Source organism: Chelonoidis abingdonii, chromosome 1 (assembly GCF_003597395.2).
Source record: "Chelonoidis abingdonii isolate Lonesome George chromosome 1, CheloAbing_2.0, whole genome shotgun sequence".
NCBI classification, from domain to species: domain Eukaryota; kingdom Metazoa; phylum Chordata; order Testudines; family Testudinidae; genus Chelonoidis; species Chelonoidis abingdonii.
In genome coordinates, this window is record NC_133769.1 from 96,739,547 (window position 1) to 96,883,031 (window position 143,485).

Genomic DNA, 143,485 nt, shown 5'->3' on the forward strand with positions numbered 1-143,485 from the left:
TAATTTCGAGTGATCCATCCCATCCAGTCCCAGCTTCTGGCAGTTGGAGGCAGGAGCAGTGGAAGAGTCCTAAAGTGGAAGGGCCACAGGCACCCAAACCGTGGCCCCACCCGCAGTGCTGCACCGCGCCCCCTCTCCCAGAGGCCCTGCGTCTGCACTGCCCCTTCTCCCAGAATCCCTGCCCTTGCGCTGCCTCTTCTCCCCAACCCCCCACGCTCACACCACCCCTGCCCCTGAGCCCCTGCCCTGCCTGCTTCCCCCAAAACCCCCTGGTCACTCTTCTCCACCTCCTCCACCCCATCTCTTGCCCTTAAAGCTGGTAAAAAGTGGAGGGCCGTGGCTCGCTACAACGCCCCTGGTTGGAGGCTTAGGGACACCTGGAGTATGGAGTTGTATGCCTGACCATCTTGTCTAATAGCAATTGATGGACCTATCCTCCAGGAACTTACCTAATTGTTTTTTTAACCCAGTTATACTTTTGGCCTTCACAACATCCCATGGGAACAAGTTCGACGGGTTGACTGTGTGTTATATACTTCCTTTTGTTTGTTTTAAACCTGCTGCCTATTCATGTCATTGGGTGACCCCCTGGTTCTTGTATTATGTAAAGGGGTAAATAATACTTCCTTATCACTACCTGTACACCATTCATGATTTTATAGGCCTCTCTTATATCATCTCTTTTCTAAGATGAACGGTTCCTAGTCTTTTTAATCCCTCCTTTTTAATCCCTCCCAGCCGTTCCAAGCCCTAATCATTTTTGTTGCCCTTCTCTGCACCTTTTCCAATTTGAATATATCTTTTGTGAGATGGGGCGACCACATCTGTATGCAATATTCAAGTTGTGAGAGTACCCTGGATTTATATAGAAGTATTATGATATTTTCTGTCTTATTATCTATCCCTTTCCTAATGGTTCCAAACATTCTGTTCGCTTTGTTGACTGCTGCTGCACTTTGAGCAGATGGTTTCAGAGAACTATCCACAATGACTCCAAGATCTTTTTCTTGAGTGGTAACAGCTAATTTAGACTCCATCATTTTGTTGGTATAGTTGGGATTTTTTTTTCCACTGTTCATTACTTTGTACTTATCAACGTTGAAATTCATTTGCCATTCTGTTGCCCAGACACCCAGTTTTGCGAGATACCTTTGTAACTTTTCACAGTCAGCTTTGGCTTTTAGCTATCTTGAGTAATTTTGTATCATCTGCAAATTTTACCACCTCACTGTTCATCCCCCTTTCCAGCTCATTTATGAATAAGTTGAACAGCATATGTCCCAGAATAGATCCTTGGGGGACCATGCTATTTACCTCTCTCCACTGTGAAAACTGACCATTTATTCCTACTCTTTGTTTCCTGTCTTTTAACCCAGTTACTGATCCATGAGAGACCCTTCCCTCTTATCTCATGACTGCCTACTTTGCTTAAGAGCCTTTCGTGAGAGACCTTGTCAAAGGCTCTCTGAAAGGCCAAGTACATTATATGCACTGGACCACCCTTATCCACATGCTTGTTGATCCACTCAAAGAATTCTAGTAGATTGGTGAGGCATGATTTCCCTTTACAAAAACCGTGGTGAGTCCTCATAAACATATCATTTTTGTGTCTCTTTTTATTATGAACCAATTTGAACCAATTTGCCTGGTAGTGAAGTTAGGCTTACCGGCCTTTATTTGCCAGGATTGCCTCTGAGGTATTTTTTAAAAATCACCATCAAATTAGCTATCCTCCAGTAATCTAGTACAGAGGCTGATTTAAGAGCTAGGTTACATACCATAGTTAGTAGTCTTGCCATTTCATATATGAGTTCCTTACATAGCCGTTATTAGATGAACCTCCTTTCAGAGTGAGCTGTTGCTACAGAGGCACATAGATCCTGAAGGACTATGAGTGTCTGCTTTCCAGCCTCATATCCAGGTAAGGCCTTACCCAGTCTGTTCTTCCCAGCTGGTGGTACATATGCAAACAGCACAGGAGGACCCACTCAGCTCCTTTGGACAGTGTATTTCTCATTGCCAGCCCTTCTCTCTGTGCCCCGACTTGCTGCTGTTGAGGTTGCAGGGATGTTGAGAGATTGTGAAGCTCCAAGCATTTGTTCCACCATTTCAGGCACTCCCAGAAGATGGGGCCTATCTCACAAAAACAATAGGCCACTCTTTGGCTGTTGGCAGTTGTCCTCTAGTTCTCAGTCTTTTGCACTTCCATGGCATTTGCTGAACCTGTACATGTATTGGCTCTGCCAGACTGGGAGTCCTTGTTGTTGGTGTGGAAGATGAGAGGTAGCCAGACTGGCTTAACCAAGCAGAATGAAGAACTCAGGCCATAATTATTTCGCTTGGATCTTGATTGGTATTTTGCACATGCTGTGCGTACTTGAGTCTGAAGAACTGACTCAGCAGTGTACGCATAATGACAGACAAGGACTCTCTCTGCACCTAGCAGCTGTTTTATATTTCTGCTATACCTGATCATCCCTGTCCATAGTGCTGAGATAGTAACAAAGCTTGGCAGTCTTCACTGGCCAACCCAGTTTCTTCCTCAGTGTAAGCCATTGTATGTCCATCAACATGTACAACTTTGCACTCAGGCTCCCTGTGCTAAATCTCAGTGTAGGAAACCAATAGCTACGGATCATAGAGCTTCTGCAAATATTGTTTGCTGATGCCAATGCTTTTTGGGACAGAAGCTGCACATCAAGGAGGACTCTTGTGGAAAAATGCCCAGTGCTGTAAGGGAAGTTGGGAAAGATCAGGCTGAGCAGTGGTAGGAACAGGAAAGGGAAGGGAATTATACAGATGAAGGTTTAATGGAGGAAGAGAGAAAGAAGAGGAGCGAGCAGGGGAGAGGTGTCCACTGGGAAGCAAGTAGAGAAAGTAAAGGGAGGAGGAAAGAGGCAAACAAGTTTGTGTGGTTGGGAGAGGTTGGATCTGGCTGTCTACAAGACACAGTGCCATGTTTTGTCTATAGACTCTTATCTGCCTGAAGTTTCCAGTATCTCCTATGAACAGATCTCAGTGCTCAGGAGAAATTGACCATTGGGAATGGAGTGTCACCACCAGAGGGAGAAATGGGGGTGGATGGGAATGTAATCTAAATCTAATAGTTTCTTATCTAGATAGCCATCCTCCACAACTTATGCTGACTTGTTTTGTGGGCAGCATCTGCTGCCAGTGTGGGGTTCCCTCTGGTAGATTTTTGGGGAGGATGCGTGTGGAATGAAGGGGAGGATTTCATGGGTGGGGAGCCCCGTGCCACTTTCAGGTCCCTTCCTCCATGTCTCCTCCTGGAGGTGTGGGAGTTTTTGGAAAAGAGAAAAGCAGGTGGAGAGTGTGGGGACTAGAGAAGGGAAGGTTTGTGGGGCTGAACTTCTGGCACCACCTGGTGAATCCTGGCTCTTGCCTTGGCACTTTCTCCTTTTGCTGCCAAGAAGGTGAAAACACATTTCTCCCTGGCCAGTTCTCAGTGTGTTTCCTGAGAACCCCTGACAGCACATAGATACTGCAGTGACAGGCATTCTATACATGCTGCTAGAGCCATTAGCCCTCCTGTCCAGGTTGAGGGCACACTGCTCTAGGGATTGCTTTGGGAACTGTGCATGCCCATCCATGGCCTGCCTGAAGCACTACCAGCCTTGCGTGTCAGGCTGTAGTGAAGCCAACATTCCCCCTGGGACAGCAGGTGCTGGATGAATTGGCAGACGTCAGGAAACCATGAAGACATAGCGTTTGGGGCAGGAGACAGTGAGCCGGCCACATCTGGGTGGAAAGAACCAGCAGCTGGGAAGTGGCTATCATTAGGAAATCCAACCTAAGCAGCAAGTAGACCGCCCCCTGTAGAGGCAAGGCAGAGCAAGCCTGAGGGCCATCAACAGGGAGGAGCTACATGCCACATGGAAGCAACAGCAGTAGAGAGGCTGTGTGGAGGGGGGTCACGTCAATCCTGCAGCTACTGAGACAGCCTGAAGGACAAGAGTGTCATGGATGACAGCCCAGCCCAGCATGAAGGCTGGCTGGTCAGCTGTAAGTATGTGGCATGAAACACTGGTTTTTTATATGCAGTGGACTTCTGGGGGAACCATATTCTCTTTGTGGCCCAGGAGGCGATGGGAAGACTAAGGAGAAGTTTGAAAGCCAAAAACTGGTACAGAAATCTACTTTATAACTGTAGAGAGTTTAATGGGGGAAATTATGGAATAAAACTCAGGGAGGGCCTGGTTACTTTGTTTGTAAAATCATTATGGCTAGATCTCTGCCCCATATCCTATCTGGACAGCATATAGATCCCTAGGCGCCCAAGCTTAATCATGAGGGAGCAATGTCAACACAGTTGTACTGTCCTGGGCAAGCGTAGTGAACTCACTGGAATGGCTCCAAAACAGTGGGGAAACAACTCCTCTAGAGATCCTTCTAATGGCCAGACTATCCCCAGCTCCTCATTCTAGGCCAGTCCTCCTTGATCCCATGGATTTATCATGATAATAACAGCCGCCACCTGCCATTTCAATCTGAGGTGCATAGAGTACACTCTGTGGTCTGCCATTGCATGTATAGCTACAAGATGATCAGACAATATAATGTGAGACAACCAACCCCGACTGGTTCCAGATGATGAAGTTATACAGGAAAGGCAAGGGGGTGGTCAACACACCATTAATTGTACAAGTCTCCCTAGATGGCAAGCTACAGCAGCACTTTCTTTGCTGTGATCCTCAGTTGACCATGTAAGATGAGTTTAGCCAGACCTTTCAAGAAAATGTATAGCCCACGCCAGTTCTCCATAGTCCATCTCCTCTTACGCAGCAGAATCTGCTGAATCATTGGAAACCATTAAGATAATCTCTAGTTTATGGAGTTCTGGCCAGTAGTAAACTAGGGACCAGGATTCTTGGGTTTTTATTCCCAACCCTGTAACTGTGTGACTTTGGACAAGTCACTTAACTTTGTTGTACTTCAATTTTCCTACCTACAAAATGAGGATACTAAGGCCAATCAAAATCACTGGCATGCTGCAGCACAGGAGTATTATGAAGCATTAATATTTTGAAATAATTTTCAAATGCTACTATGGAAGATGCCATAGATGTGTGAAGGGTTGTTGTTTTACTGCTGGTTGGGTGAACCCAGGTTGAAGCTGGTGAGTGTAACAGCTGCCATTAATTGAGACTAGATGGAAAAAACAATTGAGCTCCTTTGTGACAGATAGCTGAAACAACAGGAGCCACTGCCCAAACCACAGGCCACATGCAAGGCTGGAGTAGGAGTTGAATCAGGTGGCCTGATGGATTTTCCCTGAAGGTTGAGTGCAAATGCAGGGAACTGGGTATTGTTTGATGGAACTGTGTGTGTATATGAGAGCAAGAGAGAGAGAAGCAGAAACACCATAGAATGAAACACACAGAGTAGGAAGTCCCAGAGAAGCACCTGTAGAGAGTGACCCCCAAGTAAGACTAAGAGGGCTAGCTTTTGGGTAGAATTCAGTCTGGAAAGATGCTTGGAACTGTGAGGGAAAAAAACTCTCACCTGCTGTTTGATTCCTACTGTGTTCAGGGAAACAGGACTTTGTACATTCTTTGTAACTGAACAAGATTGTGTCAAAGAAATACCTTTCTGTCTACCACTAATTTCTCCTCCCAATGGAAACAACTCACAAGACCCCAAATATTGACCGTCCTCTTGGGTTTGTGGTCACTCATTATCTTTGATTAAAAAACATTGCCTCTTATTAGCCAGAGGTGTATATATGAAAGTATTAAGATATAATTACACTTGCATATATATGGCCTTATTTTCAAATATGCTGATCACCTGTGGTTTCTGTTGAAGTAAAAAACTGAATCCTATTGAAGCTCTGAAAATCACTCAAATAGTCTCTGTTTTTCCTGCATTCGAGACTCACAGGACACGGCAGCCTATGTGAAGCAGACTTAGACTTATCTCCAAGTCCGGTCCGTCCCAAGTTCCCATCATTGCCATACTCCTCAAGGCCTTGGTTCTGCCTCCTCTGAAGTCAATATCAAAACTCCTATTGACTAGGGTTGCCAGTTTTGGTTGGACATATTCCTGGAGGTGTCATCACATGACATAATCTTTAATTAAAGACTAATATTTAATTCCTGGAGACTCCGGGACAACCCTGGAGGGTTGGCAACCCTTACTATTGACTTAAATGGCAGGAAGATTGGCTACTGAGTGCTCACAGAGATATAGGAGTAAAGTGGGCTGTGTGGCAAATTAGGCAGCCAGATTTACTACCGAGTCTAGCTAAATAGCGTCTTACTAACAATCCCTTAAATTTCACTAGCACTTTTCATTCCGAAGGATCCTAAAGCACTTTAAAGACATGCATCTCCCACTGAAGTGTAGTTGCATAGTGGAAGGAGCTACGTGTGTGTGTGTGTGAGAGAGATGGCAGCCATTTTATACCCGTAATCACTGTCATAGGAGGTAAATAAAGAATGACTAATTGAAACTGCAGAGAGAAGTTTGTCAGCAGAGTGTAATTGTCCAGTTGCTGTTTGGCCAGGCAATGGGGATTCACAGCTCTGCTACTGAGAAAAGTTCTACGGGATCTTTAATGATGAGGAGTGAGCAGGGCCTCAGATATATGGCTCATGTGAAAACAGCTCATGAGCCCCCATCACCATGCTTGGGCACTGATTCACTGAGGCCTAGAGAGCACATATAATCACCTACTGAGCGATCAGCACCACTTCCAGGAGCTGCTGGCTTTTCCTTGAAGTCTTATCCAAATATTGGCCAAGGACAATTCTTCTCAGCTTGCAGAATCACCTGCGATCATAGCTTGAGTTTGTATAGTTTGAGTTCAAAGCTTGAGGCAGGGTAAAGAAAAATAGCAGAAGGAGACCGTACCCAAAGACCATGCTCTATATACCCCTCCTCTACTTCTGCATATCCCGCGACCATTGTAAATGCTGTTCCCTAAAGTAATTCAGAAAAACAAACTGTCTCTAATGAAAAAGAAGATCAGAGAAGGACCCCAGAGTGCCAGGAGAATACTTGGGAGACTGTTACGTAGGGGATATGACGTCAGGTGGCTGTTAAATAGGAGATATTACGTCAGCCACACCATGGATGCTGTGTAGCGTCTATAGTTTCGGCTGCCGTACTGCCAGCTGCAGTATAACTTACCACCATTGGAAGACTCCTCCTAGGGCTGGGGGTACTCCAGACCTTGGAGGTTCCCGCATGAGCAGGCATTTCTATAGCACATGAACTTCAGGCAGCAGGGGGAACAGATGCAGAGCAGAAAACACAGGCCTCTGTGGGGCTAATTTAGATTAGCCCTTTCTCCCCTTCCCAGGAGCAGGGTATAAGCGTTCCCACACATGCTCCGTGCAGCTACAATCCCTCCTTTGCTGTTTCTGACCCTGATTTTACAGCTGCAGCAGCAAGTAAAGGAGGTTTGATTTGATGGGTTGAGGGCAGGGAGGGGTGTGTGTGTGTGCGGAGAAGGTTGAGGGACTCTACTGCCTGCAGCCCTAGCATTTATTGTGGGCACCAGTCACCACTGGGGGTCTCTGAAGAGGGAGTAGATTGGGATTTTGGGGGAAAGAAAAGAGAATGAAGGAAAGCAAAGGAGATAGGAGGAGTTCAAGTCAAAGAGCAGGAAGGTGGGAGAGGTGCAGAAGGAGCAGCAGCAACTCTCAACCTCAAATAGGATGGCAGGAAAATGACTGAACAGAAGGAGGGAGGGAGAGCTAAAGATGAGGCCAGAAAAACATCTCCCGTAGCATGGCCTGGCTCTCTGCTGCCACTGTCATTACTTCTTGGTAAACAGTTGGCTCTTCCTGTAAATGTGTCACTAGCAATTGCGTTAATAACATCCCTGACACCTTTGTGACTATTTATAATTAAATGAGGGCTTGATATTCAGGAGGGAATAACTCCACACCACTCACTTCCCTCCAGCGAGTCTGGGGAGGGATTGGAGCTCCCCAAAGAAGACCCTTATGGTGGCAGGTGCTTATGCAGGGCAGGCCTTGTACGCAAGTAGTCATCTGGGGCCCAGCTCTTTAGGAAGGCCTGTGACACATTGGAATGGTGCTGGCACCATTTCTTTCTCTGGCAGTGACAACAATTGAGAGGAAACTCATGGCCAGAGCCTCAGCTGTGGTGGCTAAGGCCCTACAGATAGGGTTACCAGGTGTCAGGTTTTAAACTGAACACCTGGTGAAAAAGGGACCCTCTCCCCTACTCGGTGAAACTGAGCCAGTGAGGGTGGGGGAGAATGAACAACAGAGGGAGGGGGGATGGAGTGAGTGGGGCGGGGCCTCGGAGAAGGGCCAGGGCAAGGGTGCTCGGTTTTGTTCGGTCAGAAAGTTGACAACCCTGCGTACAGATAGTAAGAGTGACCTATCCTGTGTGCATGCCTCCCTGAGCTGGGGAACTTCCCCCCTCAGTGGACATTTCCCCTGCTGTGAGGTTGCTCCTATGTAACAAATCCTTCCTGAGGAAATCTAGCCCAAAAGGTGTCTGCCTAGCCTAGTTTATCTGCAAAGGATCATCCTTTGTCCTCTGTTCTACACACAGTTCCTCTCTGTCTACAGTTGCTCCTTCCTTTATAATAAAACTTGTTGCCACCTCTCACGTTCCACCTCCTCTTTCTTACTGCAGGTTTGCTCAGTCTCACAGAGGCCCTCAGGCTGACTTGCAGTGGATGCTGTGATTTTCTCTGGCTCTCAGCAAGTGTGACTGCTCAGGCCACTTCCTGGGGAAGTATTGACCTTCTCCAAGGCAGGGCCTGAGATGGGGGAAGGAGGGAGTGTGCTAAGGCCAACCACAGAGGGTTTTGTGATCTCCTCTGACTCAAGCCCTTGAGAACTTTGGGGCTGGCCTGGAGACTGAGCAATCCTGTTTATTGCTGGTGCTAATGTAAAGCACTTAGCTCCGCAGCTGCAGAATTAACTTCCTAGCCTGTGATCGATCATGAAATAGAGGCCACTAAAGCCAGCCCTACCAAGTACTGCCAAACCAGGGAGTGCACAGGCCTGGGATTTACTCACTGCTCTGGGAGGTCAATTTGAAAGGAAAACTGCTGAGAACAGTTAGGAGATTTCACAGCTGTTTACAAACTAAAGTATGAATTTCCCTAGAAAGCCCAAACTGACACCAGTGCTGCTATCTGAGGCCAGCTCCTGAAACCCACTCGAGCAGATGTGTGATCCCTAGGTAGCACTGAGACAGACCAGTGGCTTCATGCTACCCCTCCACACCACCCCCCACCGCAGCAGAGTGGGTGCGACCAGGGCAAAGAAAACCAGCTGCTACCAACTAGCTCCTTAGTTTGTAAACCACAACAAGGTTATACTCTGGGAGGCCTGGCTGGTGTGTGTGAGCAGGGAACACTGGCACCATTTGAGACTGGACTGAACTGCATGTTGGGTCAGCGCCTGTGAAGTGCAGAGCACCTGCAGTCTCCATTGACCGGCAGGCATTGCTAATGCTAAGCAAAGCTCAGTATTCCTCTGTGTCTGGCCTTTGGATTGTAAACTCCAGGGACCAGCTGACTCTTCTTCTAAGCCTGTGCAGAGTTGCGCACATGAGCAGTGCTCAGCAAACACACTTGGTATAACCACATACTGAGTCAGTAACCCAAGGCACGCTGGCTGCATGAGTACGGAATAGGAGCAGGTGATCTTTGGAAGAAGAGAGCAGACATATGGCCCTGTTCTGGGGCAGAAGGTGGCTGTGAAAGTGCTTCAAGGCCACTCAGAGCTGCTGAGAGGCTCATTTTCACATTTAGATGGCACCAGGCTCCTCGCTTCCCCACCTCTGCCCAGCCAGCCTGCCTCTGGCCATGTGTCCTCGCAACCTGCACTGCACTGCATGCATCTCCTACTTGCTCTGGAATTTCCCTGAGTCATCAGTAGCCACAGCTCCGGGTAAAGCTGGGAGGGTGGGAAAGCGGCACATGACAGCAGGGTGGCATCCCAGCCCAAGAATGACCGGCATGAGGAGAATGGAATGTCATTTTTCTCCTTCACAAGAAGTGGGAGCATTTGTCCCTTAAGCCCTTCCCACACCAGCGATGAATGCACTCATTCATGACCACTGACCCCTAGTCATCTTCTGATAAACCCTGACCTCCCCTGCAACTATTCCCCAAGCACCCTGGCCCACCCCAAAATTGCTGATTCCCTCTTCTTCCCCACATGCCTCAGTTTCTGATGCCTACTAATCCGATCCTCTCTGACTGCTGATTTCTCAGCTTCCCCAATAGCGCCTTGGCCTGCCCGTCAATGGCCAATACCCTGATATTCCAACAAACGTCCCCACAACTGCAATCTCTCTCTTCTTCCACCCCTTCCCTGTATGCAATGGAGCTTCTCATTGCCTCATGACAAGAAATCCAACCTCCACCATAGCCGAGCTTCCTGCTCCCCCACAAAGCAGCCTGATCCCCTCCCAGTCACTCCACTTCCTGCAATGTTGCCCCCCCAAAACATTTCAACCTGCTCTCCCCCTCCCAAAATCCTCCCATTACACCCATCCCCCAATACCTATTGGCATCAATACGCCCACCTTTGCCTCTTTCCTAGCCCCACTCCTGCCACATCCCAGCTGCCGGAACCTTTTCCTGCTATTCACTGCCCCATATCCTGCCTCCCAAACCCTTAGTCAGTTTCCAGGTGTCAGGAATCTGGCATCTGCTCCATATACACAGGCTTGGGCAGGGGCTGGCTGGACAGATTGGGAAACACGCAGCGTAAATGTCACGTCTGTCCCTGTTCCGAGGCTGAAGTGACGCCTGTGTGTCTCCCATTATGTAACTCATGGTATATACCAGCGCTGGTATGCCTCGGGGTGGATTACACATAGTGAGTGACAGCCACAAAAATTAGAAGGGGCTATTTTTAAATCTCCCCTCCCCGTCTCTTCTTTCCCCTCTAGACCCCATCATGATGTGCAGCTGTCCCTCCACCCCACACCCAGTGGAGATACAAGGTAGGGCAGGCCTTCCCACAAGCTAATATAATAATTGCTTCTCATCTCAACAGCACCTCTGAGCCAAGAGGATTCCACAGGGCTGCAGACTCAGCCACTCCAGAGAGCTCTCTGACTCAGACTGCGGGTCTAGCTGCAAGCCCGTTTGCTTCCAGCCCTCCTCTTCTCCTTCCTTTTGTCTCCTGGCCTCCTTGTCTTTCCCCCCCTCCCTCCACTGCCCCGTCCCCACTGGCCTCTTTGCTCTGTCCCCCTTAGCTTGCATTCCCTCCCCCCTCTCCCCTTCCTAGCAGTTCCCATTATCTCCCACTGTAACATTAGAAAGGTCACTCACTCCCCTGGGTTATCACTTGGGGCTGAGCAGAAGGACAGGGAGGGAAAACTGCAGTGTCATGTGGGAACATGAGGTCAAGAGCCGGAAGGTCTAACGCAGAGAATGCTGGGTGTGTGCCAGGCACAGCCCGGTCTCCGTGAGGCACCACAGGCCTGACTGAGCACAGTGCTGGGGCGCCGCTGAGCTAGTTCTGGACCCCAGGGAATTCTCCACTGGGGGGAGAGGGGCAGATTTTTCAAAAAGCCAGTACAACAGCCCTACACCACGCCATACCAGTCCCCGGCGTAAGAGGCCTGCTGGGAGCGCTTGCAGGGAATGGGTTCATAGCCAGAACAGCGCTGGCTGCTGTTACAGCCCCCTCAGGGCCAGAAGCACAAGATAGGCCAGCCCTGGGGGGCTGATCTAACTTGCAGTCGGGGGTTCTGACCAGTCCCCAGACTAGGGAAAGTACAAAGGTCGCATAAATCCACCTTGCCCCATTCCCCATGTCCTTCACCCAGCTCTGCTCAGGCACATTGATGAACCCTGGGCCTCTTTTCCCCTAACACCTTGAATCAGAAAGGAGCAATGGGCGTATGGAATCTGTGGGAGGGCTGTGCTTTCCCTATCTGGGACAGAGACACTGTCCAGCGCCTAGCAGAGCGGGATGCTGGTCCACAACTAGAGCCCCGAGACACAAATAACAAATTATAATCACAGCTCCTTTGGCTCAGCCTCTCCCGCACTCCCTTCAGCTCATCAGAGATGGAGGAGTGGTTTCATGGAAAGCCAGCATCTCTGTGCAACCTCAGGAGATTGAGAAACGTTCTCAGAGGATCCTGGACCTTGGCAAGCAGGTAATGATGCATCCATCCTTCTTGAGCCTCCAATTCCCTTGCCTACCTCCCCCTTCTCATGTGTTCTCTACTGATGCGTGCGCGCACGCACGCACGCACGCACGCACACACACACACACACACACAGAGCCAGATACTGGTCTGTAGCCTCTCCCCACAGCGCTGTGCCCCTGTTCTCCAAACCCTTTAGTCATCACTCCTCCCAGTCACAACCTTTTCTGCCTCTCCCCCTCACCTTGTCAAGCTTCTAAATCTAACCTAATCCCAACTATCCTCCTTCCCTGTCCTAAAAGACACACATACACACAAAATGTGTCCATTTATGTGTCTATCTGTTCCCAGGTTGTTTTCAGTGGAGATAGACTGTAGAGCCCCCAGTAGAGGGACTGTTGCTTGAGCACTTGAACATGGGTCTCCTGACTCTGTTGTGGCTGTAACACCATTATTTCTGAGCTCCCAGAGCAGCCCTTATGAGCCCCTGAGCTTTTCTGAAAGTGCTGTCTAACATCCACTCTCCCAGCGCATACTCTTTTCCACCCTCTTACAGTGCTCACGCCCCCCTCTCCCCGGGCTCCCAGGCAACTTGGATGTGCCTGCCACCAGCTTTGAAAATCCCCTAGCCTCGGCCTTGGGAGAGCCATGTTCAGTTCCCTGCTCTGACACAGATAGTCAATGGGATCTTATAAGAACATAAGAATGGCCGTACCGGGTCAGACCAAAGATCCATCTAGCCCAGTATCTGTCTTCCGACAGCGGCCAATGCCAGGTGCCCCAGAGGGAGTGAAGCTAACAGGCAATGATCAAGCGATCTCTCTCCTCATCCATCTCCATCATCTGCAAACAGAGGCTAGGACGACACAATTCTTTACCCTTCCTGTGGTTAACTAACCATTATGGACTCAGCCACCATAATTTATTCCAGGTTCCCTTTTAAATATTTTTATAGGCCCAGCCGTCACAACCTCCTCAGCTAAGATCACAAGTTGACTGCCGTGCTGTGTGAAGAAGAACGTCTTTTATTTTCTAAATCTGCTACCTTATTAATTTCATTTGGTGACCCCTAGTTCTTGTATTATGGGAATAAGAAAATAACTTTTCCTTATCCACTTTCTCCACATCACTTATGATTTTCTATACCTCTATCATATCCCCCTTAGGCTCCTCTTTTCCAAGCTGAAGAGGCCTAGCCTCTTTAGTCTTTCCTCGTATGGGACCCTCTCCAAACCCCAATCATTTTAGTTGCCCTTCTCTGAACCTTTTCTAGTGCCAGTATATCTTTTTTGAGATGAGGCGACCACACCTGTACACAGTATTCGAGATGTGGGCGTACCATGGATTTATATAAGGGCAATAATATATTCTCATTCTTATTCTCTACACCTTGGGCCATTCATTTAGCCTCTCAGTTTGCCATCTGTCCAATGCAATTCCTTGTCTCTTAGGACATTGTGAGGATAAACCCATTAAGTATTGTGAGGCATTCAGATACTACAATGCTAGGGGCCATGAAGCACCCTACACATATACATTAGCTAACCACTCACGGGCCCAAATGGCTATTTGGGACTGCCTAGACTACAGAACACTTTGTTCTAAGTGACCAGCCCAATGTCACCCAGTGAGACTTGGCTGTGCTGTGAAATACACAGATACCATAGCCCTGTCCCAGTCTCCCTATTTCAATAGTCAGAGTGCGGAGTCCAAATCAGAGAGTCAACCCATGGGCCAAAAACTGGGCCACTGCCAATTTTGTTAGCCGGGCCTGAATGAATTCTGCTGAAGGCACTGCCCCTCGCCACTGGTGCATTAGATAAGATACAAAAGGTGGGAAGGGACAGGCATGCTCTTCCCTCAGACCATGAATCTGTGACATAGATTAGGAAGAACCTGCCTCCACGGGCAGGTTATTCACTAAGTGGCCATGGAAGGTGGGGGTTTCCACCTTCTTCTGACGCACCTGATGCTGGCCAAAAAAGGATAGTGGACTAGATAGATCTCTGGTCTAAGCTGGTAGAGCAGTTGATTTGTTCCCAGTTCATATTGCATGTGACATAAAAGGCTTATTTCACTCAGGCGAGCACGTTCCTGAGGGTTGCCCACTGAATGAGATTAATCAGGGAAAGAACCAGATCAGAGTGCAGTTGGACTCCTGCCCGATAATAACCCACAACACAGGTCCAAGAACAGAAAGCAAATGAAATCTTTAAAGGGAGCATCCTGTGCCTTTAAATACCCATGCAGCCTGCTGACTTTGGCCTGGATTAATAGCTCTGGGCAAAGAGGTTTTTTTTTTTTAACTCTCATTTTCACTTTAATCCACTATGAATAACCTTGGGATCCTTGCACAATCCTGAGTTCCAGGGGCTTTTGCTTATTTTTTTAATGAGACAAGGTCACCCCATTTGTTATGCTACCACAGAGCCATCTAGTGACAGGCCATTGGAAACACAGAGAGATGTGCTTTAAAAAGAGATTTAAAGCAATAAAATAGAATTGGTAGGTTCGAGGGTTTAAGTGGCAGATGCTTGGAAACTACGAGCATCAGGCTGATGGAGGGAGAGGAGGGGGTGCACTTCAGGGATTGCAAGAGGGTTAGGCAGCGTGGAATCATCAAGACACTTGCTGGAGGATAGCTGGAGGTCTTGTCAGCTGAGGCTTTGGGGTGAGTAGTTCAGCATTGGGCAGCTGAGAGGGGATCAGGATGGTCATATAGGGGATGTGGGCAGATTCAGCAGCTCCGAAGGAATCGCCAAACTAGTTAGTGGGCAGTAGTGTGACCAGCTGTCCCGATTTTATAGGGATAGTCCCTATTTGGGGTCTTTTTCTTATATGGGCTCCTATTACCCTACTATACATATCTTCCTACTGTATTTTCCACTGCATGCATCCGATGAAGTGGGCTGTAGCCCATGAAAGCTTATGCTCAAATAAATGTGTTACTCTCTAAGGTGCCACAGGTACTCTGTTCTTTTAGACACAACTGACTAGATAAGTTAAGTCTTACTCTGATTCACCGTAGATGACTGAAAAAGTTCTCCTTTTGGGTCAACCAGCTCAGGTCGCTGACTCCGCTGTCTCTCTCTCTGTGGAAGCAAAGTCCAGGGCTAGAAAAGCTGAGTAATCTGACCCTGAACTTGCAAATGCGTATGAAAGGGAAAAGGTGCGTAAGGCTGCCTATTGCCACATCTGGAATGTTGCCAGTCTCTGCCGTTACCCTGGTCTTCCTGCCTGGCCACTCATTCCCTTGATCCCTCTGACCCCAGCTTTTGCTGTCCTTTCCCCTTTCCACAGAGGAGAAAGGCTGGATACTGGCTCCTCTTTCACTTGCACTACCCAGGACCCCCTCCCCTTCTTCTCCTGATGTAATTGTCTCTTCAAATCAAACTTTGAAACTCTGATCCTTTCTCTACATGCCCCCACCGCTTCCTTCTATCCCTTTTGGTCCTGACACACCATGGCTAGCTTCTGCCATTCTCCCTTCTCAAATAATCATGACACCACCACACTTAATTGCAATTCTGAAGGGGCATTCAGTGTCACAGACTGGATGGGCTCAGGCATTTGGTCACAAGCTGAGGTGGTTCAAAAGTTTTGAATTTGTTTTTAAGCAGAATTGTTTTTATTGTTTCTTTAAACAAACACAGCAAGCAGCAAATATTTGGACACACACTTCTGAAACCCCAAACCATGTTCAGGTTTTGGCAGACTTATTTCAACTTTTCAGTTAAAAAAACCAGTAAAGTTGTGATCACATATGCAAACTAGTCAGCTGCTGGTGAAAGAACCTGCAGCTCCAACTCAATAGCCGATGCCCAAGCACACCCTCTGAAGCTAGGGTGACCAGAAAGCAAGGGTGAAAAATCAGGAAGGGGCAGCAGGGGGTGGTGGTTAATAGGTGCCTATGTAAGAAAAAGCTCCAAAAATGGGGACCTATAAAATCAGGACATCTGGTCACCCTAGCTGAAGACCATGTGACGTGCTTGAAATATGTTTCACAAGATGTGCTAGCCAGTAACAAGGGCTAACAGAGTAATAGGAAAGACGTGAAATGCCTCGTTTTAAGTACACAGCAATTCTCCATAGATTTAAGTCCTAGATGGCTTCTTGGGGATTAAAAACATAGCTGTTGGCAGTGCTGACACAAAGCAGAACAGATTCTAGTTCATGCTCCAGTAGCTCTGCTGGCTTTGTGGAGATAGCAGGAGCAAAATGTAGTAAGGATTTATTTTGGTCACCGAAGTCAGCAGATTTGACTCCACTGCAGACAGGAAGCAGGCTGCTAGTTTTATACTGCCACTCTCCTGAGCATCACTGCACTTTCCTGCAGGGAACAGGTAATAAATGTTTGCTTATTGAGCGAGTTTGTAAGTTTCCACAGAAGACATTGACCCCAGGGGTGGTGGGGAAGGAGAATCAACGAGTATTTCTAGTGCTGGCAGCAGCAGCCATCTTGCTAGGCACCAACCCCAAGTGTTCTCAGTGGGATGTTAATCTGTTTGTAGAATGAGACCCATACATACAGATCTCACTGCACCCAAAGAGTTCCTCTTAAAATGCACTATCAAGCCCATAGGCTGGACATGGACTTAAACGTTAAATAGGTCAGGTTCTTATTTCTAGTTAACCGATTGAGTTTGTTCATGCTCTTAGTCCGAGTCCCCATGCTGCCAGGTCATCAGCAATCAGGCATTTCTCAGGGAGGTGACCAGAGAGAAGTGGCAGTAAATAATTTGTAGAAGGAGACAGCTCTAGCCATTCATCTAGTCTATTCTCACTGCAACACTGTATGGATTTTGTTCAACATCTTCAATAATGAGCTGGATGATGGTATGGATTGTGCCCTCAGCAAGTTTGTGGATGACACTAAGGCGGGGGAGAGGAGATACGCTGCAGGGTAGGGATAGGGTCCAGAGTGACCTAGACAATTGGAGGATTGGGCCAAAATAAATATGAGGAAGTCCAACAAGGACAAGCACAAAGTCCTGCACTTAGGCTGGAAGAATCCCATGCACTGCTACAGGCTGGGGACCAACTGGCTAAGCGGCAGTTCTGCAGAAAAGGACCTGGAGATTACAGTGGATGAGAAGCTGGATATGAGTCAACAGCATGTCCTTGTTGTCAAAAGGTTAACAGCATATTGGGCTGCATTAGTAGGAGCATTGCCAGCAGATCGAGGGATGTGATTATTCTCCTCTATTTGGCACTGGTGAGGCCACATCTGGAGTATGGTGTCCACTTTTGGCCCCCCAATACAGAAAGGATGTGGACAATTGGAGAGAGTCAGCAGAGAGCAAAGAAAATGTTAGGGTCTGGGGCACATGACTATGAGGAGAGACTGAGGGACTGGCTCATTTAGTCTGCAGAAGAGAAGAGTGAGGGGGGACTTGATAGCAGCCTTCAGCTCCTGAAGGGGGTTCCAAAGAAACCTAGAATATCAGGTTAGAAAGGACCTCAGGAGGGCATCTAGTCCAACCCCTGCTCAAAGCAGGACCAGTTCCCAACTAAATCATCCCAGCCAGGGCTTTGTCAAGCTGACTGTAAAACATCTAGGGAAGGAGATTCCACTACCTCCCTAGGTAACCCCTTCCAGTGCTTCACCACCTCTTAGTGAAAAAGATTTTCCTAATATCCAACCTAGACCTTCCCCATTGCAATTTGAGATCATTACTCCTTGTTTTCGTCAAAAGGATGGAACTCGGCTATTCTCAGTGGTGGCAGATGACAGAACAAGAAAGCAATGGTCTCAAGTTGCAGTGGGGAGATCTAAGTTGGATATTAGGAAACACTATTTCACTAGGAGGGTGGTGAAGCACTGGAATGGGTTACCTAGGGAGGTGGTGGAATCTCCATCCTTAGAGGTTTTTAAGGCCCAGCTTGACAAAGCCCTGGCTGGGATGATTTAGCTTTGAGCAGGGGGTTGAATTAAATGATGTCCCTGAGGTCTCTTCCAACCCTAATCTTCTATGATTCTACAATTTCCTTTATCCCTTAATCCACACTTGATAGATGGGCATTTAGTCTGATCCCTGGAGTGCCTCCAGTGATAGAAATTGCACTTCAGCCTTCAGCAGTTCCTTCCAGGGCTCAAGCAAATGAATTGATTGCTGGTAAAAGGTGCTACAGCAACAACTTGGGGCACTTCAGTGCTCCCTTTACTTCCCAGAGAAGGTAAAACGTGACACAAATATCAGCAGTGCAAGTTTTGTCCCTGCAGCTACACCTCTGTCAGACTCTGCTGGAACGCTCTAGGGAGGAGATGGCAGTTCAGTCCTTGGACAGTCTGCTGAGACTGCCAAGGAGGCCACTTGGCACCAGTGATGAACAGCCACAGAGCTAGACTGAGAAACTAACTTCACCACAGTAACTTTGGCTGACCACAGACCTGGAGATGATTGGAACAAGCAATAGCCCATCATCAAGCCCCTCCTCATCCACAGTGCAAGGCCTTTCTTACAACTCCGTGTGGCTCCCAAAGGTTTCATTTGAACAGTAGAGTATGGAACCTTCTGCCTTCATGTGTATTTTGTATTTATTGTTCAATCACATCTAGACACCCTTCCCATCACTGCCTGAAACCTGGGAAAATTTGATTTAAAGTGTTTCCCCCAGACTGCATCTTCTGTATATGAAGCTGACAGAAGATGGTGCTGCTGTTCAATAAAGGGAGATCTGAGTCCAAAAGAGAGATTTGCGGACATTTTGCAAACTTCAGTCCTGCTAAGCATAGCTATAGGAAAAAGGGAGTTAGAAGCAGATGACTTAAAGGTCAGGCATGAGAAAAGGAGTTTTATATCTCTAGTTCATCAGACTGAAGCAGCAGACATTAGAAACTACTGGTACTATCCTATGGCCATTCACTGTGAAAAATGGTTAAGACGCCTCAGTGCATTTCCTAGTATAGAGTTATCCACATAATTTTTTCTGCATTGTTCTTTGTAGTTAGTCCTCCCCCAGCCTTCCCTTTTATGGGACTGTAAATTTAGACAGACAATCTCATTACAGACAAGACAGTTTAAGTGCATGGAACAGGGCTTGCTTTGTTTTGTAAAGCACCATGCATATTTAAACAAGGAGTCCGGTGGCACCTTGAAGACTAACAGATTTATTTGTGCATAAGCTTTTGTGGGTAAAAACCCCACTTCTTCACATGCATGGAGTGAAAATTACCGATACAGGCATTTAAATTGTGCCAATATATATTTATTTCTGTATCTGTAATTTTCACTCCATGCATCTGAAGTGCTGACTACTACAATGTGTGGTTACCGTGATACCATGTACATTTACAGCACCTTAATTATTCGTACTAAAGTCACAACTGGCCACTAAGGATTGAATGGAGCCAAAAACACCAAAGGCCTTTCCCTAGGAATGGTCCTTTTAAGTTAAGTCTGAGGCACAGTGTGGGGATGGAGGGGGTAGTAAAAAGCATCTACCACCACTCTGTAGGATTTACCCAATTGGGGAATAAATAATCCAGCCCTTTTCACCAGCGCCATTTCTTAGAAAGTTTGGTTGTGGTTTAAAATAGGCAAGGGGCAGGGGAAAAACCATCATTTTCAACATATTTGCTCCCTGGGAGTCCTAAATAAAATTCTGCTTCATCCACAAGATTGCCAACTAAATCCTAACTGCCTCATTGTAATGCTGAGGCAGAAAGAGCATAGATTGTTTGCGGCATTGGCAAGTTCTCTTTGGACTTTGCACAGTGAAAGTTTGATCTGGAAGTGATCAAGGGACACTAAGTATGAAACCTTGTGACATTTGATGTCAGTTTATAATCCCAATGTAATAAAGGAAACATAATAAAACACTGTGTTCCGTGTACACCGTATATGCATACAAGTAGACCCATAGGACCTAATTTTGGAAGATGCAGCCCCTTTCCATAAGAACTGAAGGATCAGCATTAGGCAGAATGCTGGCAGAGAGAGAGAAAAATATATGACTAGATCTTACTATAGTGGAATATACACTTTATTTTTTTTAAAAAGGAAAAATACTAACAATTTCATACAGTCAAAACTTTACATTTTAAACAAAAAAAGCATTTAAAAAAACAGTCGTCAAGAGCAGAAAGGATTTCAACTACCCACAAATTCCAAGTGATTTTTCAAGACTTTGAAACTTCAAATCCAGTTTTGTTTTGTTTTTTTGTTTTTTTAAATGAACAAAGTGTCAGAAGTGGAAATTTAGGATACCAGGTGTACAGTGAAATGCCCTTTCCTCATTAAACTGCAGTTCAGGCACCTTTATTTTCTCCAATCAGCTAGCAGGAGCGTGTGTATAAAATGAGCAGTTTTGGGTACTGGATTAATAGCGAAGCTAGATTATTTATGGTAACAGACAACTTTACCCACCTGTTTCACAAACATGATAATATCTGGTAAGTAGTAGCAAATTTACATTTCTATAGGGCCTTTCGTCCAGAATGATCCAAAAAGCATTTTACAGACTGACTTACAAAACTATATACAGGAATTACTTTGCCTTCCTCAAAAACAGAGACACCCAAGAGGTGAAACACAGCAACTGTTTAATGACACAAAGCAAAACTATATATTAAAACAGTATTTTGCAGTTAATACAACATTCTGCAGTCAAACTTTTCCTTATGATTGAGTGGGATAGAGTGGTGTCATCTGCAGATCCAAATAAAGGACACTTCAAAATTCTCTTGCTTCTGGCATTAAAATGTAGTGTAAACCGAACACACCAAGTGAGATTCTTCCAGAAACACTAATGAGATCAAAACAGAGTCTCTCCTCTTCTCCAAAAAAGCTTGACAGGAGCAGAACTCCACTGAATAACTTGCACACAACTTAGCTGCTTCACGGTCACTTAACAGCTTGGGAACGTAATACAAAAACATACCACCATTTCTGCCCACTATGAAAAACATGTTATTTTCCATTGTTATTTCAATGGAATGCTGCAGCAGCAGATACTGGAGTGGAGGCCACTGCTGTACATCAGTTAAAGTCAGTGAGCTGAAGATATGTCAGGGGAAAGGTTTCGTCACAGGGCTGTGGGCCCCAGCGCTAGATAAAAGTTTGAAGGACAAGGACAAGTTACTTCCTAACACATTGACCATGATTCTCAACCATTAATTTTGTTTTCCTCTAGTCTCAAATTGACACAAAAAGAATTTGACTGGCTGCTGAAAGTTCCATCTGTGCAGTATCCAGTGAAAATGCACTGAAAACTCAAGTCCTTAGTCAATGGATCTCTTCATGCACCAAAAGGTGTACGAGTAGGATAACCATATATTTGTGTGTACACAACATAACTGATGAAGGTTTATTCTACTTAGGTTATGGATGAGTTGCAGTAACAGTCAATGACACTGAAGTCTGGTTAGAGGGCTACATTTAAGCCACAACCAATGTAAAAAAACAAGTTACTGTTTTTCTGGACTCGCACAGTGCTTTTTATGAAACTGACCAATAGGAGTGCTTTCAAAATGTTACTGGCCAACAACAAAACTGACTATCCAGAAAATGGGATTGTCCGAGTACAGTGATGAATGTCACCAACTGACTACTGTAAAAAAATTAAATGAAGTTTCTCGGTTGGGGTAGTTTATTATTTTAAATATTTTTGTCACCAGGAAGCATCACAATTAAATTAAAACTCCACAACATCAATCTCCCTTTGATTTCTGCAGTTCTCTAGAAAAGATAATAAATCGCAAGTCATGCAACATGAAGCACGTCTAACAGTTTTCAGGTTTTACAATGGAAGCGCTATTTATTACTTCATAGGACAGATTAATTTTAAAAGTGTATTTACATGTTCTAAGTTAAACAAAATACAATATTCCAATAAATCACATAAGAGTGTAGAACATTAATCCTTCCACTATCCTGACCAGTAGCAAACAGATACGTCAACGCTGCTCTAGAAGACAGATACCAGCTACCCACTATTCCATTTAGGTAAGTAAACAAATCCTCACCTCACCCTCAACTGCACATATGGATGCAGCTCTGTCAAGCAATTCACGCAACCACATGAGCTAAGTGGAGTATTACTGCCATCTGCAAGTCAGAATCAAGTGCCTTAATTTAATGGATATAGTGAGTACATTAATATAACTACTGTAGTTAGAAATAATAGCACCTTCCCTCACACTCAAGTTCTTTTCACCTTCATGCTCTATCTTGGATCATAAGAAATATGATGAAGAAAAGGAGGTGCCCGTCACTTAAAGTGAACATCTTGGGTACGAGCCCAAAATGTGAGGTTGAGATCTGGATCCGAACTGCCCCAAAGTTAGAAGCAGGTCGGCCTCAGTTTCGACATTCTGGCTCAGCCAAGTATTTTGCCTTAATCTTATCTTTTGGTTTTTCCACTCCTCTTTATCCTTCGCTTACTTTTTTACCTCCCTCACAACTCTCCACTCCACTGTGACTGCCTGAACTTTAAACGTTTGTATTCTAAAAAAGCCGCACAATAAAGAATAATTGACGATCTCCAAGGAACTTTATTAACTTTGTTGTCCCTTCCCCCAACCTTTAGTGGTGGTTTTGGTAGATGCACAACAGAAGAATTACTTAAGACCAGCAAAGCTGGTCAAGATTTTGTATTTCTGTGAGAGGAAAAGCCCTTAAAAAAAGATACTAAAATAAATGTTCTTTCCTCAGTAAAGATTTAGATCAATTAACTTATATTGTGCAGTAACCTAGGTCAGGTCACCTCTGCATCTGCCCTTTGTCTTGGGCTCACCCACCACAGCCAGGAGAAAACAATACAGACACACCCTGATTTTACAAAGCTTTGAGATAACTAAATACTTTGTAAAATCAGGACTTTTGATAACCAGGAGCTTCAGTTCTGCAAAGTTTAGGAGCTCTGCAGATCTGAAGTTCCACAGCAGCACTGCTCTCCTGCTGACTACACAAAATATTTTTGCCACAGCAATTGTACTTTTAAAATATTCCTAAACTCTGGAGCTGCTGGACCTCCACTGCACCTGCTACCTTAAGATGTACCTGGCACAGTTAGTAGCACCTCTCTTCATGGCTTAACATGGCTGGGAAAAACAATAATTCAGAGCAAAGTAATTGGAAATACATGCTAGAAGATGTTAATGTATTTACATCCATTCAACATCTTTAAAATCAAGGCCCTTAAACTAAAAAAAAAAAAAAACAACTCACCTAAAGAAAAGGTTGTTCAGGTCAGCAGTACAAGGTGTAAGCCTGCAGCACTTTATACAGGTGGTAATATATCCTTGACACTTTAGGAATTTGATGCTGGAATAGTAACCCATCTGCAGATATTTGGAAACTTTCACTTACTGTCCTAGCAAATGTTAAGAGTTCCAACTTATAGAAGTACTACTTGTGTTGTTCCATGGATGTAATTTGTAAAGTCATGTATGCAAAAAAGCTAAAAATGGCTGTGAACTTATGACAGTTACAGATCACCAATTGCAGCGATGACTGCACCTGGTAATATTCAGAACAAAAAGAGCTCTCAACTACTTGCGTAACTGTTGGCATCGCTTCACACTGACTCTACAGATAACAGGCTTCAGAGGGACAATCCCGGAATCTTGTTATCAATATGTAGTATGTAGATAATATTTCTTGCTTTAACTTTTTTTCCTAATCAGTATGTTTTTTAACATTGAACACATGGTCCACTTGCAAGACTAGATCAAGCAATGCACTTGATGGATAAAGCCCATTCATCGTTGCCAGGTTACACTGAAAAATTAATTGGTTACAACTTTGTTTAAAGAAAGTTTGTAACAGTCTGCTTCTCCCCATTGCTTCCTTTCCTCTTCTCCTTCCTACTAAGAAGTTCTGGGGGCAGGAGCCCTCTGGGGAAGATGAAGACACAGTATTTGTACGGTATTAAGCCATACTGCCTAAGTTTCAGTTGTAATGGATTCTGAGCCTCCCATCTATGCCCTTTTCCTTTTGCAGGCTTTCAAAAGCACTTTATCAACCAGGTGTCTACCATTAATCAGCCTCTTGGCAGAGAGTTTGTCATATAGAAAACCTCCTCTCTTCATGTCTATGTTATTGACGGAACCTTGGATACAAGTGCAGCCCTACAATATTTTACTGGAAATAAGCCATTCCATTTCTTCTTTCACCTATAGATTTGGTTATGATGTCTGGTTAGGATTCTTTTGCTGTATTGATGACACCTTTCCTTCCATGGACATCCTCCCTTTTCTACAGGCCCAACATCCCTGCAATGCTCTCTAAGTGCCTCATCTACCTCCATATATGCCCAGGGTCTTTGTTTTTAAAGCTGTTCCATTATGACACAATGGCATTGCTGGATATTTTGAGCCCACGAAACAGATGATGTACAATGTATTCTCCAAGGTGCTTGGGGAATTAGAGTGCAGTAGGAAAAAAAGAGAAAGATGCAGAGCATAGTAGCTGCTAGCCACTGTTCCCCTGGGGCTTCAATACAGATCGACTGGCCTGGCCAGCAGCAACATACAGGGCTCAGCAGCTCAGAAGTACAGACCTCTCCCCTGTTTTGGTGCGGCAGACAGGAAAATAGATGTAATTTGTTTTACTGGGATACAAAGAGCCCCTTAAAAGTAAAAGGTGAACGGGGTGGGCTCCCCACAGTGTACATATCAGGGGAGGAAGCAGTTAAGGAGCTGCATTTGCCACCTGGGGTATATAACAGGATTTATTTGTTACCCTTTCTACAGCACACTTGACGGTGCTTTTTAGTTTACTTCAACAAATCTGTTACATTTTCTTGCACACCTAGACTCTTTTCCCTGGATGCCTCTGGTCCTGCATCCCCAGCAGTACCTCACAAGATGCTATACTTGTCAGAATCCAGCTGCAGCAGTAGCTAAAACCTATTCCACTGCCCCCTAACTCCAAAAGTCGGTGACAATATAGCTTAAGCCATTTTAAGTTAGAATCCCCCTTTCTCCCATTTCATTCAAGTATCAAAACAGAGTCACTATTCACACAAGTCATCAACAGACTGGACTGAAAGACATGAGCTGTGAGTGTCACTGAAAAGTGTCAGTAAGTAACATTACTGTAGTTTGATTACAGAGAGAAGACAAACATTAGTACAAAAAAAAAAAAAAAAAAAAAAAAAAAAAAAAAAAAAAAAAAAGATAAGAAAGCCATACACAGCATTAAGACCTTGCACTTTTCATCATGCCAGCCCCTGTGCAGTTCAGATGGGGTACTTGCAGGCAATGTCCCCATCAGTTGTTTGTGTTGGATACCTCTCACACAGCTCACTCTGAAGACAGATGGTTTCATGTGTGCTTTTTAGTTTCTTTGTTTTTAGAAGTCTTTAAAGTTGCATCACTCGGAATCAGATAAGTCACTTTAAACAAAGCAAAGCAGTAAGTGTGACAATTTATTTACAATATACTCCTCCCCTCATCACTACACACCACTCTGTGAAAGAAAAAAACCCAGCAATCTAGGATTCTATTTTCTCGCTACAAAGCTATCTCCCTCTTTGATGTTCAGGAGGAATCATACTGGCGCTGCACAAAAAAAACAGCTCAGCCTAGACAAGCAGGTAATAATGCAGGGGAAAAACAGATCCTGTATAGATTTACTTTCATCATGCTGGATTACCCTCTTTTCCCACCCCATTAGGGAGCTAACATATGAATTTAGACAAGTTGCGTTATTCTCACATTGTGCTCGCAAAGCTGAGCTAGTCAAAATCTCTGTTACAGAAAAAGAAACCCCATAACTTCTACATGCTCTTATAAGTTTCTAATTCCTTCACTCAAATCTATCCTAAAATCTTTTATCTCCCACACTCCTCTTGCTCCCAAATACAAACACCATCCCCAGACATCTAACCCCACCAGTTCTAACATTTTCACTGCCATAAACCTGGGATAAAATACACACGACAATGACAGTCTACTTTTGTACTAGACATCTTACTAAAGCTCTCCAATCTTGCAGGTGGAGGCGGCCTCCAACATTACACAAGAATGCATTTGTCTTTAGCACCATTTATTGTAGGAGCAGCACTGGGAAGTAATCCATTCTCAGCACCAAGAGGCAAGCCATGTGCTTGAGAGAAAACCAGCTGGCATGGAGAGACTGCCACTCAAACAGGTTGTGAGATTAAGCTCTTCATGTTCAGTGTGGGTGTGGCTTCTCCCTAGCTTGCTCAAAGGGACCAAGTATCACTTACAGAGGTGCAGAAGAAATCCCCCACCAACTCTTGTACAACTGTGAAGATGCATTAGAGTGGTGGTTTGGGTTTGTTCCCCACTGCCCAAAACACAAAGTGCTGGTGATTCCCAAATGAGATGGACCTAAGGTTTGACCTGATGAGGCCACAGGTGAATGACTCAATGTTTGGTCGTGCCCATCTCCTTCACTTATGAATGAGTCACATGCTGCATAATTAGTTGTTCAAGAAAAGAAGTCCCCTAATTGTATTACGGAAAAGGAAGAAGAGAGTGAAGCACTCCCTAAAATCCACTGCTGTGAACTCAAAAAGCGTTACCTCACATTGGTAAAGGAGAAGTGTGGGGCTCTCTGCTCTGCACCTCACCCTATGGTTCTGGGAGCTAGCCAAAGAAAAATGTATTGTTTAGAAACAATGTTTTCACTGCACTCTGGTTTACACAAATCCATATTCATCAGAATGTTATCTTCACCTCCGCAGAAGACAGTTCCCAGGCCTAGGAGGTTTCCCTGTTCCTCCTGAACAGGAGCACAGAGCCCTGCACAACGGGTGCTGATCAGCTACATTCCAATATCTAGGAACTGGGAAAGGAACTTTTTAATGATGCTGTCCCGCAGCACCCATCTGTATCCAAATTATAAAACTAAGTTTTAAAAGAGAGAGAGAGAGAGAGAGAATGAACAGGGACAGGAGACTTTTGCACTTCAGCCAGCTCTCTTTCCATTTAAAATGGAGATTAGAACAGAAAGCAAAAGCCTTGTCCAACAATCTAAACAGATTCACTTTTATTCCCCTGGATGGATGAATCCATTCTCTGAGATTAGCATCACCAACTGCTCTAGCAGTGTTAACACAAAGCTGTAAAAGACGGACACAACTTAGATTCTGGCACCACAAGGGTCAGGAAAGGACCTGACCAAGTTGTGCCATCAGAAGCAGATCTTTGTTATAGATGCACAATGACAAAGCTTCCAAACATGTTATTTCTGGGAGTCTCTACAGAAGGCAGAGAAGTCCAAGAGCTAAACAAGGCGCCCTAGCAAGGAAAGAGGGTGTGCTTACAAGGGTCCGTATCTGGTCTCATATTTAGAGACAATGTTCTTGCATTTCCCCACTTCCTTGCGCAGCTCTGCCACCTCTGTCCTGAGGGCAGTGTTCTCCTTCTCCAAGAAGGCTGCTCGGATTGTGATCTGATTCTCTTTCAGTCGCCGAGCGTCGCGGGAACGCTTTGCTGCCACATTGTTCTTCTTTCGCCTTGTCCAATATTTTTCATCCTGTAGGAAAGAGGAAAAAAAAAGATGCTAATCTGACAGCTCAGTATGTCACATCCAGCTACCTTCCTGCCCTACCACAAGAGTCATCCTACCCAAAAAAGCCATCCTACTTGCTATTGGACTTCCTCCTGTAGCTCATGCCAGAAGCTGTTGGGTTGGCTAGGCTCAGATACTAACTGAAGTTTAGGCAATCTGGTACTGGAAGATTGTCTTCTCACAAAAAGCCTATTTAGGATAGTCCGGGGTGGGGTGGGGAACTAAAACGGAGATAAAATTAAATAAAGGGAACATTTCAGCTGGACATCAAGAACAATTTCTTAACAGCTAAGTCTATTAGCCTGCGGAATAGTCTCCCAGCGAAAATGTCAGAGGGGTAGCTGTGTTAGTCTGGTGTTAGTGTTAGTCTATAAGAATCCTGTGGCACCTTATAGACTAACAGACGTTTTGGAGCATGAGCTTTCGTGGGTGAATACCCACTTCGTCAGATGCATCCACGAAAGCTCATGCTCCAAAACATCTGTTAGTCTATAAGGTGCCAGTGAAAATGATTAATGTCTCATTGTGCAGCGCATTTAGAACTGGACTAAACAAAAGCACTGGCAAATGAGAACATGACCATGAAGACAGTATACAGTGTGGGGTGCAAATTTGCATTAGTGAGGAAGAGCAAAGGAGGAATGAGCTGAGACAACTTAGTTTTTCCATCCTTTTCTGTGTCTACCACCACAAGTCACTCCTGCCCAACAATTCACTCACTGCTCCAAGTTAACAAAGCAGTAAGAGCCTTTCAGCTGAATAGGAGTCAGCCTGCCAACCCTCTTCTGAGCAACATTCTCCACTCAACTCTGTATGTATGGCACACATTGGCCTTGTATACTTAAGCATACAAAAAAAGATTCCCACACACTATGAGTAAAGCCTTATCAGTCTGATATAATAAGTCTGTTACCTTTTGCTCATCTGGGACAAAAACCTTCTTGGCCTTTTTAATCATGGGCTGTGGTTTCAGGTCCTCTTCAGCAAACTTGTGCTTCCGAGGATTGAAGAGCTCACCACCGGGCACGCTAGAGAGCACTAAATCAGCAGGGTCAGGATTAAAGTTCACATCAATCTCAATGCAGTCTGGATCAACGGGGCTCGGAGTCTCTCTCTCACTCTCTGGGGAGGATTCTAGTAAAAGGCAGTAAACATCATAATAGGAGATCAGCATGATGAAGAAAATAAATCCAGGTACCCATATATGGGCATCTCTGCTCACTATCCTAGTGTGTGCCACATTTATCACTTCTATTTCATAGTGAACGCAGTGTTGTACAAGACATATATTTGGCAGGGAAAGGAACTAACATCTCAGCCTTACGTAGAAATGCTGGAAAAACTCCTTCACCATGGAAGAAATACAAGCCCTGGGCATGCATGCCCAGAATGAGAGATACAAGAAGATAAAAATGGCAGAAAGATATCAAGTTTCTCCTTTCAGCAAAAATCTTGTGGCCTTACGCACTTCACTACATATAAGAAGTATTTGCTCCAATAGTGTGAAATCAAAAATTCAGAGCTCTAGCTCCCTGCCATTTATAGCTCAGAAATTCCCACAGAAGCATGAGCTGGCTTGGAGACTTCTCATTCAGTCCACTGAAGATCACACAAAATTTGATTTTCAGCATGAAAAATAGAGGTTTGATAAAAATCCATACATCACATTCTTCCTTATTTGTTATATCTAAATGGAAGAGTAATAAGAGGGGGCCTGGTGTGGAAGAGAGGTGTACTGTGACAGAAACAGACTGGTAGCATGACCTTTAAAGACACATTACGGTAATCTTATTGTATCAACATCTTTTATACAGATGAATGCCAAATTGTAGCATGAAGTGAAATACAGGCAGGGATAAATGAATCTCTTCTTCCACTAGCGAAATGCAGCCACATATCTGGGCAGTAAAACATTAGCAACACTACACAAGAGTTTAGGAGAAACAACAACAAAAACTATACCCAAAGGATAACATAAAACACATTATATATAAACACTGAGTCCACAAGCGAGCACTTGATGACGCTTTCTTTCCTCTCTCCTGCTGAAAAGGCTTTTATTCCATGTTGTGCATTTGTCTACCAGGTTTGTGGAAAGGGGGTGAGGGTTCAGGGCCCTTTCTCACAAAATAGCCATTAAGTCTGTGCAGTGTTATTGTGTAGAATTCCCAAGTCCAGCACTAAACTGAAAAATGAAGCTCCTCTCCGGATATGCACACCACTATCTAGGATCAGATTACGGGTAGTTACGGTGGAGGCACCAGAAATGTGTTTTTATTTTTTTTTGTCTCTCCTTTCTCACCTCAGGTACACAAGAGACTTCCAAGCATTCCTTGGAGCTTCAAACTAAAGTATAAATACCTCTGTCCAAAAAAACTTAGGTGTCACGAATTTCACAAGCTTTATTATAACATTTCCATAAAACAAAGTTCATTGGTAGTACACTAACTACCAATGCTTTACCTCAATGGACACCAAAAGTGTTCAAAAGCTTATCTGAACCTATCAAGTCTGCAGATCTTATAACAACAACAAGAATTCAAGGAATTCCAGGCTCTTAGCTAGATTAGAAGTACCAATTAGAATGGCTAATTTTATTGGTATTTCAGATTTTCCAATTCCAACTAGAAACAAAATAGCACAGAAGCAATGTGATTTATTTTTTTTTTAAAGACAGATGTTAAAACCTCAAAAAAAGTCCTGCTTCAGTTGTGGGAGAACGTTTGGGCTGGTTCTTATTTCAGCTGGGCTCATTCCCCAGCTCTAGCATCAACATCCACAAGATTTGCTATCAGACACACTAATGTGAAGTGGCTAAGCGGCAGTGGCACTAAGGCCTTGTCTACTCTTAAGGGAAAAGCCGATGAACAGCGTAACTCAAATCAACATAGCTTAGATCTACTTACCGTGGGGTCCACACTACGCGATGTTGACGGGAGACACTCTCCCATCGATTCCCCTTACTTTTCTTGATCAGGTGGAGTACAGGAGTCAATGGGAGAGTGATCAGTGGTCGATTTAGCACGTCCTCATTAGACCTGCTAAATTGACCACCAAAGCATCAATCGCCGCAGCACTAAGTGTAGACAAGCCCCATGTTATTTTGGGAGTGGGAAAGACCTCTTCATAAAGATTAGCAGGAATTTACAGATGAATTAAACTCTATAGGCTTAACACATTTATGCTGTTTAAGCTTCTGAAGCTAATTTCCACAGGGTGGTAATGCTTCTCCCCAGGTTAAGGAGGCCTCTTTACATATAACAACAACAGAAACCGTCCACATGGCTTCAAAGTATTTCACCTACCTGTGCCGGAGGCAGCTTCAGATGGTTGGAAAACTACAGTGGAAGATGAGGAGGGAGGAGAGGCAGCAGATGCACTGGCAAGCTCTTTTCCTTCCAGCTCAGCCACAGGCAGGAGCGGGTTCTGGTTCAAGCCTAGGTGAGCAGGGCTGGAAGGGATCCCGTTCTCCAGGAGGAACTCATCCAGATCCATGTACTCCAGGTGGAAAGATTCCCCATCATAAGGGATGGTTTTGTCCCAGATGGGAGGCATGAGGGAGGCAGAGACTGCCATGGTGCTGGCAGCTGCTGCTTCATCCTCCTCGAGTTTTTCCTTCTCCTTTTCTTTATCTAAAAGACAAAACACAAAGGTCACCGTGTAAAATATGGGTTAGAAGATTAAAGACTAGTTTTAAATAATGGTAAGAGTTCAATACAGACTCCATCAGAGCAAGGAAATTCACTCCTGGACATGTTCTACATCAGTTTACTCAGCCCATTCTCCATGTGTAACCCACACTTAAGAGTTTGTCTGTCTCCATCGAACAGGTAGGCCACAGAGATTTATAGGTACATTAAAGCCTTGGAGCTAAAAGAGCAGAGTCTTTTAGCATAGAGGCTCTCTGTTTAATCCATGCTGCCAGGGGTGGAATAATAGACATGCTCCTAAGCACCATGATTCACCACAGTTTAGATTTGATTATCTTTAGGCTTTATGGCAGATATTTTGTTTCTCACAGGCTTTTCCCGGAAGACAGGAAAAGTACATGCGGAAGGGTCAGGTTACAATGGAAACTATTAAGAAGCCTTTGAGGTAACAAGAAAGTTTATCCTGAAGTTGGGAGATAAGTGCAAAAAGGGAAAGATTAGGTACAAGAAGGGGGGGGGGGAATGGGGATTTTCATATTCAATTTGGAAATAAGACAAAGTTCATCTAACGCTAGCTGTAACAGTTCAGCCAAGCATTTATAAAAGCATTTGTTCCTGAAAAAATTCAGTGTCCCTGCACAGTACTCCCTCCAACAGTTAGTTACAGGTCAAAATACCTACCACACAGTTCCCCAAAAGGGGAGGTTGTAGGAGAACATCTCAGAATTTTCCCCAGAGATTGATGAAATTTTCTGTATAAACTACACTATAGGTCATACGCATGAGAAACAAAGTTGTCTCTATGCTAAGCAAAGTTCATTTCTGACTGAATTCCTGGAAGCATAGTCAACTGACTGCTGAAGGTCATAGATAAACTAAGTAGAATCTTGGCAAAGAATGGGGCCCATAAGAATTAGAAGCCAGCTTTAAATAATGACACTACTTTGTCCATGAAACCACCCCTCACTCATACTCAGATCAGGTGCCTCTCTCTAGACCTTACTGGACTGAATACCATTTTGGGGGCAGAAGCACATCCACTGACTGGTGAAAGCATGATGGTCAAGCCCGGGATGAGGAGGAATGGCTGCAGAGCAATGAGATTTTTTCAAGTTTTGTGAGGTGCTCACTCCCACACAAGAGTACCTGGATGAGAGCTCCTCTTACTTTAGGCAATACAGAGAAGATTGCTCTGTGGAAACCAGGAACCCCAGGGAATTACTGCTTGATGGGATGTTCATTTGGGGTTTGGAAGCCTACATACAGGCTACTGCGTGAGAAATGTATACAGCAGTACAAATTCATGCAGCAAGTGTGATCAAAGTATAAACATGTACTTGCAATAATGCTCAGCAATTGTAAACTAAGTTTCCTCATGCTGCAATGTAGAATTACACAGCACCATCATTCTGATTCTGAATAAAACAACAACATTGTCACCAGAATGACACACTCCAGAGAGATGTAAATCCTATCAGCTCTTCACATAGGGAAGCTTGGCAAAGAGCACAATGCACAAACCTGACAACACTGGGCTGTTCCAAAGCAGATGGAATAGATCAGTCAGTAGGCCAGTAGGGTCAACCACACAGAGAGACAAGAATAGCCTTTTAGCCCTGCTGTAGTTTTAGAAGATCCTGCATACCAACCCTTAGAAAACCCTACCCCAATTACTCTGGCAGACATTACTTCAAACTACTTCCTTAGCAGGAACAGAATCAAGGTGGAATATGCCTTCTGAAAGCTCAAGGCAAGAATGAGGTTTCTGTTGAAAAGCACAGCACTGTGATACACTGTATCATTGTTTCTTCAACCTGCTGTATTCTGCACATTACGTTTAAAAGCACAGAATAAAATTTAATTCATAGCGAACAAAAAAACCTGGATGAGAAAGTAATTGCTTCGCCAGCCAGAGGCTCGGGACTCCTCATCGCTTGCAGGAACACACATGCTGATAGTAGATCATACGGTCCTCAGATAGGACTGTATCTTTCTATGCATTTGTTCAGTGCCGAGCATAATAGAACCAGTCTTGCTCAGATCTCCGAGTACTAGCATAAGTATATATAATTAGTGAACCAAACGCAAATGACACTGATTTCAGCTGGAGTTGTAAGGCAACTGGACACTTGCGGGCACCAGGTGGCAACGCCCGGAGCAGGGAGCAAAGCCCAGCCCTGCCTGGGGGACAGGCCGCGCTGCTGCGGGGGGTCTGGGGGGGGGGATTTTTTTTGTTCGATGTTGCGGTATTTTGCATTATCGAAAAGCCCCGAGGCTGCAGCCAGACTCCGGGCAATTGAGCCACCGAGGCCAGAAGCCGGCTCGAGGCAGCCCCGGCCCTGGGGCTAAGGAGGGGGAAGATACCGGACGGGGTGAATCCCCGCTAGGCCAGCTGGTGCCGCCCGCAGCCACTGGAGCCCCGGCCCGGCCCTAGCACGCAGCCGGGCCCGCCCCGGGAACCAGGGAGATGGGGCTCGCCCCGCCCCTCGACTCGCGCGCTCCGGCCGCTCTCGGGGCCGCGCCGTGCGCGCGCGCTCCCGCCCTCACCGAGGCGCGCGTCCCGCGGAGGATTCTCCATCAGCTTCTTCAGCACGAGCGGGAAGGCGCCCGCCAGGCTCCGCTCCTGCTGCGGGGAGGCGGCCGCCCCCGCGCTCCCCGCTGCTGCCTCCTGGCGCGTGGCGCGGCCGGGCATGCTCTCCGCTGTCCGGCGAGTGGTGTCAGCGCCGAGGCCCCCGCTGCGGAACGCTACGAATAGGGCTGCGCTAGCAGCTCCAGGAAAGACACCGCCAAGGCGCACGCGCCAGGAGCTGACGCCGCGAGGCCAGCCTCGCCTTATTTCTTTATTCATGAGCGCGAGCGTCCCTCGCTTCCCGCCCACAACCCAGCCGCCTTCTGTGATTGGCTGCGCCGCTCGAGGGAAGCGCTCCAATTGGACATAGGCGGACACGTTAGGTCGGGGCGGGCCAGGAAAGTGCAAGGAAGGAGTGCGGTTATTAGCATGTTAGCCCCGCCCCCAAGTGTTCACGTCTTCGCCTGCTGTTTCTTCCAAAGACCGCGCGCGGAGGAGGGGGGTTGAAAACAGCCGCGCGCCCAGTAGTGCTGCGGCACCCGGAGGAGAGTGCGCGAGCCCAGTCACTGGAAAGGAGCAGCCCCGGCTTCTGCAGCTGCGTAGCGGTGCGCGCCGGCAGTCGCGAGCGCATTAGCGGCTGTGCCCGCTCGGGAGGAGGGGCCGGGGCTGAGCCACTCGCTTCCCTAATCCTGCCCTTCACGGGCGCGGCCCCGCCTACCCCCATGGGCCGCGCTGCCTGCAGCGGGCGGCGGGGCCGGATTTCGGAGAGATCCCAGCTCCGGGTGCTGCCAGCGCTCGGGGGATTTTGCCCCACTTGTGTCCCGTTGGCCTCCCGCTCAGTAGCTCCCCCAGCGCGAGTGCCTCGTGTGTGCACAAGAGTAACGACTCCAGCTGCGACGTGCCCGGTTTAAGGCAAACAGCCTCTGTCTACAGTAGGGGTCGCACTACTTCAGCTCCACTCCGGGCTGGCCCCAGCTGGCTGTTAGCGGATCACCTTACCAGTGAGGACAAGGCTGATCACATGATACGAGGTCCGCTTGTATGCTGCTGCTAAATGTCAGCAAAACACCCTAGCAATACATTAATTTCTTCCTCTTTCCTTTCCCACCCTCTGCTTCTCCACAGTAGTGGTATCATTTCGTACTTCTATTTTATCTTTTATGTTAGTGCTGAGAGGCCAACCAAGAACCCTTTCCTGTTGTTCCAGGCACTGCACAAACATAGATGGCATCTGTCTTGCCAAAGAGATAATGTCATCACAGTGAAAAAATGTGAAATCAGACTCAGCCCCCTTCCTCCCTCCTGGGTCTGAAGAAGTGATGTGTATGATCACCCTCCTTGCACAAAAGTCATCTATCATTTTTGCTTGACCAGCATCTGCTCTGCTTCTTGGAGTACATTTTCAAAAGAACACACTCTGGGACAGAGTTTCAAGAGAGCTCAGCCAGCTAGGCCCTGAGCTCTTGAAATCTGGCTGCCAGCATCATAATTGTACCTGCTGGATGCAACATTCTTTTGAAAAGCTTGCCCCAGTGGTAGGCAATGAGCATTTGAAAATCTGGCCTTGAGTACTTCCGGAAATCTATTCCTTATTTTTCATCCAGGGAATATTGCTGAATAAGATGGAAGCTCCAAACACGTCATCTTTAGTTTTTTTTATTCTTAGAGGAGAGCAGAGAAGATAAGTCAAATCTAGTGATAATGTTTTAGATTAATGGGAACTATAGTGTATTGACAGGCATAAGGAAACTGGGTGAAAGGCAATGTAAAGAGGCAGAGCACTCTACCAGTCTGCTTAAATTCAAACATTATCATGCAAACAAACAAACATTCTCTATGGCCAACATCAGGGGAGATCAAATCTAACACAACCTCCAGATAGGATACTATGTGACATGGATATGATCTCACCCTGTCCCGCATCATGACAATAGCAGCTATGTGTCTTATGTGATGTCAAACCCCTAGGAGAAGGAAGAAACTTTGCGTTTGTTTCCAGCCCTCAAACAAACAAGGAAAATGGTGCGGGATTTAGAAGTGCAGACCCAATATAACTATACTGGTGAAGTTGGTGAGAAACTACCCAGAGTTACCATCTGCCATTGGCAGGGTGTGGATGGGGTGATCTATGAGTTCTTGTTTTTCTATCTTGTCTTTACCAATTTCCCACCGCTGTTCCTGCTGAATGTTTCCTGTATCACTCAAATACATACATGACACTTGCCACTAAAATGCATAAGTGGAGGGACTACATCCTGCAATCTTCCATTTCAAAAAACAAGACCTCTACCCAGCCAGGCATTAAAGGAGTATCTCCAGTAGCTCAGCTAGCAGAGCTAATAAGCTCATAGACGAGTGATATACACTTCAAAACGTACAATTTTTTTTAACCCCAACACTGTCTTTTACTTGACTGTAAAAGTGCCACACACATCTGCGGTGATGAATAAATAATATATTCCAACCAGTGGAGGACTGTGTGACACATGCCCAAGACTGTCCACCCCATATCTAATAGCCACTTCCATAATTCAGCCAGAGGGGAACTGCACTCTGTGCCATTATCTACCACAAAGATGAAGCTCATTTATGCATTTTCATGAGTCAGACCATGACCATGCAACTCACTCCCGCAGAATCACTTTCATCCCAGTTGCAAAGCAAACATTCTTTGACTTGACCTTCACTAATACAAACTTGAAGTACATCAAAATACAAAAACAATTCCCCACCCATGCCCCAGGGGAGAAATGATGAAGAGATAGCACATGATGGTAATTGGTCATGTTGCTCAATGCAGACTTGATACCAAGATGATGAGCACAGTGAAAAAAACCTAAAAAGAACAGAACTGATATATGCCCTCTACAGATTCTAAATAGTAGGGAATTAGTGTCCACATACACACAGCCAATCTCCTCTAGCTCAGCCGGCAGAGGATAGAAATACACAGATAAGAAGATTTAATGTTTTACCCAGCAAGGGGCAATTAAATGCATGCACCAGACTACTCATAATAAATCCTCCATATGCAGACCACGATGCTCTGTGTGGGGCAACTGAACTGTAAATGAAGTTTCCACCATGTGCTAACTTCCTCCAGCTAAGAAGAGAACTCAGCCTGTGAAGACTTAAAAGGAGCAGGAATCTCTCAGGGGAAATGAGGACTAAGCAGAAGAGGTGTCACTGAGTGCTTGTCACTGGTTACAGTCCTCATATCTGCTTCCCACTATTTTGTTCAAGACTGCAGTTTCCCTGGCAAGGTTGGTTTTATGATCTGTAAGGAATCTAAACTACAGTACTAAGGCAGTGAATTAGACAAACAATGTCTCCCTCACCTCTAGGTCCCAAAAGTGGAAGCTGGTCTGGTCAAGGTGCAGTGCTTGTGCCTAAGGCTGACCTTGTTCCCTGACTTACTCCCAGATGAGTTTAGTAGATGCTGAACATGAGGATTAGCTTTGTACAGTCACAGGCATGTGGCTGTGCACAAGGAGTGTTTAATTTACACAAAGATGATTTTTTGCATAGGCCTTAATAGGAGTTTGCAGGGAGCTTCTTGTGGGATCCTGCACAGTGCACTCTGCATGGGTGTCAAGCGTCTGGCTCTTCCTCAGACAGTGATATGAGAGGTTGGTTTGGGAACGTCTCCTTGGACTCTTCCTGGGATTAGATACTCAAGAGTCTAGTCACCAATGGAATAAGGTTGATGGGTGCAACATCTGCTGAACCCTCGTGCTTTATTTAGATTTTGCAAATGTAACTGTCAGTTTCTCTTTAGCTCTGGTACTAAGAATTGGAACGTGCAAGATGGGAATCCTGAGTGGGCTTAGCTTTTACACCGGGAAGCCTGTGATGGGAGATTCAGCTTCAAAGGGGGTGAGGAGAAGCACAGCTCTGATGTGGCAGGAGGATATGTAATAAGAAGCCTATGACCAGGTAGGGCATATGTGTGCAATCAGTACCACTAGGAGGGCTGCTGCAGGATAGCAGAGTGTATGTAAAATGGAGAAGGGATCTGTATGTGTGATGACACACTTGATCCCTGAAAAAGGGGGTTGGAAAGGCTGGCTCTGGCAGGGAGGTGTACTAATAGGGAACTAAGAACTAAAGGAGACTTAGGGAACATTCATGGAGGTCCTCAGGCAAAGGGAGGGAGTTGTCATGGTACCATGCCCTCATACAGCCAAAGAAAGTCATGTCCAATTAAAACCAAATGCTTCCCTCCAATAATCACAGAATTTCCTCTCTAGCTCCGTCAACAAATTCTTCCCAGCTCTCCTAGGTTAATAAATAATAATAGTTATACCTATTCTCCTTGAACTGGAAGTCCAGCCCCATGCTTTCACTAGCAGGACCAAGTACTGACTTTTGCCCTAGATCCCCAAGTGGTCCCCTCAAGGATTGAACTCACAACCATGGGTTTAGCAGGCCAATGCTCAAACCACTGAGCTATCCCTCCCTAGATTCCAATCAGTTGCTTCGGTCTCCTGAATGTGGATACCAAGGGTTTAAGAATTTACTTAATCCAACTTTGGCCAGAGCAACATCCAGGCACTTGCACTAGTGACACTGCTTTCCTTGCTCTGCCATAACTGCGCCCTTGCCTCTCAGTCAGCTTTTCATCATGGCACTGGGTAGCTCAGAAACACATCCAGGATCAGCCATCCAGCTTCATATTATATAACAGTCTGGTTATTGTACAAGGTCCCAGCAAGGGAGGGAGTGAACTTACAGGCAACAACAGAAGGACTGTGCTACAGGGACTTGACAAAATGAATCCCTTCAGAGAGGTGGAGAGCTACATTAATCCCTTCATCATCACCCATCTTCCTAATGCCATAGGTCCTCTTGTCTCTAATTAAATCTTCAGCTGCCTTTATTCTGTGCCATAAGCCACTTACTACCAGCGTACCCGCCCCCACTTATATCCCATTAGCCTCTCTCCTTGGCTAAGAGATTCTTTCATTAATGTCTTTTCATGTTAGCCCCCTTTGCGCCACAGAACCATATCTGTGTCCTGGCAGCAGTTTCCCGGGAACATTTAGTTCAGTGAACATCAGTCTGCGAGGTAAGGAGGCACAAGTCCAAACATGACTGAGGTGTGCCATAGCATTTCCACGTGCACTCCCACCCAGAACGCTGCTCAGCCAGCAACGAGTTAAAACAACCAGAAAGCAGCCTGCAAGGGACATGTAACTATCCCACCTGAAAACTGAAAAGTCCCTGGGTGTAGCGATTCCCTAGTCCGTGGAACGTATCTAGCAAGGGTGGCTTGATCTATCCTGCACTGCCCCGGGGAGGACAAGAGTTTGCATTAGGGGACCTACTGGGTTTTTTTTCATCTGGTTTGTGCGGGACTGTACTAGGAATACAGCAAGAGGGGAAGTCCAGAAAGGAAGAGGCTCCGTGCACAGAGAGTGGGACAGCGCTCTTGCTCCCTGCCCCGCTTTACATTAGCATCCTCCTGCCGCAGCAGACACAAAGTTTGCCCCACAAAAATCCAACCCCCTGGGTGACTCGTTCCCACCGTGGGCCCCCGGGGGATCGGGGGGCGGGGGCGGCAGCAGCAACACCCGGAGGCTCGGCCGCGTCCTTGTGAAACGGGGCAGAGGGTCGGCCCGGAGCAAGATGCTGGGGGGTTGCGCCTAGTGCGGCGCAAAGCCCGCCAGGCTCGCTGGGAGCAGAGACTAAAGGCTCGGGAGCTTCGTCCCTTTCCTAGGGCTGGGGATCGGCCTGAGCAGCACCCCCCACCCCGCCTCGCCCTCTCCCGGGGAGCGCAGCCGGGCAGCTGAGCGCCGGGGGAGGCCTACCTGAGCGGGTGTCGGCCCAGGGCAAGGAGTACTCCAGCAGGGACTTCAGCACTTCGGGAAAGTCCATGGCAGGCGGGACGCCGAGGTTGTCGCAGCCGGACATGCCGTGTCCACTCCTGGCGGGGCCCGGGGGTGCAGCGCGCAGATGGCGCTAATGCGAGTCACGAGAGAAGCTGCGCCCGTGCCCGGCGCGGGATTGGCTGGGCAGATGAGAGCGAGCGAGAGCAACAGCCGGCCCTGCCCAGCCCGCCTCCGAGCCGCGTCCTCGCTCCCGCTCCCGGCCCAGTTGGCCGCTGCTGGAAGTGGCCTCCTGACTGGCTGGGCAGCGGCCGCGTGGCAGGATTGGTTGGTAGGATCCGGTGCAGCCAACCAGGCTGCAAAGACCTGGGCCTGTTACCTAAACTTTGGGAAAGAAGCGCCCCGCTGCTTGGAAAGATGTTCGGGCACCGAGAGTCAGTCACCCAGGCTGAGTGCAAACACACACACAGCCAGAAAGTCTCACACACAGAGGCAGGTCACCACAGGCGCTGAAAGCAAACAGACACAGTGGAAAAACATGCACTGAAAGGACAGGTTTCAGAGTCCTAGCCGTGTTAGTCTGTATCCGTGAAAAGAACAGGCGTACTTGTGGCACCTTAGAGACTGATAAATTTAGTTGAGCTTAAGCTTTCGTGGGCTACAGCCCACTTCATCGAATGCAGAAGTGGACTGTAGCACACGAAAGCTTATGCTCAAATAAATTTGTTAGTCTCCAAGGTGCCACAAGTACGCCTGTTCTTTTTGCTGAAACTACAGCCACACTCGTGCACTGAGACAGTCAAACATATACACTGATTAAACATACACTCAGCAAATGTAATCATACAGACAGAGACAGTGGAGCACACAGCACACACACAGAGAGCACATGCACACAGATACAGCACACAAACACGCACTGACAGCAAACACACAGAGATCAGCAAATACACACTATGAAACAGAGCACACAGACAACAAACAGGCAGCAAATACACAGTCACACACACGAGTATATATTACACACTAACAGCAAATGCAAACAGAGACACAAACAGTAAATGCACACACTGAGCCACATGCACACTAAGATCATACGTACAGACTGACAGCAAATACACACATGGAGCCAAATACACACACACATTGAGACCACAGATCCAGCAAAAACTCACATTGAATCACACACATTGAGAGGCACTCAAACACTGATAGCAGACACATGTACTAGTACCATCCAGACACACACACACACACACACACACAATGTGTATGTCTCCATCTTTTAGTCTGTAAGCTCTTTGAAACTTTGTATGTTGTACAATGTACACTGTCTATACTTAATAAGCTATTACCTATAATAATGTAAACATTTTTCTTAGTAATCTTACCAACCACAATTTTGGCCAAGTTTGCATCCCCAAAAATGTAGAATTTGACTTCAAAAGTGTCACAAGTTTTTTTAGAGATAAAATGGGAACCTGAGCTGCCTCGTTCCCAAATGCTGATTTTATGGGCACTAAGGTCCTGATCCTGTGAACATTTACTCATGTGAGTAGCCTGCTGACTTCAGTGAAACTGCTCACATCTGTGAGGTTCAGCTTAAGGGCTTTGCTTTACCAGGGTCCAGATTCTTGAAAATTGCTTTTTTGTGTGTGTGTGTGTTCTCCAATAATAACGTTTCTTTTCAGAGTGATAGTGAACTGGGTTAGATTTATTTAGATATATAACAAATAAATGTGTGGGGGAAGTGCTTTTTCTGGACTCAAGGTTGAGATTTTGAAAGGAGATTAGGGGTGCTGTGGAGCTAAATACCCCAATCGGCTTTGAAAATCTCAATTAAGATGCCTTTAACATTATTCTTAATTACAATCAAATGACATAAAACCTTAGCAGCTGTCCCAAAACCAGAAAATAACCAGCCAGCCAACCAGTCAAACAACACACTGCAAATACACCATCACAGCTACAAATACTGGCCTTTATTGTGCCCCTCTCCTGCCAAAAGGCCAGAGGGAAGCAGAGAGGCTTTGTGGAATTCCCTGAAGGACACAGTCACTGGCTCTTTTGAATCAGGGGAAGAAGGGTCAGCATTCCTCCATGGAGGATAACCTGCCAGCAGCCCCTTCTTTTATACTGATGCAGCTCCAGCTCAAGAGCCTCCACTGATCACACTGTTGCAGTATGCTACAGGGAGACTGTCTCTCAAGAAGGATGCCAATGTTCTTTTCTGACACTTACCAGCTGTGGTTCCAAATCTTGTCTATCTTGGTTGCTTAAGGCAAGTGGAGTAGCTGTGGGGGCCATGTCTGTTTAACAAGGGGAGGAGACAGACTATCCTCAAATATGCAGAGGCCTGCCCCTCCACGGGGCCCATTTATTGACACTGGCATGCTTACTGATTATCACAAGTCTAACTTATTCCCTTGGTAAGAAAGTGATTGAGCAGGTAGTGGCTATTCAGGTCCAGGTGCACTTTTACATGCAGTGACATCCTGGGTTGATTCCACCTCTCTTTGAAGGTGAGACTACACTGGTCAAGCACAGGAATGGTTTTTTATTGGTTTTTGATTGGATATAGCTAGTTATTTGGGGGATAGGCAACTTCTCAGTAATTTGTGGAACAAATGCCTGTGGATTATGGCTTCAGCAAAAGAAGGAAGTTGCTGGTGTCTGAAATTGCCATCCTGTGGTTTGAGCCATTAATAGAAAACAGAGGGTGTTCTGTGGTGATGGATACTTATGTGTTATTCACTAAAGATCTAATAAGTAGTATCCCCCACCACGTGTTCACTATATAAATAAGGCCTCTTGCCAAGACTATGTCGTTTATGCCTCATAGACCATGAAAATGTAGTCCCTGCCCTGGAGAAATGCTTGGCTGATTTCAGAAGAAGGATGCATCAAGCTCAGGGCCGTCCTTAGGCATAGGCAACATAGGCAGCTGCATAGGGCACCTGAAAATTTGGGGCACCACTGGGTCTTAGCGTCCAAGGACCTTGTTTTCCTATCCCTGTTCTGGTCCTTCCTGCAGGCTCCCACAGATGGCTGCTGCAGCCTGGTGAGTCTTCCTTGGGAGGGAATCTAGTAGTTAAAAGTGAAAAAGCCTCCAGCCTGCCAGGCCTATTAGCACAACATTGAAACTGTTAAAGAGACATTCAAGGGGTAATAAAGCCATTTAACAGGCATTTGCCAACCCCAAGGTATATACTGACAGGTTTCAGAGTGGTAGTCCTGTTAGTCTGTACCAGCAAAAACAAGGACGAGTCCTTGTGGCACCTCAGAGACTAACAAATTATTTGGGCATAAGCTTTTGTGGGCTAGAACCCATTTCATCAGCTGTCCACGAAAGCTTATGCCCAAATAAATTTTTATACTGTCAGTTTCTGACTTTACTGACAAAAACAGTTGTGCATTAATGTAATATTTACACAGAACATGTCAGTCTACAGGACCTTAGTTTAAAATTTGCTTTAAAAATATTTCATTAGTGAGCTGGTGAAGATTATAAAATCACATTTCTAAAAAATGCTTGCATAGAGTTTTAGATGCACAATCATCTTTAGCCTTAAATGCATGGATCTTCAGACATACAGTTTTTTAAATAAATCCTTCAAAAGACCTCCCTTATCTAAAATACACATTTTAATTACTATGGTTAAAAAAAAAAAGTGCTTCCAAGTTTTCCTGTCCTTTCTGTCCATCCCTTCACCGCCTCTCCCCCTACTCCCCACTGAAGAGAGCCCTTAAAGGGACAACAGTCCTTCCCTTCCAGATAGCTGGACAAAGAGTTTCCCTTTCTTTACTTCTGACTATCCGATGAACTAGTTTTAAAAGAACCCTCCAGCAAAATCAGTACCTTAGTAAGACATAAAATCCTTGTTATACCTAAAATCTTTGGAAACATATTTTTTTAAAGTTGGTGAAATTTCATAACCATGTCTCTTGTTATGGAGATCACACAAAGTAAATTACTGTTCCCTTTTTCTAAAAGCAATGAACATTGTTATGAACACACTAAACCTCTCTGATTAATTTAAAATAATGTCTTTGTTTCAGTGAGTTAAATATGTAGTAATCTGGAATGCTGGCTTAAGGTTTGAGTACATTTAAAATATAAATTCAGCTTAGAAATACTGATTAAGAAAATGTAAAACAGAGAAGAGCTGCATCATGTATTCCATTATATGTAATGTTGTATTCAGCAGGACAGCTGACTCACCCTTACTACGAAGTTTTTGCAAATAAGGCCTGGTCTACACTAGGGCGGGGGTGTCGCTGTAAGATATGCAACTTCAGCTACGAAGTATCTTATTCCGACTTACCTCCCATCCTCACGGCGCGGGAGCAACGTCCGCGGCTCCCCCATCTACTCCACTACTGCTGCTCGCTCCGGTGGAGTTCTGGAGTCAACAGGGAGCGCATTCGGGGATCGATATATTGCGTCTAGATGAGACACGATATCGATCCCCGATAAATCGATCACTACCCGCTGATACGGCGGGTAGTCTGGATGTACCCTAAATCTCTGACAAACTTCAGAGCATATCAAAAAGCCTGTGACTGACATTTTTTATTCCCAAGTTTTAGTGCTTTTCATTAGGTACCTTCTTCATGTCCATTCTGCATGAGGGAGAGGGTATGGGGGTCTCTGCGGGGAACTGTGACTCTCCGCCACAGTGAGGCAGGCCTGGCATCTCATTATCCTTTGCTGTCTCGTCCCTCCTCCCCCTCCCCCACTGGCCTGTGAGCTTGGGCTGCCATTGGGCATAGGGGCACCAGTTTAATAACACTGCGTAGGGCCCCATAAATCCTAAGGATGGCCCTGATCAAGCTGTCTTGTTCTCAAGGCCTGCGGTATCAAAAATCACGGCAGTGGGTACTCATCGTAACAGGAAGGTTCTCTCTTCCTTCGTGCCTCTGCTGTTGAGGGGGCTTGCTCTGGGAAAGTGAATGATGTTTGAAACACTGGCTCTATCTTTGTCCATGGTAAGCTGTGTCAGATGTAATAAAGTGTTTTTCAGATGCACAGTTTGTCCTGGTCGCATCTTTATCTATCTTGCAATGACCTTGCAGGCCCTCATGCTCCTGTGCAGTTTATTATTTAATTCCATTTGAGTGGAGCTCTCAGCAGGGCTTCTCCATCATTCACAACTTGTTCAGCCGCTGGAAGCATGTTTGCTCACCAGTATGAACAACCGGGATCAAATTACACCTGCCATGCAGTCTTTGTATTGGCTGTACATACATGTAGCTTAATTTTAAACTGGCACTCCAGGGTTTTAAAGCCCTCTGTGGTGTAGGCTTGAGTTACATGTAAAACCATTCCCCTAAGCCTCATCCCGACAGGTATCTGATCACACACACCACCTGCTGTGTGGTAATCAGCCCGTTAATCTTGCCTTTTAAATTTGTATGCAATGGTGGCATGATTGCACTGGGCCCTAACATGTGGAATATTCTTCCCCTGACATCTATCTTAGTACATCTCTTCCCACTTTAACAGCTGTCACCGCAATGTTGGCTTTTCATATAAAACTAATGTTGAACACATATTTATTTCCTTTACAACCTATTCCTACTCTGAACTTGGCCCTTTTTCACAGTAGCAAACCCCTCAGTTTGCTTTATTAATTCCACATTTTAATAAAGTATTTTTCTATAGAGTTTTATTGCATGTTGGTATGGCTGAACGTGTACATCAGAGCATCCTGAGTGCAGTTAATATTAATTCTTTTTCTATTTCTCCACCTCTGTGTGGGCGAGGCAAAACTCTGTTCAAAGCAACTTGGTTATCCAGTAGCTTGTCTCCTCCAGTAAATAGATGCTATTTTTTCTTCAGCTGAGACAACTGATTTTTGCAGCATCGTCATTTGATTTGGAATGTCACAATTGCCCTCACAGAGACTTCGCATCACTGCCGCGTGTCCTGTGGATCAAGATGACTCATAGCATTCTCCATCAAGGCTCCAAGCCCTGAGGGTGGAAAAACTCAACACTGGTAGTTGGCCCCACTTTTCCATTAAAAAAGTTTGTTGGAGACCAGGCAATGATCACATAACTTTCCACATAACTCATCCACATATTTCTTCTTTTCGTTGTCTAAACCAGAAATTGAGCAAGGTAGTCAACTGAAGTCAATGGGAGTTTTGTCTACTTCCTTCAGGACTGAACTTGGCTTCTTTGGGGATTTTTGTAACTTTTGATGAAAGCCACCTTCTCTGTCGATGACCTAAATTTCACCACAACCTTTTGAAAAAGAATGTTTGCGTCACATCCAAGCTCCCCCTTTACTGGTGGACTTTATCCAACCCGTTGCAGCAGGGGTGCTGGAACAATTTTTATAGTGGTGGTGCTGAAAGCCACTGAACAAAACTAAACCCTGTATATGATGGAAACTACTTCAAGCCAGAGGGTGCTGCCGCACCCCCAGCATCCCTAGTTCTAGCACCCCTGAATTGCAGCAGTTCATGAAGTAAGAGAGCTGTAGATCAGAAGTGAGAGACATTTGGCAGAACTGTGTGGGACCTCAGGACTGCAACACCAGGGGAAGCTGAGGCTCAGGGTTGAAGTGCATTGGTAGTAGGGTTGCCAGTTTGGGTTGGATGTATTCCTGGTAGGGCTGTCATGCGATTAAAAAAATTAATCATGATTACTTGTGCTGTTAAACAATAATAGAATACCATTTATTTAAATAATTTTGGATGTTTTCTACATTTTCAAACATTGATTTCAATTACAATACAGAATACAAAGTGTACAGTGTTCACTTTGTATGTATTTTTATTACAAATATTTGCACTGTAAAAAACAAAAGAAATCTTAATTTTCACTTCACCTAATACAAGTACTGTAGTGCAATCTCTTTATAATGAAAGTTGAACTTACAAACGTAGAATTATGTACAAAAAACCCCTGCATTCAAAAACAAAACAATGTAAAACTTTAGAGCCTACAAGTCCACTCTGTCCTTCGTCCTGTTCAGCAAATCGCTCAGACAAACAAGTTTGTTTGCATTTGCAGGAGATAATGGTGCCCACTTCTTGTTTACAGTGTCACCTAAAAGGGAGAACAGGCATTCGCAGGGCACTATAGTAGCCAGTGTTGCAAGATATTTACATGCCAGATGTGCTAAAGATTCATATGTCCCTTCGTGCTTCAACCACCATTCCAGAGGACATGCATCCATGCTGATGATGGGTTCTGCTTGATAACGATCCAAAGCAGTGTGGCCTAACTCATGTTCAATTTCATCATCTGTGTCAGATGCCACCTGGAGAAGATTGATTTTCTTTTTTGATAGTTTGGGTTCTGTAGTTTCTGCAACAAAGTGTTGTTCTTTTTAAGACTTCTGCGAGCATGCTCCGCACCTCGTCCCTTTCATATGTTGGAAGGCGCTTCAGATTCTTAAACCTTGAGTTGAGTGCTGTAGCTATCTTTAGAAATCTCATATTGGGACTTTCTTTAATTTTTGTCAAATCTACTGTCAAAGTGCTCTTAAAACAAGCAACGTGTGCTGCATTATCATCTGAGACTGCTATAACATGAAATATATGCAGAATGCAGGTAAAACAGAGCAGGACACATACAATTCTCCCCCAGGCAGTTCAGTCACTAAGTAATTAATATATTATTTTTTTAATGAGCATCATCAGCATGGAAGCCTATTCTCTGGAATGGTGATGGAAGCATGAAGGGGCATACGAACGTTTAGTATATCTGGCATATAAATACCTTGCAATGCCAGCTACAAAAGTGCCATGCAAATGCCTGTTCACACTTTCACGATAGAGAAATTGCACTACACTACTTGTGTGAGGTGAACTGAAAAATACTATTTCTTTTGTTTATCATTTTAAGTGCAAATATTTGTAATAAAAATATAAAGTGAGCACTGTACACTTTGTATTCTCTGTTGTAATTGAAATCAATATATTTAAAAAAAAATTAAAAATCCAAAAATATTTAATACATTTCAATTGGTATTCTACTGTTTAATAGTGCGATTAATCGTGATTAATTTTTTTTTGAGTTAATCATGTGAGTTAACTGCAATTAATTGACAGCCCCAATTCCTGGAGGTGTCATCACATGACAATCTTTAATTAAAGATTAATCTTTAATTCCTGGAGACTCCAGGACAATCCTGGAGGGTTGGCGGCCTGTATTGACAGAGCTGCAGAGCTCAGTATTTGTGGGGGCTGGTGGAATGACTGCCACATAAACCTGAAGTGCAATGCCCACGTTGTGTTGCCCTTTAGTACCTTTGTAGGGACATAATTTCAGCCTATCCCTAGCAGCTGACTGTCCCTCACCCTAAATTACCTGGGTGATAATAATGCTCATTATAGATGGACATCACCATAGATTGGAGGATCTTTCGTTCAAGTATCGTACAGGATGTGATTTTGACTGTGACTGTGAAATGAGTCAATGAAACAGGAGTAAGTTAGTATATATTAGGGAATTTTCAGTGCATGGTAGCCAGGGCCACACGGACAGTTAGTGTGTGGTACACTAGAGTGCTGTGCATTTACACCCCAGCTTGCCACACACTAACAATTCATCTAGACAAGCCCTGAGGTACATGCTCCCGTGGCAAAAGCCCCTTGACTACTGCTGGCACTGAGTCTCACCACAGAAGCCAAGGATTGAATAGGCCTGTAACAGGGGACCTCTCATAGGGGCTTGAGTGCCTAAAGCCAGCCATCTCTGATTATGAAGGACCCACACCTGGTCGGATCAGGTAGTCCCACTATCAGAGCAGCAGGAAGCTAGAGAGAGAGAGAGAGAGAGGCTGCAGCAGGAGCACTGAGAGAGCTGGTGAGACTGCCAGATGCAGGAAGCTGTGGGAGAGACACCCTGCGGCCAGAATTCAATGCTGGCAAGGTGGTGGTGTTTTCAATTTTTGTTTGCTGTACTAACAAAATGAAAAATGACTAAAAACCTGGGCAGAAGTGCCTGGAACTCAAGCATGATAAGAAGCTAGTGAAACTGTCCCTTTGATGTGGAAGTTATGAGGGAGTCCTGAAAGGGGGAGGAATTGTTAGCAGGGCAATACCCAGGCACCCTTGGCCATGAGGGGTTGCCCAGGAGGTAGCTGACCCTTATTCTGAACTCTTTCTGTATTTCTGGAAGACTGTCATGGTAGGGCAGTTTGTGGGGGATCACCTACTGGCACTGTGCCTGCTGCCCCTACGTTACGGCTACAGAATTTGATTCCTGGGGCACCAATCTCACCCCTTTTCAGCAGCACTAAAGAAACGTCTCCCCAAGTTGGGAGCTAAGGGAGGCCTCCCACCTCACTGCTTCAGCAAGCAGAAAGGCCTGGCCTAATTAATCAAAGTGCTCCTGTTACAGCAGCCATGGGAGGGAGAATTAGAGTTAATACCCAGCGGTAGGCCTTCGAAAAGCGCCACAGAGGTGTGCCTGGTGTCAGCAGCAGCGTGACTGCATCTCCTTAATCCCTTCTCTTGAGCACTGGGCACAGCCTGGTGTGGGTGTTCAGTTTCAGCTCAGCTCACTTGAGACAGGGAGGGAAGGGCAACCTAGTTGTTTGAAGGAGGGAAGGAAGGAGGAGGCACTCCCTTACTTGAACAGGGAAAGAAGCAGGTATGGTTTTCGCTTATGTTGGCAGCAAATACTCCCCTCAGCCATCCTCCTGCAATGATTAGAGCAGCATTTCAGGTGTCTTAGGTTGGCCTCGATGTGGCCAGTATCTCTGTAGCCCCAGCGAGGAGCTGCTGTGATCAGTACTTTGAGCACCCAGCTTGGCACCCCCATAATTGTCATCAGCTTTGTGTAGTCTATGGGCATGTCATCAGCATGTGTGAACCTGCAGCTCTTCATCTGAAATCACTACAGTCTCCATGGGTTTGACCTGCCATCCCCTCCCCCAGTCCAAGCCTAAATGGAACCAAACTGCACATGGGCAACATTAACAAGTCCCAGCAGCATGTTCTTGGCACCTTCCTTCCCTTCCCCCAAACTGTAAAGCCAGCAGGCCTTACTTATAGAACCTTGTGTTGGACAAGCAACTGATCTTGGTGCTGGGGAGAGGAATCACCTGCACCTCCTGCCTCAGGCAGAAGAAATGCCTTTCACACCTGTCTGTCCCAAAAACTAATTAGCTTTGCTTCAAGCCAAAATTGTGTCTCCTCCTCCTCCAGGAGAGCTCACGTGGCAGCTGGCTTCACTGCAGCTCTGCATGCACATGGCCATCCCTTGTGAGCTACCCGCCCCACCACCACCAAAGAGAGTGGGCGGAGAACATGAACAAGCTTGCTGGGGCCAGAGTGTCACCACAAGTGCTCTTCCCTGCCAGGCACAGACAGGCAGATCAAGGGCTGCATCTGCTTTTCTTCAGTTGTTATGAAACATCTGGGTGCCTGAGTGGAGCCAAACTTAGGAAGTGCCAAAGGTGAATTCTCACAAGGAGCCCTTTGCTTGTAGCACCCCTGCTAGTGACCAGTGCTTGGAAGCAACATAGATGCACTAAACCAGTGATACGCAGACCTCAGTAAAAAAACAGAAGTACTTGTGGCACCTTAGACAAGTGGGTCAGAAGTCCAATTACCGCTCAACAGTACCCAAAAGAGCCTGAGTAGTATGAATTGTTTCATCCACTATAGTACTACACATTGATATTTAAACAGTATGACAGGGGAAATAGTTATATATATGTAAAATTCTCCACAGCAAAATGACCAAGTGTTGTTATTTTATCAACTACAATTGGTTAATAACATAGTAAAAGCATCCTGATTGGTTAATGAATTAGATTGCTTAATAATTAAACACACTGTATTAACACGTGGTGCAAAGGGCTGCTGACAAGTCTCAGTCTGAGTATCACTGGGCTAAACTGAGTCCTGGTCTCCACTACACATTTATGTCAATGTAAGGCAGCTTATGTCAGCCTAACTCTGTCAGTGTGCACATTACAGCCTTGCTCCCACTGATTAACTGCCCTACTACGCCGACATAACTCCACCTCCACGAGAGGCTTATGGCAGTGTAGTTAGGGCCATGCACTGTCTGCATAGACAAGGCATTACTTGCAGCAGCTGTCCACTGTCATTCTTGTCAATTTACCAGATCCAGTACAGAGCCATGAAATTGACAAGAAAGTACTCCCTGCTCCCAGCCAGGTCTGCTCCCCAAGGCTCCTGGCTACCTGCTGGGGGCCTGGGCAGCTGCCCTACTCCTGGCAGGGAGCACAAAGCTAGGAGGGCTGAAAGGTTCCCAGTAGGGAGCTGAGGGAGGGGCAGATGGGTTCCCGGTGGGGAGCACAGAACATAGAGTGGGGGCAGGGTGAGGGGGAAAAGAACTGGCAGGGAGCAGAGAGCCAGAAGCCAGCAGGGCAGCCGGGTTCCCAGCAGGGAGCTGCGAGCAGAACTGAGACCACTCTCTCAGCTTCCCACACTGCCCCTCAGTGGCGTAGCCAGGTTCTAAGTGTAGGGGGAGCAAACATAAAAAAGGTGCCCCCCAGCTCCTCCTCTGGCCATGCCCCCCTTGGCTCCTCCCATTTCCCCCCAGATTAACCCTGGGGCCTGGCTCAGGACTCCTGTGGGCTTCCCAGGGGTGCGGATACCCCCGTCCCCCTGCGGTCCTGAGAGAGTCTCTCCTGCCCAGCCTGCTCTGCAGGTGTCCCCCGCCGGGTTGTGCCACCCGGCCCCACCCGCATGGTCCCATCCCCCCACCCGCTCCAGGCTTCAGCACCGCGCCAGGGCCCCCCATCCAGGCAGCACAGCCTGCGCCCCTGCCCTGCGGGCCCGGGCACCCCCTCACCCAGACACCCCAGTGCAAGGTACCGGACCCCACCCCCTCGCTCACCTTCTGTTCTGCGCCACCACCTGTCCCCGGCCTGCTCCCGATGCTTGGTGAGCTCCACATGGGGCTCACCAGCCAGCCAGGTGTCCTTAAAGGAGCAGGGCCCCTTTTGCCTCCCCCTGCCCGCCACATTAGCAAGGGGCAGGGAGCGCTTGGCTGCCAAGCCCTGAGCCACCGCTGCAGAAGGTGGCTGCGGTGGTGTTGGGGCTGCGCTGAGCGTGGGGCGCGATGGCCAAGGAGCAGGCCCCCTTGCTTCTCTGGCCGCGCCTGCCACCCCCGCATGGCTCCTCCAGCCATGCTGCCGCCAGCGTTGGCCCAGCAGGCACCGCTTTTTGAAAACATGCTGAGGGGAAGCAGTTGCTTCCCCTGAACCCCGCTAGCTATGCTACTGCTGCCCCTCCTAGGTTGGTGGAAGTGCTTCTGCAGTGGTTATAAGTTGACCTAATATAGGTCGACTTCAGTTTTAGTGTAGACAAGTCCTACTGTATTTAAAGGAGAATAGAAGGAGTGGAAATCATTAATTTCATAGGGATAAGCAGAAGCCTTCAGGGGGGTGGGGATGGGGGCAAGGAGGACAGCTGACATGGATTCCCGTCTGGGCATATCTTTGTACTTCCTCTAAAAATAAAAGTGAGACCATGATATGGTACAGGATAAGATATGTTACAGCAGATACATGTGGGTAAGGTAATATCTTTTTCTGGACCAACTTCTGTTGATGAAAGACAAGCTTTGGAGCTCTTCTTCACATCTTATGTTACAGCAGACATTTCTCTAGCACTTTTCACCCTAACCCAGCCCAAAGCACTTTTCAGTGATGGGTGAGTGATCCAGTCTGTAATGTAGGGGCCTCCAGGGTGATATGTGCCCCAGAACAATGCAAATTAGAAGAGCAAGAAAAGAACACTATGTGACTGAAACTGTCTGGGGGTGGGAATGTAAGTTAGAAGGACATAATTACCCAAACTGGAATTTGGATAGGGGTAACACTTCCTCATAGGGAAAGCAACTTCTGATGACTCCAGATGGTCAGGGCCTCCATTTTTAGGTCTCAAAAGAAAGATGGCACCTTCAGCTGAACAGATTCCCCTGCCATCATTCTGAAATATTGGTTCCTTACTGACTCAAAACACCCCTGCATGAGTCACTAACACCACTTCCTGCTACACCATGCATTTCCTTAAAGATCTCCTATTGATAGTCTCTTTGGGCCTGATGCTGTTCAGCTTATGAAAACTAGTGCAGTCACCCACACACTCCACGCAATCAGGGATTTCCAGTTCTACTGTACAAGCAGCATTGGATGCATGTGGTTACCAGGTGTTCAATTCTAGCAACATATGGCCCCTTCCCAGCATCTGCCTGTAAGGTACCAGAAAGTTAATAGTCACTGTGGACAGAGGGAATCTATAGGAGTAAGAGTTATTCAGGGTTCCTTTAATATTAAATGTTTTCCCCTCTTCTGAGCATGAGGTGGCCATGATAGGAATTATGTTTGAGAGGTTCCCCTTTCAGGCCTGGGTAAGCTTTATTTATGAGTTCCACTCAGCTGGTACCTAAGAGCCTGTTTTTCAAAGGTCTGGCCTACAAGCTTGTAATTCTCAAGCATTAGGGGTTGCCTGATGTTGCTCTATAATAAGTGATCATGCAGCTCAGCTAGGAACCCTGTTTACAGGTTTTAGAGAATGCAAGGGAAAGTCCCTGTGCAAGACCACCACGTAACTGCCTTTTTCAGCTACCCATCCTCCATCTAGCTTGTGATGCACCACCAGGGCCTCCACCACCTGGCCTTGAGATCTGTCACTGCTTGCTCTGTTACTGTTAAATTTTCATCACATCATCACTTGAACTTCTTCCTCTTTAGTCATCACGTGTCCTGCTGCCTTCAGAACATAAGAGTTCCCTTCTTTCAGTGCTCATGTTATAGCTTTGGGTCATATCTCCAGGGAAGTTGTCCTTTCTTAACACTGCACGTTTAGCTCCAGCTCTTTCTCCTCCAGTCCTCCTATTTGTATTTTATGTAGCTTTTGCCTGAAGTGTGGAGACCAAAACTCCACTCCATACTCCGGGCAAAGTCACACTAGTTCTATAGAGTGACACTTATCACCTGTGAAAACTGTGTAGTACCTCCATAGACATCTTAAAACAGCATTGGATTTGTGTTCCTACACCTTCGCACTGCAGGCTCATGTTTAGCTTAGCATTGCTTGCTACTAGTAGATCCTCCTCTGTCTTCCTTCCACATAACCATCCTGTTGCTTGTATGCCCCCTGCATTCAAGACTGCAATAATGAATCTCAGCTAGTAGTTCATTGCATGTGGCCCACAGTTCCAATAAGGGGGTGGGTATTTATACGGAATACAGTCCCCATCACCATTGTATCTGAATATCTGAGTTTCTTGTGTTTGCCACATCTCATTTTGGTGTAATCAAGAAATGAAATCTCAGATAAATCATTAATGAAAATATTTAGCAGGTGTCCTAATATTGACCTTTTCCCCTCACCTGTGATGATCTAATGGATAGTGTTCTCTATAGGGGGAAGACTGGGCAACTACTCTGCATTACCTTAGCTGCTGGTACTAGGTGCAGAGGATGGTGGGTGTCCCAGGGTGTGGAATGTCCTCTTACAGTGAAACATGGGAGGCAGTAGAACTGGCTAACCCAGTTAAACAGATTCAGTTATTCAGACTAATCTACACAGCAGAACTCTACAACAACCTGACAATCAAGTTACAGACTTGCTCACCAGCAGCCTTGAAACATGGGTGCCCCATATACTTAGGAAGGATATGTTAATGCAGAGTGACCTTGTTCAGGCTCAATACTCTTGGTAAATGTGTGTTATTCAGATAGACCACTTAAAACAAAGATTTGCATGGCTGGTGGGGAATTGCAACACACACATGCTTTTCCTGTAAAAGGGCAGCTCTACATTATGAAAGGTACCAGTTTCAATGTTACTGTGGCATTGAGAATGAACAGATTCTTCAGGGTGTGGAAGCTGACTGTTGGAAGAGGCCATTTGTTTTAGGTTAGACTGATAGATTGACCTGAGTTCAGATGCTCTAGGTACATGTTAACTATGTATCTAAACAAGACAAGTTAGGAGCACTGGATAATTATGAAGACTGGTGAATTACATGAATATAAAAAACACAGGGGGCCAAGAGTGAAAGTAGTGATAAAAAGAACTAGAAGATGTTTAAAAACAAAAACCACCCTGAGGTAAAAGTTACTCATAAGTGAAAAATGAGGTTTGATTGAAATAAGATGGATCAGTTAAGAATGCCCCCATTCCTAAAAATGTCAAGAAATGCTGCAGAAAATAGGAAAAGGCTTAAACATGAACTTGATTGATTTTTGAGGGCCTTTGGATCTACTTATAAGGAAGATGAACAAACGATTGCCATCTTTTTTAATATTGCAGGTATTGAAGCAATTTCATTATATAATTAATTTGATCTTAAGGTTAGAGAACGTGCTAAGAGTTTGTCTTACTCTGAGGAATACTGTTTACATACACAAAGAGTGAAGGATTTCACTCAAAATCAAATGGAGGAAGAGACTTTTGAAGCATTTAACAGATCTAAAGATAAGTCAGACATGTAATTTCCAGAATTTGAGTCGAGAGAGATTAAATTGTGATGGGTATATAAAAGATTTCAGTGTAAGACAGACAGCAAGAGACAGATCTAAATTTGGAAAAAGCAGTAAGGATTAGTCAAACTGCTGAACTTAATCAACAGTGATTGCCCATTTAAGAAAGAAAACAACTGATGAATAGAGAAGTTAAAAAAAAAACAGTACGGAGAAAAACAGAGAAAGTATTAAAGTTAAAACATACAAGCATATGAAAGAATGTTCTAGATGTGGAAGGAGGTACCAATCCAGACAATGTCCAGCATATGGTCAAACTTGTCATATCTGCAAGAAGCAATTATTTCACAAAAGTTTACACACAGAAGTCTGGAAAAACTTCAACTTTTGAATGTTGAACTAAATGTATATTTCTAGGACTATACCAAATAAGGACAACAGAGCTGACATGACAGATAAAGAAACTTGTTTCTAGGTATTTTGAAAGTCACTGAAGTACAAGGAGGATTGGTCAATTACACTATCTACTAATGGAACGTCTATTTCCTATGTAATACATATGGATCCACAAGCTAATGTAATTTCAGAAAAAAAAATTAAATGTCTAAAAGGAAAACCTGTAGTTATAGCAAATACATGTTAACTTACAATATTATAGAGGTGAAAAAATTCTTGTTATGGCTATTTGTGAATTACAGGTCTTAGTCAAAGGTAATTTAGAAAACAAGATTTGTAGTAAAGGGACAACATTTCTGTATTAGATTTAGAAACAATGGTTAACACTAAATCTACCTGGTAGAATTCAGACTATTCAGGATTCTGAGACACTGGAAATAAAACATCTGCTTACAGAGTTATTCACTGGCATTAGTAAATTGAATATAATGTGTTAAAAAAAAGTTAAATGAAACAAACCAGTAATACATGCAATTAGAAAGATATCCTTAGCTTTAAGAAATAGGATACAAAAATTGTGTTAATTTAGATATAATTAGAATAGGTGAATTCATTATTAACAGCTGAAAATAAAGATGGATCATTACATTTATGTTTAGATCTAAAAGACTTCTTTAAGGCTGTTAAAAGGAAACACAGAATCATAGACTATCAGTATTGGAAGGGACCTCTAGTCCGACCCCCTGCTCAAAGCAGGACCAACCCCAACTAAATCATACTAGCCAGGGCTTTGTTAAGCCTGACCTTTAAAACCTCTAAGGAAGGAGATTCCACCACCTCCCTAGGTAACCCATTCCCGTGCTTCACCACCCTCCTAGTGAAAAGGTTTTTCCTAATATTCAACCTAAACCTCTCCCACTGCAACTTGAGACCATTACATCTTAAAATACTTACCAGGGAAGAAACAGTTGAAAAAAATGTGAGAAGTAAAATACTTTAGATGCTTCAAATGGATTTTGGCAAATACCGTTGGAGCAAGAAAGTAGATTGCTATGTATGCCTAACACACCTTTTGGCTGTTACTGGTTTAAAAGATTATCTTTTGGATTATGTTCAGCTCCAGAGGTATTTCATAGAGCAATACAAAAGATTTTTGAAAGTATAGGGGACACCTAAGCGTACATAGATAAAATAAGAAGGGAAAACTTTAGAAGAGCAGGATACAAGATTAGCTAAAGCATTGTTTAGAGCTAAACAAACAGGATTGAAACGTAATAAAAATCAATGTAAGTTCAGAATACAAGAATTAACATGTCTAGAAGGAAAAACTGACCATTCAGGGATTATAGACTGATCCACAGTGAATACAACCCATTGATAAGTATCACTTACCCAAAAGACGAGTCATTACAGAAATGTTGGATATCATTAATTTCATAGGAAAACACCTACCTAGCCTAGCAGAACCACCCTGGCCGTAATTAAGGGCTTTACTTCGTGAAAATAATTGGAAGTGGGACTGTCAATAGCAACAAGAATTTAAGCATCTTAAAGCAACTAACAAAACCAGCTCCAATATTAAAACTATGTGATAGTAACAGACTTATAAAATTGCCTTCGTATGGCTCCAAACAATGCCTAGGAGCAGTTCTATTACAAAAAAGTGGGGTGATGTATGGAAACCGCTCTCTGACGCATCCCAGAGCCATACCAAAAATGGAATGTCGGTATGCTCAGAGAGAGAGGCTTTGACATTGGTTTGGGCACGCAAAAAGTTTCCCATGTATATAGGGTAGACCTGTATTGGCAGAAATCAATCACAGCCCATTAGTTAATATTTCAAAGAGGAACATGACAGACATACTGCCTCGGTTCCAAATTTTTTTCCAATTATTTAAAATGAGGTTATCAATCAAAGCAAATCATTAAATTGTTGCTGATACGTTGGTTATGCAATAAGCTCTAGAAAGAGTAACTGAAGAAGGGAGATGTGGTACATGTAACTGTACTTAAACTGTTTTCTATATCGGAGCGCACAATCCAGATTATGTGGGGGGGTGGTGGTGGTGGGGTCTATGTCACCCCTGTTCTAGGGGTCTACGGTGAGCAGACAGCAAGTTGAAAAATCAGGACAGGGGGTGAGGGGGAATAGGAGCCTATATAAGAACCCCCCCCAAAATCAGGACTGTCCCTATAAAATCGGGACATCTGGTCACCCTATCTGCAACCTTGGGTGCCTTACAATGCCTTGCTGTAGTAGCTCCCCCTTGATCTGCTCACAGCTTTCTAGCATGCAAGCCACACTCTGAGCGTCTGTGTATAACTGCAGCCTGCCAGCTACACTCCGGCTCTCTCCAGACTTGATTATACTGCAGGGCGACCCCAGCATTTCCCCAGAAGTATATGTCCTGTACTGCCCAGCCCTGTGCTGGACAGTACAAATATATAAAGTCTGTTAATCCTTAAAAGGAATAATATGCCACCTTCTTATTTTAAATAGAGTACACAGACACTCCCACTTATACACACTGGATTAGATAACAGTAAAACAAGTTCATTAACTACAAAGTGATTGACTTTTGTGTCTCATTACTTGTTCTCAATCTGAAACGGTTACAAGTAGGGTTGCCAATTTTTGGTTGGATATATTCCTGAAGATTTCATCACATGACATCATCTTTAATTCCTGGAGACTCCAGAACAATCCTGGAGGGTTGGAAACCTTAGTTACAAGACAAAACAGAAAAAATGTGGATTAGTACCAAACTATATTAGATTCAAGCAAAGTTTCTCAGCACCTGCTCCCAGTCTGGTTATTGACCCAACTCTTCAGGTCAGGACCCCGCCACCAAAGTCCAATAGGTGTTTCCTTTAGTCTTCTCAGGTGCCACCACCGCAATGGGCAGGGGGAGAGAAGAGTGTCTTGGGGTGGCTGCCCCTTCTTTTTATAGTCCTGTGCCCTCCTTTGAGAAGCACTTCCTGATTAATCTTTAATTAAAAACTGCCATGCAACAAGACCTCCAGGAATATGCCCAACCAAAACTGGCAACCCTAGCAATGGGCAGTCTGACGAAGAAAAGAAATTCCATCCCATTTCTTTGCGAAGATGTAGATTTTTTGTGCCTGCCTCTTCCTTGCCAAAAAATGGCCACTTCACAGGTAATGGTCCATCAGCCTCGTTGACACCTGGCTGAGGCATCAGCTTGCCCTTTTTGTTTGGTCACTCCCCAGACTTATCTGGGAAACATACTTCAGTCATGACTTCAGCTTATGTTCATAACTTTACATATAACGTTGCTATGTGCATTTTGCCATGACATTATTCAGGGTTTGTTTGTTTTTTAAAAATACCTCGCAAGGCATACCCTGTACAAACATTATTACAGTAGTGTGTAGAGTGCGTGAACACAGGAGTATATTCTGTCACACAGTCTGGGAAGAAATTGTACAAATAACTAGACAGGATGAGAATTTATAAAGATTATTACAGCTATGGAAAGGCTAATAATAATAAAATGATACTGAAGCCATATAATCAATTTATTCAAGGTTTACCAGTAATTGAAGGAATTCTGTTTAAAGGAATAGTAGTAAATTCCTTTTAGGCTTAACAGCAGAGATGTTGAAACACACACACACACACACGGGACATTTAGGTATAGAAAAATGTAAACAAAGCAAGAGAGGTTCTGTATTGGCCACAAATGAACCAAAACATAGAGCATTATATCAAAGAATGAGACATACATAAAAAGATCTAGAAATGCTCAGTCTAGAAAACCTGACATTTATTCATGAAAATTCAAGACCTTGATCTAAAATAGGTTTAGATCTATTTGAATATAAAAGACATGCATGTTATAGTTCTTGATTACTTGCATTTTCCTGAAAATATCTATACTAGAAAACATGCCAAACAAGTCATTAATAAAATGAAATCAATTTTTGCAGGGCATGCATTCCCAACATAGTAACAACTGATAATGGGACCTTAGTTTCAGAGTCAAGAGTTTAAAAGTTTTGCCTTAGCACATGATTTCAAACATATTACATCAAATCCAGGTTACCCATAATCTAATGGGCTAGTGAAAATTGATGTTAATGGTAAAAATATTACTAACAAAAAAGCTGAAGAAACAAATACTGATTTATATTTGGCATTATTATAGATCACCATTACAAGATTCATCACCGGCACATTTGTTGTTTAACAGAAACAGATTATTTATCTTTAAAAAAGGATATAAAGAAAAGAATAAGTAGGAACAGTCAAGTTTGTATCAAAAGATTTATTATGATACAAGATTGCATAAACTATCTTATTAGAAACTGAATGATAGAGTATGTCTATACTGGTAGATACTGGGCTCAGAAAGCCACTGTAACAAAAGAGGTAGCACCTCAGTCCTATGATGTCATGACTAATAATGGTCAAGTGTCTAGACGAAATCAGAGACATTTGCAGTTGTTACCTACAGACCAGACTCAGCTGAAAGAAGAAATGAGGTAGTGCAGCACCAAGAAAATGACCTAATTCCTCTACATAGTAAGAGCAACTTCAATAATACAGTAACTCCTCGCTTAACGTTGTAGTTATGTTCCTGAAAAATCCAACTTTAAGTGAAATGATGTTAAGTGAATCCAATTTCCCAATAAGAATTAATGCAAATAGAGGTGATTAGGTTCCAGGGAATTTTTTTCCACCAGATAAAAAAACCATATATTAGATATACACACAATATACATTTTAAACAAACAATTTAATTCTGTTCACAGCTATGATGATTGTGAAGCTTGGGTTAGGCAGTGAAGTTAGAAGGTGGAAAAGGGAGGGATATTTCTCAGGGAATGCCTTGCTGCTAAATCAGTGGTTCTCATAACTTTTGTATTGGTAACCCCTTTCACATAGCAAGCCTCCAAGTGTGACCCCCCCATATAAATTTAAAATACTTTTTTATATGTTTAACACCATTATAAATGCTGGAGGCAAAGCAGGGTTTGGGGTAGAGACTGACAGCTCGCGAACCCCCCATGTAATAATCTCATGACCCCCTGAGGGGTCCCAACCCCCAGTTTGAGACCCCCTGTGCTAAATGATGAACTAGCACTCGGCTGAGCCCTCAAGGGTTAACACATAGTTGATAATGTAGCACTCTACAGAGCAGCACGAACAGGAGGGAGGAGAGATAGCATAGCAGACAGATACAGACACACACTGTGTGTGGGGGGGAGAGAGATGCACATTGCCCCTTTAAGTAAGCTGACCCACTCTTAAGTGCATTGTCTTTTTAAGTGGATCAGGAAGTTGAGACAGCACCTGCTGCCCCAGACTCTCTCTGTGTGTGCCCTCCCTGCTCTATATGGAGAAGGGGTAAGCAGGGTGTAGGAGCAGGGGGAGGGAGACACCCTGACATTAGCCCCCCTGCATAGCAAGCAGGAGGCTCAGGGAGCAGCTCCAAGGCAGGGGGCAGGAGCAGCACATGGCAGCAGGGGAAGGGAGGCAATTGATAGCCTGCTGCCAGCTGCAGCACAAGGAACTTAGAGGAGCGGGGAGCTGATAGGGGGGCTACTGGTCCACCCTAGTTCCAGGCCCCCACCAGCTAGCTGCAAAGGGCTGCTCTTCCTGCAAGCAGTGCACAAAGCAGGCGGCTGTTAAAGGACGTTAGAAGGGAGCATTATACAACTTTAAATGAGCATGTTCCCTAATTGATCAGCAATGAAACAATGTTAACTGGGACGACTAAGTGAGGAGTTACTGTACAGCAAAAATAGAATTTAGATAGCCACTGCATCAGAGGAGATCTGTTAAGACAAGTCTGATATGAATACATTTGTATTAAAAAAATAAAAGACAGACGTGGTGTTACTGGGGATTTAAGAGAGTGAAAAGAACGTCCAGGGTGTGGGAGTGACTACTGGAGAAGGCTGTTGGTCTTTGGTTAGACTGATAGATTGGCCTGAGTTCAGATGCTCTGTATATACGTTACCTATGTCTCTAATAAAGACTGTTAATAATCATTCATAGCTAGTATCTTAACAAGTGGATACTAGTGGATTACTTGGATATAAGCCACAGCAGGTGTCCTTCAATCCCATCCCCCCATCCCTCCCACACCACTCTCTCGCTGTAGCAGCAATATCATTTATCAAGGCAGCCCTGAGGCCCCAATAATGCCTTTCACAAACTCTTTGCAACATAGACACGCAAGTCATCTGGAGAGGGTTTAAAGTGCACACTTTTATTTTCTATTACAAAGGCTAAAAGAAGCAAGTTTGTTTTAAGAACAAAAACAAAATTGTTAAAACATCTACATTATTATCTTGGTACTAGACCTTATGAAAGGTACTAAGGTTTTCTTTAATAGTAAAGCGTGGTATTCTTAAATTATATTAATACAGAGTCATTTTAAAAGGACTCCATCTCATTACTAGCCAACTTAGAACTGCAGCAGCCCCTTGCAATTTTTCCCTTTCACATGCCAAGAGCACGTCCATTTCTGACACACTGTTCATATGAGCTGATTTGTTGTTGTTTTTTGCTTCAAAAAACTTCACAAATCCCTTCCTTCACTTGAAAGGATTGGGAGAAGGATTTGTATTATATCCTTCAGCATTTAACAAGCTGAACTAAATCAAAGTCTGGTGTGTGTGTGTTGGAGGGTTTTGGTTTTTTTAAATAAAAGGACAAGATTTTATTATTTTTTTTAATATTACAAAAAGTAAGTTAACGCCGCTCATTAGCCCTCAGATTTGTTTCCTTGCTGAAAATCCTCCCCTTAGTCCCCACATTGCACAGGCTAGATTGTTATTGTAAGAGGAGTGAGTGCTTGGCTGAGCGTACTGGTTCATGGTAGAGTTCTTTTAGAACACTGGAGCTTATGGTTTAATTATTGTAGAGCTGCTAGTGCTGAGTATTTTTGGTGAGATGAAATATCACACTGAAAAAAAGCGATAAGCGAAAGAAAACGAGGGGTCAAATCTGGAGTCTCCTGCCCTTTACATACATATAAGCAAGCCTTTAATCATAACTTTACTCGTTAGCGAAGCACCTGAATGTTCTTTCACTAGGGTGGGGTAGGAAGGTCATCACCGCAGGGTTTTCAGAGGCGCGATGAGGAAAACCTGTCCCAGCTTGAACTTTATACCTGTCTATAAACTCCTCCCTTCCTCCTCCTTTCTGCCACCCCAGCTGGAGGGCCGGGAGGAGGGAGAAGCCTTCACATTTAAACGGGAGATGCTGCATTTCCTGGACTGAGTCCTTTTCCTTTACCCTTATTAAAAAAGATTCCTTTGATACCACACACAAATATAATATTATATAGAGCGATATATTTAATACCTGTGTATATATGCTTCACCGGGGTCACATATATACACACACTAAAACAAGTCTGTGACAAAATACTGCAACACCACAGATCAGGTTATCATATCTGGGAAAACAAAAATAGATACGCAATGCTCATGAGCATCCCCACCCCCTTTGCCCCCATAACAATAGCCCCTCCCTCCAGCTAACACTATCAGTCTGGAGAAGAGTGAGTGCCGAGCAGTTATTTTGATTAAAGAGAAGGGACACTACCCTGCTCTATAATCTAAACAAATTATCAACTCTTAAGTCCCGGCGCAGCGACAATTACACTATAAATGCAGATTTGTTTTTAAAGTAAAAAACAAGCATGTCCCCTTCTCCCCCGATTAATTTTTCCTCTCTTCTCCCCTGCACACGTCGCTGCCGCCACTACAACAAACATGGTAGAAGCCTACGCAGTGGTGCGAATCTCACTTTTTTGGTCAATTCTGCAGAGGGAGTGATTGGCTGAACACGCATTGGTAAAGCTGGGATTAGACAGCTACAAACGGGGTGTGTGTGAAGAGGAGGCTGGATTAGCTCATTTAGCAGCAGCTGGGTTCCTGTTACTTTGCTTAGGCCAGCGTCACAGCAATTCTATACATTATGAGTATACGTGGCAAAACAGAAGACAAGCATCCCTCTCCCTTGCCATCTAGCCTTTACAATTTCAGTGCTTGAGGCAAGGAAATGTACGTCCTAGGAGATGAGTTGTCCAGTTTCAAATCTGAACAGAAATCGCACCTCAACTGGTTGGTGGAAACAAATACAGCACGAGCCTGCTCATAAACCATGGACATCGGGAGGCAGATCAGTGGAGCAAGGATCTTTCCAGCTGCTCTGCTGTCTCCTTAGGGCATGCAAGAAAAAGCATTCTCCCTTCTCCCACCTCTCTACCATAAACAACGAATACATACTCACTCTCTCTGCTTCTAGTGCCACTTCCAGGCCAGGACCCCAAAGAGTAGTACACACACTAATGAATTAAGCCTCATATTGTTATCACAATTTGGTAGAGGGGAAGACAAGCATGGAGGGGCTAGCAGCTTGTCCAGGGGACCCAATGACTTAACAGCAGTGGCTGGAAAGACCAGACCCCAGGTCTCCTCATTAATACTCCCAGGCTCTAACCACTATGCAGGAGCTGAGCCAGCTGCCAGAGTTAGGTCTGTAAATAAAGATGCCAGCTGCCATTCAGTATCTCCCACATACTGCTCCCTACCTAACAGCTCTTGTCTAGGGACACAGGTGTCCTCAGAGGTGGGGTGAAGAAAAAGTGGACCCAACGCTGCTGAACCACCATGCAAAATTCAGCACTGGAGGGCTCTGACTTCTCACAGGCAAAACAATCTCATGAGACCCTATTCAAAAAACACAACTACACACACAGTGCTCTGTGAAGGTGGGGCTGTTTGTCCTTAGCTGATGGTGCTGTATCAAACTACGTACAAACATGCACACTGTATTAAACTGTAATCAGAGTGAGGGATAGAGAGGCTCAAGACAAAGGGGGCAGATGTCAGCGTGCCCACTCCCCAGCGACAGGTGGGCCAGAATGAGGCACAAAGCTGACCCCAGAGAAACTCTGGGGTGTTGGCATAAGCACGTTATTGCCATTAGAAATACTGAGATCCTGACTTAGCGGGGTTATATTTGAGACTCTACTCCGCACCCCAGCTCGGCCAATCGGGTTCCTCCATTTGAGCTGTCCTGTTTTAACACAATTTATATCATTCCAGTATTGGAGATAGAAAATCCTGTGAGACGTCCCATCACCACTCCTCAAATTAACAAGGCAAGAGATATGGACAGTCTCTGCCATCTTCTTAACATATCCCTGCATCAATCCCACCCCACCCAAATGATGTGAAATCACCCGGCCAACTTGCCGACAGACAGCACGTGTTGGGCCACATCACAGATCTTCCCTCTGGAGCCACACATGCCACATGCACTAATGAATCCCCTCAGTTAGGCTCAATGGAGAATGAATGGTACCAACTCTGACAGAACAGCATTCAGCAGGGCCACTTCATTTGGAACCCTAGCTTCACTTACAGCTGACACAGTCTAAGGGCTGGTCTACACTGGGAACATACAGCTGTACAGCTACAACTCTCGGGGTGTGAAAATTCCACACCCCTGAGAAATGCAGCTATGCCAACCTAAGCCCCAGTGTAGACAATGCTAGGGCAACAGAAGAATTCTTCCATTGTTCTAGCTCTCCCCTCTCAGGGAGAGGGGTGATCAATGCCAATGGGAAAACCGCTCCTGTCAGCGTCGGCAGTGCCTATACTGAAGCACTACAGCGGCGCAGCTGCAACTTTGCCCCAGTAGCATTTTCAGCGTAGACACACCTTGAGTGTCACCTGCTCCCCCTAGAGCTGACCTAATTCAAAATGCAAGTCAGCACAATACCAGCAGCAGACTTGACAGCTGTTCCCTCTCTTGCTCCAGGTGGTGAGGTGGGGTGATTCTATCAGAGGCTCCCCTGCGCACCTGAATGTTCCCATGGCGAAGAGGCGCTCCTCTATTCTTCCTGCCAGCAGGGGCCAGCTTGCTGAAAAATGACACTACTTGCAGCACTGGAAGTCTAGTGAGGGGAGGGAGGCATAAAAGCCTAGAAGCCCGTTTAAAATGCAATGTTCATAATGATTTAAAAACAAAACAAAACAAAACCAAAACAATCAGAAAAAACACACTTCCCACTGCTGAACTTTCCCCACCAAAAAAACAAGATGTAACCTGATGGGGACACTGGGGCTGGGTGGTTATGTGTTTCTATTTACCCAGAGGGTCCCTCATATTACAAATATGATCTTCCTCTTCTCTTCCAGACAGTTGTTGGACATCTTGTCCTTTGTCTGACAAAGGATACAGGAAGAATTAATTTCCTTTTTCTTTTTGGGGAGGGGAGACTGCAAGGGGACACACAGTCAAAGTAAAAATCACATGCTAAGAACAAACATTCTCCTTACTTGCATTAATAAACTGGCTTCAGTTTAATAATCTAAAAGAACCTTTAAAATTGGTTTCTTCAGCATGCTATTGGTTTGTGCTTTGCACGTCACTCAGCTCCAAACTACCCTGGTCAGTTTTGTCTTCCATTTCTAGTTAGCTTTGTTTTCTGGTTCCCATGCACTCGTCAAATGCAACTGAGTGTGGTTCTGCAACACTGAAAGAGAAGGTTTCAACCCCCACCAGCAACCACACTGTATTAATTTCAATTGCAAAATCATTTCCAAACGCATTCTTTGTCAAACACACACTCTGAATTTTGGACCTATGCTACTTGAGTGTCCTTGAATTGATTTATGCCCAGTTCCTCTGACAGCACCTTCAGCCTCTGCAGACAAAACCCGTATCCAAGTAACCAAGTATATAGACTATTTAAAGACATAATCCCCGAAGCAGAAGCTGACTGGCTTTACACTGCTGACAAATAAAAATACAAGCTCCTTTTCTGTTACTTCCTTTTTTCTGCTGATCCCAAGGCCCAGAGCACACAGATGACAACAGCACCATAGTATTAGCTATACCCTGTGGAGGGACTCAGTCTTACTTGCATAATCACACTAGTTTAAAAAATAAAAAAAAATCTGCACTCTCTTCTGTCCATGAGAAAGTCAAATGACCCATTACTAGTTTGCTTTTTGGATACAATCAATAGTAACAGCAAAAAAGTCATCCATGATCACTTTCAAACTGCCCCTTCTGCAAAAAGCACCCTGATTGTTTTCTCAGCTATGCTCCTTGCACCCATGTATGGGGGAGGCTAGACAGCCATTACCCTCCTCAGCTGTTGTGTGCCTCAGGGGAAGACTTGGGATGTAATTTTGCTCCTTTGCAGTCATCCACAGCAGCTAACAGGCCAGGTGTTTTAAAACCAATGTTTTAAATCACATGGATTTAAAGGCTTTCCTCACCTGCATCTCAGCTACAATTGTTTTTTATATTGTTCTTCCAGGAGAGTGTGAAAGAGAAGGGGAATTTGCTCCATTCTACAGAGGAGAATGAGCACAGAGGACTGCAGACACCTATGCTCCAGTAACCTTGCTCCCTCTCTCAGCTGCACTCATGATACTGCAATGTCCCAAAAAACCTCCCAGCCACACTTAGAGTCTAGAGACGGGGAATTAAAAGGAAAAGATTCTCTCTCTCTTATGCGCACTGTGTTCATTCCTTTCAATTAAAGAAGAAAAAAAAAAAGGTGGGCAGAGAATAAGGAAAGAAAAGGAGAAGATAGAAAAGAAACTTTATGAGCACAGCGTTCACTGGTCACAGAGGAATCAGGTCACAATTTCATTCACCACTGGAAAATCATATTGGTAATCTTGAAACAAAAGGAAAGAAAAAGTTCTCCTTGTGAGACATGTCTCAGTTGCCCTACCACAGCCTCACCCTTTGAAAACTTGCTTCTGTTTTTCCAGTCAACAGGTCCCCCCACCCCACTATACGCCGTCCCGCAATAGGAAGTTGTATTTGCCGAAGTCGTCATCCCTGGGGCACAGCAGCATGTCCTTGCGAGCTTTGGCCAGTTTCTGCTTCAGTACCTCCCGCCGGTCCAACCACTCGGTCAGCTCGTCCTGGCCATGAGCACAGCAACATTTATCCCCCTCAGGGCAGGCCTTGGTCTTCTGGAACCTGCCAGGAGAGAAACACAACTCACTGGACTATTTTATTTTTAAGGGGGAGGATTTAAAGGGTTGCTCCGTTTCTCTAGCATGGACGTTGTGCTGGATTCTAAGGCACTTTACAAATGCTCTTCCTGTATCGGTCTCATTTTCTGAATGCAGAAATGTAGCCCATCACCTCCGGGGTGAAGCCTAGAGATTGTTGAACAGGGTACAGCAACAACAGTTTTGGCCAAGAAGAAACATACCCATACCCATCTGAGACTAGAAGGGGATTTAGGGCTGCAGAATGAAATGACAAGTTAGAACTGGGCTAACATTTAGGGTTGGACAGCCCTACTCTTGAAAAAAATGCCATGGAATCTTGAAACAGACATGAGTGATCAGGACCTCCGTTTTCTACTTCACCTCCAGCAGCACAATGCCTCCTATCATCATCTTGAGGCATGGACAAAAGAGAAGGGCACTCTAGAGAGACACTAAACCCACTTACTGAGGCAGCTGGGTTTCCCAAAGAGGTGTCTCAGACAAGCAAGGACCCAGCCATGCTCTGATTAGCTTGTGAGATCTGATGTCACCACAGTCATGGGTAGCATGGCTGTTGGGTTAAAGATTTCATTTCCCAAAGTATAGACTGAAGAAGCACCACTCATGCCTTTGGAGCTTTGTAGTTTATCACTTTTAGGTGGTGGAAACTGGTGTGAGCTCGATTCTGAAGCATTATTGGAGGGGGTGTTCCCAATAATGTCTCCCACTTTTCAACCTCCCCAGAACTCCCCCAAGCTGCAGTTCCTTGGGGCTCCCCATTTAGGAGCAGAGCGACTCAGTACCAGGTCTGCTCCCCTCTCACCAGCAGCGAACCCGTGTGGAACGGAGATGTGGCGCATGCGGTACCTGTCACAGAGCCGGAATTCGCCCATGGGGAAGCGGTAGTTCCAGCAGCTAGAGTCGTTGTCAGAGGTGAAGACCTTCTCCTTATGCTTCTCTGACTGGATGTGTTGCTGCCATTGCTTCTTGCTGTTACTGTTTTTCCCACACAGCCAGCAGTGGTATCCCATCTAACCAGTACAGACAGAGCAGTCCATTAGTAGTGCCCACACTGACCTTCCCAGCACTGAGGAGTCGAGAGGAAGGGATGTCCCCTCTCCGCTAGAGCATCCAGGGTCTCCCCACCCTACCCAGCACCTTCCTCTCCTGACATATCAGTGTTGGGAACATCAAACTGTTGGCCACAGGGGACAGGATTGGATTCTTTGTCTGAGCCCACCAGTATCACTCCTTGTAACAGCCATAGGAGGGACTGTTGAGCAATTAGATATGGTTTCTCCAGATCTCAGTGGCCTGCCCATCCCCACTCCCCATACCTCTACTCTGCCACACATTAGTGCAGTCTCCCCCTACTTCTCTTCCCACCCATTGGTGGGGCAGTTACACCCCCACAGATCTCTCATCCCCAACCCAATTCTTTTCAATATGGCCAGCCGTGGCTTTGCCATTCCAGGGTTCCAGGGATGGGCGGGAGCCCAGGAAGCTGGAGTTCAGCTGACTCTTGGATAAAAACATGTTTAACTGACAGAAAAGTCCTGGAGCAGCCTTGCTGACCCAGGTCTATGCCCCCCCGCCTCGTCACTGCTACCCCGGCTGCCCTCCTCCTGGCTGGCAAAGATCACAGGCTCTTTCTCAAGGTTGTGTTCCAACCTCACTGGATTTCCAGTCAGCCCAGTCTCCTCTCAAGAGACTCCTGCAGGGAAGCACAGGAGAGAAGGGGAGATGTCAGAATGAGGAAAGGGAGGAGAGGTATTACCATGATGTCGGCGTAGTCGGTGGGCATCTGGATCTGTTTCTCTCCTTCACGCGACGTGAGTGGTGTTCCCTCTCCTGGCTTCCCAGGGTTGTGTTTTTTTAGCCACATGTCATAGGTCTGCTGCATATCCAATACTGCGAGAAGGGAATCAGCCAGGTAACTCACCTACCCACCCACTATGGACACACTCAGAACAAGGGACCTGTACAGATCTGATGTTCTGAGTGTGCAGTCCTCCCCACCCCCTTCAGTTACAGACACTCCTTCTGCAGTGTGGTTACCTCCTCAGGTGAGAAACTGGGTAGAGAAATCTCTTTCCCTTGGTCTGGGGGAGGGCGGCAGAGTTCTGAAACCTACAGGGTACTGTGATGGCAGCTTTTATAAATATTAAGGAGAGAGAAGGAAGGAGGGCAAAGAGTTAGCAATCCCTCTGGACTTCACACTCACAAGGAGGCGCCAGATCAGATCCGAACCTGTTCCCTCTCACTGGGTAGCTCACCTCCTGCTACAACAAAGCAGGAGACTAAACCAAACAAAATAGTAGTTTGTTTGGGTTTCAAATGTCGTGAAACAAAATATTAATTCAAATTGACATTTTCTTCAGAAACAAAGTATTCAAACACTGATGAGGCGTGGAAATCGTTTTGGAACCCCTCCCAAATGATTTTTTTTTTTTTTTAAGCAAAATTGCCATTAGTCAAAGCATTTTGGCCAGCTCTACAACTCACGACACTGGTAGGAGAGTCAGGTGGCAAGCGGAGAAGAAATTTTGGCCAAGACCATGGGGTGTGGTGCCCACCTACATTTCCAAGAACTATTAACAAGTGAGGACAAGCTTGTTTGTGAGGGGCACTGCCCAATGCCGTCCTCACACAAAGTTCACACACCTGCGTATGACCTTTCACACAATCAGCAGGTAGTGCTGCAGCCTAGGCGTAGGGACATTAGCAGAACTAGGTGAGAGGCCAGGACAGGAGCAGAGGTCAGGAATGAGGTGTATGGAGCCAGGGCTCGAGTAGCAGAGGAAGAGCAGAGCTGTGGAGCGGGCAGGTGAGAATGGAATAGCACTGGGTGCAGGACTAGGGTACACTGGCGGAAGGGTGATTGTGCAGCTGTGCGTGGCTGTTTGAACAGCTCTAGCTCATGCTCTGAAAGTCTCATTTTTCGGAGTAATTTCACCCGCCTGCTGGAAAGACGGGGGTGCTCGACGTCCTTTCCAGCTCTGGGACGCTGGGGAGAAGAGGTGTAACACACCCTGTGCTCTTCAGTGTTCCTGTTCCTGCCCCCACCTCACCACTCACTTTTATTTTCTTTCATGAAGGTCCACATGTCTCTCTCCTCAGGGCTGTGGGCAAAGGAGCAGTTCCCAACATACTGGCACTTCCTGCCGTTTTGTGCATGGATACACAGCTGTCAAGAGACAGAAAAGAAAACACAGTCCCCACCACCCCACCCAGACCCTTCTGGTTAGAGAAAGAGAAAGGGGCAGACCAAGCAGCAAAGGCACCGAGCAGGTGATGCCGATCACTTGTGCCTCTTCTCCCTAGGTCCCCTAAGACTTGAGGGAGGAGATCTCTGTATAAAATGTACAGGAGGCTTGAGTTCAGTGACTGTCCTCTCACTACCTAGCCACCAAACCCATGGCTTGCCCGCTTACAGGTAAGGTTACTCATGGAGCCAGGTGAGGTGGTGGAAAGCAACTTATGCTAACCCAGCAGCGGCGTCTGAAGGGGACTCTCACCCATGTCCTCTCCAGCCTGACAGATGGAGGTCTTGAAGGGGTGGAGAGGCTTTCAGAGGAAAGTGGAGAGATGCCCAAGGCGAGTTTAGATTGATTCGGAGCAAAAGTTCCCAATGACAAAACTCTAGTAAGAACAGCAAAGAGCTTTCCCTACACATGTCCAGCCCACCCTTTGCTAGTTACCCACTCTCCCCCTTTCCTCCTGTAAAACAGTCCTACCCAGAAGAATCTGGAGGAGTCAGCGAATGGAGGGTGGCATGCAGAGCCTCTTCTCTCCATTCTTTCATCCGACGTAGTGAGTATTCACCCACAAAAGCTCATGCTCCAATACATCTGTTAGTCTATAATGTACTACAGGACTCTGCTGCTTCCTCTCCATTCATGGCTGTCCTTATGCACAGCCAAAGCAAACAGCTGGTTGGAGCCCTGCCTCCTTCGCAACTCACCGGCTGACCTTATCTCCTGCTTCAGCATCAGGAAATAGCTCCCTCCTAGATCTCGTCCCCTCTTCCAGCAACCGGACTGGAAGCGGAGAAAACTTATGGCTGGGTTCCCCCCATTTCAGCAGCTTAGGCCCTGCAAACTGTCAAGCTAGCCCTGACTATGCTGATGGCTGAAATCCAGCCCAGATCAGCAGTGACCCCTGTTGCCCACTAGGAAGCTGCAACATGGCCCCACATGAAATGAGCAAGGCATGGTATGAAGAAGGGAAACTGTCTTTTGGAAGCACCTGAACGCAGAGGTTTTCTGACACTGCAGCCCGGGTGGAGGGGGGGGGGGGGCAGGGGCAGAAGAAGTGGGGGATGAGGGCATGTCTACCTTGCAAATACCATCCCCGCTGTTGACACACCGACCCCTTGTTGCAGCCTCAGCAGAAGGGCCAGAGCCTGAAGGCGTCACTGGAGACATAGCCATTCATTCGCCCATTGGAAGCGAGAGAGACAGTAGCAGGGCCGGGGCGGGAAGCTTGCACTCTTGCTGCCCATGCACTGCCTACTGTGGGAACAAACCGAAGGGTTCACTCCCTAGCAAAGACTACCTACCCATGTGCACCTACACAGGAAAGAGAGGAAAAGCCCCCCAGACACTCCAGTGACATCAGTGCCAGTGGCAGTGTTTGGGGCCGCAGGTCCAGGACTCCCTCACGAGCTCAGGAAGAATTCAGAGACACGCCCAAGGCTCTTGTCAGGCCCTTTTCTCAGGACACACTTTACAGACTCACAAAACAAAAGCTACCACCCTAGAGCACATGTGCTGCCCCCGCTCAGGGGTCCTTCCTTCTGCAGCTCTCCCATTGGGCACCCCCCTTCCTCTAAAAGCCCTGCTGAGCCACGTGACAGGCAGGCCTTAGCCCTCTCCTGGCCATGCCTCCCTGTCACAGGCTCTTTAGTGGAGGCACGGTGGAGAAAACAAAGGGATACTCCTTCTGCCAGACACTGGCTCCCATTTCCCGTAGCACTCATGCCTCCTTTTGCACTACGGGGAATCTTAAAAACAAAACCCCAAGTCAGCTAAGCTGCAAGTCCACACCCTTCTCCTCTCCCTACCCCACAGCTGGGATCTCCCCTGGGTGACATCTCAGCAGCAACTTAGTCTGACCTATCGCCCCCTTCCGCCGCCAACGCACACATGATTTTGGCTTTGGGCTGAGAGGGGAGACACACAAAATCTGATTAGAAACAGACTGAAAAACCCAGGACAGTTTCCCGGAAGTCAGCGGCCACTCTGGGAAGAAACTCCCACTCCCCCAGGCACCACCTATGACTGCCATGGCAGCACATGGAAATCTTTCATTATGAGGCAACGGAACACACTCAAGCAGCTGAGTGATCCAACTGACTGAGAGATCACTGGTGCTTTACAGCTACCCTGGCTGTGAGCAGGATAAGGGGACCCCCAGCATTTTCACATGGGCTCCCCTCTGGCTCTAGATTAAGAGACGGCAGACACTTCTTCACTGAGGGGAGGGGAGCCCTCCGTTAACTATGGCTGGGACCTCCTCCTCCTCCCCTGAGGCAGAAAGGAGAAGAAGAGCGCTATCGCACCTCCCATCACATGCTGAGCTGGGATTGGGCTTCACAGCTTTTCATGTCACTCTGGGGTTTTAATTAGGGTGTGGTTTGTTTGTTTTTTTTAAAAAAAAACATCGGTTTTCAAATCACCTTTCAAGTGAGCTGTAAAAACTGGTAGAAGAGGCTGGATTGGAACCCTAGGAGACTAGTGCACTCTGTTTACCAGCAGAACAGGTGCCTGCTTTTGCTATACAACACAAGCTTACCCTGTGCCTACTGCCCCACCTGTGACCTGGCCTGGAAAGGCATGACTTAAAGAGAAGGGCAAGACCCCAACCCCATCCCCATCGCTGACCAGTCCTATAGGCGGTGATGGTGTTAAGGGCAGTGTCAAAACCCTAGCTGCAGGAGTCCTTTCATACCATGCTACGGAGCTGGCTGTTTGAGATGGAACTAATCTCTCTTCGCTTTCAGTTGGTCTCTGCTTTCCACCTGGGTCCACGTCTACCTACTCACCTGTCCATTTACAAAGCACCTGCCCCACGAGCATCGAAGCACTGGTTCCATGCTCGGTGCATGCAGTGTTGCGATAGGAAGGGAGAGGATTCTGGAGCCGCGAAGGGGTACAGGGCTTACATCATATTGCTGTGGGAAGTTGCGGATGGAAGGCAGCGGTCGGACAGACACCCACTTCCTCTTTGCTTTGGACATCACCAGCAGGACACGACGCTCCTTTGTCCAGCTAGGAAATGGGGAGGGGGAATTAAAACAAAAAGGAGGGGAAGCAAAGGGGGTTTAAAATATCCCATCAGCACACCAGAACCATCACTCAGCTTGTCCCTTGCACTGGCTGGTAGCCATGTGCTACACTACACTAGACACACTAGAAGAAGAACAGAATGTAGCTCTACAGGGTGAGCCAAAAGGGATCCTTTCCTCCCGCTTCCCCCTGCCCCCGTGCCACTTGTGAGGGGCTGAACACCTCCCACATTCCATCCCCAGGAGTGGCTGAACCAGTTCTGGTCTATGCAGTCTGTAAGACACTTCGGGACCCTTCAGGGGGAGAGCTGCTGTAGAACTACAGGTCCTTACACACATACACGGCAATGTGAACAAGATCCTACAGTTAGGCAGATCACTCTTCCACAATGTCCTACAAAAGGATCTGAAGAGGGTATTGTGGCAAAAAAATCCCAGACAGAGAAATGGCATCTCAGAAAGGGAAAGCAACCGTCCCTCTCTATGTGGCACTGAGGAGACCTCTCCTAGAGCACTGCATTCACAGAACAAGGCAGACAAATTGGATGCCTTTCAGAGAAATGCAACAAAAATGATCAAAGGGCTCATTTAAAAAGGATGTAAAGCATACACCATGGCTAAAATGACAACCAATGGCGATAGGATTGCCGTCTACAAACAGCTGACGTCTAGAAACAAGTTTGGAGAAGAATTGTTTTGGGTGCTCCAGCTGAGTATAGCTAGGAGAGATGGGATGAACTGAACAAAGGGAGAATGGAGGCTCCCTCTACTCTAGCTTGTAAGCTCCTAGAGAGAGGACTGTTTTTCTCTCTGCAAAGTGCCATGCCCAAAGAGGACCCTGCACACAAATGATAAATAATAGAACCTGACTGCAGAAAAAACCCAGTCACCTACCTTTCGTAACTGTTGTTCTTCAAGACGCGTTGCTCATGTCCATTCCATTCTAGGTGTGCGCGCACCCACACGCACAGTCGTCAGATATTTTTGCCTTAGCGGTATCTGTAGGGCCGGCTGTGGCACCCCTTGAGTGCCGCACTCATGCGCAGGTATACTAGGTGCCGCTGGCCCTATGCCCTCTGAGTTCCTTCTTGTTGACTACTCTGACAGAGGGGTAGGAGGGCTGGTAATGGAATGGAAATGAGCAACATCTCGAAGAACAATAATTACAAAAAGGTAGGTAACCATTTTTCCTTCGAGTGCTTGCTCGTGTCGATTCCATTCTAGGTAGCTCACAAGCAGTATCAATGGAGCTGGGCTCCAAGTTCAAGGTCTTGCAGCTTGCAGCACTGCTCTGCCAAAGCCAGCGTTATCTCAAGCCTGCTGGGTAAGCGCATACTGAGACGCGAACGTGGGGATAGACGACCGGGTAGTGGCCCTACAGAACTTTTGGATTGGCACCTGTGCCAGGAAGGCCGCTGACACTTGCGCCCTAGCCGAGTGTGACGTCACGACTGCTGGTGGAAACACCTTGGAAGCAGCCCATGATCCAGGACAAAATCCTCTGAGCAGACACTGGGCCACCTTTCATTCTGCCTGCCATTGCAATGAACAACTGCGCTGAATTATGGAACAGCTTCGTTCTATCTACGTAGAAGGCCAGCGCCCTCCTGACATCCAGGGTGTGTAGCCTGCGCTCCTTATCTGATGTATGAGGCTTTGGAAAGAAAACGGGTAAATATATGTCCTGGTCATTATGAAACTGGGAAACTACCTTAGGCTGAAATTCCAGGTGCAGTTGTAACTGGACCGTATCCTTGTACGAGACGGTCTAGGACAGCTCTGAAGTAAGGGCCCTGATCTCGGACACCCTGTGGGCCAACATTATCACAACCAGGAACGAAACCTTCCAGGAGAGAAGCAGAAAGCCAGAGGTTCAAAGGGAGGCCCTAGACACCTCAACAGCATGCGATTCAGGTCCCAGGGAGGGATGGGATCCTGGACGTGCGGGTAGAGACACTCCAGGCCTTTCAAAATCCATGCTGTCACATCACCAGGGAAGACTGACTTGCCTTGGAATGGATGGAAAGCCAAGACAGCAGCCAGGTGGACTGCGATCCATGACAGGGACAAACCTTGGAGTTTAAGGTGCAGCAGATAATCCAGATCTCCTGCAGTGGGGCCTCCTCGGCTCAGATACGCCGTTCAGAGGCCCAGCACGTGAACCTTTTCCATTTTGCCAGGTAAGTCGCTTTGGTGGAGGGTTTCCTGCTACTCAGAAAGACCTGCCCGTTTGCCCACGCTTAGCCATGTGATAGCCAAGCCGTCAAGTGCAGCACCACCAGGTTCTGGCGCAAAAGGCTGCCATGGTTCTGGGACAGCAGATCCAGCCAGAGGGACAGCTGCAGCAGGGTGGCTACTGAAAGGCTCAACAACATGCCGAAGCAGTGCTGGTGAGGCCACGCAGGGGCTATTAGGATCATTCTTGCACTGGCTTGCTTGATCTTCACAGAGACCCTGTGAGCCAACGGCACTGGCAGGAAAGCAAACATCAGCGCCCCCGACCACGGAATGAGAAAAGCGTCTGATAAGGAGCCCCTGTCCATCCCCTGGATCGAACAGAACATGTGGCATTTTCTGTTCTGGAAGATTATGCTGACCATCTCCAGATGGAGTGACCACACATAGCGAGATGAGAAAGTCCTGCTAGGGTGATCTGCTAGGACGTCCCTGGTTCCAGGCAGGTGCATGGCTACCACATGAATGGCATGCCACACACAAAAATCCCAGAAGGTGGAGAGTTTCTTGACAAAGGGCCGAAGACCTGGCACTGCCCTGCCTGTTGATGTAATACATCACTACAGTATTGTCCGTCAGGATCTGCACCACCTTGCCCTTCAGGTGGGGCAAGAAAGTTGCAGAGTATAGCCCTGAGATACTATGTCCAGCACCCAGCAGTCCGCGACCGAACAGTAGGGATGAAGATGATTGAAGAAAGAACAAGATAGATCCAGGGAATTGACTGGGGCATCGCTCTCGAGCACGCCTTCAAAATGAGCATTTCTGGCCCCAGGACACTTTGCCAGGCCGGGCTGGGCAGGTGAGCAGGCAGCGATGATGACTAAAGCTCATCTCTCTATCCCTTCTCCTTGCACACCCCGACGAGGATGCCAAGGCCTTGGTGATGGGGGTAGCTGGAACTGCTTCCTTGCAGACTGTGGCATATGCATGCCCACAGATTGAAGGGTGGCCCAAGTGTCCTTTAACCTGTGCAGCCTCACAACAGTCTGCTTCGAAAAGAGATTATTCTCATCAAATGGGAGGTCCTGGATTGAGGTCTGCAGACTGCCGGCCTGTCCCAAGAGATGAAGCCAGGAGCTGCGCCTCATGACCATCGCGACCACCCTAGCTGCTGAATCCGCCATGTCCCATGCCGTCTGGAGAGAGGCCCTAGCCACCGCGGTGCCTCTTCAACCAGAGTGCCAAATTCCTGGGACAAACCGTAAGGGAGAGACTCCTTGAGCTTATGGAGGAAGTCCCACAAGTTAAAAAACTGTACCTGCCAGAGAGAGCCTATTGGTTTGCCGCCTGGAATTGCAGGCTGGATGTTGAATAAATTCTTCTTCCAAACAGGTCCAGTTTTTTGGCCTTTTTATTTTTGGGAGTTGAACTAGTGTGCCCCTGCTTGTCCTTTTTGTTGGCCATAGAGACGGGCTGGCTTGCCCTTGTAGGCAGACTTTGCCGCTTCTTGGAGCCATGTGGACGTGCCTTCCCGTGCCATGTCCACATGGCTCCAGAGTGCCCCAAACTGGGTCTTTTACCCAATGCCCCATGGCCCCTCTTGCCTGGTGCTGGGGAGCCGTGCTGCTGCTTTTTCTTTTTGGGCACTGGCGACGGGGAGCAGTGCCAGGGGTGTACTGAGGCCAAGGTACTAGGTGAGTCTTGGTGGGATGGCTCGGAAGCCGGATGTAGGGCAGCCTCCATGAGGAGAGCCTGCAAACAAATATCCCGCTCTGAGTCCTGGGTCAAAATTCTTTACAAATATGACACTCGTCCTTCACATGTGATTCTAAGCACTTTAGGCAGCTGCTGTGGGGATCACTTACAGGCATAGGCCTGTTACAGTCTGTGCAGGGCTTAAATCCCGGAGACTGGGGCGTGCCCCGCTGGGACTCTAACTTCTAACTACACTTAACAGCTACTTAACAGCAACTACTATGTACAACTATTTAAAGACCTTAAGGCTCGAAGTCGGAAGAAACGTAACTGCGAGCCCTTGCTATGCAAGAAAAGGAGCTCCAACCAACCACCCCGGACAGTAAAAAGAAATGGAGAGGGCGTGGGACTGGTGGCACCTGATATACCGACATATGAGCGTGGCACTCAAGGGGGCGCCACAGCCAACCCTACAGATACTGCCAAGGCAAACATATCTGACAATGGGGCATGTGGGTGTGTACGCATGTATGACACAAGCAAGCACTCAAAGAAAGTCTGCTAATGGTGATGTCTATAAAACTGGAACAGACTCCCCAAGGGAACAGTCTGCCAAGATGGAAGCCCCCACAGATATTTCAAAGTAGCCTGTACAAAGCACTGGAGAATGAATATATGGCAGGGGGAAATCCTGCACTGAGGCTAAGGGGACACAGAAGAGAGGACAAGAACACTCACCAGTGGCGGGCTTTGGCACTACAGTACTTGAGGTCCTTGTCTGGCTCCACCACCTGCCCGTTCCTCCAGCATTGGCCACACACAAATTTCATCTGGAGATCAAAGCTGCTTGACGTCGGACCCCGGGGGGCAGCCTGTGAAGGATCACATGAAGACACAGGATTCAGGTACATGGACCTCAACATCTTGCTGCTGTCAGTACTGTGTACAGGCACAGGATCATACACACGTTTGCCCTGGGATAGATGCCTTTCCCCATAGGCACTTGTACACTACAGCAAAGTGCACAGTATAAAAGCCAAGACAGAGGCAGGTTGAGCTCTCATTTGGCAGTACAAGCCATTGGTCCATCAAGATACCAGATTAGATCAAACCACTGGTCTGTTTAGCCTGGTTTCATACCTCCTGCCATATGATATAGGGCCATTGATCACTCCTGTCTGTAACTTCTCTCTAATAGTGGCCAAATCCAGGTCTTCAGAGGAAGACACAACCACCTCACAATGCACTTGAACAGGCCACACACACCACTAGTGCTGACCGAGGGTTCAATCCAGGCCCGCTGATGCAGCTGCAGACAAGGGATAGGGATTCATTCGCAGGCAGGGTGAGGGACATCTAAAATGAATCTCCAGAGGATGCTGTCTATCTGGGGAAAGCCGTTTAGAGTCATAGTTTGGGCCCCTCAGGAGCTCTGTTAGCAGAGGAGGCCCCCCCCGGGCTGCACTGAATTAACATGTCTCCTGGCCACACTACATCCAGCCACTGCCACCCACTTTTGGGTCACAGCTGGATGATGTAGGCCCCACCTTGTGCCTCTAAACTCCTTTGTGGGCATAATTCCCACCCCTGAGGTTCCTGTGCCCTGAGTTGCACAGCTGGACTCAACCCATCAGCCTATTAACCAACACGTGACCCAAAGCCTGAGAATTCACAGGCCTTACATCACGATCCCTAGCTGAAAGAGTCACAAAATGTCCCTAGTCCTTTCATATGCTCTCGAGGGAGGAAGGACGGTTGGTCATACAATTAAGATACACAATTTGCAATCAAGAGGCCTGAATTCTCTACCTGCCTCTTCCACGTACTTACATCAGAGTGGCATTTTGAATTTGCACCACTAAACGTGGGCACTTATATCTGCAACAACAGGGAAAACATGATGTTTGAGTCTACAGCTCATTTCCCAAGGAAGAAGCAAACACAGATGCAAGGAGCTACGCTCAGCAGCCAACCACATGGGGTGCAGCCAAGAATCCAGAGCCAAGACAAAATTTCCAAAGGAGCACTCCTAGAGGCGAGCAGGCTGTGGAGCCCAATGATTTTGTGCCATTACATGCGACTGTCTGCCTGTGCCAGCTGTCCCACATTGACTCTCTTATTCTGGGCATTTACCAGAGAGCAGACAGAAGAAAACCATCTCCAGGAGCAGCAGGTTTTAGTCAGTTTGCTCAATAGCAATGTGGATCCTAGGGACATTTGGGCCAATATTTGGCAGGTGGTGACAACAGACCAAACGTCCAATGGACAATGCAGAGTCCTCCAGTTGGCAGACTCAGTTCTTCTCATTGAGGCAGATCTGGTGGCATATTCATTTTCACCAGCCCTGCAAGGTCTGCTGTATTATCCTGCCATGTGGTGTATTTCATAACATGGCCATGAGATGCAGGTTAGCTCTACCAGACAGGCCAGACTGATGTGTCAGATCCAGAGCATGACTACATTCACTGATCTGAGAGGATTAGCTGAAAAATTCTTAACAGTGTCCGGCTGCTATTCCGAGAACTTCAGGCAGTAACTAACCAAACATGTTTTCTGAGGCGAGTAGTGCAAAGATCTTGCATATTTACTGTGACAATAAGGGTCCAGACACCCCACGGGGAGAACAGAAAGTTTAAACCCACAAAATAAGCCATTAAACCAACTGATTTAGAGCATAATACAATACGCAAAATATATCAGGTCTTTCACGAAAGTTTGTCTGAACTTGCTCGGTCAGTATGAGATATGTATACAGAAGATTATGAATCCATGTATATAGAAAACTGCGCCCAGAATCTGTACTATGACTCCAACTACATAACACAGCTGTGAGCAATCAGAAAGGGAAAGGGGCGCCACACAAGCCAGGCGTTTTTACATGAAACTGGCTTTTCTTTTTTCTCAACCCAGGAAAAGGCAATGATGGACCATTAGCATTAATGGGAAGGCACAGGGACAGCCTGGCTACCAAGCCAAGAAGGAACTTCCCCACTCTGGCTAAGCAAGAGTCGTCATGCACAGAGAGAAAATAAAAGGGAAACCTTTTAAAAGCTTGAAACTGAGGGCCTGTCTACACTTAAAAGGCTACAATAGCACAGCTCCGCTGCTGTAGTGCTTCAGTGCAGATAACACCCACCCAGACGGGAAGGGTTCTCCCGTTGGGATAGGTATCCACCTCCCCGAGAGGCGGTAGCTAGGCTGACAGAAGAATTATTTTGCCAGCCTAAGGCTGTCTACATGGTAACTTAGGTCAGCTTAATTATGCTGTTCAGGAGCATGGATGTTCCACATCCCTGAGCGACATAGTTAAACCAGCCTAATTTTCCAGTGTAGACCAGGTCTGAGGTTTTTTATCCACAACTTGAGGGACAGTCTCTAGATAGGAGGCTGCCCATGAATGCTGGATCCCTCCTATAGCTAGAGGGTATGTGGAGAAACTGTTTAAGGGCAATAGGTAACTTGTATTTGAAAAGGGATTTTATCTAATACAGAAGTGTAATGTCGGAGGCTGCGTCTATGTCTATGTAACTTGTACAGGTTTTCACACCTTTACGATTTCATCTTTGAACCTCTGGTTTTTCTATTAAACAAAAGTTTTTTTTGTTTATTTTTACCCCAAGCCAGTCTCTAGCGTGCAAACTGAGTGGAGCATGGGGGCCAAAGTGAATTGATAACCAAGAGCCAGTTTCATGCCTTTAGGGGTGAGGGACAAGATGGGAATAGTATGAGCATCTGGTACTTAAGAACTTGGGGAGGATGGCTTTGGGACTGGAAGGGCAGGTGGTGTCTTTCCGCAAGGAGCACCTAGGCTGGTGAAAGGCAGGGGGAGACCTTGTGCTTGTGGGCAGGCTACTAGTGTCAGGGCATTAAACCACAGCTGCACAGCACAGAGACACAAGGTTACAGGGAGGCAGCGACAGAACCCCTAACCGGGCGGGTGATCCCCAGAACATCACACTGACCACGTGCAGTAAATCCGGCATGCATGCATGCATGCTCAGAGGGAACTGGACGTAAAGACTCAAGCAGCTGCTGCTATACACAGCTGTATTTGTAAGGACATGCTACACGCCTGGCAGACTGGTAATCAAACAAATTGCCATGACATGGAAATTAGGGTCTCGAGAGGTTGCTACACATTAAGTTAGTCAAAGGGCCTTCAGGTTACAACAGCGCCCAATGTTATGAAGCCACCACAGAACACTACAACAAAATTAGCTACTAAACTGTAGCAACGAAATGAATCAAGACTTTGGCATGGCCATTCTCAGCTTCATGTTCTAAATAAGGCATCAGACACATTATAAAAGGAGGCAAAAAAATTCTCCTTCCCACATTTTCCCCTCAGTGCCTAGGCTACCAACTCTGATGCTTACCTCAGATGTTGTTCAGCAGCTGGCCACTGTGATGTGGCACAGTAACTTCTGGAGTCGCAAAGACCTCCGGGAGTCCGAGTAAGTCTACTGCAGAGTCCCCAAACCACCTCCTCTCCCACCCACAACCAGCAGCGGTTTGCCTCTGCACTGCAGAAGACTCTGATCAGAAACTCCTCTGACCAGCTCTGAGTGAATGGCCTGACAGCCACACATCCTCTGGGACTGAGCTGAGCTCCAGCACTAGCCTGAAGAGCAACCCGTTGGCATGTGGCACCTCCTGTGTGAACCTCCTCGTCTGCACACCATTTCAAGTCGGCCCAGCATTGCAGCCTTACACTGTTTTTCTCCAACCAGAGGCATCTAGCTGGTTTTGGGGCTCAGTTAGCTGCTGTGGCAGTTTAGGCTGCTCCTAACCGTATAGGAGATGCCTTGTTCCTGCTGTCTGAAGGACACTTGAGAAGCTGACCTTGGAGCTGTTTCAGTTAAGGGTGGGAGGAGGGGCTGGATTGCACAGTGCTCCTGGGAAGTTGTCTTTGCCATGCAGCTGAGTTCTGAGGCTGGGTGGATGCTATGCCAGATTAGCCTGCTCAGGCTGGAGAAAAATAAAGGCAAAAACAAACTTCTTTCTGCTGAGTGGGCTAGCCCTGCCCTGCAGTCTGCAGCAGCAAGTTGCTGACTCTCTTGAGCTTATTGTCTGAACACTCACTGGTGCCAGAGCTGTGATGTGTTGCCAGGCACGCATGTGGCTTTAATTGACTGCAGGAGAGTGTGTGTCTCTCTCTCTTTAAAGACACAAACGATGCCATGCACTGGGGCCAGGCTGGGGCACCAACCAGCTCCATGTTCGTGACAAGGGATGGCGTGATAAGCAAGCACCTTTCAGCCACACTGACAATGAATCCCACGTGTCCCACGACAAACACGGGGACATGGGCCCTGCAGCTCTGTTATGTTGCAGAACACCACAAAACTCAGTGCCTGGCTTTATGAGAACGTTAGCAAAGGGGCCTGGAAACTGTCAGCTTGGTCTTCAATCCCCACAGGCACTGATGTCCTCCCAATCCTGGCACTGCACATGTCGCTGCTATAGGCATTTAGCAACACGGGGAAACATGCATATTCCAGGTGTTAACTTCCTACTCCCCCAATTTTTGTCTTTATTGTTCGTACATTGTCCATTTTAGGACCTGATCCCTCTGCTAGGCCGAGGCACCTCAGTTCACAGTGATTCTGATGGGAGCTGAGGACGCTCAGTGTCTCACAGGACTGGACCCTAGCTTTTCAGCTCCGCAGGGAGGGAACTGGCTTCTGTGGTCTCCACACTGCCAACAAAGTATTGTTTCTCTGCCACCCAGGAACGGCCTCTACACCCTGGGTGAGCCACTCAACTTCTCAATACATTGCAGATGGAAGCAAGCCCCCCTTGTGGCGGGAGGGTTTAACAAGGCCTCCTCTGGCCCCCTCGGTGGGGTTTGTATGCCAAGGCCTTGCTTGGAGGCGTAAAGAGACTCTGCTCCTACTTTTCTCACCTTGTCATCTGCATCAAGCAATTAAAGGAGAGAGAACTCTGTGTTCTAATGCAAGAGCAGCCTTAATCTGACCCCAGGGTGGGGCCAGGCTCAGACGGTTACTCACCAGCTGGATTCTGCTCCACAATGCAAGCCACCATCACCAAGAAAGACAGCAAGTGGTTAAGGCTGCAGTTGCCTGACACCACCTAGACCCTACAGCTCAGAAGGAGGCAAATGTGGAGTGGTGCCCTCTGCTTAAACACTCCTCTCCAGGGTCAGCGCTGCCATGAAAGCCTGGTGGGAGGAGGAGTATGACTAGGGGATGAGGCAATGCCTTCCATCTGCTCTGCCCCCCAGCTTCCCCTGGGTTGGTTGCCTGGCATGACCAGCTTCACCAGCACCCAAGCTTGCATGTCCCCTGCAGTTGTTTTTAAATGGGCTCCTCTACCCTAAAAGGGTGTGTTTGAACCCGGCACCAGTATGACTATTACTGCTCCCCACGGGATCTGGCTTGCATGAGCAGGCTGTCCTTCCCTGCAGAGGTGACCCAAGGGCAGGAGGAATGCAGGGTCACATGCCCCCCTAGATTTCTCAGGCCACCCCTTGCTGGGATGCCCAGCAGCAAGGAGGCAGCAGCGCTCACCATGTGTCCGTGCAGCGTGGGGAGGGAGGAAGCAGCAGGGTGGCTGTGGACTGAGTTCCCCTGCCCACTACATGGGGCTGCTTCTCCTTCTCTGCTGCTAGAGTCCCAGCCCTTCCCGCTGCCTGCTTTGCAGGCCACCTGTTGAGGTGAGTTGAGGGGCATCTTCAAGATCGGGAAGAGGCGCTGCAACTTGGTGCCCAGCACCAGGCAGCTCAAGTGGAGCCCCACCTAGCCTGAGACCCAGGGGGTGAGTGAGGGGAGCAGGCTGGAGGGGAAGGGGGGCTGACCCTGCTGCTGCAATGCACCCCCAGCAGCAGCTTGCAGCTGCTGGGAGTGCATTGAAACAGCAGCAGCCTCCATTGTCTCTACTAAGGAGAAGGCGATTTGGGGGGTGTCACACCCCACTCCAACAGAAAGTTACTGATAATTCTGCAGCTTCTTGTTAACTGAGATGAGCCAGCCCCAAGCACTGTCCCACCCTGGCTCCACCCATCCCAGACTGCTCATCCCAGCAGGCCAGCTACAGGGCAGAGAGCAGGAGGAGGAGAAGGAGGAAGTTGCTGGTGTATATTGTCTACATACAGATCAAGTTTTAGGAGGACAGACTCGAAGGCAACATGAAGGGCAGTAACATGCCCTCACAGAACCTTTCAGTTGCGCGACACTCCCCCCCCCGCCCCGCACATTATCTACACTTATAGCTCATCTCTGATTCCTGCCCCCTCAATCACAACAGGCACCATCCTCTTTGCTCCACCCTAGGCACACAGCAGGGGGGAAGCAGCCCCCACCATGACTTGGAATGCGGGAAGTGATGCCTCATGCTAGAGAAGAAGCAGTCCCATCTTTTCCATGGCCGTGCAGAGCGCCATTCGCGCTGGGGTGTGGCAACTGCAGGGCTTCACCCTTCCCGGCAGAGCACCTCAGGTCCAGCCCAGACCGCTCACTCCCACCCTGCTCGCTATGGCGCACAGGAGGGCAAAGGGGGCCCTGGCAGCGCCATATTTTCTCTGATTGGTGGACAGCGGCAGTGGGTGGGGAAGGCACAGAACTGGCTAGAACAGGTGCGAGTAACAGCTCCAAAATCACAAACCAGTCCCAGGGTCCCCGTGGCTTCTTACCGTGCTGCTGGTGGCTTTGCTGGCATTCACCTCCATCAGCTGCCAGTACTTTTTAGACTCCTGGACAATATCTTCATGGGTCATCCCTGAAGACGACAAAGCAGAGACATGACTGAGCATCCCCACACCAGTCCGCTGACCCAGGCACCGAGGAGGGAGGAAGGGTGGTGTGGCTCCTTTCCCACCACCAGCCCAAAACTCCACTTCTATTAATGCTGCAGTTCAGGCCTGCATCACATGGATCTTTAGTTTACAGGCTAAAAAGGTGCTGGAGTCACATCCCTGGAGACTCCAGCCTTTTACTTATCACCAGAACAGGTTCACCACAGGCCAAAGAAGTTCACATTTCCTTCCCACTCACTCTCTCTCTCATCCACGTGAATTGACATCCGAGAGGAGAGAGAAGAATTCAGTCTCCATGACTCAGTCAGTCTTTGGCCTTCCTGCTGAGACAGCCACTGGCTCCTTGGGTGGCAATTTCTAAGACGTGGACACTTGTCCTACAAAAACTTGACGAAGACCCACCAAACGATTTCACTGAACATTGACCAGCCAGCAGAGGTCACGTACATTACTATCAGCCTTTGGCCGGATTGGAGCTGGTGCCTTAAGATAGAATGCTGCATACAGTAGAACATTAGCGTTAGGGACACGTCAGGAATGGAGGTTGTCCGTAATTCTGAAATGTCCACAACTCTGAACAACAGACTTCTGCCATGGGTGGGGGTAGGGAGTGTCATGGCTGCTGATCCTCAGGAGCCCGGGGCTCAGAGCTTCAGCCATGCAGCCGGCACTGGGGCTCAGGGATTCAGCTATAAGGGGGCTGTGAGGGGGGCCAGTTTCAACCCTAGCACTCCCCCCATACCTAATGCTCTGAGCCCCGGTGCCCCACAAAACCGAGCCCCAGCATGCCTCGATCTAAAGCCCTGAGCCCTGGTTCTCCAGTGGGTCAGAAGCCCTGACCACCCTGTCCAGAGTCTTGACCCCCCCCACCATGCAACTGCAACCCCAACCTCATCCCCCCTGAAGCCTTGAGCCCCAGGGCTAAAGTCCCAAGGCAGTAAATATTTGGGAGGGGGGGTGTAGATGTGTCTATCTGTCTCTCCGCTGCTGCCTAATGATGTCCGGTTCCAGAAGGTGTCCGGTTGACCGGTAAGTCCAGAACTCTGGTGTTCGTATCTTTGAGGTTCTGCTGTATATCACATTCCCCTGAGTCAACCAGTCTCTCATCGATCCTGAAAGTCTAAGCTAATTCTTGGCTCCCAGATTCAGTCTGTTTATGGTAAGTCACCCAGTTTTGATTAGGGGACTTAACAAATCCACTTAAAACAAAAAAACAAAACCCAAATAGCAAGCTGTACATTTTACTGGATACCAACAATGGTTCCTCCCACTAACAAGACATTCACATATTTGGTTGAAGATATGGTTTTTGTTCCAGTATAGCTATATTGGTTAGGGGTATGATTGTTTACCAGTATAGCTCTTAGTGTGGACAGTTATATCGGTATAAAGATACCTTATACTAGCATAGCTTTTCCTGTATAGGAAGAGGAATAACCATATTTATACCAGTAAAACTGTATGCAGTACACAACTTATGCGTATTGATGAGCCACAAGGGCTGAGCCACACACAAACCACCACTAAGTAACTAAATCAGGTATAATTCACACCTCGTCGTACTTTGCTGCAAGTCTGTGTGTAGACACTCTTGTTTCAAAATAAATGTCCTATTTCAATTTTGTTAAAGTTGGCAAGAAAGAGACTCTTACAGAAACATTGCCTTAGTAACAAATTATCTCAGGAGTTAACTCCTTGATCGGTTCAAGGATCTGAACCAGAACCTTTGCCAACACTACCAGAGTGGAGACAACCAACTAGCATTAAGATTCTCGGCACATCAAACAGTGAGAACTTGTTAATTTTCTAGCAGACGTACAAGCATGTAGTCAATGGAGCACTATGTGGTGAGACATCTTTAAACTACCTGGGTTACTGCCAAGCCTAATTATCTCATTGCTATGCACTTTAGAGATGGCATACAAAGCATGTTTAAGATGTCTGACCAATTTCCAGCTCACTGAAACCAAAAACACCAGAGGGCTGCTTTAATAAAGCCCCACTGATAAGGAAAGGCAGCAAGGCAGTATATATTAAAGTTACTAAAAGCTGTTATGTTAGCTTTGCTATTACAGAGTACCACATGAATGCTCTCTCTTCTCTGAGAACCTGTGTAGCCCAGAAGTCTGGAAGCCAGGAAACTCTGTACTTCTTATGACCTGCTGTGTGGCCCTGGACAAGAAAGAATATTCTGTGCCTCAGCTCCCCCATCTATGAAATAATACCATCTGGCAGCTTTCCAGGCATGTTGGGGCATTCATTTTGTTAAAAGTCTGTACAGTGCATTGAGGAAACCCAAAGCACTAGGTAAGCATTTTTATTATTCAAGCACACCCAGAAATGCCTCTGGAGCAGCAGCTGCCCTGTGTTTGGCACTCAAACCAGTGTTTTGCTGGTTATCTCCTTGTTGATACAATGTGGTGTTAGCCCGCCCCCAGAGAAGACTGCATAATGTCATTCTGGATCCACTTCTCCTGGCCCTCACGCATTCTGCAATTCCAGAACGTAGGGTAAAACCAACCTCTTACCAGAAGATCCTGCTCAAAATATCTTTTTAGTTTTAAAATTACATTTCTTGAGTGTAAACAGTGCGGTCCTCTTGAGTCTGCAGACAACCTAAAACAATGTCTCAGAGGTGTGAACTGCCAAAGCAGCTCAATGGGATAGGAATGCTGAAACCTAAAGCCAACTATTTACATTTCGACATTGTCAGCTATTTCACCCTCCTCTGTACCATCCTCCAGTATGGAGGGCAACCACCCAAGGAGTCCAAAATACCCCAAGTATTGTTGGATGGTGGCAAAAGAATGCCCATTACCATCTGCTACTTGCCAGAAGATTGCACCCATCTGGCTGCGGTGGCCCAGGCACGTGTCCTCCAGGCTTCACTAGTGCAATTCATCAGCCCTAGGACAAAGCCTGAGAAAGTTCAAGTGGCTACAAAATGCAGCAGCCCACCTGCTTAGCAACATAGGTCACTGTGAACACATCACCTCCAGCACAACCACCCTTGCACTGGCTCACCAGTGAACAGAGTCCAACTCAAGCTCCCAGCCCTGCCGGTCCAAATTCTCCATGGGATTGGCCCTAGGTCCCCAAGAGAGCCTCTCTCCCTCCGTAACCATGAACTGCCATGGCAGCTACATTTCACTGGGACCATCAGCCATGGAGGACAGGCTCTGAGTGAGCTGGAGACAAAAAAAAACAAACTTTCCCAGGGACTGCCCTTAGATAACAGCACTCACTCCTGCAAAGAGAAAGGAATGAGCATGGAGCAAGTCCCCTGCACAACTAAATGCAAAACCCACATCCTCTCCTCACACACAGACACACATTAACTCACACCCAGGCTGAGGAGGAGGATGAAGATTATATTCGTTATTTCTCTTTTTACATACTCTAGAGGCGCTTAAATACTACAGAGCCCATCAGTACGACAGGCCACACAAGCACCGTGAGAGACAGGCAGATATTTCTCTGCTTTCCCCTCCGGATGGGCACCAAGTGGAACTGCCACAGGTTTAGGAGCCTGCCTAAATGGCGGTTGCCTGCCTAAACAGGTCTTCTCATTTCAGCCAAACTCCTCCAAGAACACTACTGGGTTCTCCATCAACTGTTCCAACTCAGGAAAAAGAGTCGGGCTTCATCCTGGGACAGGTCAGTGAAAAATCTCTGCTCAGCATGCAGTGAGTCAGAGAATCAGACAAAGCACTTGGAGGGGAGAGAAAAAAAATCAGAAGAGATCTCTGTGCCATTATGCAAGTGACCTGAATTGAAGAGCGTGCTCCAAGAGGGGGCGGATGGCCTATTGCCAACTACTTAGTTTCCATTACAGCCTCTTGGGAGTGGCTTTATCAAAAGGTTTTTCAAATGTTCAAAGAAATCCCACTGGTTACCACTATTTTGTGAATATGTACAAAGAAGCAAAACAGAGAGGCCTAATTTCCTTTCACTGCAGCTGAGCCAGCTTGTCACTGCCATGTCCCGATCACCTAGCTGTTCTAGGACGCTGCTTCTAAAGACCATTTCCTCCAACACACAAAGCCCTGAGGTAAAGGCTCGCTGGGCTAGAATTCCTAGGATTGTCCCTAGACAGACAAACCTGGCAACCACACTGGAAGGGCCAACCTCTCAGTCAGAGCATTTCACAGTCCACCTCTATCTCCCAGAAGCTGGGAGAGGGAAGGGAGGGGTTGGAGTGCATGTACTGAGAGAGAACATAACATTTCCTGAACTCTGACAGAGCCCCCTGCCAGGCCCTCTCTCTGTCCCCAGTGGCACAGTAGCTGGGCTGGAGAAGGCACGAGCACACGCTCTCTGCTTCTCTTCCCTCCCACCCCCACAGCCGCACCCAGTGGCGCGCTTACCCGAGTATTGCTGCAGCAGCCAGACCTTGAGCTCGATGAAGCTGTGAGCGAAGTGGCAGCTGTCCTCGCGCAAGCAGCCATAGCGCACCTCATGCCGGCACACGTCAAACTGGAAGTGCTCCTGGAACTGGCGGATCTTAGAGTATTTCAGGGAGGTGGAACGCACAATATGAACCAAACACCTGCAGTGGGGAAACACCCAAGCCAGAGAAACACAAAGGATCAATGGATCGACTCTTCACCCCTCCTCCTCCCTCCATTCACCGAGCCAGCTGAGGCACGGGTGGGTGTTAAAGCCGATCCTAGGAGTCACTAACAATCTGCAATGAGCAGACATTTGCACAGGTGGATCCAAGCCCTGGGTCATGACTTGTACCCAACCCTGGAGCACTTCAGGCAGACACTTTGTACCACCTTGTTTAAAATATCTGACCTCTGAACCCCTGTGCAACATAGGCCAGATCCAACCTCACTGGAGTCAACTGTGATCTTTCCACTGACATCAATGGGCTCTGATCTGGCTCCAAATCCCTTGGCACCAGGTGTCAGCCATGCAGCGCAACATATCACACCTTGTGCTTTCATGTGCTGGGGCTGAGAGGAAGAAATGGGCAAGTAACCGGAGCTAGCTGGCGGGGCACTAGTGGGGTTACTCTGGCAGGCACCGCACGGGCCAGTTCACTCACTTGTTGTCATAGAAGCTGTGTTTGGCAGCAAGGTTGGAGCAGACAGCTGGAGAGTCCTTGGTACCTTTGCTGATTATCCGGGGTTTGCTGTCAAAACAGATCTGAGAAGGGAAGAAACAGCACACTACGAAATCTCAGAGAGCAGGAAAAAGGAGAGATGCTGCCAGAGATCTCACCCAGACTGGGATCATTTCACTTGGAAGGGAGAAGAGCCAAAGGGAACTTACTCAAGAGGTCCAAAAATTAGAATAAGCCTGATGGAAACTTAAGCCGTAGAGCTTGGAAACCAGTAAACAAACAAAATTTTTGGCTTTTTTTTTTTTTTGACATTCCAATAGTTTTTTCATCACAGCTGGAAAAATTTCAACCAGGTCAACTTATAATTCCCTTCCTTGGATCCAAAAATGCAAAAACAAGGGGAAATGACAGGGGAAATTAAAGACAAGTGAGTCAAAAACAAAAAAGTTATGTTCCTTTACATACATACACACACACACAGTCACCCTGGGGAACGTGCTGCTGCAGGAGGCCAAGACAGTGAGGGCCAGATCCTCAGTTGATGTAAATCAAGGTAGCTCTACTGGCTTCAAAACAGCCTGTGTTGTGCAGGAGGTCAAACTAGATGATCACAATGGTACCTTCTGGCCTCAGAATCTATGAACAAGTGACACTAATTTCCTTCAGCAGGGGATTTTATCCATCACGTGGTTATGATTTTTCAAACAGTCGGGTCAAAGTTATGATTATTAACTACCTTGCTAGCTATGAAAGCCCAGGGTAGTCAAATTGCATGCTCTAGGCATGAGATGACCACCTGCAGGGAGCATAGTTGCTCAGGTACATCACTGATTGTTCTGTTTTGTCACCTGCCTCTGAAGCAGATGGGACTGGCTGCTTCCGGAGGTCAGATACTGGCCAGGATGGACCAATGGTCTGGCTGCACACTGACAGCTGATCTAGAGTGGGATGCAGGAGAAGGGAGCCTGCCTCTTTCACACGCTTATAGTAGAGTTACATTTTGGGTTTGCACCACTAACACGGACACTTATGTCTGCAACAATAGGGAATGCGTGAAGTTTGTGCCTACAGCTCATTCCCCAAGGAAATGGTGTTCCCCCCCTCCTCTTCCTCCCTGTACCTCACAGAGGAAGGTGAAGATGCCCTGGTGTTCCTGCAGGAGCTTGGCAATGGTCAGGTTGCCCCGCTTGATCCCTCCCAGTGGGTCAAAGAGGAGGTCGCGATTGAGTGTTCCCTTCCTTTCCTCCGTCCATACGTCAATCTCCTCCTGGTGGTACGCGAAGGTGCAGTTATCCCCGTACTTACAGTCCTGCTTGTTAATCATATCTAAAAGCAACAAAGAGCAGAGCACCCCACATGCAGGGGGGCCAGGTCAGAAACTGAGCTCGCCCTCATCACTTCACCCTGATCCCCACAACTCACAAGGAGCTAAAACTGAAGAGTTAAGAAAGACATGAAGCCTGAGCTTTTGGCCCTTCATTAGACACTTTATAGTTACACTTTATAGACTATAGAGACTAGTCTGGTTACATCTCAGACACTGAGCAGGGTTGGGCCCGGTCTGGCCTAGGAGGGGGAACTTCTTGGGAAAGCCCCAGTGCTCTGCAGCAGGGCTGGTTATTCAGCAGGGAGGGCTCTGGCCAGAACCAAAGTCCCAGCACATGCTGGTGGGAGCAGTGTTAGTAGTTCAGTGCCAGTGGGAGACAGGCTCTCCGCCTCGGCGAGGCACCTGAAACTGGCTGCTTTGAGAGAAGCAGGCTGCAGTCTTGCCATTTCCATCATGCTGTGAAATCTCCAACAGCCAGGCGCATCGCTCTTTCCAAGCCGTCCTGTACCCAGTGCGATAGCACCGGCTGCTGCTCCGCTGTGTGAAGCTCCCGTTTTCTACCACGTGTTACGGGTTCATCCGTCTCGTCTCTGGTTTTCTCCCTGCCCCCCAACACCTGAAACCCAGTGATCGTTTCATGAAAGAGCGAGAAGGCTCCAGAGGGAGCATGTGATCCCTGCTGAAAGCTCCCCTGCTACTTCTTCCGGCATATGCCTCACAGCCCTGCCCCCAGCTCACCTTTGCACAGGTAATAGGATCCAACAAAGTTGGTTTTGGTGGGGCGGGGCCGGATCCTCTTCCAGGTCTTGTCTTCAGAGTTTCGCAGTCTCCCCAGCAATATGTCCCGCTTGCACTTGTGCTCCAGGCCTTCCCGGTAAGTGTAGTCACCAGCCTTGGGGCCTATGGGAAAGGAGGACCCGATCAGCAAGAGGGAAAACAATCCCCAAGCACACAAACTGCTGCAGGTGCCATGAGCACATCACCTGTTTTGGGGTAGCAGAGGTGGCACGCTTGTTTGAAGACATGAGTGGACGCCAGGGGGTTCTTCACGAGCAGGGCAGTGTTGGGTATCACTGCCTCTGGCTGAGACTGCAGGAGCTCTGCCCCCTTGGGGATGGTGGAGTGACTCACCCCACTGAGGCTGATCTGAAAGACAAAAAACCCCAAACACACCCCTCTTCTAAACCTCACAGCCAATGGACAGAAACTGGCCCCCAGACTAACACTGGGGCCCTCATGACCTTGCAAACACACAGCAGAGCTCATGCCTCAGCAAGATGGCCACCACCAGCAACAGGCGGCTCAGAAACAGCAACACCAGAGTTGTGTTTTCAAATACACTCAATGGGCAATTTATCTGCAGCAGAGAAGGACCTCTCCTTCCCCAGAGAAGGGCCAGCAACTCAGGGGACAAGAGCTTTCTCTTCATCCCTGGAGGAAGGGTTTCTCTCCCCCACCTTCTAGCACAACAAGCTGTGCATTCCACAGCACTTGAACAAAAGAACTAACCCTGCCATGCAACATGTCAGACAGAAAAAAAAACAGGAAGGATGGAGGTTCAACGATGCCCCAGCCCCCACTCAATAAGGTAGTTTAGACAGAGGCAGATCATCCCACCCACAGAGCTCCTGAGAGGAAAAGCCTCAGCCCAACCTCAGACCCGATGAGACCAAATATACAATCCCATGCATGACAGAGAATGGAGTGGAGCATTTAACTCCATTCAGACCCCAGTGATACAGTGGGGGAGGGGACAAAGAAGGAAGGGGAAAATGCTGTGCTACCACATATGGAGAAAGGTCTCCACACAGCCCTGCCACCACACGGAGCGAGCGGGGAGGTTACACACAGGCCAGGGTAACTGAAGCCACCAGATTTTAGAACTGATTAAGAAAGGGCCCAGAGTGCAAGAACAGCCCTGTGCCCTCCCCACTCTCATGGCACACGGGCACCTGAGTACACCCAGTGGGGGTAGCAGCTCACTCACCGCAGGAGATGGTTTCTGGCTGAGAGCAGTGTGTCGCAGTTCCTGAGGACCAGCTTCTTCTGGGCAGAGGAAGAAAATCCCAAACACAAACATCTCACTTTCGGAAGCTGCTCTGATGCCCGAGACACAGATTTGAGCTTGTTCAACAGTTTTTTTAATTCTCTTCATCTGCCAGGAACATCCAGTACCCAGGGCAGAGACTTGAAAACCTCTGCAAGAGCCTCCCCTTTTCTGAAATCCCCCAAAGCCGCAGAACGCCACTGCCAGCTGCCTGTAGGGCGCTTTTCACAAACAGCAAGGGACCAAAGGAATTCAGCGCACTCGGGAGCCTAAGTTCCAGCACAGTCCTCCCTGGGCAACCTTTTCTCCACTTGTGACGCTCCAGCATTCAGTCTGCTGTAACATCCCCATGCAGCCTACTTACGCCCCAAGGGGCTGAAATGTTCCTTATCCGATCTCCCTCCAGAGCCCGGCTCCACAGAACATGGAGTGCTCTTTGGGGTATGACACTTATTGCTCACAGAGATCAAAGGAGGCAAACACTGACTAAACCATCTAGTCCCCCTGACCCTGCCCAATGCAAAATCCTGCCCTACAGTAGATTTGCCAAGACTTTGCCAAAATCTGTTTTCAATGACTTGGCGTGAAAGGGCTCCCACGACTTCCCTTAGGAGACCACTCACACTCTAGGAGCTCTCAGTGTCAGGCAACGTTCCTTTGATATCGACCTGAGTGTCTCCTCATTACTCGAGTTTTAACAACTGGGATAACCATGAACAACAGCTCTGCCTCCTTGGTGTCTACACCCTGCAGAAGCTTGTAATCAGCGGTCACACCTCACCACTCCCCCATTATCAGCACAGCTTGTCTGAGCGATATTTAGTTCTTTTAATCTTTCCTCCATCTCAATCAATTCTCTGGAAGCTTAATTACTGGTCTCTCTCTTCTCTGGCACTGACATCTGCCTACTGTGGAGATGCTCAGAGCTAAACACAGTGTTCTAAGGGCACTGTCACAGCCACAAACGCCTGCAACCCCCACTCCTCTGTGCCCTGCACATACCTACAGCAAAGGAATCCAGAGCATCCAGTGAGCCCCTGCTAGTCCCAAAGGTATCCAGGGCATCGAGCCGTGGCTCTGTGTACGGGAGCAGGTCCAGTGAATCCAGAGAATCCAAGGGGGAGCCACCACTGCCTCCAGTGGGCTCAAAGGCATCCAGGACGGAAGAGGAGAGCTGCTTGGTGGGATCCATCACCAGGCCGAAAGAGGCAGGTGGCAGTGGATGTTGGTTGATCGGGATGTTGGCTGTCACCACAGGGGGCAGCAGAGGGGTTCCACCCGGAAACACAGGGATCAGCTGGGGCATCTCAGTAGGCAAGTTGGTGGGAATGGTTCCCTGGACCAGAGACTTTGAAGTTGGGAGGAAAAGGGGGCAGAGAAAGCATGTTAGAGAAAGGACTGGAGGAAGCAGGTGTCAGAGATGGGTGGATGGACAGAGCGCACTGCAGCAGCGAGTATAACATGGTCTCCCACTCCAGAGTGCACAGCACTTAACTTCAGAGCAGTAAGCCAGCCTCTACCCTCTAGGCCCATTTCCACCCCCAAACACGGAAAAGCAGGAGGTGGAAGGGGGAAAGGTGCTATCTTCATACCCATGGGGACTAGCCCCTCCATCTGGATTTATGTATTTCACTCACACTAGGTCATCCAATGAGCCAAGATCTAAGATGGGCTCCTTGGAGAGACACAAACCAGTGATGGGACAAAAGAAAGGGACCAAGTACATACTGCCAGATGAACACGTGATGGCAAGGAGAGAAAGAGAGAACATGCTCTAAAGGATGGATTCAGAACACAACTGGAGCTCTTACTAGAGGGTATTGCGACCCGTCAGCCAGGGAATCCAGAAGAGAGTCCAGTTCTTCCCCAATAACCTCCCCATCTGTGAAGTCCTCCACACTCTCAGGCACAGGCAGGGATACACAATCTGGAGAATGGAGCAGTGTGGCGGCAGGCAGAGAGGTGGGCAGGCCCTTTGCATCCATGTCAGAGGCTGAAAGGACTGCACCCTCGCTCACAGGGATGGAGGTGGCGAGGGGAGCAGGGATGCACTGCAGGTCCATGGAGAAGTCTGCGGTGGGGGGGAAGACACAAAGCCAGTTACATGGCGCCTGGTGGTGAGCCAAGTGCAGCTTGGCCAAAGAACACAAGATGTACAACTAAGTTGAACCTCGAGCACTTAGCAGGTGAAATCTTTAGAGACTGGCAGCTCCAGTTTCGGCGATTCTTGGCCTTTGTTTTTTGTCTCAGACCTCCCAAAGGCCTTTGCAGACTGCCTTGTGAATAGCCAGAGAATGCTCACCTCCCCATGATGATGCCTGGGAAGTGTCTGCAGGCCAAATCTTGGTCTCACTGAAGTCAATGGCAAAATTGCTATTGAATTCAGTGGTGTCCAGTCATGGCCCCATGAGTCCAGTTACGCTATACCCCATTATCCGGTGGTTGTTAAATGCTTCTGAACTGCCTCCTCCTGCAGAGATCAGTTGTCCTCCCAGCACCTTTGCTCCTTGCCACCCATGTGCCCCTCCTCCTAAAACCCACTTCCCCTCAAGCTCTCTACGTTCTGAGCTTCCCTGCTGAGGAAGGGAGGGGGACACACAAACCCTGACTGCAGAGGGGAGCAGGGTAAGGAAGCCCAGACAAGCCTCCCAAAGATCATACAGAATATTGGGTCCCCAAACATACATTTTAAGACTCACCAGATGACCTTGCCAGAATGGTGCCTAACTCTCGAGTACCCCTCCCCTCGATGTCTCCAGGAGACAGGCTTCCTGCCTTAAAGATCTTTACAGTGTTACTGATGCTTCCCTCGTAGTTTTAGGGGCGATGTGGGGGAAGGAGAGACACTCTCCCTACAGCTTCCTTCACCCTCTGGCGCAGTGTTCTGACTATTTGAAAATGAGGCAATTCCCCCTCCCCCCCCCAGCCCCAAATACTCTGTTAAGGTGAAGTTAAGGTGGCAAGCACATGTTTGTCACCTGAGCACGCTCTATCCTGCAAAACTGTTAGAGTTTAAAAACGAAACAGTCCAAACGTTAGACCCCCAGGAGATGCAGAGTTACACACATAAGTCTCAAACCAGGCACCCAAACTACCTTCATTCTGCCCCTGTAGCGATGCCCTGAAAAGAAAAAAAATCAGAAAAATACCACCATCTTCTCCCTCCACTCCAAAGAGTTCCATGTTCAGATTCCAAGGCCTGAAGAGACCCACTCTTGTGATCTAGTCTGACCTTCTGTATAATGCAGGCCATAGAACCTCCCCAAAACATTATCAGCAACCTCAAAACTAGAATGCCTTCATTTCCACTGATTAGTGACCGGGCTGCTTTGTGGTTGTACACAGTACATATACCAGTTCCCGAGCAGACAAATAGCAAAGTGAAAGCAATCACTCCTCACTCTGCATTAACAGCCAAATTCTGCGACATCCTGAAGGCTCATAAGAGAGGCTCACGGCCTCACAGGTCTGGGTCTTATGATTCCATGTAATAGTCTATTATTCAAGAGTCATTAAGCACAGAGCTAATGTGTTTCCACATACAAACGTCATACACCCAGATCAGAAAATGGGGCCCTTTAACGGGCCCAGCAATAGTTAGTGCAGTGACAAAGCTTCACACTTAGTATTGCAGACATTTATGCAAGGAACAAATAAAAAGCAATGTGCTGTGGAGCATGGTTTTCAATATGCTGTTAAGGGTGGGTGGGTGTCGGGTAGCATTTCTACGGGTGGGAGTGGGAGGGCAGAGTTAAAGTACTTTAGTTCCTGGCAGGAAGAGTGCAACCTTCATTCTGCGTTTCCTGGGGTTCTAAACATATAAAGGCTCCAATTCTAATGTCCCTGGAGGGAGGTGTGTACTCAAAAGCACGGCTCCATGTCTACAGTCTTAACTTTGAAGTTGTTTTGGTTGGGCATGTACAGCAGAATCGCATGTGTTCAAACCCAGCTTTAGAGCCAAAAATAGGTTACGTCCCCATGTGTTTGTTATTTGCATTGATTAGTCCCCATTTATCCAAAAATATGACATGTCCCTTGTTCTGCTTGGATAGCTAGATTTCTGCTGTACAAGGTTCTCCTAGTAAGTGCCTTCTTAACCTGATTTTCCCCTCTATCAGCGTCTTAACAGTTTACTGAGGATTCTGAAGTGAAGAGAAATCAATATAAATAACAGCAGCTCCATATACTCCTGCTCCATACCACCTCCTGCCCCCATCCCTGCTAGGCTGGTCTCTTCCAGTCTCCAAAGTCAGGACGCAAAAGAGGCCCAAATGAAGACAAAGCAACTATTAGTCCAGCCAACCTGAGCAAGTGCCTTACTGCTGCCATGAGAAACAGAAAGGAGAAAGCTTTACCTGTTTCAATATCATCTATGGAGCCCAGCCCATTGGAAGTCATCTGTAAGGCAGGGAAGAGGAGAAGAACTCATCACTACAAAGACATCTTTTGAAAGGTGTTAGTGCTTCACAGCCCCAAATCTCCCCTCCCAAATATCTTCAGTACAGTCTGCTGCTGCTTCTCTCCTCTCCCCCCACCCCGACCCCGCTTTTCAGTGCTGGAATAATTAAACTGATGTACTGTTAGACCACTATTCCTCCAAGCCTGGTAGTTCACCTTCAGCAGTGACCAAAAATTGTATTCCTCTGAAGTACCAAACCCCCATAATACCTGACCTTAGTCAGTAATTCTGCACGTGGGATTGCATGTGGGGGAGAACATTCCTTCCTGATTCCCAGAGCCAATCAGCTAGCCCCACAAAGCATGAGATCTGATTAGCTTTATCTTACATAACTAGTCTCTCTTAGCTTACGTATCTTTCCATTTAAATAACCACTAATTTTTACAGCAAGACTAAAAACAGGAAAACGTTCCCACCAAAACAACTGCTGACCGTGAGCCCTAGGCAAAGAATAAATGAGCAACTTTGTAGAAGTCTGAATGGTGCTGCTGGAAATAAATTTTCCTAATAATGTTATTAGGCCTACCATGACACCGTTTCCACACAAAAACATTCCTGTGGTCAGTCCAAAGGCCACTTGGCGTTGGTTATATCCAAAAAACAAAGATAAGCAAATATATCTATATTCTATACTCCAGCAACAATACAGTTGTAAGTATTTTGGCCAAACAGGCTCTGGTTTGGGAGACACCTTCTCATCATGGCACCACTCTGACAAAGAACCCCTAGAAAACCTTGCCTTATATGGACTCAGACAAGTGATGTCATTGCTGGTTACCGGACCTTGGCTAAGGCCAGATGAAGCTGTTTAGAGCTGAGCTCTATCCTCTGCCCTGGTCAAGACAAGATTAATAACTAAGCCTCTTTCCTCAAGGTTTTATTTCATCTCATTTTACCATATTTCACTCTCATTACTAAACTAGGCATTTCTTTATAATCAACTCAACCAACCAATTATTTACTGCACCTGGTACCCAAATAATAATATTTTTAAAATTTCTATGACCTTTGCACAAAACTTAAATAAGACAACACCAGTATTTTTAAGGGACACCGCAAGTTTAAACACAAAAAACTCTTCCTTCTCATGATCTGATTCTTTTTAAAAATCACAGGTTTTGGACCTGTTCCTTATGCTAAAGATCCAAACTCAAGTTAAAACCACAGTTCACCCTGGTCTAATGTGAGCCTATATTCCAACAGTGTAAACACATTTTTCTTCCTGCTTTCAGTTAAAAATGACAGACACCAGCATGACAAATATTTGAGATTACACATTTGCAACTCCATCAGTTACACCTTCAGTTTTTGCAGTGTTCTAATTTTCCATAAAAGGGAAAAAAATGTAATGGAAGAAGATTATGGGCAGCTACAGGAAATGATCTAAGGCTGATTCTCATTGCTAGACAGATATTAAGGGAAGTCACCCATCAACATAAACTTCAAATTGTACTGTTCTAGTATCTTTTAAGGGGATTTTAGGTTCATTTAAAAAGGGACAGTGTCAAATAGTTCTAGGCCCCAAATTTAAGAGCCTAAAATGATTGTCAAATAATTTTTCTTAAATATGAAGCGTTTTAATGAAATCTCTTAAAAACCTGCAATGAAATCAGTGATCTGATTATTTTTCAATCTGTCTTTGTACAGTGCCTAGCATAATGGTGTCCTGGTCCCTGACTGGAGCTCCTAGGTGCCATGGAGATACAGAAGAGTAAATAATAAATTAAGCAACGTTTAAATTTGCACACTTCACTCAGCTTGGACAGTGAAATCCTCCAGTCTAGTTTCATTTTGTAAGTTTCTTCATCTGTTTCCACTTCCTGGTTCTTGCATTAGCAGCACTTTGTAATTGTACCAGCACCAGAGAGGGAAACAGAAAGAGAAGTCATCCTGTCTAGATAAGTGAAATGTAAGCTTTGACAGTGAAAAGCAAAATTAGATTAAGAATTTTTCTGCTTTAATAATGTTATCAGCACCGCAGCAATGGAAATATTTAAAAAATAAAAAGATTTTCTTGACACTGTTCCTTGAAAAGGGAAAAATAGATAAACACTGATCTTTTGCTCCAAAAGATGGTAATAAAACTTGCATGAAATAAAATACAGAAACTCTTATGTAAAATAATATGTGGACACTGAGAATGTCAGATAGGAACTGTACCTGATTTGCTAAGCTGGCTGATGTGCCATTACTGAGAAGAGAGAAAGTTTCCAATTCCTGCTGCAAGGAAGAGAGAGATTTCATGACACAGGGATTCCTTGAACTCCTGCAAATTAGGTAGTGTCTGATTCTATCTTGTCAGCCACTGCTATCCAAGGGTACACTTCCCTATCAGGCATTCCCTACAACCACAAACCATAGGGAGAGAAATCAGGACCACCTGCTTCTCCTTAGTGTGCACCAATCATTCCAAAATTCGTGTGATTGTACCTGAAGCCTGTTGCTTGCAGGATTATGAAAGAGCCTCAGATTCAGTCCAGCCATCCTGGTGCAAAATGCACATCAATGGAATATCCCGGTGTGAAAACACCCCTGTACAATGCTACATCATGAGATGGTAAGTTTGAACCCCACCCCATGACAGACACATTCAGTCTTGTCATTTAAAAAATTAGTTGTGGAGTCCATTAAAGCACTGGAATGAAAAACAGAAGCTAGAGCAAGCTGCAGCAAAATGCTACTAAAAGGTTTCATTTAATTAAAAAAGGGAGTCTTGAGCGTAAACTGAGTCCATGCAAGCAAAACATAGTCTGCACTCATCTCTCTGGAGTAATGAGATACAGGGAAAAGTGCAGAAGGCCATGGAGTGAGTAAGTATGAAAAGTATTTCAAGGAAAGTTTCCCTTCTCTCAAGATTCAATAATTAGAACATTTTTAGAGCTCTAGCAAGTGGAGGATTTTCCTCTAATCCAACACCACTTCCAAAACACACAGAGCTTATATTTATATAGCATCGTTACCCAAAAGCACTTTACCAACTACTACAAATCACTTCACCTGGCACTGAAATGCAGCCACTTCTCAGCTGGAATGTGCTCGCTGTTTAACACTGCACAGCAAGGTTACACAAGAATTAGAGACAGGAACTGAAGAAGAATGTTGCAGCTAAATAAAACTAAAGGAAGGAATTTCAGGGACACAGAATATCACTCACTCAAGCTGGAGTTCAGCCAGGGCCTTGGGGCTAACATTCCTATTCTTGAGAAATGTGTTACAGGAGCGCCAGTGACCAGAAGTGGTTTTGCCTTATCTAAAGGACAGTCCCATTAGTAGCTCAGAACCCCTTAGTACAATTCTGGAGCGTAGGTTTCATACTGATAGAGAGAAGAATGCTCCATTTTGAACAACCACGTCCATTTATTGCAGCACTAGGGTTTTCCTTAGAGCAATGGTTCTCAAACTTCATTGCACTGCGACCCCCCTTCTGAGAAAAAAAGAAAAAATTTCTACATGACCTCAGGAGGGGGGACCGAAGCCTGAGCCTACCCGACCCCTGTCATCCCGGGTAATCTAAGCCCCACTGCCCAAGTCTGAAGCCCTCAGGCTTTGGCTTCAGCCCCTTGCCCCAGCAAGTCTAAGCCAGCCTGGTGACCCCATTAAAATGGGGTCGCAACCCACTTTGGGATCCTGACCCTCAGTTTGAGAACTGCTGCCTTGGAGCTATCCCCTCAAACAAAGTCCAAGCTCCATTCTGCTTAGCTTAAGATATAGGAGATTGCACACCAAGCCAAGATGCTTATGGCTGCAAGCCAGAAATGCACCTGCAGGGGTGCTGCAGCCCAGGACTGAAGAATGACTGGCAGATCTGGGGGTGGGGGCATTCCCAGGAATGGAAAAGCAGGAGGTGCCGAAGGCTGTACCTATGGCAATACAGTCGCTTCAGAATCAGCAGCTTTTACAGAAATTTATCAGTGGAATCCAAGGGACAGTCTAGAAAGAGTCATACCTGAGGCCTCTTATATGCTTTCCGAACCCTTAAACCCAGCTTCTGTGCGAGCTCCTGACCAAGCTGCGTAACGCTCTCATCCTAGAGAAAATGTAATTCAAGGACATTGTCATTTTAAAGCATGTGGTTTTATTTTCCTGCACATACAATAACTAACCAGAAACAGACCACAAGTTACAGCTACACAGACTGAATTACATGCTAGTATTCTTATCGGTATGCAAGACGAGAGGTAGCCAATTGCCTGACTCCATTCCAGGAGAGGCTGTGCAGATCTAAGACATCAGACATTCAGCCCTGCAGAGATATAAAGGTGCGGAAATGGAGAAGCAACATCCTCTCTCCAACAAAGTATCGAGTCTCCAAATGCAGGGCTAGTGATCCTTATTGACACGAGGGCCCCACCTTCAACCCTGCTTGCCCCCTCCAATCCCAGGATCTGGGTGGGAACACTGGTTCCGAGACAGCTTTGACCTTTCCCACCCATTACGTCCAGTCTGTGTTCACTTTCTCAGTTCCTCTCTTAAAAGAAAAAAGTTTCCAAATTTACACAACACATAGATGCTACTTCCTGGAACTACACAATCCACGATATAAAATCAGCCGATCACTGCCCCTCTCTCCTGTTCAGGTCCACCCTATTAATCCACAGCACTAGGTCATTCCCAGCATCCACTCCTGCTCCCATGTTGCTCAATACCTTTGGAAGGAGGCCCATGACCACATTGCATCCCCCACTACAGTTTCATTCTCTCCTCCTTCAGCTCTGTCATCTCCCTAGCCAAACAAAAACAGGTTTCCTTCCTCACTGAGTCCCACGAGCACAATCCTCAACACTTTTTTTCCACTCTCTGACTGCCTCCTTCAGGCTCCTGTTCCTCATCCTTTCTTCCCTCCTTGCAAAGTATTTGGTTAACTTTGTCACAGGGAAAAATCAACTAAATCCTCTATGATTTGCCCCCTGCCTCGTTCCCTTCAAACATCTTCTCCCTTATCACCAAACTTTGAAGTCTGTCGCCTTCTCTCCACCACTAACCCCTCCACCTGCCCCAGTGAGCCCACTGCTGCTTGGCTCTTTACCTACTCTGCCCCCCATGCTCCTCCCCTGCCTCCCTCTCCTTCTCAACCTCTCCCTCACGATACTAGCATGCCCTATTTTTCCCTCTCTTTAGAGCACCATCCTTCAACCAGACCTATTTCTCCAACTACTGCCCCGTCGCTATCCTTGCCGTCTCTGAACTCACTGAGCACAATCTAAAACCAATGCGTTTACTTCCTCTCCTCTAGCTCTGTCTTGGACCCCTTCCAATCTGGCCCCCACCTCTCTTCTCTACTGAAACAGCTCTCGCTAGTGTCTCCAACAACCTCTTCCTGGCCAAACCGCAGGGCCTTCAACTCTGTGCTGCTCTTGACATCTTATCCTCGAAAACCCAGAGAGATACCACTGTCTCCTGGTCCTCCTTCCACCTCTCTGTCCATTTCCTTTCAGTGGGCCCACTCCCAGTGAGGGTTCCCCAGGCCTCTGTCCATGGCCCAAAGACAGGATGTAAAGTGAAGACAGCACAGTGTCAGCTTGTCTGCTTACTGACCTGTCTTCTTCTGTTTGACTCTGCTTCCCAACCTGTCTGTGATATCTACTCTTGGACGTCCCATCATCAGTTAAATAGATGTGGTTAAAACTGAACTTCTCTCCCCTCCCAAACCTCTTCCACTTTCCCATCCTTATCTCTGTCAAACATGGTCACTATCACTCAGGTCTGCAATTTGAGGGTTTCTTTTGTACCCTCCTACTCCATTGCCACTAATACTCAAGCCCTAGCCAAATCCTGCTGCTTCTTCCTCCTTAACAGCTCCAAGATTCATCCTTCGTTTTTTCATTTCCCACAGTAAAAACCTCCATTCAGGCCCTCATTACATCCTCATCTCAACTAGTGCTGCACTCTCCTCTCTGATGTTCCAAACACATGCATTGCTCCCTTCAGTCCATACATAATACAGCCGCTAAAATCATCTCCTTTACTCATCAGTCTGTTTAGTCTCTTCCTCTTCACATTCCTCCACCAGCTGTCCATAAGCTATTATAGCAAATTCAATCTGCAGGTCACCTCTTTAAGGCTCCAGGGGACTCTGCCCTGCCCCAATTATTCTCTCTTCTCAAACTGTGTTTCCCTTATCAGTCTATCCCACAAATGCTTCCTGGGCCCCCTACACAAGGGTCCAGCTCCCTGACCTTAGCCACAAGGCCCCTACTCTGTCCACATTTAAGCCTCTCTTAAAGACCCACTTCTGCCATGCTGCCTACACTGAATCGAATGATTTATTTAAACAATTTAAAGAATACCCACACCAAATGCTCTAAAAATTCCTTAGCATTACAACAACGAGGACCTCACAGAAGCATTAAACACTATATAGCACCACAGTATTATTTAGGTTTTAAGCTCTTTGGGGGATAGAACATCCTTTTGTTAAGCAGGTGCACAGGGCCTAGCACAATGGTGCCCTGATCCATGATGCTACAGTGATTTAAATAAAATCAATATCATCATCATCATCCTGTAATGTATTAACCACACAAGCCAGCAGCAGGAAATAGCAGAACCAGGTACCAGATTAACTCAGTCAATCACTTGAAGTCTTTAGATAGTCTACAGCTCAAACAGGAGATACAGGATTGATGCCGGAATTCCTGGGTGAAGCTCTCTGGCCTGCGTTATACAGGAGGCTAGAGTACATGGTTACAACGGTCTCTTTCTGGCCTTAAAATCTAGGACATCAAAGCAACATTACAGAATCCCAGAAATGTAGGAACTTTGAGAGGTCATCTAGTCCAGCCCCCTGCACTGAGGTAAACCTAGACCATCCCTGACAGGTGTTTGTCCAATCTGTTCTTAACAACCATCAGAGAGAGGCTTCCAAGGGATGGAATCCCCATTCCAGAGCTTTTCTATCCTTATAGTTAGGAAAAACTTTTTAATATCTAACCTAAATCTCCCTGGCTGCAGATTAAGCCCTTTACTTCTTGATTGTCCTCCAAAGGTAGGACAATCAGTCACAGTCCCCTTTATAACAGGCCTTAACATATCTGAGGAGTGTTATCAGGTCCCCGCCGTCAGTCTCCTTTTCTCATGACTAAACATGCTCTGTTGTTTAACCTTTTCTCACAGAAAACCTGACCTAAACCTTTTATCATTTTTGTTGATCTCCTTTGGACTTTCTCCAGTTTGTCCACATCTTCCCTAAAGTGTGGCATCCAGAACTGGACAAAGTACTGCAGCTGAGGCCTCATCAGTGCCAAGCAGAGCAGAACAGTAATTGCCAGTGTCTTACATATGGCACTTCTGTTAATATACCCATATTAAATCCTCTTTCACACACTGACACCTCTCACCCCTGAGAAACACTGGCTCGTGAGGACCTGAACTCCGCTTTTATTAGGTAAAACAACTGCTCTTTATCACTTAAAACATATTTATGGTGCTCTACTGAGACTTGAGGCGTTAGGAATAGGGTATTAAGGTGATTTTATACTAGAAACTTAAGCCGACCTATATTAGGTCGACTTACAGCCAGTGCAGTAGTTATTGCAGTGGTGCATGTCCACACTACCCTCCTTGGGTTGGTGCTGTGCATCCTCACCATGAGCACTTCCACCAGCCTAAGAGGGGCAGTGTGGACAGATGAAAGCCCGGTCTCTCAGCTCCACTTGCAACTTCCTGCCCGGAGCCCAGCTGCCCCACAGGCTCCTAGACTCCAAGTGGGCTGACTGGGGCTTCTTGCCTCCCTGTTCCTGGCTGAGCAGAGAAGCCATCTGGGGCTTCTTGCCTCTGGGGAGTGGGATCCAGCTGCCCCAGCTTCTTGCCCACCCCACAGGAAGCCTTGTCAATTCCACAGCTATAGCAGGGAGCCATGAAATTGACAAGACTGCCAACATTTCCAGCCCAGAGATGAGCTGCTGCCTGGCTTCTCGCTGGTTCCCAGATCGGAGCAGGATCCATTCTTGCCCTTGCTCTCCTACTGTGAAACTGACAAGACAGTCAGCAGCTGATGTAAGTAATGCAGTGTCTTCACAGTCACTGCAGTGCTCTAACTACACCGACATAAGTTCTAAGCCAGTGGTTCTCAGACTTTTGTACTAGTGACCCTTTTCACATAGCAAGCCACTGAGTGCGACCCCCCCCGAATAAATTAAAAACACTTTTTATATATTTAACACCATTATAAATGCTGGAGGCAAAGCGGGGTCTGGGGTGGGGGCTGACAGCACGACTCCCCCATGTAATAACCTCACGACTACCTGAGGGGTCCCAACCCCCAGTTTGAGAACCCCTGCTCTAAGCCTCTCGCAGAGGTGGAGTTATGTTGGTGTAGTAGGGCACTTACATCGACGGGAACAAGGCTGTAGTGTAGACACTAACATAATTAGGTCGACAAACTGCTCTCTGTCAATTTAAACTGTTTAGTGTAGACCAGGCATGAGTCTCTCTCTCTTCCATGTCTCTAGATCCCATTTGTCCTAGACTGGTAGTGACTGACAGTCATTCCCACCTGATAGCTGTTCCAACATGGACATGAAGCAAGTTGATGATCTCAGCTCAGTTCTAACTGGGGTAGGCTTTCATATCACAAAGCCACCCCAGTTGGAATGAGGTGGCCCTCTTGTTGGCAGCCTCAGTAGAGATGACTTGGGCTGAGAGAGACATGGAGTCAGAACTCCAAGAGATGCGATTACAGGGGACGGGTGTATCGTATAGAACAGCCAGCTTCTCTTTTTCACTACCATCACCATTCACACTGCACTAGATTGTGGGAAAGGAAAGATGGAAAAAAGTGCCTCAGAGGTTGGGGTAGACACGCATGTCACACACTTACATGTGGGAGGGACAGCAGACAGCGGCTATTACATTCATACGCCTCCTTGTGCCTCCCCAGCTCATTTAAGGAGCGGGCTTTGCGGAAGAGGGCACGGATGTTCTCCTTGTCAAGCATCAAAGCCTTCTCACTGTCTTCCAATGCCTTCTCGTACAAGCCCTGCATGAGAGGAAAGAGACCACTTGAGCAGGTAATGGTGTCTGTCATACACTGGACTCCACCTCCTCTCCCTGCTTGAAAGTTCTGCCCAACCATTTACTGCAGTTCACTGGGAACATAGGTCATCAAAACTCATGAAAATAAAAGCAATTGGAGATTAGATGTAATTACACACAGCATAACAAACTGCTTTAAAAGATTACAAAGGTTGCAGAGTCAAGCCTCAAAAGTTAGGAAATGCCAGAATTAAGGGTGTCTGTGGGATCTTAATTCAGGCCCTTCTTGTGTATACAGTAAGTAGTCTTTTGTGATCCCATACTACTTGTCCCACAGGACTCCTGTACCATTCAGTGCACAGAATGGCCCTGCTCTAGGGATAAATATGGGTTGTGTAGTGAAGGGGCCTATTGTTTGTAGGACTCCTGCCCCATGTGTTGGGGGAGTTGGAAGGTGTGTAGTAAAAGAGGCCGGCAATCGAAGGAAGGGAAAGGATGGTCTCAGGGTTAAGACAGGTGAATGCTGTCCTAGGGAATGGTAGTCTAACCCTACATCTGCCACTGAGTTCCTACGTGATGCTGGGCAACTCACTTAAACAAGACTTTTTACAGGTGGTCACTACTTATGTCTTCCTCATTTTCTGGGTGCCTGAGACCGTGGGGTCCATTTTGGAGAAGTGCTGAGCTGCAACTGAACTCAACGGGAGCCCTGATTTGAACATTAAAAATGCTTTGTAATGCTGAGTACTCTGAAAAAAAATCAGATCCTAGGCATCTCAAATTAGGCACCCCAAATTAGTGGAACTTTTTACTTTAATCATCGTTCCTCGGTTCCCCATCTGAAAAACTGAGATAACACCCCCCCACCCCCAATATCTTACAGGGTTGTGTTATGAGAATAAATTCATTAACGCTTGTGAAGCACTCAGATACTGTACTTATGAGCGCCACAAAAAAGCCTATGAGGAAATTAACAACTTTTCAGAGCAGAGTTTGACTAATGTACATTAAATAAGGCCTTGGGCCACACACTGACCAATGAGGAGAGAACAAAATATTGACTAGCTGCTCATTCAATAAGCGCTGTCTGTTCTGTGCACCATCCACACTGAATGAGGCAGGGGTTCTGTGGAAAAAAATAGTATGCAAACATGTAACTAGAGACTGCCTCATAATGCCAGGCACAAGGGGGCCAAATTAAGACCACACAAGCAACAATAATTCAGGCATTTCTTGAACTTTTGAATGCTTGACTTTACCACCTTAATCATGTTTTTTTTTTTAACATGTGTGTGTGTGTAATTTCCTAGGTTTAAAAAAGGCAAATCAAATACCATCATGTGGCATCATACTGATACATTTTTAACAGTGAGGGTAATTAACCTCTGGAACAATTTACCAAGGATCATGGAATCTCCATCATTGACCATTTTTAAAACATGATTTGATTTGTTTTTTCTTCAAAGACATGCTCTAGTCCAAGGAGAGTTACTTTGGGGGATTTTTATGGCCTATGTTATTCAAGAGGTCAGACTGGATGATCATAGTGGATCCTTCTGAGCTTGGCATCTAAGGGTCGTCAGCAGAGTTGGAACCTTTAGATTTACCACACAGATCTCTGCCACTTGAGCGTGTGGAGTAACTGACAGCAGAAGTAGTTTGTCATCCTCTTTGTGTACCAGCACTACAGGGAGACGAAACACTGTCAGTGGATTTCAGATATTTGCTGACAACAGAAGAATGCTGAGTCTCAGGAATCCTAGGTTCCATTTCAGGCTCTGGAGCAGAGTACGAGCTAGCAAGCACAGACTTTTCCACCCACTTCCTCCAAGCTTAAACCCTTCTGCCCCTGGCCACTCCAGCCCACACCTGGCCCAGTCCTGTCTCTTTCTCTCCCCAGTCTCATTCTCCGCACACCTAGCCAGTCCCCAGTCTCCACTCCTCATGCTTCTCATCCCAACCTCCTTGCCCAGCCAGTCTTAGTCTCTTGCAATGGGCTCCTTGTCTCAGTCCCCACCAACTTCCAATCTCCTCCCACCCCTGCTCAGCCAATCCAGAGCCCCCTCAGATCACTGTCCCTAGTCTCCTTGCTGAAAGAGTCTTAGTTCCCCCTCTGAGCTCCTCATCCGGTCTCTCCCACATGCTGGCCTCCAGTCATACCCACCCACGTTCCAGTCTTACACCCCAAGTTCCTAGGCTAATCACAGCATCATCCCCACAACCTTCTCATTCCAGTCTCTTTACCCAGCCAATCTCCGTTCTCCCATTGCACTTTGGCTCCTTGCCCGATCCGTCTCCTCGCCCTGCACAGCTACTTTCCCCTCAACCCACTGGTTAACAGTTCCGGTCTACTTGCACAGCTACTTGCCAGTGCTAGTCTCCCTCTGCCTCAATTTCTAGTCCCAGTTTCCTTCTCCCACCCCACCTCACCTGCTTGCAGTCCCAGTCTCCCTCCCATCAGGCTCCTTGTCCCTATCTACTCTCCTTTCCCCTCCTCAGGTCTGGCTGTTGTCCCCTCTGTATTTGAATCAGTCGGCTTCTTCTTCCTCACTGCATGGGCCCGGCAAAGGGGCTTCACTGTTAGCACAGGAGAGACAGGCCCCTTGCTCCAGTGCCTGGCTCCAGACTAGCCCATAGCATCAAGGAGCAGTAACTACAGGTAAAATCCTGCTCAGCCCCAGGCTGGAGCATACTCAGTGCCCACAGAATCTTGGGGTATTTTGCTACAAAGCTTTAGCATGTCTCAGTTGGGTATGTGCAAACTTAGAATTTTTCAAAGGCTTAAAACTGGGCTAGATTTTCCTACGGATGGCAAAAGACACCTCTCTGTCACAAAGGCCATCTTGCTGTCAAATTTAAGTCCCTGCTCCAAAGCGCAAGGGAGCAGAAGCATCTTAAAGAAAAGCTTGTCAGAAATTTTGAACATGGGCAAAACATAATTTTTCCCCTCGCCTTGTTCTCAGAAACAGTTGAACCATTTGAGCTGAAGTTTTCCCAAAACATTCAGCTAAAGGCAGACATCCAGTGTGGAAAATTTCAGCTTGAACAGTTAGTCTGGCAAAGTTATAAGTAACTTGAAACAGGATCTTATAATGGGAAGCAACCTTAATAATAAACGGTGTCTAACAGTCCCACCTATAACAACTTTGAAATGGGCATCTGAAGGGAAGAAATCCTACTGGGTGACTGAAGCTTCTACTGCAAGAGTATCTGGTATGACCACATTGGGATCCTGGAAGGGTAACATTTAAAACCAATTAGACAGGAATATAGACTATACTACTATACCAGATCACAGCACTGGTCCATCTAGTACAATATCCTGCCACACCAGTTCAAACAAATAGTCTACCCAATCCAGCATCCTTTCGCTTACCATACCAGCTTTGAACACCGGTCTATTTAGTTCAGGATCTTATCTCCACCAATGGTTGATACTTCAGAAGGAGGTGGCCCTGTAGCCAGAGGGTAAGAAGAGAAAATTTCCCCACAACTGCCTCAATTTTTCATCTTATCTCCAGAGATACTGCAGCTAATAACCCTTCTCTTGACATGTAATGTTTTATTAAATCTGTCTTTAGGAGGACTAGTTATAATGGATGCCAACAATTTAACTACGAGGGGACCGGGGGCTCATGCCATACTTTGCTGAGAGACTTACGAAGTTAGGGCTAGTAGAAATTTTTTCATCCAATTTGGGGAGGGAGGGGGTGTGGGGGTGGTGTTGACAGAAAATTAGGTTTTCACTAAACAAAAAACTTTGACAAAATATCCTATTTCCACAGAAAAATCTAATGTTTCCCATTGAAAAACTGAACATTTGAAAACCAAAATATTTGTTTTTCCATACAAAAAATGAAATATTTTAGTTCTGAAATGTCTCACGGAAGCTGTGGTTTGGGTACCACATGCTCCTATACTCCTCTATAGGTTGAGTTCCCAGCCAGACTTCATCTTTCATGAGTCATTGTGATCATGACACTACCATGATGCACCACCTTCATGTACCAAGAAGGGAGACTGAGGTGTACCATAGGAGATGCAGTCTGACCAGGGAACCTGGCATATAGAGAATGAGGCCATTGAACTACAGCTCCCATGGAGGTACTACTGCAGCATTTCAGAATCAACATATTTCGGTTGAAATATTTCAAATTCAAAATTTTCTAGGGAAACCCCCCACCCACCACATTCATACCAGATCTAGATTAAATGTATTTTCCTCAAGCACAGAAGAAAGAATAATTTACAGAGCAATGCTCCCAAGATTGCATCATCACCATGGAATACCTGAAGGAACTGTCCCTTTATAGCTCAGAACTCCACAGAACCTCAACCTCTCTCCCAGCACTCTGATCTACATTAGTGCACTCTCAAGGCCTGTAAGGGCATCCCCTCACATATTCTGTCTTTATCTTGTGACACCAGTGTCATAATGAGAAGAGTTCAGAGTTTTCTGCATTCCTCCTCCCATGCAGGAGGCAGGAAGAACGGACAAGATCAGTCCAAACCCCCATCCTATGCATGGCCATTTGTTGCATATCCCCACTTCCTGATGTTTTTTATCCAGCTCTTGGGAATGGCTCCGATAGGTGCTCACCATGGCAAAGTAGCAAGCAGCCCGGTTGACGTGCAGCTTACATAATAGCTCTATCGGGATGGTCACCTCGTCCGAGGCCGCATAGTCTGCCACGTTCAGCCCTTCTACGTACTGCACCAGTGCCAGCTTGAAGTCCTTCTCCCGGAACAGGTCATTCCCCTCTGCAAAAAGGTTCCGCACCAGCTTCTGTATAAAGGCCTGGGTGGAGAGAGAATATAAACATAGTGGAGTGGAGATTCATAGATTCCATGGCCAGAACAAGTCATTGTGATCAACTAGTCTAACCTCCTATATAACATGTCCAGAAACTGAAGGGGGTTTCCCAACCCCCCCATTCACCTTCACGTATCCCCTCAAGTCAAGTCCTCCTGTGAAGAAATTAATTCCCCATCCTTAAATTCCATCTGTCACCTAGTGGGGAGTTTTATTCAACCAAATCTCCTTCCCTCCTAAGGCTAAGTGCCGTCACCCAAACTCCCCCTCTCTTAGATTCTAACTCCTCCCAGTAGTCTTCCTTTTAAAGATCTTCCACTATAGACAAATGGCACTAGATCACTCCCACACATAACTAGCCCCTCTTGGCTCTCAAATGCAAGGACACTAATTTATAACATCTGTGCAAGAGGACATGTATTGACCGAAAGCCACCATTATGTGGTCTCAAACACATTCAGAAAAACAAATCTTAAGTTACCTCATAATCTTCTTGGCTTAGTGGTAATGTGGACCTGAGGAGAGAAGAGGAAGGTTTCATGAAACATAGATCTGTGCAAGCACATGCATCTCTCTCAGCCAAAGAGGCAGTCTTTCCGGCTCTGCATTATGAATCTCATTACACATTTTACTCCACATTTACTATTGATTACTTGTAATCCTGTTATGCCAAGAAGGCCAGTTAAACACGAGTACACTACCAAGCCAGGCACCGCCCCGCCCCGCCTTCAAGAGATGGTCACTGCCCCAAAGAGTTCACCATTTGACTAATTTAGGAGATTGTATTTTCATGGCTATTCCCTATGCAAACCAGCTGCTCTGGGGGCTGCATTCAGGCAGTTAGGTTTCAACCTGTGATCAGAACAGATATTGTCATGATAAAATGTTTTTATAAAACATCCATTTTTAAGAGAATTTGGCACCAGTGAAAGATGTTGGATTGGTAGTCTCAGAATGCTGAATTCCTTTGTTTACCCACAGAACAAGTAAGGCCCAGAGCACAGCCCTGGATTAGTGAACAGAATGAAAAGAAAATGCTATTTCTCCTTATACCACATGTTGCAAGGACTATCTCCAAAGAAAACAGCAGTGAACCTGCTGACTTACTGAATGAATTGAAGTCCCTTCTCTATTTCCTCTTTCCTTTTCTGTCTCTCCATTGTAGTGTCTGCAGAGAGAAAAAGACAAAGCCAGTTATTACAGATCTTACTGTCAAAGTAGCAGTGCAGTATTTAAGTGACTAGATCACTATCAAAATGTTACAGACTGACTGCCTTAGACACCAAAATATTTTATTTACTCAACAGCACGGGAGGCAGCAGCAATGCAAACTTACCACCCATGCATCTCCGCCTCCCTATATGCCACAATGTTGATTTGCAGGAGACCACCCAATGGGGTGAAAAGGAATTCATTCCCACTGGCCCACTCAGTCCAAGCTCTCTGCTTAGATTGCCAACAAGAGTAGCATGTTGTCTGTGTACACAATACATGCATGGCATTCCCCAGGACCAGCCATGCCTGAAGGAGGATTCCATCCAGCCCCCAAATGCACATGGAGGAAGAACAAAATGGCATCTTCTGCACAGCATGACTTTGCATGCACCATATGTGCCAGGTCATGCCACATCAAAGATACAATTTTGCATGCAAGTGTAGAAATGCATGCCTGACTAAAAATGTCATGGTATGCCATTGGCCAGCAAGGAAGTCAATTAGTGAAAACTGTGATGGCAGTGGTTCACTAGAAAATTAACTGAGACCTTCCCCCCACTAACTAATTTAATACAGGCTACCAAGCAGCCATCAGATGATAAGCAAGTTTGATCACTACTTACCTGGGTTAGATTTTAATCTGGTGTAAGATGAGGGGTGGGGGCATGGGTGGGATCAGATACCATGGGGATATATGTAAACTGCCTACAGTATTTGAGAGATGTAAGCACCATGGTAGCTGAGGAATTGATTTGTGTGGTACAAATAAAAAGTATAAGGATGAAACTGGGCAAAGAGAATTTCAGGTTGACTTGGAAAATATGTTTCCTAATGGTGACACCTGTTAGACCATGGAATATTCTCCTAAGGAAAGTACCCTATGCCCAATCATTTAACATGGAATGGACAGAGACTAGGGGAACCCACTGCAGAGAACAATCTTGCATTGGTCAAGGATGGAAAAAGACCAGATTTATTCTCTCTCACCTATTTTCCATGACTCTATGAATGCAAACAAGTTAACCATACAAAGGGACCAATATTCCCCCACCTTAGATTTGTGAAGAGACAGACCTAGAAGGCCCTGTTCTCAACTGAAACGGGTTAGATTCAAACAAACAGTTACATTTGCATTGTCCATCTGCTGCAGCTTTGGTGCAATACCAGGAATAGCCCACTCATCACACTTGCACTGCTATCTTAGCAAGAGCATAGGAGTAGCAGAGAGAGCTAGGAGGAACCCTGGAATTCTGTGCCAGGAAAGGTCTGTTGAAGTCCACAGATCCACACTGACATAATGAAGCCATGTTCAATAAAGGTGTTCAACCTGGTACGCAGGGGGAGGGGAAGAGGCAGATAAACAAAGTGAGAGCAGAAACAGGGAAGTGAGGTGGAATTCAAGCCACCACATTCTTCAAGGTATGATTTATATTCCCAGTCTCGGGTTGCCACTGAAAAACGGGAGGGAGGGGGGAGGGCAATCAGTCACCCATCCAAGTCCCCACCAAAACTTCCAAGAGATATGACCTACTTCTTATTTATATTAAGGCCATTTCCACCCATTTTAAGTATTCTTTAACAGGTTGAAGGAGCCTTGCTGTAAATGAGAATTAAGCCCTTGACGTCTAAGCAAGAAACGGCAGCAGAATCTAACCATTATCATTTATTGAAGCCCCTCACCATGCTCTGAATTGTACATAGAGAAACAGAGAAAGTCATGGCCCCTACTCCAAGGAGTCTTTCCATGGAAGACTGGATAGACACTAGTGATCAGATAGTTAACACACCAGGGATCAGAGGGTAAAGTGGGGCAGAAAGTTTAAATCTCTTTGAGGATTCTCTTTACTAGGACCTGTGGAAGAAGGTCAGCTTTATCAGGGATCTGGATGAGGAGGGAGAATAACGAGGGGACTGCAAACAAGGGGACTGTTCCAGGGGAAAGTGGAAGAAGGTATGAAAGCTAGAGCTGGAGATGGCTACAAGGGGAGCAGGGAAACAGGAGGCTTGGGCAGAACAAAAGGAGCCAGAGGGAGAGTAAGAAGAAATGCAGGCAGATGCTGAGCTGGGCAGGGCCTTGAAGGTGAGGTTGGGAATCAGGTATCTGCCCCAGGTGATGGGAAGCCAGAGGCCAAGTTCAAAGAGAAGAGTGGCATGGTCCGAGCAACAGGTGGAAAAAGAATATTTTAGCATCAGCATTTTGGATAGACTAGAGGAAAGAATCAACAAGGCCAGAGACGAAGACACTGTAATAAACAAGAGATTATCAATGTACAGACAAGGGCTTTTAGCAGAAGGATGGAGGAGACCAGATGGATGTCAGAGAGGTTGTAATAGAAGAACCAGGAAGATTTATCAACAACCTGGGTGTAGGGCAAGAGAGAGAGAGAGGAGATAAACGTAACAATGAAATTGTAAGGCTGGGATGATCAACCGTGATAGAGAAGGGAAGGCTTGGAGAGGGGAGGATATGGACTTGAGTTTTGGCCAAAGAGTTTGGTTTGATGTCAGGAAGAGGTAGATTTAGGAATGATCCACATAGAGATGGTAGTTGAAGTGATGAGAAAGAATAAGGTCACCAAGGAGGAAGTAAAGAAGGAGACAAAGACCTCTAGCCAAAGAGCCTTCAAGGACATGACAAAGAGAGGGAGAGGAAGTGCAGAAGCTACACCAGAGACACTGAAGCAGCAACGAGAAAGGATAGAAAGGCAAGAGAACACAGAATCACAAAAATCCAGAGAGGAGAGAATGTAGAGGAAGAGGGACTTACTGGCTATATCAGATTGAACAGAGCTGGGCAAACTACAGCCCGGGGGGGGGGGGCGCGGGGAGGGGCAGCCCTTCAGACATTTTAATTCGGCCCTCAAACTCCTACCGGGGAGCAGGGTCCAGGGCTGGCCCTACTCTGGCACTCCAGCTGGGGAGCAGGGTTGGGGGCTTGCCCCGCTCTGCATGAGCCACAGCACCGTGCGGCTCCCAGAAGCAGCAGCATGTCCCCTCTCGAGCTCTTACGCGTAGGGGCAGCCACGGGGCCCTGCACGCTGCCCCTGCCCCAAGTGCCGCCCCTGCAGCTCCCACTGGCCTGGAACCATGGACACTGGGAGCTGCAGGGGCGGCACCTGTGGAAGGGGCAGCGCACAGAGCTGCTTGGCTGACCCTCTGCATAGGATCTGGAGGGGAACATGCTGCTGCTTCTGGGAGCTCCCTGAAGGAAGTGCCTCCCGGAGCCTGCACCCCTGACCCCCTCCTGTGCCCCAACCCTCTGTCCCAGGCCTGATCCCCTTCCCACCCTCTGAACCCCTCAGTCCCTGCCCAGAGCACCCTCTAGCATCCCCAACCCCATCCCAGAGCCCACACCCCCAGTCAGACTCCCCTCCTTGCACCCCAACCCCCTGCCCACCCCAGAGCCCCCTGAACTCCTCATTTTTGGCCCTACCCCAGAGCCCACTCCCCCAGCTGGAGCCCTCACCCCCTCCTGCACCCCAATGCCCAATTTCACAAGCATTCATGATCCGTCATACAATGACCATAGACAAATGTGGCCCTCAGGCCAAAGAGTTTGCCCACTCCTGAGATAGAACAAAGGATATGAAAATAAAACAGTTGTCCATAGACTTGGCCCACTGGGGACCATGGTGAGAGCAATCAAACATTGGCAGGTCACTGCAAAGCTAGTAGCAACAAGCCAAAGAAATGCTGTGGCAGCACTCTGAACTCCTGTTTACCCACACACCAAGTACAGCATGAGCAGCAGCTATGAAGGTTTCCTGTACACATTACCTAACCTGACATCTGCCACTTGCATCAACCCTATTCTCAAGGGACCAGTAGGAGGAGCTGGCAGGGCAGGGAGAGGAGTTCAGCCTCCATTCTATTACATCTTTAGCCTTCCTGCTTAGACACCCCGCAAAGTGGGCCAATGGGGCATGGACATGGGTTACAACAAGAATTGGACTAGGACTCCTGACCAATTTCACACATCACTGAAAAAGCTGACAACTGAGAATGACTTTCAGTCACTACTAGGGCTTCAGTATAGTTACGGTGATGACAATGTGACGGACACTGTGCCTTTTCAGACTGGAGTGAGGGGGCTTTCACAACACACAGCAGCATCCTCTGTCTGGGCACAGCAATCCTAATCCTGGTCAGGTCCCGGGCACAGGGGCTGCAGAGCCAGCTGGCCCCATGCTCACTCTGAAGCAGCACTCTGGTCCCACAGGGCTGGGTCTGGCTCCCTGCTCCAGGGTTTTGCAACCTGGGAAACAGAGTCACAGTGCTGCTCAAGCTTGGCCTAGCCATTGCTCTGTCATGACTCATGATTCCTACCCGTGACTTTACACGCCATTTCCCCTTAAACCTGTGATTTTTAGTAAATTTACCATGACTGCTCTGTGATTTTTTATTAAAAAGAAATGCCAAGACAAATCTACACCTCTAGTCATTATTGACCAGAGGCCTGGTTGGAGCCAAGGACTTTGCGGGGAAAAAGGTCCATAACCCTTCCTTGATCCTCCAGACTCACTCAGCTCCCCTTGGAGCTCATTTCTGATTTCTCCCCTTTTTCACCATCCCAGCTTCCCCCACACCCATCTAACCTGCCACACCACACATGCCTCCCCTCCAGAGCTCCCCACTTTGATAACTCACCAGCCTAATCTACCCCTGTTGTAACCCTCGTACCTGACCACTGATCACCACATAAAACTCTGCTGAACCCTGCATACTGTCTCCTCTGCCCCACCCTCTGTGCCTGAGAGGTGCTTTTACCTCTCTGTACTGCAGGCATAGCCAGCCCTTTCATTGGCCTTTCTGTGCTCTACATGCCTAATCATGCCCCTCCTATCCCACATGGTTAACCAATCTCCTCTACCGCTGACCCTGATGACTTTCCTTTGCTGTTGAGCCCACCCACACCTTTCCATGTGCCTCCACCCCTGCTTCATATAACCCCACATACAAGAACTGTCCTGCTGCGTCCCAACATCCTGCAATACTACCCACTCTGTTACATATCTCAGACATGCCATCTCCTTCCACTATCTTTCATGGAATGAGGATCACCCTCATTTTACACTGCTCCACTCCATGAAGCTGACTACTCACTGCCCCATTCTCCCTCCATAATGGCTGTCACCTGCCTGCCTGACCACTCCCCTATTCCCACATTTGACTACACCCCCAATCCCTTCTGCCATGCCTCACTCTGCAAATCTGACCACTTCCCCATCTCCTGCTGCTATTGCTTACTCTGTGAGCTTGACTATTCCCCAATCCCCCTGCCATGTCCCCTCCTATGCTTCACAAACTTCAAACCAGCTAATGTGGAACACCAGCAATCCAAATGTGTGACAAACAAGCAATATGTGAAGCACCTGGATTTTGTGGCATGTCATACCATAACTGAGAGAGAACTGATTTTAATTATAAAGCCTGTTTTAAAGGATGTGTTCGCACCATCTTAATTAAATAAGTTAATTTTGTTTTTTTTAAAGAGAAATGGAAAACCATGCTATACCACGTGCAACACCACAATACTTCCTCTGACTGCATCAGCAGCAAGGGTTAAACCCTGGGCCTTCACATGCCCTGCACAGACCTCTACCACTTAAGGCACAGAGGTTAACTGTTACCATCTGTGTGGATTAACCACTAGAGGGGGACTTTACACACATTTTGCCAAGGAGTTACAAACTATTTACTAGACAGCAGCAAAATACAGTACTGGCAACCACGCATCCTAAATTCTGTCCCTGGCTCCAGGAGGGAAATGTGGTCTAGTGGTTAGACAGGGTAACCCAAGCACATAGATTTGGCACATTCAGTCTGAAAGACAGTATGACTCAGTGAAAAAGACTTGAGTCTTCCATATTAGAGATCTGTTTTTTTATTTCCAATTCTGTCTGTGCAGAGTTTCTGTGAATTTATTTGAAAAATGGGGATTGAGAAGGCTAATAGTTGACTGCTTTCCAGGGTTTGGTTACAATGCTTTGGTCAGTAATATGAGCTATAAATGCATAGAAACAGAAATGGCAATCAGCAGAGGTGAGATCAGAACTCATGGTCTTCTCACTCCCAGCTTTCAGTAGGCACAGAGTATTTAGATAAGGAATCAATAACCTGCAAAACTGTACCAGATTTGGTGCAACAAAACAGATACCCTAATTCAGCTCAAATGCGGAAGATTCTGCATAATCCAGTACACCAAAGAGCTCTGCCCAATCCTGCACATTTGACTGTCTTCTGCTCTATGTGCTTGAACTCTTCCCCAGTCCTTCACCACCTTGGCCCATGCCTGACAATTCCCCATGTCCACCCTGTAAACCTGACCACCTCATCCCATACCCCTCTCTCCATGTCTGACTAACCCCCATCCTCTCTAACGTGCCCCATCCCATATGCCTGGCCATGGCTTCTCTCACCCTACCACCCCTCCCTCCCCCTTCCCGCCATGCCCATTAGAAATGCTGCATGCCACCGGGGTCATCATTGCCACCTGAGTGCCCCCTCCCCCCATATTTAAAAGCACACACAATAATGCTATTTAGACACCGCTGGACAGGCAGCCAGTGCACCAAGCCACCCCCAGCTCAGGCCTTGCCCCACTTTATAGCAGGCTCCCACGGGCACTCAGTGATGTTTCCCCTAGTCGGTGGGTCCATGCACGGGGGGGAGGGGCATTTCAGTGCAACAGGCACCCAAAGGGGCAGGGGGCTTTTTTCCCAGACACTTCTTTATATTGCAGGCGCTGCAGCCCTTCTCCCCGCTTCTCGGGGCGGTGTCACTCCCCTGCCTCCACTGAGGGCCCTAGCAGCAAAATAGCCTGGTTTGATCTCCCAGGAACAAAGTCATCTCCTCTCCCCTCCCCCACCAGCCGTAGGCCGCCGATCCCCGGGCTCGCTTGGCAGAAGCAACGGGCGGCAGGAGCATCTCGGCCGGCGACATGCGCTAAGGCAGCGCCACCTTCCTTTGGCAGCTACAAACGTCTCCCGTCTTGTCTTCCAAGCGTTGATCACCCCAAAGTCAGCTCTCCCTATTGCTGGGAGGTTTCTCCCATCGCCAATATCGCCTAGCTCCGCCACCCACTTAAAAACCAACTCCCAGAAAATTTCAACAACAAAATCACCTATTTCCAAGAGTTTGGGGAGACAACTTAATCCCCCTTTTTTTAACACCACCATCCACCCAGAAACCATAACAAGGATTAAAGAATAAAAACGACCTCTTATTTGATGAACTTTCCAACCCCTGAGAAACGTACATCTGAAAAGCTATTTCACAAGCATTTCTTTGCTGTTTCATGGGGCTTAATATACCCACAAGAGGGAAAACTGCAGGCAAAACACAGAGGATAAAGCTTTGAAATCTCAAAACCACACCAACCTAAAACCAAATTACTATCCAGTGTTCACATCAACCCTAGGGGCTTTTTCAGCTCGCTAGTAACTTTTAAACTTCAGTTGCATTTTTTCCCCCCAAAGGAGGCATTAGAATCTTTGATAATTATTTCCTGCAAGCCCCACATTTTTTGGTGGGAGGTGGCCTCGAAAATAAATCATTTTCTCTACTTGTTTTGTGCTACTGCAAAACATTTCCTCTATTTAATTACTATTAGGAAGGGGGGAGGATTTTGCTAATGTAAACAATATTTAGCTTTCCTTTCTGTTTCTCGGACCTGTCCCTTTTAGGTCTAGAGTTAGGGAAAAAAAATCCAAAAAATAGAATAAAGACTCACCTCTGCTTGGGTTTTTCCCCCTACTCACACTGTGTACAACTTTCCTTGATAAATGGTATTATATTACTAGAGATATTATTAGAGTATTATTACAATTAGTAATAATAATAGTAAATGCTATTTAATTACAGAAGGAAGCATTCTGCTTCCGGATCTGCTGCCCCTGCAGCTCCCTCCATGTGCCTCCCGGTCTCTTTACTTTCATTTCCAGGTCTCTCTCTCTCTCTCTCCTTCCCGCAGCACTAACAGCAGTTTCCCTGAGCTTCTTCTAGGTCCTAGCGGTAACCGGTTTCTCCTAAATAGACCCTTCCCTCATGGCGTTGGAAATCGGTTATTTGATTTTTACGAAGATAACTGTCTTGCTACTGCAAATGATTACAGTGTTTGTTACGGTTGATATTATTTTGATCCCCTATTTCAATAGGTTTTACTGCTCTTTTTATGCATGTACAATAACATAGGCCTGGAATCTTTGCATGCACACTTGAGTAACTTTATGCAAATAAGGCATCACATTGAAGTCAGCAGTGAGAGTATGCCACCTAAAAGGACCATCACTATCTGTGTGCACTGAGACTATCACATGCATGAAGTTAAGCAACTGCAGGTGCCTAAATTGTTTGCAGGATGAGGGTCATGAAAATTAGAGATAGCAATTACCTAGTTCATCCCACACTGCTGTGGGATTGTTCTTTACATCAGTAGTTCTCAACCAGGAGTCTGGGGGCCTCGAGCAGGTTTCAGGGGGCCTCCAAGCAGGGCCAGCATTAGACTCACTGGGGTCCAGGGCAGAAAGCTGAAGCTCAGGTCCTTGAGCCCTGCCACCTGGGGCTAAAGCTGAAACCTGAGCAATGTAGCTTTGTGGGGGCCCCTGTGGCTTAATCTAATATCACTGTTTTTTTTGTGGGGGCCCCTGTGGCATGGGGCCCCAGGCAATAGCCCTGCTTTCTACCCCCTAATGGCAGCCCTGGCTTTTATATGCAGAAAAAACAGTTATTATGGCCAGGTGGGTCATGGAGCTTTTATAGTGTGTTGGGGGAGATAGAAAAGGGTTTAGAACCTCTGCTTTACACTACACTCTTAAACTCTTTATCTCAGTGCAAAAGACAAAAGTAACATATCCAATTTCAGATATTTTCAAACTTCTAATTGGCTTCTGGTGGAGACTGATTGTTGCTACAAATATCAGCTGTGAAATAATTTTTGCTGCTTTTTTCAAATCCATACATGTTTCCAGTTTGGGCCCTGATCCCACATAAAGCTCCATGCAGGCAGAACCCTGCATCTATGTGGAGCACCACTATCTTCACTTAACTCCATTTGGATCCAATTCCAGGACAGGGGCTTAATCTAATATCACTGTTTTGTTTTGTTTTTTCCTGTCAACAATATTGTTTAGTGGCAGATGTTTCTCTTCCGACCAATTCTAAAAAGACAAGACATAACAGGTGGGTAAGACAACAAGAGGGACAGGGTGGAGGTTAAAGAGGCAGAGTTAAGGGCCTAAACACTAAAAGACTATGCACAGTTCTTAGCCAGTCAGGAGCAGTACTGCCAACTCACCGCCTGCCTCTCGGGAGACTGACATTGAGTCTGAGACAGTGGCCACAACCTTCCATCTGAACAATTGCCTAGCTAATCAACCCCTTACAATCTGTGTTGTGGATTGTCTACTCCCTTTCCAATCAGTTGTCACTTATTTAGGAGTCAAACTGGACCACACTCTATGGTACCTGTTCCATCTAGAACACGTAAAAGATCTGCACTGTCTTGATCCAGAAGCTAGCAGGAACCTTCTGGGGAGCAGAAGCAAATGTTTTATGAACTTCAGTCCCTCTTGGTGCTGGTATTTGCTCCAGCAGAATATTGTACAGCAGTTTGGGGCAGAAGTTGACTACACATCTCATTGATTTGGAGATTAACACAGCCAACTATATCATCAGTGTCTGTCTTAGCCACACATTAACATCTAATTTAAATGTTGGCTCACATAGCTCCCCCAAAACTTTGCCAAGATGCCATCACCCTTAAAACTGCACAGAGGGACTATGTTGGATGAAAACAACCACAAGGCTGACAGTGGTCCCACTAGGCGCAAATAAGCAACACAGATGAAGATCTACCCACTTCCAGAAGAAAACACCTACATCTGAAGTTCCTGCTGACTTGGCACAACTAACTTTGCAACATCCTTTTGCTGTGACCATCAATACATCATGGCCAATGCTGCCTGCCAGTGCCAATCTTGGGTGAACAACAGAATATCAAGGCCAACAACTATGTCCTCACAGAGTGGCAGCAACTGTGAGATAGAGAGACAGGCATGCTGATAAATTTCAGAAGCCTCAACTTAAGCCACCTGTTTGCAACCAGGGATGCAGATCTTGGACTAGGCTTCACAGACTGCTGACTGGAACAGCCAGAGCATCTGCCAGAATGCAGAAATTTGACTTAGTCCAATCTTCACAGTGTAACCGTAGGTCAGCGATGCAAATGGACACACGTGTGGTGGAGGAGTGCACAATTAGAAAATGGAGGGTGGACTGCCATACTTTGCTGCCCTTGATGATGCAGCAGTAAGATGGTTGAACAATCTAGATATTGGCTTGTGATCCAGACGAAAGGAAAGGACCACCTGCCTAATAATTAATCTAGTTTAAACTCATCCTCCAGCTGCCCATGCACTAGGTTGGAATAAGAACTAAATTTTTCATACAATAATGTTCAGTTTCAAGATGGAAAGCAGGGAGGGGTGACCTTGTGGGCTAATTGTCTCTCTGGAGGTGAAAATCCACACTGCAGGGTGTGAGGAGGAGGTGAGGAATGTGTTCACCGGGCAAGGCATTTCTTTCTCCCCATTCAAAAGGCATCACACTCCCTGTAAGGGAATCGATCCCGTCTCCCATGTGACAGGCAGGGATACACACCACTACAACAGCAAGGAATAAGGTAAGGCCTTGTACTGCATAGAACTCCAAGAGACCAGTTATGGCCTGCTTACACCACACTGCAGGCCCCACCAAGCAACAACACTGGTTGCTCTCTTCTCCTTCCTAAGCAGGGCTGGCACTTCCATTAGGCGACCCTAGGCGGTAGCCTAGGGCGCCAGGATTCGAGGGGTGGCATTTTGTGTGTTCCCCACAGGTCACGCTGGAGCTTCCAGTTCCACTCCCGTCACGCCACCAAAGAAGGACCTTCTGCCGATGTGCCGTGGAAAACAGCGGCAGGCAATTGAGCAGCTCAATGACTGCCGCTGTTGCCTGTGGCATTTCGGTGGAGGGTCCTTCTTTGGCGGCGTGATAGGAGTGGAACTGGAAGCTCCCGCGTGCCCCATGGGGAGCACACAAAATGCCTCCCCCCAAATTTTGCCTAGGGTGCCAGAAACTCTGGCTCCGCTCCTGTTCCTAAGGGCTTTGGCTGCAGGCCCCAGTTTCCTCTCACTCTTGTCCGAAGAAGCTTTTGATATGCCCCATGCAGGTTCCAAGGCTGCTGAGGAGGCGATATTTGCTACTCAGCTTCCTGGTTCCATCAGTAATGTCCCTAGAGTCCAGATTGCCGGCAACTTCTGCGGCCTTTCTGGCTTGTGTACTCATAACTGGACGTTTGTAGGGTGGCAACCTGGTCATTGGGTCATATGTTTGCATCTTACTATACCATCTCTCATCAATCTAGATTCTGAGTCAGATTTGGATGGGTGGTTCTACAATCCCTGTTCAAGTAGACTCTGATCCCACCTCCCGTTCAAACTTCTTGTGAATCACCTACAGTGGAATGGACATGTGCAAGAAGAAAAACTGGTTACCTACCTTTCCATGACTGTTCAAGATGTGTTGCACCTGTCCATTCTACAGCCCACCATCCTTCCCCTCTCCATAGAAGTCTTTCCGGCAGGTAGGAACTGACAGCGCGGGTCCTGCCTGGCCCCTGAGCTCCTGCCCCAGGAATTTTTGTAAGGGAACAGTACAAGGACTCTGTTCATGCTGGGCTGTTTGCACTTGGCTAAAAGGGATCATTCCTGATAACAACCACTCGGTGGGGAGAGAGGGTGAAGGGATCATCCCAAATAGCCAGGCGGAAGGGTGGGGGGAGGTGTTTGCTGCACATCCACCTGAAAACCACAGCCTCTCCTTTTAAATGGCAAACCCAACCAGCATTACTTGCTATGGGAAAGGAGGGCGCTGAAGTTTGAAAACATTCTTCCCACATGTTATGAAGGCATTAGAAGCCAAACCCCCATACCCTTTGGCTTACCATGGCTGCCTGGAAACCGAATTCTGTTGCCCAGCTGTGTGTGATGTGTCACCATACCAGCAGGCGCTCAATATAAAAGGCGAAATGCGACCTTGTACCTAAAGCACATACGTTGTCTGCTGTGAATTGCTTGATTCACTGTGAAAGTCTCCCTTTTGTTCTCAGAAATGCATCATCTTAAATTTTACTCTCCCTTTTTATTCTCCCACAGGTGCAAATGTTTCTATGCTCCCCCTATCATCTCTGTCCCTGAGGTTATCGCAGATTAGAAGGCAAAAAAAAATGCACTCGCAATGACATGTTTTCCGAGCTCATGCAGTTGTCCTGCACTGATAGGACATAGCTGACTGCATGGAGGCATTCAGTGGCAGAGTCCAGAAAAGCATTAAGTGAGTGTGATGAAAAGAGATAGGACGCAATGCTGAGGCTAATGGGGGAGCAAACGGACATGCTCAGGCTCCTGGTGGAGCTGCAAGAAAGCAAGCAAGAGCACAGACCGCCGCTGCATCCACCATACAACTGCCTGCGCTCCTCCCCAAGTTCCATATCCTCCTCACTCAGATGCCCAAGAACGAGGGGGGCGGGAGCAAGGGAGGAGGCTCCGGCACCCAGCCATTCCACTCCAGAGGATGGCCCAAGCAACAGAAGGCTGTCATTCAAACAGTTTTGATTTGTAGTGTGGCTACAATAAGCAATGTAGCCTTGTTCTTCCCTCCTCCCCCACCCCATCCTACCCAGGCTACCTTATCAGTTATCTCCCTTTTTTTTTAATTAATAAAGAAAGAATGCATGGTTTCAAAACAATAGTGACTTTATTTCCTTTGCCAACTGTGATTGAAGGGGGGAGGGTGGTTGGCTTACAGGGAATTAAAATCAACAAAGGGGGTGGGTTTGCATCAAGGAGAAACACACACAATCGGCACATCGTAGCCTGGCCACTCATGAAACTAGTTTTCAAAGCCTCTCTGATGTGCAGCGTGCCTATCTGTGCTCTTCTAATTGCCCTGGTGTCTGGCTGGTCAAAATTGGCAGCCAGGCGATTTACCTCAACCTCCCACCCTGCCATAAATGTCTCCCTCTTACTCTCACAGATATTATGGAGCACACAGCAAGCAGTAATGAGAATATTGGTTGCACTGTCTAACCTAGTCAGCAAATAGCACCAGCGAGCTTTTAAATGTCCAAAGGTACATTGTACCACCACTCTGCATTTGCTCAGCCTATAGTTAAACTGCTCCTTATTACTGCCCAGGCTGCCTGTGTATGGCTTCATGAGCCATGGGAGCAAGGGGTAGGCTGGGTCTACAAGGATAACTATTGGCATTTCAACATCCCCAACAGTAATTTTCTGGTTTGGGAAGTAAGTCCCTTATGATTTAGTTGGGAATTGGTCCGCTTTGAGCAGGAGGTTGGACTAGATGACCTCCTGGGATCCCTTCCAACCCTGATATTCTATGATTGTATATCTCACCAACTAAAGAGTGACATTCTACCTCTTATATACCCACAAGGGCATGGCGACAACATTAAGAAGGTTCAAGGAAAATATAGTTCTCAGAAAGTCTGGAAGGTGCCATGAGATTCTAAAAAGGTCCAGAATATTATAGAATGTTAGTGAAAAATGAATTCACGTATTGAATATGTGAGATAGATAGAATAATTGGAGATATACCAATCTCCTAGAACTGGAAGGGACTTTGAAAGGTCATTGAGTCCAGACCCCTGCCTTCACTAGCAGGACCAAGTACTGATTTTTGCCCCAAATCCCTAAGTGACCCCCTCAAGGGTTGAGCTCATAACCCTGGGTTTAGTAGGCCAATGCTCAAACCACTGAGCTATCCCACCCCCTAAACATTTACTTCAAACATTCTATTTTCCCTTTTGCTGCTAACAACAAAACAGCACCTCAAGCCCAGCATCTGCTAAGCCCGGCACCCCACACGTTGCCTGCCCCTAAATCTGGTCTTGAATATCAGCTTTCATTTAAAAAAACAGGTAAATTTCTAACCCTCATGGATGCTGAGGAAAACTTAAAAGCAAGACCCTAAAGACCCAAAATCCAGAAGGCAATTAAAAATGCAATGTTTTTTATTTTTTAAAAAGTCTCGTTATTTTAAAGCCGATCACATGACATTTTGGGATCTGACTCAAGATGTTTTAAAGCTTGGTGTTGGAAATACTGAACCAGGGCAAAACTTGGTCCAGAAATAGCTTTATATTTAGGCTTGGAAAGATTAGATTTTTATCAATAAATGCTGGTAAATGTCAATTTCATTGCATGCACAAAAAACGACGAAAAATATTTCCATCAATTGTAATAAACGTTTACAGCTAGGCAAAGTAAGAAAAATGCTGTTTGAAAACTTATTAGAGTTTGATTTAAGACTATTTACTTTGTATGGTTTGACATGTGATGTTCACAATTTGTGTTTTAAGGGTTATAAAGCTTTATCTTTTTGAATCTGTCTTTAAATGATTATCTGATCCCCTCACAGTGTCTGACCCCCATAATTTCCCACAACTTTGAAAATTTAAATTGATAACAATTGGGAAAAATGCTTAAAACCCATAATTTTGCACAGCTGTGAACATATACACTGATAAAAATTGAAAAATTACTTAAAATAAATATTGATATGTCAAAATTACAAACAAATAAAAATTGAATTCTGTCAAGACTACTTAAGTTACTTGCTACATTCCTGAAAATTACGAGTGTCCTTGTTGTGCCCCATGGCCAACCAACAGAACCAACTCAACCCCTTAAAGTCTTCATATCCAACAGCTGGATTAATTGTACAGATTGCTCCAACTGTAATTTGAAATGAAATCCAGGTCAGCGTCAGTAGGCAGCAGCTGTGTCCCTATTGGACCAAGCCAAGAGGAGCTATGCTAAACTTGTTCCACCAGGGAGTAGCTTGTTGTATAGCTTACATTGTCCTACAGTTCATGCCTTTTGTTTTATTGGGCTCTATTGACAGGGGAAAAAAGGACACAAATATATATAGTCACAGTCCAAAATCACATATTTTTTAATCATAACATAGAATCTCAAACACTTGGTAGGATGCCCATCTTTCCCATTAGGTAAGTTTGAGAGCAAAATATAAGACAAGGGAGATCTATAAAGATATTATTATTATTTAAATGACAACTTAGTGAAAATTCACGGAGTAGGGGGTCACCTACAGTAGGGTACCATATACTGGAGTTTTTCCACCTGGGACACATTAATTCAGCTAGATAGTTGCCTAGTTTTACAACAGGCTACATAAAAAGCACTAGTGAAGTCTGTTCAGACTAAAATTTCATACAGATAATGACTTGTTTATGCTGCTCTATATACTATATACTGAAATGTAAGTACAATACTTTGATTCCAATGGATTTATTTTGTAATTATATGGTAAAAGTGAGAAAGTCAGCAATTTTTCAGCAATAGTGTGGCTGTAACACTTTTGTATGTTTATGTCTGATTTTGTTAGCAAGTAGTTTTTAAGTGAGGTGAAACTTGGGGGTATGCAAGACAAATCAGACTCCTGAAAGGGGTACAGAAGTCTGGAAAGACTGAGACCCACTGATCTAACAAAACTGAGATGATCCTGGAAATATCAGGAGGGTTCGCAACTGTATATTCACTAGCAGTTGCATAAGTCATGTTTGCAATCCTCTTCATAATTCATATTATCTCATCTTCCACAAAAGCAGACTGAATCAATTACCAATGCACATCCTTCCTCCAGATATCTGGAAAGGCCACTGTACCTTTGTACTGATTCTTTCTGTATTAAGTACAAAGCACAGCTAATGGAAGCCATGCTCCTCTCTCTCTGCTTGGGTTGGAAAAACACTAGCGCTGGCCCTGACAAGCTGACACTGAATAACCTAGACTACTCAGATTTTCAGAAAAGTTAACTGTAAAAGGCATGTCACTGCCTGTGGGGATGATCTCTTGATGGGCCCCATCTTCTCGTGACTAACCCCATTACAAGGCATTATTTGTTTAAAGTTGGTAAAAGTCATTTTAAGATAAATAGGGTGTGCTGAATCCAAATACGGTTGTTAGCAAGCTGCATGTTGTGCATAAAGGCCTCTACAAAGAAAACAAAGTTGGATCTTAATGGGCTGTAGGACATAATAAAAGTAATCAAATAATATGCACAACTTTTTTATAAAGCTATTGGATTTCAATTTCTTATTAGCAAATATTGTAATATGTTATACAACCATGAAAGAGCACATTTAGCTGGTTCTTATAACTTGAGCATAAGCAACTTAAAACAAATGTATACACATTGATTTATTGATTGATTTTCTATCAGAAACACAACATAATCTAGAAACAGATGTTGGCATAGAAAGTACGCTTATTAAGTTTGCAGATGATACCAAACTGGGAGGGATTGCAACTGCTTTGGAGGACAGGGTCATAATTCAAAATGATCCGGACAAATTGGAGAAATGGTCTGAGGTAAACCGGATGAAGTTTAATAAAGACAAATGCAAAGTGCTCCACTTAGGAAGGAATAATCATGTCACACATACAGAATGGGGGGGAGACTGTCTAGGAAGGAGTAGGCAGAAGAGATCTTAGGGGTATAAGTGGACTACAAGCTAAATATGAGTCAACAGGTGATGCTGGTTGCAAAAAAAAGCAAACTGATTCTGGATGCATTAACAGGTGGTTGTAAACAAGACCGAGAAGATATTCTTTCACTCGGCTCTGTAGCCTCACTGGAGTATTGTGTCCGTTCTCCGGGCACCGCATTTCAGAAAGATGTGGGAAATTGTACAGATGGGTGCAGAGAGAGCAACAAGAATGATTTTAAAGGTCTTGAGAACATGACCTATGAAGAAGGCTGAAATAATGGTTTGTTTAAGTTTGCGAAAAGAGAAGACTGAGAGGTGACATGAAGCAGTTTCAGTATCTAAAAGGGTGTCATCAGGAGGAGGCGAGAAAACTTGTTCACCTTAGCCTCTAATGATAAACCAAAAGCAATGGGGCCTAAACTGCAGCAAGGGAGATTTAGGCTGGACATAGAAAAGTTCCTGTCAGGTAGTAAACACTGGAATAAATTGCCTAGGGTTGTGGAAATCTCCATCTCTGGAGATATTTAAGGTAGGTTAGTAAAATGTCTATCAGGGTGGTCTAGACAGTAATTTGGTCCTGCCATGAGGCAGTGGACTGACTCGATGACCTCTCGAGGTCCCTTCCCAGTCCTAGAGTCTATGATTCTATAAACACCTGTTTTGTTAAAATAAGTGAAAATATTTCTTAACTAAACATTGAGTTAACATTTTAATGCACACAATTAAGCACATGTTTAATCGTTGTTCTATTTCAAGAAACCCTGGGAACACAAGTTGAGCAGATGAATTATGTCTTAGATGTATTTGTCACTACTGCTGACACACATTACTTATTTGAATACTGTCCTTAAGCACTTAAGGTACAGGTCTCAACACAACCTGTTCCAGGTGCTCTACATTTGTATGCTTCTTAACAAACAAAGTCATGCTGTTTGCGTGGCATTGCTGACTTCCGCCCCTGTGCAGCCACCAGAATACTGGGCCTCCATGCAGTCTGCTGTTATTGCGCAACGACAGAAGCTATGCAACAGATCTTTGTTCTCCTGTTTTCCAAAGCATTGTATTTGAAGAGGAAGTACTGAATTTGGAGAAGTGGCCCATCTCCAAACTGGTGCTGCTAATAGAGCTCTCTGGTTGATGGAAGAAAAGAAGCTACACCTATTGGAGTACAGCTTCTGATGACCACAACATCGTGAAACAAAATTGCACGTGCTTGTCAGTGGTGTGGACCTCTGGCCAAGCTATACACCTACAAAAAACCTCTGCCACTTTCATCTTTTCTGCAGTCCAGGTACCCTGTCCAAGGGGTTGTCAAACTGATGGGTCACTGAAAAAACTTTTTCATATGGTCTTTTATGCTGGGTCCAGCAATAAACAGTCACAGTATCACAACCAGTCAGTGAGTATGAAATGAGCGCAGAGTTTCCGAATAGTGGTTATCCATATTGTAGTTTCTCACAATGGCATGAATATGAAAGTACTCTGTCTCCTTGATGTGCCAGCTTTCATCTAAGCTGCCTAATCCATTTTGCTATAGGGAGCCAGCAAAAAGAATAAGCACATCAGTGTTCCCGGCTGTGGCTGCAAGAACCACATCTGATGGCACTCACTGTGGACACAATGTAAAATAATTTCTTGTGTCGGTCCTTCTCTGTGAAGCACACAGCTGATGAAGTGTTCAACTGTTGCTGTCGAGCACCAGACTTCAGCCTCATCCTGAAGCCACTAGCCAAGAACAATGCATTACCTGGTGGTGCTTGTGTTTTTAGTTGATCGATAAACATATTGCACAGTCCTCCTTACAGCTTCTCAACAGTGGGACGGGGTAATGGGGGTGAGCAATGGACATTTAGCTTCAGACTAACCCCATATTGCTTTTGTGCCTGTCTTAGACTGCCCATTTCTCTGTACTAATGCCAAAGGACAGTGTATTAATCATGTTTCAAATCTGTGCAAATTTCACAGCCCAGGATAGCCTCATTGACCTGATTAGTACACTGAAGAATATTTGCTGCCTGCCTTCGGTTGAGTCTCCTTTGACCTCTTTCCCGCCTCATAGTCATGGAAAAAGTGGGGAGCATTATTGTTTGGCAGTGGATCATGAACATATACACATCCAGCGCTCCCCTCTGTGTCATAAGGCTGTTTCCTTCATTTAACTTGATCCAATTGCACTTTCCTAGTGTGTCTTGTATGGTCAGCAGCGCTAAGTCTTTTGTTGCAATATTTGGCAATGAAGTGGGGTGTACATCCCCAGAGAAACCTTGAATTTTGAAGAGTTGTAAGAGTGCATCCTCCTCTTCACTGTCATGTATGTCACCTGCTTCCCTGCCCATATTCCTCATAGGTTCAAGACTAAGCTTGATAAATTTTATGGAAGAGTGATGGTATTGACTGGGATAGCCTATTTTGGGCAATTTAATTGAATCTTTGATACTGAAAAGCAGTAAATACTCGCCCAATGGACCTGTGATGGGAATGTTAGTATGGGTGGGGATCTGATTACTAACAGAAGAATCTTTCCTGGGTGCTGGCTGGTGGAGTGCTTGCCCACTTGCTCAAGGTTTAACTGATGGCCATATTTGGGGTCGGGAAGGAATTTTCCTCCAGGGCAGATTGGCAGAGGCCCTGGAGTTTTTTCGCCTTCCTCTGCAGCGTGGGGCATGGGTCACTTGCTGGAGGATTCTCTGCATCTTGAGGTCTTTAAACCATGATGTGAGGACTTCACTAACTGAGACATAGGTTAGGGGTTTGTTACAGGAGTAGGTGGGTGAGATTCTGTGGTCTGCATTGTGCAGGTCAAACTAGATGATGGTCCCTTCTGACCTTAAGTCTATGAGTCTCATTGCAAATAAATTGGTCATCCAAGCCAACATGAAACACAGTTCTGGCGTCTGCTGCAATATGGGCTTTCCAGTTGTAAGACAAGGCTGATCTGCTGGGTGCTGAGAGAGTCTTGGTGATGCCTACACTTCCAACTCCTTTCTTTCCTATGCCATTAAGCTATTCTTGGGCTCTGATCAGGGTCCACTTGTTTTAACTTCTCATATGATCTCTTGAGAACAAAGTTCTCTTGCAGGAACTTCTTGAACATGCAGCATCTCCAATCCATATGTTTCGACAGAACTGGACTGTCTTCTTTTGCAGACACTGGTGTCTTTATTGGGATCACTAGAGCTTGCCACACGTGATACATCAGTTGCAGATAGTCTTGCTTTCTATAACCTTTGGATTTTGCCTTTGTCAGTGTATTGGGCATAGCAATTTCTGTGCCACATGTACTCCTAGGGGAATTCTGCACCAAAAAATAAAAAAATCAGCATACAATATTTTAAAATGCTGCATATTTGTCAAAATAACACAATATAATCACACCAGTTTCAATTATTTTGGTAATTTATTTCAAAATACCTGTCAGCAAATATGTCTCTAATAATACAGACAATAAAATTCAGGATTTTTTTTTTTTGACAAATAGATTCCTTACTAGGCAAATTAATACAGAACTTTAAGTAATTCATTTAAACTACAATAAAGAAACATATTTCCCACATCACTCAGAAGCAATGTAAAGGCTTTGGGGAGTGAAAGGTAACAGAGGAGCTTAGAGAGAGGGATGGAGCCTGGGCGTGAACGTGGAGGGTTGTTGGGAGAAGTATGGAACTGTTTTTTTGGGGGGGAAGGGATGCTAGGGAGCCTCCCCCATGCAGACCCTGACTGACCCCTAGCCTCTCCTATTCAGCCAGGTACATCTGCCCCCATTCCTGCGTGTCCCTGCAGCCCCCTTCCCCACCCCATATCACCATGTGGCCCTACAGCCCCCTCCCATTCAGTCCTTGGGTCAGTGCTGTTACCCCACTAGCTTGTGCCCTCACCCCAGTCTGTGACACCCCCCCCCCAACAGTCCCATGTGCCCTGCTCTGTCTGTCTTCCCACATCCTGTGCTTCCTAACCTGGCTCCATGGTCAGGGTACTGTGATGAATGCAGCCAGCAGCTGGCTGTTACTGTTGCTCAGCTGCTGCTGGCTGTTCTAGTGCCACAGTGGCCTCTGGTGGGTAAAAAGGCAGAACATTCTCAATGTCTTTTTTGTGCAAAAAAAATAAAATAAAAGAATTTCTGTGCCAGGCAATTTTGTGCATGTGCAGTGGCGCAAAATTTCTCCAGGAGTACACAACTAAGTTCTGCAAGATGGACTCAATTCTGTCAATGGCCTCTCTGTATTTGACATCTTGTAGTTTCTTTCTAATGGCTGTTGCCTCCCTTATTCTATACAATCCTTGTTCACCTGTTTAATGCATGTTTTCTTTACTTAATACTTCACAAATAATGTAGAGACTGTAGGAAACCAGTATAGATCTCTTGAGCCTTACTACTGGTTCCACAGTTTACCTACAATCATAATCCATATGAGTGTCATAAAACATACCTTATCTAACCACTGTTTCTTTCTGTTTGTAAAAAATGCCATGACCATCATTTCTATGTTAATTCTACTCTAACTACAAAGCATTATATACTATAAAACAAATACAAAGTGTGCAAGAAAATGAGAAAATTATTTCACATATTACAAGAAAAATAAGTTATGATTATTATAAGGTGCCACAGTACTCTTTGCTTTTACTTACAATAGTATATGAATAACCAAATACTGTAAGAAGTTGAACATTAGGGTGAAGTGTTTAAACCATGAAGCTTGACTTCTCATTTCTGTTCTTAATAGACTGACAAGGAATTATGTCATCCTGCTAGAGTCAGTCCCAGGATATTAGAGATAAGGTGAGTGAGGTAATATCTTTTATAGGACCTACTTCAGTTGCTGAGAGAGACAAGCTTTTGAGCTACACAGAGCTCTTCTTCAGGTCATCATGTTAGCCTGAACACTTGTCTCTCTCACTAACAGACGTTGGTCCATAAAAATACTGCCTCACCCACTCACCTCTCTAATGAATTACATCAAAGCATTTGATTGCACTGACAAGTCCATGCATGTGCTGTTTGCATACCAAACGTTTCTGGTGAACTTTGGCAACTGCAGCCTGCACAGTTTGAACGTCAAAGCTCAGGCCTGGCAACCAGCAAGTTCACACGGGGTTAGAAAAGTTGTTACCAACTTTGAACAAAAACTGCCTCCTGGCCCTGGGCCCCCACAGAGGCTGGTTCAGCCATTTCAGTCCATTCTCTAGTCTAGGGGCTGTAGTGTAGAACCCGGCAGCGCCCGCATGCCCCCTGATTGCCAGGCCTCTAACCTCCAGCTGTGCACTCACTCTCACCTACCTCCCACACCCCTTTTAGCAGCTGGCGCTGCGAGAGGCAGCCTGGGAACCACAGGCCACGCGCACGGCTCCCCCACCAGAAGGGCTCGTTCTTCTTTTGTAGAACTCCAATTCCCGGTACGCCTCGCGGCACAGCGAGCCACCGCCTGGTGCACCACGGGACTTGTAGTCTTCCCAAAGCTCGGCGAACCTGGCCATGGTTTCCATGAGAACCACAGTTCCCAGTGTGCCCCGCGGGGAAGGGCCGGCGTCAGCGCCGCGGAGGCGGCCGGGCGAGCGAATCAGAACCGGGAAAACGAAACTGCCGGGTTTGAAATCCTCCGCCTCCCCGCTGCGCCATCGTCCTCGGCGTGACGGGCCAGAGCCAGGCGCGTCCGACCCACATGCGGCTGCATCGCGCGCAGGTGAGCGGGCCTGGGGCCGCGCGGCTTGTTTACTGTAGGGTCGGCCGGAAGTTGACGGGGTCGGGGGATCCTGACGCTTCTCCAGCCCGATCTCCAGGTAAACAGCTGCTGGGGGAGGGGCTGGGTGGATGGGTGTGTGACCCCCGCAACCCCTTGCTGCCCCGGGGCGGGGTGCGGCTGTGCCCCGCGTGGCTGGTCCTGCGCCCAGTTCCCCGGGCCATGTGCTCCGGGAGACGCGCCTCCAGCCCCGCATCCCTCCCGGTTGTTTCTCTCTCTTGCTGCGTTGCAAAACTGGAGCTGCCCTGCTATTGTGCCTGCCGCCTCCCCTGGGCTCCGCAAGCGGCCCGGGCGGACTGAGGCGGGTGAGTAATTCTGCGCTGCGTAGGCAGGGTTATTGCATCACAGAGCAAGGAGGCGCCGGTCCCGCCTCTCTCTGTTACAGCCTCACCTGCTGTGCTGTGCTCTTGGCCGCATCGCCGGAGAGCCATTAACTACAGCGTGATGGAGAGCAGCGGAAGTAATGATCAGGGGGTTGAAGTGGCTGACACAGACAGATGGACAAACAGCTAGCCATGTTGTTGTAGCCCTGTCGGTCCCAGGATATTAGAGAGACAAGTGGGGGTGAGGTAATATCGATTATCAGATCAACTTCTGTTAGTGCTGCTATGTCTGCACTACAAATTACTTTAGTATCACTTGCGTCACTCTGGGGGGTGAATAATCTGAGCGACATTAATTATATCAGCCTAAGTGCCAGTGTGGAATGGGGTATGTTGGTGGGAGAGCTTCTCCCACTGACATAGCTAAGGCCTCTCAAGGAGGCAGGACCCATCCACTTAGAGTATCTTCACTAGAAGTGCTACATCAGCTGTACCACTGTAGTGTAGACATAGCCTGAGAGAGACAAGCTTCTGAGATCGCTTAGCTCAGTTTTGACTAGTGGGTGGCCGAAGAATCCACAAAAACATGATGTGCAATTGCCAAGTGGGGGGAAAAATTATCTAATATAATCTAAAGCATTTCCAACCAGGATCAGAAGAATGAACCAACCAAAGGGAAATCTTGGATTGTCTGCAAAATTTACCAGGTGTGTCAGGCTGTGGAATAGTTTTTCAGGGAAAGAGGTGGAAAACCCCTTTGCTTGTTACAGTTATAACTAGCCTGGGTAAAATACTAGTAAATAATAAAGTACACTGTAGTTGCTCTTGTGTCCTGCACCCATGTTACCTCTGTGGTAGCCATTCAGTAACCAAATCTGATTCCAGTACTGTGCTGCCATGTGAGTATCTGCCAGGATTTAAGTGAAAAGGAAAAACAGTTATGTTTAACTCTGGCCCAGCTTTCAGAGGAGGGGAAACTCGCAGGGCTGGATCATGGCTTGTGTTTAAAGGCTGTGATTTTGGGGAGAAGAATGCTGTTTTGCAGTTCTAACAGTATTGCAAACAAAGTAATGTTTTATGGGATGTTGTCAGGTAGTTCAGGTGCCCAATTCAGTTGTGCTGATTAACAGTAATCACTAGATTAAAATCTAAACCTTTCCTTGCAACACACTTTCAGATTCTGAAACTGACCAATCTAGTCTCACTGTCATGATTGTTACTGTCTGGGTTTTTTTTAATAGCTCAATCAACTAGACTTCTAAAAAAATCAGTATTGATAACCTGAGATGCTATTTGTAAACCAGATTACACCTGTTTCTTCAAGTCAAAGTTTTTTTGTTTATCTTGACAGTGTACTCCCTTTAAATCAACAGTTCTTGGAAGTTGGTGAAGTGGAGAAAATGGCATCCGAGGACATTACTAAGCTAGTGGAGTCACTTGCCAAAGCCCAAGTGGGTGGAAGGCAGCTGAGTTTCAAAGGCAAGAGCCTAAAACTCAACACCGCCGAAGATGGTAAGAGAAAACACTTGTGCTGGGGCAGTGTTCCCCCTGGGTACATGTTAGTGCTATCCCAGAGCTGTGTGTCATGAACCACCTCCTAACTAAAGGTGTCTGGACACAGCTAACTCCAATATGTGAGAATCTATGTAATGTGGCAGGGGGATACAAAAGTCAGCCATCTGAGAAATGGGGACTTCTGATACAGAAGCAAGCCCTCCCCCTCCCACCACTCTATCCCAGCTTCACTGCTACACCTGGAGAAACTGGTTTTGACTCTTCCTGACTTATAAACATTGATTTTGTTTTGGGAGCGTCTCTTGTCCTTTTAATACGCACACTGACTCTTTAAATTGCTAGAGGCAAAGGACTTTCCTCCTACACTAAACGCTTCAGGAAGCCTAGTAAAACTCGGAATGATTGAAGTGCCAAGGGATGCTAGCAAGGCTTTACAAGTCCTGTGCAGGGGATTGGTTAGTCTCTCCTGCCTGCCTCCGCAATCCCCCTTGCCGTTGGATAGAGTGTCTCAGTTTCTGTCTTAGTCCTAGACAGGCTTGTTGTTTGCCTGGGGTGCTCTTCCCCCTGCACATCTCTTTGTTAGGATAAAGCACTGGCTGGGCAGTGTTGCCCTTGTTTTGCAGTGGGGGAATAAATCCCTGAATCGCACCTGGAAGTAAGTTGTTCTCAAACCCGTGACTGACTTTTCCCACTAGTTTGCATGGCGCTGCTTTCCTTCTTACCCCGCCTTGGTAGTGCAAAACCACGTTAGTTGTGGGTTAAAGACCTAGAGGCTGGGGAAAAATGAGTATTGGTGGGAAGAGAGACTCTGCAACCTGCCTGTGTAGGGAACCTAAGATGACTTGGGTTAGAAAGGAGGAAAGTAAGGCTCTGCTTACTCCGTGCAGCCAAAGAGGTGTCTAAGGAAATTGAGGAATTTGATGGCTTGGAAGCCCTGCGCCTGGAAGGCAACACCGTGGGTGTGGAGGCAGCAAAGGTCATTGCCAAAGCCCTGGAGAAGAAAGCTGAACTCAAGGTGAGATCTTTTAGTAGTACTGAAGGGGAGGATATCTTGATGAGGTGCTGAAGCCTTTCTGTTTTTGAGCACTGACCCAGGACAGGTCCCTGCAGGAGCAATACAAACTTCAAATTCCTTCCTTGTCCCCCCCAGCAGATAAGAATAGACCCAGGAAACTAGGCTTGTGTATGAATAAGTGGTAGCAAACCCATAGGATCTCATAACTTGGCTTAACAGCCCTATGAGTAGCATTTGCTGAAATACTGCATTTCAGCCTTGGGCAGCGCTCCCTGTCTGAGACAAGAAAACCGTGAGAGAAGACTCGCACCTGGGTAAGCCTCTGTAAACCAGAGGGGAGCACTCCAGTAATGCAATGTAGCCACTTAGGGCTGTGATCTCATCAGATCTTGCAGAGTCAGACCTCCTGCTTGGGTAGGAGACTTCAAACAAAGCCCAGGAAATGGTGATGGAGGTTTACCACAATGTTTTCTACCCCTTGAATTATTTATCCAGTACTCTAGCCTAGTATTGAGGTGGGTAGGTACTGTACCACTGGAAATGCTATCTTCTGAATGAAACCTAAACCTGAAGCCTTGACGCTTGTGGTCACTGAGGTTTCTGTGGCCCTTCTCATAAGTTTAGGCTTCCTGTCATGATGAAATTCTCATTCTACATCCTTCAGTTTTCAGTGGTAATCTTCACTTATGTCCTCAGTTCTTGTGTGTTGTTGCTGGGCACTGTTAAACAGATGATGAAGTCTATCCCAGAAATGACTGCGTTTCCTTAGTGGGTGAAGTGAATTATAGTTTGTGTAGCTCTTTGGCATAATTAGGTGACAGGCACAAGAGAAGTGTAAATTGTAATGTATCATGTCCCCTGTTGAGTGCTGGGGGTTAGAGGACCTTTGTGCGTGCTTCTGATTTGACAGTCATATCTTTCCATCTGTCTCTTTTTAGAGGTGTCATTGGAGTGACATGTTCACAGGGAGATTGAGGTCTGAGATCCCCTTTGCTCTGGTAAGTGGGAGAATTGGGGGTTAAAGTTTCAGATTTGTGATTACTCCTAACCCTAATCTCCTCTTGCTCCTTATGTGCACACTTAAAACTAGCCATCCTTTCCATGGATCCATGTGCTGTCAAAGACCCAAATACAGACATAACCTCGCTGATAAAGCATGAGTATGTATGGCTTTCCCTCTCCCTCTGTCTCTGGGATGATGGGAAGAAGCAATAGCATAATCGCCTTCTGGCTGATCAGTGAAGCAGCTCTTCTCTGGAGGAGGATCAGCGGTGTGGCCATCTGATGGGCAGGGCGGAAGATGAGGACTCCAGAATAAAAGAATACCCTCTTAAAAGCAGCAACTTGAAATGATTCTGGGGTGAATCAGGAGATGGCTTCTGTAATCTTAAAATCAAAAAGAATAATTGCTCATTTAAGTAGCATGTAGTTGCAGCTGTGAAACTTGGTACTTGGGCAGGTCACTGAAATGTGTGTGGCTCCTGTGGCCTTCTTTTAAAAAGGCCTGGATAACTTCATGTTGTCTAATACTTAGAGCTGTGCACATTCAGCTAACAGTAATCAAATCCCATGCTTCAGAGCCCAAGGTAACTGCCTTGGCAATCAGAAAAGATTCCCTCTGCCTCGTGCAGCACTGCATAATGCAGTGTGTGTGGTTGGCTGGGTGGGTGGGAGGGGGGAGAGGCTTTTCTGAAGCACCGAGTAGTGGTCTAAATGGGCCTGTGGAGCTATGTTACTAAAAACCAAATCCCTTGTCTCCTCACAGACTGCCCTGGGGGAGGCCCTTATCACCGCTGGTTCCCAGCTGGTGGAGCTGGACCTGAGCGACAATGCCTTTGGGCCAGATGGCGTGCGTGGCTTTGAGGCACTGCTGAAGAGTCCTGCCTGCTTCACTTTGCAGGAGCTCAAGCTGAACAACTGTGGCATGGGCATTGGAGGCGGCAAGGTAAGTGACACTTCTCAGTCCCAGCTCACTTGCATTGGTCACCCCATAAAGATTGGGTGTGAGGGGCCTTAGGTTCCAACTTCCCCCTTTGTAGTCTTGATTACCATCATACTTCAGACTGATCTCATGAGGTGTCCAAGATGAGCAGACTTGGCCTATCCCATTACCTGGACAGGAGAGTCCCCCATCAAGAGAATTCTGGTGTTCTTTGTCTGAACCTCGTGCCTGAGCCTGGCTCTGATGGAGGCTGTTCTTTTTGAAGTATAAAACCAAGGCCTTGACAATTCATGGTGACTGAAGAGCAGGGTTGTTTACCCAAGTTTGTGTTTAGACAGGGCAAAGAGACTATTGTGTTTTTGTGCTATAAATTTCCTTCTACAGTTTCAAGTGTGATTACACTGTTAATATTGTGTAATAGTGGTGGTGTAAAATGGTTCCTGTGTCCCACACCAGAAGCAGCTTCACTTCAGTGGTGTCCTAAATGCTTCCTATATATCTAATTCATAAAACATTTCTTGGATCCTCCCAAGATGAGATGCTATAGTAATATAAAGCTGTTAATATTGTCTCTAGATCTTAGCAGCTGCCCTGAAAGAGTGTCACAGGAAGTCAAGTGCCATGGGCAAACCTCTGGCTTTGAAAGTATTTGTGGCTGGCAGGAACCGCCTGGAGAACGATGGTGCCACCGCACTGGCTGAGGCATTTGGGGTAAGCTCCAAAGTAGGACTTCCTTAGAGAGGGGGTACAGGTGTGTCAAGTAAATGTGGGTGCTGGTTCTGGTAGTGATAGGGAAGCAGTGTGTATTCAGACATGTATGCTAAAGAAATGTGCACTGAGGAGAAGGGTGTACATAAGGTACTGGCCCTCAGTTCATCTTTACCACAGCAATCTGTATGCTGCTAAAACAGTCAAGCATTTGAGGATGGTAACACCAAGAAAAGGAGAAGACTTGGTTAGAGGAGGCATAACTGAGAGTAAGGGGACAAGACTGAGCACAGAAAACACGATCAATTTGCATGATGAGTAACTACTCCACACTATAATCTGGTAACTGTTAGGTGAAGTGATGTATTGCTTGAGTAACTTAATACTGTACAGAACAAGTGATGCAGCTGGAGATAATCTGGCACTGGGAGGGGGTGGGCCAAATGACCAGTTAGAGCTCTATCTCTAATCACTATGATATCTGGCCCAGGCATAGCTTTTATCTTTCTCTCTCAAATCTCCTGCAGGGGGCACTACCAACTGGTGTCATTTCTACCCTTAGCCCCTGTTCTGATCAAGCTGTTAGTGCTGATTTGGGTGTGGGAATGGAAATCAGGCTGTCCCATGCCCACCTTTCTATCCAGCGAGAATGAATGAGACTGGAATTTGGTTTAGACTTGTGGTAGTTTTGGGGGACTAAGTGACAAGAAGTCTCCATGTTTCCTCACCAGCAAACCTTACATTGCCTCCCTCTTTCCTCCTGTGACCTCCATATCCTAGATCCTTTGTGCTCAATCTCAAAACACTGTGCTTTTCAGCGAAAAAGGCCCATAATGATTATATACAAGTCTGGCAAAAAATAAGGCTTTAAATTCAGTGCATGGAAGTTTGAGATACATTCTTAAAGGGTGAAGTTATCCTGAGAGAGACGGGCTGCCCTCCTAAAGCTCTTCTAGGCAGAGAATGTTTGTCTTCATCCTGTTTCTTTCAGCCATGAGTACCAAGTAGGGGTGGTATCCATGAAGGGACTAGGTGTTGTAACACTGAGCATCACAGCGCCTATCTTTTAGATACCTAGAAAGTCGCAGGAACAGCACAGCATTCCACAAAACCGAGTGAGTGGCCTAGGCTCCTTACACAACAAATGGGGAGAGTGAAGTGCCTAAGCATGTGATCCACAAAAGTAAATGCACCATGAAACCAACAACAATATAACTGAGATGTTGATATTTTCATCCTCTGGACAGAGGGCTTAAAGTCCCTCATAAATTTCCACCATAACTTCAGCAACCTCCATCCGTCTATTAAATTCTCTCCCTTGAACACTCCCACACTAGCATCAACTTCCGGGATACCAATCAGCTTCAGCAATGCAACCCTGCGGACAACCATATACAAGAAACCCACATAGCAACACACCTAGGAATCTGTTATCTACAGCCAGGCACTGGGATACCACAAAATGTGCTCCAAGGAGGAAGTCTGGGATATACAACGTAACACACTCAAAACCGCCTTCACCAAACACCACTTCACCAGAGACTGAGATCGAAGTTTGGATCGGGCCACCCAAATAGCCCGAGAGAACGTGCTTCAATACAGAAATAAAACCCCTTCTGACTGCACACTGCTAGTTGTCACCCATCACTCAACACTGGAACGCATTATCAAATAGTTAGAACCCATGCTCAATGGGGATCTATCCTGAAAGAAATCTTTCTTGAATCCCCTCCTCTGGCCTCCAGATAAAGCCCCCCAACTTCTCCAAGCTCATCAGAAGCAAGCTCCCCACAGACCAGGACTACGCCATCTTAGAGCAGCACCAGACCTTGCCAGAACAACAGATGCAAAATCTACAGACGTATATCCACTGCTACAATGATCATTTCTCTCCTCCCCCACCACACACACCTTTCAAGATCCAGGGGTCTGACACATGCCTATCCCAACATGTGGTGTACCTCATCCAGTACACTAAATGCCCCAATAACAACTGTGTGGGTGAAACCAGGCAATCACTATGCGCTTGAATGAACTCTCTCAGAAAAATAAGACAAAAACACTATATCACCTGTGGGTGAACAGTTTTCACAAAACAATCACTCTATGGCCACGTCTACACTACGGGATAATATCGAATTAGCTAAAATTGGTTTTATAAAACTGATATTATAAATTCGATTTTATGCAGCCACACTAGGCACAGTAATTCGGCGTTGTGCGTCCATGGTCCGAGGCTAACGTCGATTTCTGAAGCGTTGCATTGTGGGTAGCTCTTCCGTAGCTATCCCATAGTTCCCGCAGTCTCCCCCGCCCCTTGGAATTCTG

General features: G+C 46.4%; 3 protein-coding genes across 17 annotated transcripts in view; 1 reads left to right on the forward strand and 2 right to left on the reverse strand.

The window, feature by feature from the left end:
• Positions 1-20,094: 20,094 nt before the first annotated feature.
• Positions 20,095-39,897, reverse strand: TEF (TEF transcription factor, PAR bZIP family member). 4 transcript variants are annotated; one of them, XM_032787448.2, is made up of 5 exons: positions 39,644-39,897; positions 30,920-31,246; positions 28,528-28,748; positions 27,367-27,578; positions 20,095-25,467 (listed from the first exon to the last, which is right to left on the reverse strand). In XM_032787448.2, the coding sequence occupies exons 1-5, from the start codon at positions 39,744-39,746 to the stop codon at positions 25,446-25,448; spliced, it is 885 nt and encodes a 294-aa protein (XP_032643339.1). In that variant the 5' UTR covers positions 39,747-39,897; the 3' UTR covers positions 20,095-25,445. The 4 variants fall into 4 exon arrangements, with proteins under 4 accessions (XP_032643339.1, XP_032643327.1, XP_032643347.1 ...); XM_032787436.2 differs by lacking the exon at positions 39,644-39,897 and adding an exon at positions 33,812-34,041; XM_032787456.2 differs by lacking the exon at positions 20,095-25,467 and having other exon boundaries at positions 27,075-27,578.
• Positions 39,898-61,708: 21,811 nt separating this feature from the next.
• Positions 61,709-121,306, reverse strand: ZC3H7B (zinc finger CCCH-type containing 7B). 6 transcript variants are annotated; one of them, XM_032787503.2, is made up of 23 exons: positions 121,076-121,306; positions 113,236-113,296; positions 112,610-112,643; positions 111,916-112,113; positions 107,161-107,319; positions 102,289-102,369; positions 100,503-100,559; positions 98,239-98,281; positions 95,695-95,954; positions 94,886-95,231; positions 93,824-93,879; positions 92,820-92,982; positions 92,575-92,736; positions 91,630-91,835; positions 90,492-90,592; positions 89,806-89,987; positions 85,316-85,401; positions 78,403-78,536; positions 73,669-73,774; positions 70,581-70,689; positions 69,280-69,413; positions 68,370-68,533; positions 61,709-67,485 (listed from the first exon to the last, which is right to left on the reverse strand). In XM_032787503.2, exons 2-23 carry the CDS (start codon positions 113,286-113,288, stop codon positions 67,293-67,295), a joined length of 3,027 nt encoding a protein of 1,008 aa, XP_032643394.1. In that variant the 5' UTR covers positions 113,289-113,296; positions 121,076-121,306; the 3' UTR covers positions 61,709-67,292. The 6 variants fall into 6 exon arrangements, with proteins under 6 accessions (XP_032643394.1, XP_032643367.1, XP_032643373.1 ...); XM_032787476.2 differs by having other exon boundaries at positions 93,824-93,882; XM_032787482.2 differs by having other exon boundaries at positions 100,503-100,562.
• Positions 121,307-135,419: 14,113 nt separating this feature from the next.
• The window catches only part of RANGAP1 (Ran GTPase activating protein 1), a 28,228-nt gene continuing 20,162 nt past the window's right edge, over positions 135,420-143,485 (forward strand). Inside the window, exons 1-7 of one of the 7 annotated variants that reach the window (XM_075068069.1) lie at positions 135,420-135,597; positions 136,628-136,684; positions 137,329-137,489; positions 138,380-138,507; positions 139,446-139,505; positions 140,273-140,452; positions 141,026-141,160. In XM_075068069.1, coding sequence (XP_074924170.1) covers positions 136,638-136,684; positions 137,329-137,489; positions 138,380-138,507; positions 139,446-139,505; positions 140,273-140,452; positions 141,026-141,160 — 711 coding nt within the window. In that variant the 5' untranslated portion in view covers positions 135,420-135,597; positions 136,628-136,637. Of the gene's footprint in view, positions 135,722-135,752; positions 135,960-136,627; positions 136,685-137,328; positions 137,490-138,379; positions 138,508-139,445; positions 139,506-140,272; positions 140,453-141,025; positions 141,161-143,485 lie in introns of those variants that run through there. The other 6 variants (XM_075068083.1, XM_075068088.1, XM_032787595.2 and 3 more) reach the window with 6 other exon arrangements.

Bases quoted from the DNA above. Each gene is read 5' to 3' on its own strand.
- ZC3H7B (XM_032787469.2), bottom strand. From the start codon at position 113,288: ATGGAGAGACAGAAAAGGAAAGAGGAAATAGAGAAGGGACTTCAATTC. The intron at 107,320-111,915 runs GTGAGCACCTAT...CCTCTCATGCAG, and splicing joins CTGCTTGCTACTTTGCCATG to GGCTTGTACGAGAAGGCATT. The intron at 78,537-85,315 runs GTAAGAAGCCAC...GATCCTTCACAG, and splicing joins GCAAAGCCACCAGCAGCACG to GCTGCCCCCCGGGGTCCGAC.
- TEF (XM_032787436.2), bottom strand. From the start codon at position 33,956: ATGCCCGGCCGCGCCACGCGCCAGGAGGCAGCAGCGGGGAGCGCGGGG. The intron at 31,247-33,811 runs GTGAGGGCGGGA...TTTGTCTTTTAG, and splicing joins TCCGCGGGACGCGCGCCTCG to ATAAAGAAAAGGAGAAGGAA. The intron at 28,749-30,919 runs GTAGGTGAAATA...GCCTTTTACTAG, and splicing joins TGAAGCTGCCTCCGGCACAG to AATCCTCCCCAGAGAGTGAG.